Raw genomic sequence first — 144,179 nt, forward strand, 5'->3', positions numbered from 1 at the left:
GTCACCTTATACATCTGTGACAGATGCCACTGACTCCGAGGCAGCACGCACACACACATACACACAACATTCACTCATCATATACATTCACACATAATCAAACATGCATACATACTCATTAATCTTATCATACATGCATTCATACATATATTTATACATTCATGTCCATTCATACATATATTTATTTATTGTGTTGTGTACATATATTTATTTATTGGGTTGTGTATATGTATTTATTTATTGGGTTGTGAGGGTATTAGTGTTGAAGGTTGTCTGATTTTAATGTGTATAGGAAACTGTTAATTGATTGATGTGTAGCACCTGTTTAGTTTGTTTAATTAATTATGTGTGGCACCATGTGGAGGGGGAGGAGTCCAGGGTGTTCATGAGGGCTGCGGCCCAAGGAGTGTTTGTCCTTGCCTGCATCAGTGTACAGTGAAGGTATACAGAGGGAAGCGCCGTAAGTGTTGTTAGTCTGTTTGTCTCTGTGTGGGGCTTCACCAGAACCACGGTTGCAAAGAGGGTAACCACAACACCACTTATTCCGACTACGCCATCATTGTTGTGAGTTTGGAGGGGAGAGGAGAAGGACCCTGTCACAACATCATTCCTACATACGCAAGCATGTGAGTCACAGCTGTGCTGCTCTGTGTGCCCTCTTTCCTTCTCTGAATCTAAATCAGAAACGTAATTACTCATCAAATACAGTGAATATAGTGGTTACAGGAATCTGTCTCTGTAAGTCAGTCAAAACTGACTGTTCTATTGTATTCACAAAATATGCTTACTTCATATATGCCTACCACATGTATCTATTGCTATGTTCGCCCATCACCATCACAATCACGCATGCAGTCTAACGCCTTTCCCGTCTCCCTGTCTCCCTGTGAGTGGCTGTCCTGGAGTGATGACCGGAGTGCTGGATGTCCTGTGATGACACCCACCCAGGATGCGATCCCTCTCTGCGTGCCCCCCTGTCTCCCTATCTCCGGCCGGAGTGATGACTGGAGTGCTGGACGTCCCGTCATGACACCCACCCAGGATGCGACCCCCCTCTGCATGCCCCCCTGTCTCGCTATCTCCGGCTGTCTCGTAGTGATGACCGGAATGTTCGACGTCCCGCGTGATGACCGGGAGGATGCGACCCTCTCTGCGTCGCCCCCTGTCTCCCTGTCTTCGGCTGTCTCGGAGTGATGACCAGAGTGTAGAACGTCCCGGGAGGACGCACCCCTGTGCCTCAACTAGAGCCGCTATCAGTTCTATCTTTAATCTTATAAAATGTTCAGTTGTTATCACTATCAGCTCTATATTTAATTTTTCAAAATGTTCAGTTGCTATCGCATACACTCATCTGTGTTTCACTACACACATGGGTGCATGCTTACCAACTGTTCGCCTGTTTTTAATGCAACATGCAACACTAATATCACCGACATCTAAGAAGGGAGATCCCCCCTTGAATTGGCCCTTCTAAGGTTTCTCTCCTCCACATTGTCTGTGGTGCATTTTTTCCTATTGTTAGGTTTTAGTGAGTGTTTCCTTACCTTCGCGTGGGGTATGTCTGGGAGTGTTGCATGCATGCATGCATTTATTATTTATTTTGAGTTTATTATAATTTTTTGGACCTTATGGTATTCTTGTTTTTTCTTGACTTACTGTGTTTTTTCTTCTTGACTTGTTTAAAGAATACGTGTCTCTGTTAAGCACTTTGAGTTGCACGCCGTGTATGAAAGGTGCTATATAAATGAAGATTATTATTATTATTATTATTATTATTATTATTATTATTATTATTATTATTATTATTATTATTATTATTATTATTATTATTATTATTATTATTATTATTATTATTATTATTATTATTATTATTATTATTATTATTATTATTATTATTATTATTATTATTATTATTATTATTATTGTAACAATGGTGCAAAGGCATAGCAACAATTTATAAAAACCGTCACAGTATATAGACACACATGGTGACAAACAGTAGTCTACGTTCACAAGGAACATCACAGAAGTCTGGTAAGATGGCGTTCAGCACAACAGTCCAACGCGTTGTGCTGTGTATTTAGTTTGTCTGCACGTTCAAATGGGACAACTACCATCTCTGCATAGCTGGGGCGGGGGAGAATCATACGTATACAGTAAGTGACTTGTAATGTATTAATGTCTTGAATACACTTAAACTGTCATTATGTGAGCAATAAAGGCATCTGATTGATGATTTAAATGCTGATTATCTCATTAGAATGTGGCATTGCATTGTTATCCATGTATTTATGTATGTCCCTGTGTTACCTCCCACTCGCATTATGACCATAGTGGGAGTTACAGCAGCAGATCTGCCATATCTGTGAGTAATAAAGCAGACTGTGGCAGGTGACTGGCGGTGTATAGGTCTCATCCAGCCCCCACCACAACCCTTAAATATAATAATCCCACGTCCATTTCTCACCTACTGGTATGGTATCCTTGCAATACAGTAATAAGCACCTGTGCCCACTGTAGACAGAGTTTTACTTTATACTAGGGGTGTAAAGGTACACGTATCCGTACCGAACCGAACCGTTTCAGTGTGTACCGTACTGTACCGAACGGCTGTGTAGTGTACCGAACGAATACAACGGTATGTTAACCACTAACGACCGCCCACTGGGGGCTGTTTTTTTTTCACAATCTAATATAAATATTATTAAGTCGATTATTAATTTCAATATAGAATATACGTTGACAGCCCTACAAGTACAATTAGTTACTGCACACTACATGACCCCTGAGTGGAACATGGAAAGCCAAACTTTCCCCCACTGTACTGAAAACCCGTACCGAACCTTGACTTCAAAACCGAGTTACGTACCGTGGTTGTTGTGTACCGTTACACCCCTACTGTATACTGTACACACCTACTGTAGACAGAGTTTTACTGTATACTGTACACACCTACTGTAGGCAGAGTTCTACTGTACCAGCTACTGTAGACAGAGTTATACTGTACCACATACTGTAGACAGAGTTTTACTGTACACACCTACTGTACTGTAGACATAGTTCTACTGTACCACCTACTGTAGACAGAGTTCTACTGTAACACCTACTGTAGACATGGTGTTACTGTACCACCTACTGTGGTGTTACTGTACGCACCTACTGTAGACATGGTGTTACTGTACGCACCAACTGTATACATGGTGTTACTGTACGCACCTACTGTAGACATAGTGTTACTGTACACACCTACTGTAGACATGGTGTTACTGTACGCACCTACTGTAGACATAGTGTTACTGTACACACCTACTGTAGACATGGTGTTACTGTACGCACCTACTGTAGGCATGGTGTTACTGTACCACCTACTGTATTGTAGACAGTGTTCTACTGTACCACCTACTGTAGACAGGGTTTTACTGTACCACATACTGTAGACAGAGTACAACTCCCCCTCTTGTGGGTCTTCCTGCGCTCTACCAGCGAGAAGACTCTTGATGAAAAATACTGTGGTGAGATTTTATGGACCATGGCTCCAGGCAGTGTGCCCAAAAGGTCAGATTGGGAATGTTAATCAACAAGGGTAGATGACAAGAAAGCATTTGTCTAAACCCTCACCCAACAACTCAAAGGGATTGTACTCTGCAGGGCCGGCGATTGCTTGAACATAAACTGCAGGATGTGGCTGATTGTCTGCAGGAAACTATTTGAAAGTCCACGTGGACATGCGTGCACTAATCCTCCTGCCTTGCTGTCAAAAAGAACAAAGGAATGCAATTCCCCTTTGGCTCCTCGCTCCTCGTCCTCTCGGCCGTGAGAGGAATGAACGGGGACACTGCTAAACCAGCCAAAATGTGGATTAAATAACAACGTTGAACTAAGCAATCCCTTAAAAATAACTACGTTGCTGCCCTCTGATCACAATTCTGTCTGTCCCAATATGCTTTGTCTCCTTCTCTGTCCTTGCATGACCATACAGTGAGTAACAAGTCTAGATGTGACTAACACCTCAGACATGATCCATCTTTCTTGTCTGTATAACTCAAATCAGTTTGTGATAGGCAATAGGTTTAAATGACCAACAATGGTCCTTTATTAACTCAGAACAGGTCAGTTGGAACTCTCACCAGTGAAACCACAAACTGAAACAAAACCCCCCAAAAAAGAAACCCTGGGCCAATGCTTTATTAACAGGCATTGGGAGTCGCTTGTCTCACCAACTAGCTAACAGCCATATACCCCCATCACCTCTCTGATGCTGAGGGTTTACCCTGGCTGAAGCCCCCCCTCCTCCTCCCCCTCCCCTCCTCTCCACTTCCTTGTCCACCCCTTAAAGTCTGGGGCTGTGCTGCGGCAGAGGCAGTATTTCTCAGTGAGCTGCGATGTTCCACAAGGAAGCATACTAGGACCGTTACTGTTCCTAATTTATGCAAATTACATGTCATCAGATTGTGACTGCAACTTGTTCTTGTTCGCGGACGACTCAGCCCTGCTGGTCTCTGACAAGAACAAGTTGCAGGTTGAACTCGGCAGAATCTGCACCTGGTTCGCTGATAACAAACTATCACTACACCTGGGTAAAACGGAATCCATTCTCTTTGGTTCAAATAACAAACTCAGCAAGGCCAACAGCTTCTCTGTTACAGTGGGTGACAATATTTTCACAAGGAAAGATGAAATTACATACCTGGGCTCAATCCTAGAGGCAAATCTTTCCTGTGACAAAATGGCAACTATTAATCAAAAAAGTCAACCAACGAACAAGATTCTTGTACCGGATCTCCTCTCTGGTAAGCAAGAATACCCTGAAGACTCTAACAGGAGCACTCATTCAAGGGTACTACGACTATGCTTGCACCTCATGGTACCAAAGGACCTCAAAGGCACTAAAAACAAGACTACAGACATCACAAAACAAACTGGTCAGACTACTGCTTGACCTTACTCATAAAACCCACCTCACCTCTGCCCATTTTGACATCCTAGGATGGCTTAGAGTAGACGACAGAGTACAGCAGCTTGCAATGGGCCTGGTCTACAAGATACACTACACCAGGGGTTTCCAAACTTTTCAGGCCGCGATCCCCAAATAATGGTGTCAGAGAGCCGCAACCCCCACTATTATAGGAGGTTAAAAAAAGAAATAAATTTTTTTTCTTTTTTTATAAATGGAAATGTTTCAAGTTTCTTTAATAGTTGTCATACAGAAGTACAGAATACTTTTATACAAAATGCTTCTTTCTGTTGTATGTATGGTTGAAACATGCAAACGTTCAAACGCACACACACTAATAAGCATTGGAGGCTTTTAACCAGGGCCGGACTGGGGAAATCATTCAGGCCAGGATATATAGTGCAAAATATAGCCCCAGTCAGGCCACTTTTTAAGCAGGGGGTCTGGGGGTCCCCCACCAGGACATTTTCTGTTACAAAGACTTAATTTCCTGCATTCTGGTGCAGGCATTTTTTTATTTGTACCCTTTAAATGCCAGTGTTTGTGATGGCATCACAAATTATTGTTAAAAAACAGGCTAGCATATGTATGATTAGCAACAACACTGATTTTGATGGATTTTCTGTTTTTTTGTAATGTCAGATTGAAAAAAATACAATCTTTTATTCAACTTCAGCCCTGATCATAACACCACTTATTCATTTTATAATTATAACCCTTTAAATGCCAGTGTGTGTGATGGCATATATTTGCAATATATCAAATGCAAAGTAGATTTTTCTGGGGGGGATTATTACAGGCTAGCATGTGTCAATGACTAGCACCAACAGTTTTTTGTAAGGGTCCCGCCTCCACCAATCACATGCGGCTCCCTTTGTGTGTGTGTGAGAGCAAGAGAGAGAGTTAGAGATAGTTCTCCAACTTGTGTGAGTTGCAGTGATCTCCTGGTTGTTCCCCACCTAGGTTATCTAACTATTGCGCTGCTGCAACTAGAAACACTGGCCTGGTCTGCTTCTAAGTTCAGTGGCCTGACTGCATAAAAAAAATATATATATATATATTTTTTGGATTTTTTTTTATTAAATGTTTTTTAAATCATCTGGCGACCCCCACTTTGGGAACCCCTGCACTACACAACTAAGATACCCATGTACATGTTGAAATACTTCCCAAAGGTCAGTGAATTCCACGACCACAACACCAGAGGGAGTTCTACAAATCATGTTCAACCCAGATTCGGCACAAACAAGGGACTATACACGTTTCGCAATTATGCCACAACAATGTGGAACACCCTACCCACATCCGTAAAATAATGTGAATCCCTACCCACCTTAGAAAGTGCCCTCAAAGAGCACCTACGGGAGGCTGCAATTCAAAACTGGCCCCCATAAATGTCCAAACCCCACCACACCCACCCAACCCCCTCCTAATGTACAGTTTCCTCCCCCTCAAATGTATATAGTTTCTGTTAGGATCTCTGGTAAACAGTACTGTATATTTGTATATTTTGTATGTCATAAATGTAACAGTACTGTATATCTCTGAATGTCGTAAATGTCATGATATATATCTGTATATCTGTATGTTGTGTACAGTGTATGTCATAAATGTCATGATGAATTGAAAATGGGGGACCCTGATGTAAACAAGACGAAAGTCTTTCTCTGGTCTGCATCCCCTTAACAATTGTGTGTATTGAGCCGTACTGTATTGTACCCATTCTGCAAAAGAGACTGGGCACTGACTCTCCCTGCCACTGACTCTCCCTGCCACTGTCTCTCCCTGCCACTCTCTCTCTCTCTGCCACTCTCTCTCCCTGCCACTCTCTCTCCCTGCCACTGTCTCTCCCTGCCACTGTCTCTCCCTGCGACTGTCTCTCCCTGACACTGTCTCTCCCTGCCACTGTCTCTCCCTGCCACTGTCTCTCCCTGCCACTCTCTCTCCCTGCCGCTGTCTTTCCCTGTCACTCTCTCTCCCTGCCACTGTCTCTCCCTGCCACTGTCTCTCCCTGCCACTCTCTCTCTCTGCCACTCTCTCTCCCTGCCACTCTCTCTCCCTGCCACTGTCTCTCCCTGCCACTCTCTCTCCCTGCCACTGTCTCTCCCTGCCACTGTCTCTCCCTGCCACTGTCTCTCCCTGCCACTGTCTCTCCGACAACGTTGTCGGAACACAGTGTGAGAAGAGCATGTATGCAGGTGAACACCAGGAAAGCGGCAGGCCCAGATGGTATAACAGGACGCATACTTAAGTCCTGTGCCAACCAGCTAGCCCCGGTGTTCACCGCCATATTTAATCAATCCCTGGCGGAGTCAGTGGTCCCTGCCTGCTTCAAGATGTCTACCATCATCCCTGTACCGAAGAAACCCTCCCCAACATGTCTCAATGACTACAGACCGGTGGCACTCACCTCTGTGGTCATGAAATGTTTCTAGAGGCTGGTCAAGGACCACATTTGTGCCTCCCTCCCCAGTGATATGGACCCTATGCAATTTGCATACAGGACAAACAGGTCCACTGACGATGCGGTCTCCCAGGTACTGCACAGCACCCTCTCTCACCTTGACCGTCACAAGGGGGGCTATGTGAGACTGTTGTTCATTGACTACAGCTCAGCGTTCAACACCATAGTCCCCACCAGACTGGTGGACAAGCTGATCGAGCTGGGTCTGAGCTCCGCCCTGAGCGCCTGGGTACTGGACTTTCTGAGTGAAAGACCCCAGGCGGTCAGGGTGGGGGGTCAGACCTCCAACACCATCACCCTGAGCATCGGGTCCCCCCAGGGCTGTGTTCTGAGCCCCCTGCTGTACTCACTCTACACACACGATTGTGTGGCCAAGTTCAGCTCCAACTCCATAGTGAAGTTTGCAGACGACACAGTGGTGGTGGGGCTGATCTCGGACAACGACGAGAAGGCCTACCGGGAGGAGGTTGAAGTACTGGAACGCTGGTGCCAGGACAACAGCCTGCTCCTGAACATTGGTAAAACCAAGGAGCTGATCGTGGATTATAGGAGAGGACAGCAGGAGACACACACACCACTGATGATAAACAGGGCTACCGTGGACAGGGTGAGCAGCTTTAAGTACCTGGGGGTCCACATCTCAGAGGATCTGACATGGTCAACACACATAGACACAGTCGTAAAAAAAGCGAAGCAGCGCCTCTACCACCTGAGACAGTTAAGGAAGTTCAGAGTATCGGGGAAGATACTCCAGTCCTTCTACTCCGGAGCTGTAGAGAGCATCTTGACTGGAAACATCACTGCCTGGTATGGAAACAGCACGGCACAGGACAAGAAGGCCCTACAGAGAGTGGTGCGTTCAGCCGAGCGTACCACGGGTATTGCACTACCTCCCCTGCAGGTTCTATACAACAAGAGGTGCAAATCCAGAGCCTGCGGAATAATGAAAGACCCCCACCACCCCAATAACAGCCTGTTCCAGCTGCTGAGGTCAGGCAGACACCTGCGAACCCCAGCTACTAGGACAGAGAGGCTTAGGCTCAGCTTCTTCCCCCAGGCCATCAGAGCCTTGAACAATGAACACTGAGTGCCACAGAACACTGATCTATCCACACACAAGCACACATGAGCACACACACGACACGCACGCTGTGCACGCTCACACAATAGCAGCCACTTTAACACTTTAACATGAGCAGACACACACTCATGCCGCACACGCCCACACTTATGGCCAAAAAGGAAAGGTCACTTTAAATTATAGTATAACAACAGTAACAGTGTATTGCACTACCTAAGCTACCTAGCATGTCCTATATGCCCTGTAAATAACTATGTACAGATACCGAGATGTCCCACCATGTTACCTGTTACCTGTTTATTGCACAATGTTGTTTTTTATTGGATTCTATTACATGTTGTACCACTGTATTGCACATCGTTGCGGGCAAGACCACCCGCATTTCATTGTATACTTGTATGCCGTGACAAATAAAACTCTTGACTTGACTCTCCCTGCCACTCTCTCTCCATGCCACTCTCTCTCCCTGCCACTGTCTCTCCCTGTCACTCTCTCTCTCTGCCACTCTCTCTCCCTGCCACTGTCTCTCCCTGCCACTGTCTCTCCCTGCCACTCTCTCTCCCTGCCACTGTCTCTCCTTGCCACTGTCTCTCCCTGCCACTGTCTCTCCCTGCCACTGTCTCTCCCTGCCACTCTCTCTCCCTGCCACTGTCTCTCCCTGCAACTGTCTCTCCCTGCCACTCTCTCCCTGCAACTGTCTCTCCCTGCCACTCTCTCCCTGCCACTGTCTCTCCCTGCCACTCTCTCTGTCACTCTCTCTCTCTGCCACACTCTCTCCTTGCCACTGTCTCTCCCTGCCACTGTCTCTCCCTGCCACTCTCTCTCCCTGCCACTGTCTCTCCCTGCCACTGTCTCTCCCTGCCACTCTCTCTGCCACTATCTCCCTGCCACTTGCTCTCCTTGCCACTGTCTCTCCCTGCCACTGTCTCTCCCTGCCACTCTCTCTCCCTGCCACTCTCTCTGCCACTCTCTCCCTGCCACTGTCTCTCCCTGCCACTGTCTCTCTCTGCCACTGTCTCTCCCCTGCCACTGTCTCTCCCTGCCACTGTCTCTCTCTGCCACTCTCTCTCCATGCCACTGTCTCTCCCTGCCACTGTCTCTCTCTGCCACTCTCTCTCCCTGCCACTCTCTCTCCCTGCCACTGTCTCTCCCTGTCACTCTCTCTCTCTGCCACTCTCTCTCCCTGCCACTGTCTCTCCCTGCCACTGTCTCTCCCTGCCACTGTCTATCCCTGCCACTGTCTCTCCCTGCCACTGTCTCTCCCTGCCACTGTCTCTCTCTGTCACTCTCTCTCCCTGCCACTGTCTCTCTCTGCCACTGTCTCTCCCTGCCACTGTCTCTCCCTGCCACTGCCTCTCTCTGCCACTCTCTCTCCCTGCCACTGTCTCTCCCTGCCACTGTCTCTCTCTGCCACTCTCTCTCTGCCACTGTCTCTCCCTGCCACTGTCTCTCCCTGCCACTGTCTCTGCCACTGTCTCTCCCTGCCACTGTCTCCCCCTGCCACTCTCTCTCCCTGCCACTGTCTCTCCCTGCCACTGTCTCTCCCTGCTACTGTCTCTCCCTGCCACTCTCTCTCCCTGCCACTGTCTCTCCCTGCCACTGTCTCTCTCTGCCACTCTCTCTCCCTGCCACTGTCTCTCCCTGCCACTGTCTCTCCCTGCCACTGTTTCTCTCTGCCACTCTCTCTCCCTGCCACTGTCTCTCCCTGCCACTGTCTATCCCTGCCACTCTCTCTCCCTGCCACTGTCTCTCCCTGCCACTGTCTATCCCTGCCACTGTCTCTCCCTGCCACTGTCTATCCCTGCCACTGTCTCTCTCTGCCACTGTCTCTCCCTGCCACTGTCTCTCCCTGCCACTGTCTCTCTCTGCCACTCTCTCTCCCTGCCACTGTCTCTCCCTGCCACTGTCTCTCCCTGCCACTGTCTCTCCCTGCCACTCTCTCTCCCAGCCACTTCCGGGGACCGGTGGCACGGCTGTTGGAGCACAGAGGCATGACGCCTGTCTCTGCACGGTACCGATCTCCGCAGCCTCTGTGTCCAGCTCTCCTCCTCCCAGCCACGACTTCAGCCAACCGCTGATAAACTGCTGATTCTCCTCCTCCTCCCATAGTGGTGGTGCACATACCGTAATTCCTCTAATAGTAACCGGTATTCAATTAAAAACCGGGTCTCTATTAATGACCGGGTGCGCTGTTGAGCTAAGCAATTATAAGCCGGCCTCCTAATACAAGCCGGGTTTCATATGCTGGCCTGGCTGTGCAGTAAATACCATATAATGGTATGGTGTTAATGTTTACCAAGAGAGTAAGCCTACCTCAGAATTGTATAAAACGAAGTTATTATTATTATTATTATTATACCAGTATTGTGATTGCACTATTTTACTTTATTTTACTTTTTTTGACCACCTGTAATTGCACTGTTTACTACCGTATTTCATACAGTACTTGGTTTCAATAAATGAACCCAGTACATTTTACTGGGTTCAAACTGACACAAAATGTTGATTTATTCATTATGATCTGTTTTAAAATTTGAAATATAGGCCTCTCTCTTATACATGCCTCCTCCTAATACAAGCCTGGTATCAGCTACAGTTGAAACAAATACAAGCCGGGGTTACTATTAGAGGAATTACGGTAACAATATATAAAAAAATATATTTAACTATCCCCGTATGGGCCACCAATGTGATGGGATTCAAGAGAGACAGAGGCTGTAAAAAGGTTTAAATTACCAATGAGCTTTATTAACTCAGACAGAAAGATACTCACAACCTCAGAACATAAACTCTTAGGTATTTCCTTGACCAGTGCAACCACAAACGGGGACAAAACCAATTTTCTTTTTTAAAGATTCTACAGAATTACACATAATTGCATCCAAACCTTCACCAACTCCCCCTTGCAACTTGTATTCACGTATCTAAGCTTTTCCTTTTATCATTTTGCTGCTAGTGCACTTTTTTGCCCTCATTGAAATGTATTAAGGCTGGAGAGACATGGGCAGTTGTAACTTGAATTAATAAGGCACAGGTGCAGCAATTTAGGCCTAGTCCACAAGCAGTCTTGGGCAGTAACATTTTCCCAATGACGAGTAAAGTAAGGCTTTACAATTTGAAAATGTTTAATTATATTACAGTTACTCATCCAAGTAAAGTACTGTGTTGTAAACATTGTTGCCAGAATGCAATGTGTTTTCTTTGTCCTCCTATAACATTAGATTGCATTTATATGCAGTAGAGGATGTGTGCAAGGTCACGTCGGCTACTAGCCAAAAAGCAGCATGGAGGGTGAGAAAGACATGTACATGTCCAATAGCTGTCCGTTCTAAACTATGAGCAAAACATTTGCAACCGGTAAAACATCTAATTTGATGAAGCATCTGACACAGCAGCACGACAATGTGAAACTTGATTAAAAAAACCTGATGCTGACAGGGAAGCCTACCAGTGCCAGTGATGGATGTACTCTGGCAAAACAACAAAAACTGGATCTAAGATCAGGGCAAACATCACCTGTGAGTGATGTTTTTCTATGCAGTTTGGCCTTTTGCTCCACACAGGTCACTGAAACCGGACCTTTTTGAAAACTCCAGCCAGGGTGAATATTTTCAGAAACTCTGTTTTTAAAAATACACAGTGTATTCATGTGGATGTGTGAAACTGGATCTTATGGAAAACACTGAGCTGACACCATGACTAATGGCCCTGTCCACACATGTGTAGTGTTTTTTCTGCTATCAGAACCACAGAGAGTTCCCTGCAGCCTCCCTTCTACACAAAAACATTATTTCATGTAATTTCATGTGAGCATTTTTGTGTTATTGTGTGGACAGAGAGATGTTCTAAAACATTGTTGGTGTGAAGATCGGGTGGCCTGACGATGGCCGTCACAAGCACGCGTCACGGCACTTTGCCGTCGTCTGCCGGCTCCGGGCTGTGTTTTTGCAGATCAACCAATACAGTACATTGATGGAAAGTTTCATTTGCCGCCTTTCGATCGTCACCCTACTCAACCTATTGTGTGCTTCCAGTCTCGGGTTACAAGACCAAACATCCGACAAGCATCATTTGACAAGTCATTCGGACAAGTGACCACGTCCGGTTTGCGTGTATCACTTCCGCAACGGATTTGATTTCCGGGGTTGGCCTGATTGGTCGCGACGGCCACGTGACACGCCGCGGCCTTGCCCCGCGGCAGCGGCCGAGGCGGCAACGCCAGAGGCTGCTGTGTTTCACTGCCGCTTTCCCACTTCAACGCCGCAGCAGCATTGTCGCGCCTAGCACAGTCTCTAACAGTAACAGTAAGAAGCATTAATGTTGCTGAATTAAAGAATGAATAAGTTAAACACGTGTCAATTCAGCAGTCAAAGTGTACTGTATAAATCTAACTTCATTAGACGGCCGATGTACAGCTCTCTTGTCCATTAATGGATATATAATGGATATTTTGTTTATCTGCCACTGTGGTGTAATGGTTAGTCCTCATACCTCTCACGCGGCGGCCAGCCCCCCTTTTTCGAATATCTTTTTTTTTTGCGATGTAAATGCTTCAATCTGGTGCACTTTGAGAGCTATATAAAGAATGACATCCTCAATGCATGTAGATTTATAATATTTTAACTTAAAACTAGGCTACTTTTGCGTATACAGTCATTAATATTATATTCCAAAAAAAAAAATATTAGACACACAGGGTTTCGAACTCGGGTCGTCCACTTGACAGGAATGAGCACTAACCATTACACCACTGTGCCAGACAAAATATATCCATTATATATCCATCAATGGACAAGAGACCCGTGTTTCTAAACAAGATTACAAACATCACAAAACAAACTGGTCAGACTACTGTTACTGTTTGCGCAATGTGAAAGGCGAAGTGAAAAGTGATTAAACAGCTCTGCACTAAGAAGATGTGGCGCGACAATGCTGCTGCGGCGTTTAAGTGGGAAAGCGGCAGTGAACCACAGCAGCCACTGGCGTTGCCGCCTCGGCCGCGGGGTGTCACGTGGCCATCGCGGCCAATCAGGCCAACCCCGAAAATCAAATCCGTTGCGGAAGTGATACACGCGTCCGGTTTGGCCGGGTCCTGAACGGACCAGTCACCTCTAAAGGTGAAAATTATTGACCACCTTTGTAGCCAATGAAATTCTGGAGCCAAGTGTATCCCACGCGAGGGAACGAGAAATACAGAGGAGAAGCTGGAATTTTTTTTTTTTTTGACTAGCGCAGGGGTGGCCAACCCGCGGCTCGCGAGCCGCATGCGGCTCTTTGCCCGTCAATGTGCGGCTCTTCCACCCATAAAAAAATATTAAAAAAAATAAAAATAAAAATATTTATTTTTATTTTTTATTTTACTTTTTTTTTTTTTTTTTACTTTTTTTTTTGTATGTCACTCATTCCATAAGGACGTAGAATAAACATTTACAATTTTTTTTTAAATGGTCCATTTGCATGTTCTTGGTATCTGAATCTAGGGACATATATGGATCAGTGTCAGAAATAGTGTGTCTGTTACTAGGCTTGAGTAAATTGTAATGAACCAAAGGAGAATATCAATTCTATTTAGAAAAAAAAATAACACCATGCTAAAATTGACCAGACCTGAAAAATCTAAGCAAATGAATAAAGGGAAGATGATTAAACAGAAGGTTTTGTAGATACAGTACTGAATTCTGCCATCTTTTTTATAATGTAAATTTCTCCACTATTTTTCATCATATTGCAACACCGTTTTTTGCAAGACGTTCACAGAAAGGTAGAGAAACTAACTGCGTTCTGTTTTATGGCAATAACGTTCAGGTTTGTGGGAGATAATCCCAAAAAATAAGAGAAATTAAAAAGTAAATCCAGAAGTCAGATGATTGACAGGGGCTGGTGTGAGCTGGGTAGGGTAGTTTTTCGAAATTTGAAAGCCCTGAGTCTCTTCCTTCAAAAGACTACACTCACTTTTGGCTGTGCCACTTCCTCCTGTCAATATGCGCCGGTTTCCGACTCAATGCCCTGAGATTTCTATAATCTTATATTTCACTAATAACAGTTAAAATAATTGGTAAACAAACATAATGCTGAAAATATACACTTTTACTGTATATCTCGGGCTTAAGAGGTTAACCCTGTGAGGCCCAAATTAAAAAGAAATTAGCAACTTCAGAGGCCAGAGGGTGGGACATATAAACACATTTACTATCAAATAGCATTGTGAGGCTGAACAACAGGACCAATTGACTATACATGTGCTTAAAGGGGAACTATCTTATAAATGGCTTTTTTCAGTGTTTACCATTGTTTCTTAGCTATGTGGACTTATATTAATAGGATATATGTCTCTAATTCTCATATTGGCGAATTCTTCCAATTCTCCTCTCACAATATTCACCCTCACTGAACTGAGTCATCTGAAAATGTGCATATCTGTGATGTCAGAGATTTCTCAGCTGCATAATAATGTGGCAGTTGATGTGGCAGTTGGCACCAGGCCACACAGTGGTTGGAGCCCAGCCTCAAAACGGCTTAAGATCTTGAGGTAGAAAAATGTGGTTTTTAGTACTTGATTAGAAATACAAAACAATGCATTTTTTTTGAAAAAAACCTAGGTGTTCCATAGACTCACAGGAATTGTGTAAAAGTGCCCAAATAGTGAAAGAAATAGTAAAATAGTTCCCCTTTAACATTTTTTAAATAAACATAATTTTTTTAAATGGCTAAAAGTGATTTTGTAATTTTGCAACCGTGGGTCTCACAGGGTACTTTTAACCCTGTGAGGCCCAAATAAAAAAGACATTAGCAACTTCAGAGGCCAGAGGGTGAGACCTATAAACACATGAAGGGTGCCGTGACTGAAAAAAAAGGTTGAGAAACGCTGGTATATGGTGTGGCTCTTTGTGGTACCACAGTAATTTTTTTGTGGCTCTTAGTCTCTGACTGGTTGGCCACCCCTGGACTAGCGCGTCGGAATCAATGGCAGCGGACGTCCATTTTAGATAATCATGCCGAGTTATTGCTGGTACACACATTACAAAAACCTTTGTAAAACACTCATTTTCCGTGGGATTGTTATCAACTTTGGACCTGTACTAGATAAGACTTCCGGCTATGGAACAGCAGGGTACCTACCGCGTGATTCTTCCTGTTGTGGAAGAATGTTTCGTTTCAAAAGAGACCAGACTCATGCTTGTGCTATAAGTATAAAGTATAATCAAATCAAATCAAATCAAATTTATTTGTAAGGCCCGACAACACACGTTAATGTCCCCATGGGGCAGAAATGTCTTCTTTAAACAAGTCAAGAAGAAACATAACAATATGTCAAGAACAAAACAAGAACACCATAAGGTCCAACTAATTTAAAATAAATGCTAAATAAATGAATGAATGCAAACACTCCCAGACATACCCCACGCGAAGGTAAGGAAAAACTCACTAAAACCTAGCAATAGGAAAAAATGCACCACAGGCAGTGTGGAGGAGAGAAACCTTAGAAGGGCCATTCAAGGGGGTATCTCCCTTCTTAGATGTCGGTGATAGTAGTGTTGCAGACGGACAGTTGGTAAGCATACACTCATGTGTGTAGTGAAACACAGATAAGTGATTGATTGATTGATTGATTGAAAAGTTTATTAACAGATTGCAGAATGGGTACAGTACAGTACAGCTCAATACATACAATTGTTAAGAGGATGCAGACCTGAGAAAGACTTTCGTCTTGTTTCCATCAGGGTCCCCCATTTTCAATTTGCAATAGCAACTGAACATTTTGAAAAATGTAAGATAGAGCTGATAGCAACTGAACATTTTGAAAGATTAAAGATAGAGCTGATAGCAGATCTATTTGAGGCACAGGAGCGGCGCAAAGAGGGTCGCGTCCTCCCCTTTCTTAATCATGGGACGTTCAACACTCCGATCATCACTCCGAGACAGCCGGAGACAGGGAGATAGGGGGCGGTGTAGAGAGGGTCGCAACCTCCCTGTCATCATCGCGGGACGTCCAGCACTCCGGTCATCACTACGAGACAGCCGGAGACAGGGAGACAAGAGGGCACGCAGCGAGGGTTGCATCCTCCCGGTCTTCATCACGGGACGTCCGACACTCCGGTCATCACTCCGGGACAGCAACTCACAGGGAGACAGGGAGACAGGGAGACGGGAGAGGCGTTAGACAGCTCGCGTGATTGTAATAGGCGGACATAGCAATAGATACAAGTGGTAAGCATATATGTGAATAGAATAGATATATGAAGTAAGCATATTATGTGAATATAATAGAAGTACTTAACCCAGCAATGAAACCACGTTGACAGACCACAAACCATGTTGACAGACCACGGACAGAAGACGGTAAGAAGCTGATCCATGGCCTCGGTGGTGCACGTAGAGCAGTCACTGCAATCTTGGCCAAGACCCCGAGACATCCACCACCTTGGTCAGCACTACGAGACAAGCACTCCGAGAGATGGGGGGGGGGGGGGGGTTAGAGAGTTCCCATGTTTGTAGTGGGTGGAGATGGAGCAACAGATACATGCAGTGAGCACATGCACACATGGCGACGGCAGAACCACAGTATACAAGAAAATTGTGAAATAGAGCAATAGATAGAACGACTGCAAGCGCATGGACACAGGGTGAGATACGAGACAACAGTCCAGGGCTGCACGCCCTGTGGGGGCAGGAGGAGCCACTCAGAAGGTTCAGCACTGCAGGCCAGACAGAAGGCGACACGAAGCCGCTCCACGGGACCGGCCGAGACAGAGACAAAGGCCAAAAGGATAGACATCCTAACTAAACTAGACAGATTAATCTAAAGGTCAGTCCCCGACCAGGTGAGATCAGGGTAGGTTGAAGGAGAGAGAGAAAAGATGGGTCTTAAGCAGGGATTTAAAAGCTTCGACAGAGCAGGCGCCCCTAACGACGGCAGGTAATTTGTTCCACAGGTAGGGAGCGCGGTAGACAAAGGCTCTGTGGCCGGCGGATTTCTTTTTAACCCTAGGAATCGATAGAAGCCCCGCATTTTGTGAGCACAGAGCACCAGCGAGCGAGTATTGGGAGATGAGATCGGCTAGGTAGAGCGGTGCAAGCCCATTTAAAATGTTGTAGGTGAGGAGTAGCACTTTAAAGTCAGATCGGGCTTGAATAGGAAGCCAGTGTAGGGCGGACAAAACTGGTGTGATGTGATCACATTTTCTAGTTCTAGTTAGTATCCGTGCTATAATAAATAGCTAATTACTTTGGGTATGCAATCGCTAGACTAGTCCCATTTTTGCCTGATGCAAAGGTGAAAAAACCTGGTTTAAAAAATACCCTGTGGTCTCATGCACATAAAAACAACGCCAAAAAAAACACACATTATATTAAACAAACAGGCATACAGACACACACTCACACACACTCACAGCACCCTAAACATAAGCCCCGCCCCTCCATGTATCATGAACCGTTTGTGGTACAGACTCACGGGTGGTGCTGTCAGCGGGGACATCTGCTTTCATTGTTCTATGTTTGCCCCACCCCCTACGTTTAAGCCCCACCCATTTTTATCTTATCTTGTCATAGAGTCATAGAGTTTCACAGGTTGCATGGTTAGACTCAGCAGGAATGTCTGCTTTCATTTATCTATGTTTGCCCCACCCCCTAAACTTAAGCTCTGCCCGTTTCATATCTCATTAACCATTTGTCATTGTGGATTGGACAAAGCAGGAAGATCTGCTTTCATTGGTCTATGTTTACCACGCCCCCTACACTTAAACCACGCCCGTCCTTACTTGTGAATGCTTGTCGTAGAGACTTGTGGATTGGACTCAGCAGGAAGATCTGCTTTCATTGGTCTATGTTTGCCCCTCCCCTACACTTAAGCCCCTTGGAAACGAGGCGTACCCCTTCTACAGATAACCTCACTCATGCTGTGACGTTAATAACAGTGATTTTTCAGTTTCTCCAGTCCACTAATTTGGACCTGATATAGCCAGATTATGCATCAGCTAGTATTTTTGTCAAATGAGAGTTCAATCCTACCCTAAAGCCATGAAAGATTAGCGCTACTTGCGTCTGATTGCTCTCTCTCTCTCTCTCTCTCTCTCTCTCTCTCTCTCTCTCTCTCTCTCTCTCTCTCTCTCTCTCTCTCTCTCTCTCTCTCTCTCTCTCGATATATCTTTTGATATATCTTGCCCAAGTCCACACCCAAGTCCACACCCCTCTCAGTCTGTCAGTTCTGGATTATGATTATTACAGGCGCTGGTGATATGTATATGCTACTTGTTTAATCCAGATAAGAGCTGAAAACAAATACAGTACAATATCTGTGCTTGTTACATGCCTATTATTTCCACATAGAAGTGCTGATTGTGCTGTTCTTGATATTGCTCTGTTCTCCTGTTTATAGTTCTGATATCTCTGATTGCACGTCAACAGGGCATCGCTTTTTTTTTTTAGACCTAGATCATCCCCAAATCATAACATACATTGGCTTATTATTATTGTCATAATAAGTAGCATATTCTGGGCCTTTATTCAGGGCTTTTGACTGTGAGTAAAATGGTTGCATATTAGGGGTGTAACAGTACACAAAAACCACTAAGTACGTACCTCGGTTTTGAAGTCACGGTTCAGTACAGGTTTTCGGTACAGTGGGGGAAAGTTTGGCTGTTAAAAAAAAGAAAGATGAATAAAAAAAATAATTATATTAGATTGTGAAAAAAACCATCGGTCGCGAAGACAGTGATTTTCACTCTGAGCAAGTCCCGGTTGGAAATACTTCGGATTTTTATTAAGGGCGCGTTCACACCTACCCTGTTTGGTCCACTTTAAGTGGACCATGGTCCCTTTAGATCAATAGTCCGTTTCATTTGTACAGGTGTGAACGCAAACCGAACTATTTTGAGGACCAAACAACCGAACCATGGTCCTCTTGAAAAGTTGGGTCTCGGTTCGTTTCAAAGTGGACCATGGTGCGTTTGCTGTTGGTGTGAACGCAATCAAACTTTATATAGTACCTAATCTAGATCAAATGAGTGACAGACGCCTAGTGGCGGCTGGCGCGTGACCCAACTTGACAGCGCCAAGTGCAGGGGCGGATTTAGGATTGTAGGAGATCCGGGGCTTAGCCCAGATAGGTGCCCGCGGTAGCGGGCACGGACTCTTTTAACTATATTGTTGGTTGCTTTCATGGCAATCACACAGACCGTTCACAGTTTCACACCAAACTTTGAGGGGAGGGGTATTTGAGCACACCTGACGACATGGCTGTTGTTATGCAAAGACAGCTGTGGTCAGTACTTAGTGCGTGCCTCGCCGGGTGAATCACCTGGCTACCTGTCTTTGCATGACAATGGCTCAGGTCTTCAGATGTACAGTAAATCACAAACATTAGCCTGAGACGGCCACATTGATCTGTTGGTCTGTCCGTCTACTTTTTAAATAGTTTTTCAATTAAGAGTGTCCATTTGTTGGACAGGGCTAATGATGCATCCGTCTCTGCCAGATTTGTGTCCATTTTGACAGACAGGGCGATATACTGTCCATTTGGCGAATTGAAAGTAAAATAAAATAAAGTAACACATTATGTTAGCAAAGCTGTTGTTTTTACATTAGGTTCTAATGTGAAAACAAGCCCAATGGACGACTTGCTTTATCTCTTGTTTGGCAGCGGAACAGTGTGGACGTTCCCTTAATGTCAAACATTTAAATATCAATACGTGGATGATCAGAAATATATGAAAATGTTCAAATTAAACGATACAACACAGAACAAACCTAGAAAGGTGCACTCAGTGGAGTATGATATGTCTTTGGAATGTCTATGATGAATATCTGATAGATTCTGACTTTTTCTTGATTAACTCATTCTCTGCCACGCTGTTTCCGAGATATGGCTATGCGCTGCCACGCATTAAACCAATGGAGTCGGTCACCTTGTTTGCAGGGCTATAACTATATTCTATATTATATAATAATGCAGTAATGCAGGACCTCTTTTAGAGAGAGGTCTTTATTCGGCATGCAACAACATGCAATGGGCGGCACACACACACAGAGGAATACACACACACACACATGCAATTGTCTCTCAGGGTCGCCGATGCGATTGAGCTCTGCTCTTAACCCATCCCGTCATCCTTCCCCCCAAGGGCTGCCGGGAGCAGACAGGGCGTTGGCGAGGGCCGCGCCCGGGGACCAATCCAAGTGCTCCTGCCCGTCTTCATCAGGGACGCGACAGCGTCAGCGATCTGTTGTGCATGTTTTTCCCTTGCAAGCATGGGGAGAACATGCAAACTCCACACAGAAAGGCCTGGGAGATCCCCCACATGGGTACCTGGCATCGCGGGAATCAAACCCTGGACCTTCTTGCTGTGAGGCGACAGTGTTAACCACTACACCACCGTGCCGCTATAGTACGTATAGCTATGGATGCAATACTATGGCCCATTTGACATTGAGTATCTATATTTCAAGATATGAAAAAGAAAAGAAAATTCCATCCATACATTCCCGTTTTATACCATGGTGAATATAAGTATGGTAAGAGCGGTTTAGGGTAATTCCTGGGAGGCTAGTAATAGCCTGCAACGTGTATTATACTTAATCCATTGGCATTTCGTCCCTACACACGCTACAATTAAAAATTCAAATGCATATGATCGGTATTATGTTCCATCATGAATGCATGAAAGGGGGGGGGGGGGTCGTTTCTGATTAATTGATTGTCAATAACAGCATTCATTAGTACAACAACATACGCTGAACATACGCTTTTAAATCCCTGCTCAAGACCCATCTTTTCTCTCTCTCCTTCAACCTACCCTGATCTCACCTGGTAGGGGACTGACCGTTAGATTTATCTGTCTAGTTTAGTTAGGATGTCTATTTGCTCCCATGTCTGCTTTTCTGCAGACATGGGAGAACCTTTTTAACCTCTGTCTCTGTCTCAACCGGTCCCATGGAACAGCTTCTGTAACGACCCCAGGTCCTGGGGGGGCCTGGGTTAAGAAGGGGAACAACACTGGACATTCTCTACCTCCTTTCGCTGGTATCATGCCGCCACCTAGTGGACATCATCAGATGATGCAGGCGACCATTTTGCCTATTTTGATAAGTATAATTAATGTAATTAATAGTTTGAGCAATGTAATTCTATGTGTGTTGTCGTTGTTGACGTTCCCTTCCCTGGTGTGATGTTTTTCCCTGTCTGGTGTTGTTGTAATTATGCTTATGTGTCTAGTTGATTATTTGCTTGTGTTTTAGACTGGCCTGGCCAGCTGTTGCCAATCTTAATTAGTCGGGTATCTATGTGTGTGTGTCTTGCTCTCCTCGTTGTGGCGTCATTACCTCCAGTTTCCCTGTTTCCTGCCCACGTCGTTGCTCTCCCTTGTATCGTTCTAGTAAGTGTTATTGTTTTGATGTTACCTGTTTGTTTTACGTTTTCTCCAGTTTGTTATTCTAGTGCCAGCACGGCCGTGCCGTTTATTTTCTTATTTTCGTGTAGTGCTTGGTGAACTTAAGTAAAGTCATTATCTACACAAATCCTGCCGTCTCTGCCTCTCATCATCATTGTCCGCAGTATTGGGTTCTCTCTCCTCTCCACACTACCCCCACTCATAACAGCTTCATACCGTCTTCTGTCTGGCCTGCAGTGCTGAACCTTCTGAGCCGCTTCTCCTGCCCCCCGGGGCATAAGGCCCTGAGTCTTGTATCTCATCCTGTATCCATACGCTTGCAGTAGTTCTATCTATTACTCAATTTCACAATTTTCTTATATACTATGATTCCACTGTCAGCATGTATGCATAATATGCTCACTACATGTATTTATTGCTCCATCTCCGCCCACTACAAACATGGGAACTCTAACCCCTGTCCCAACCCCCCTCCCCCCCCCCTCTCTCTGAGTCGTTGTCTCGTAGTGCTGACCAAGGTGGTGGATGTCTCTGGGTCTTGCCCAAGATTGCAGTGACTGTTCTACATGCACCACAAGGCCATGGATCAGCTTTTTACCGTCTTCGGTCCGTGGTCTGCCAACGTGGTTCAGATGTTCATTGCTGGGTTAAGTACTATTCACATAATATGCTTACTACATATATCTATTCTATTCACATATATGCTTACCACTTGTATCTATTGCTATGTCCGCCCATCACAATCACGCAAACTGTCTAACGCCTGTGCCGGCTCCCTGTCTCCCTGTGAGTGGCTGTCTCGGAGTGATGACCGGAGTGTTGGACGTCCCGTGATGAAGACCGGGAGGATGCGACCCTATCTGCGCCGCCCCTTCGCCTCAAATAGATCCGCTATCAGCTCTATCTTTATCTTTCAAAAAACTTCAGTTGCTATCGCTATCAGCTCTATCTTTAATCTTAATCTTAATCTTTCAAAACGTTCAGTTGTTATCACTATCAGCTCTATCTTTAATCTTTCAAAATGTTCAGTTGGTATCGCATGCACTTATCTGTGTTTCACTACACACATGAGTGCATGCCTACCAACTGTTTACCTGTTTTATTGCAACACTACTATCACCGACATCTAAGAAGGGAGATCCCCCTTGAATGGCCCTTCTAAGGTTTCTCTCCTCCACATTGCCTGTGGTGCATTTTTTCCTATTGCTAGGTTTTAGTGAGTTTTTTCTTACCTTCGCGTGGGGTATCCTCCCCCTGACCGACCTTTCCATCACAGTCGAGAATGCAGCTGTGACCGCGTCCCCGACCGCCAAGAACCTTGGCGTTGTCCTCGACGACCAGTTGAACTTCTCTGCTCACATCGCAGCGACAACCAGAACCCTTCCTGACAAAAGAAGCCACCCAACTCCTCGTCCAATCAACAGTCATCTCCCGCCTCGACTACTGCAACGCACTGCTCGCTGGCCTCCCGGCCACTGCCACCAAGCCTCTTCAACTAATTCAGAACGCAGCGGCCCGCCTGATCTCAAACCTACCGAAGTCGGCCCATGTCACCCCACTTCTTAGGGACCTGCACTGGCTCCCCATTGCTGCACGAATCCACTTCAAGGCCCTCGACCTAGCATACCGTCCGGCAAAGGGAACCGCTCCCGCCTACCTCCGGTCAATGGTCTCTAACTACACACCCTCAAGACCCCTACGCTCTGCATCTTCTGGCCGCCTCAGACCTACTCCTATCCAAGCTTCGGGAGGGTCATCAAAGATAAGTAGCCTATTCTCAGTCCTTGTCCCACAATGGTGGAATGAACTACCCACCCCAGTTAGGACAGCCGAAACCCGTCCAATCTTTCGCCGGCGACTAAAGACGCACTTCTTCAACCATTATCTGAAATTAATTTTTATTTTTATTTTTATCTAACCCTAACTAACCTTACTGTCATGCACTTGTCCTAATAAACTAACCTACACTATAGCACGCAACACTTTGATGAACATTGTTACTCAGCTAATAGAGTTGTACCCTTCCTGATGACTTGTCGTACAGAACTTGTAAGTTGCTTTGGATAAAAGCGTCAGCTAAATGACTAAATGTAACGTAATGTAATGTATGTCTGGGAGTGTTGCATTTATTTATTTAATATTTTTTTGACTTTATGGTGTTTTTGTTTTGTTCTTGACTTATTGTGATGTTTCTTCTTGACTTGTTTAAAGAAGACATGTCCGGCCTATGGGGACATTAACGTGTGTTGTCGGGCCTTACAAATACATTTGATTTGATTTGATTCAGGTTATTAGAAAAGTCCGCCCGGACCAATATAATCGACGCACAGCCCAATACACAGAGTTTCAAAGGGAGTGCAATATCGGCCGCATCCTACCAGGTGGCGGTATTGGACTTTTGCGATCTCAGACTCATTCCCTATGATAACACCAGGCTCCCTGGATTGATAATGAATGGAAATAGCGAATAAAATAAACAACGATCAAATAACGAGTATACTCATTGTTGGCGTTCAATGATTGGTGGCCATTAACGAGTTTAATCCTTGTTGGCAGAGAAAGAGTTAAGAACAAACTGTTTTAAGTAGGGATGCTCGATATTGGCTTTTTTACCGATACCGATATACCGATATTGTCCAACTCTCCATTTCCGATACCGATATCAACCGATACCGATATATGCAGGGTCCCCCCCCCCCCCCCCCCCAAAAAACAAAATAATTTCAGCTAATTAACATTACATATCTCTTGTCGTGGAATTAACACAACATTATGCATACTTTTGACAAAAAATATATCAGAATGTGTTCTTACTTGCTTGCCTGGGTAAATAAATATTCATAAAAAAATTTATGAATATGAATGCATTTTCTATGAATTATTGTATATTTAAATGTTTTGTAAATGTTTTTAAATGTACCCTTGGCAGATTAGCCAATGAGCCAAATTGATCCAAATCAATCAATCACTCAATCAATAATTCAATCAATCAATCAATCAATCAATCAATCAATCAATCAATCAATCAATCAATCAATCAATCAATCAATCAATTCTCCAGGCATTTTGACCTGTACATCTTTCTTCCATTTAAGAAACATTGTTGATCCTCCATGTGTTAATTTAGTTTCGGACTACTACAATTCCCTTTTCACCTGTATCAGCAAGTTGTCCCTGAACCGTCAACAAATGGTCCAGAACGCTCCTGCAAGGTCAGCTCACATCACACCCATCCTATCTTCTTTGCACTGGCTTCCCATTACGTTTAGGATTACTTTATTTGTTTTCACATATAGAGCCAGGCATGGTCAGGCACCTGTGTACATCTGTGACCTTATTAAACCGAGAGGATGGCTGCTTAATCCACCCGTCCCCAGAAGTCCGCAACCTGGGTGTCATACTGGACTCCACCCTCTCCTTTCATTCCCATATCAAATCAATAACCAAATCAGCTTTTTTACATCTCAGGAACATTTCCAGTCTCCGGCCATCTCTCCCCAACTCCTGTAGCCGAGACTCTCATTCACGCCTTCGTCACCTCCCGTCTCGACTTCGCAAACTCTGTCCATGTAGGGATTGATTGATTGAAAATGTTATTAACAGATTGCAGAATGGGTACAATACAATACAGCTCAATACACACCTAGGGTGACCAAATCCATATGATCCAAATGCAGGACAGCATGTCGATTTTGCGGGACATTTGTTGTAATTGCGGGACAGTAATGAATACGTATGCAAGAATCATGTTTACATAATGTATTCATAATTTTGATATAAGCATTTAATGTATTAAACACAATATTGTTGCATCTTAATTGCTTATTATACTCATAAGTATATAGAATACCATACCATGCAATCCAACATGCTGTTAAATTACCTACCGACAGCGATGGTAGGCTACAGTACTGACTCCTAGAGGTTCCCGAGTCCTATGGCTATAGTTAAGATCTACATGTAACCTTCTGATCTCTCTTGTAATGTGATACTGAAGTGCATACATTGTCTACACTGGCTTCCTTGATACTAAACTGGTCCAGAACACTACAAAGTTAACATTCTTCATTCAATGATAATCTGACAAAATTGTACAATTATTAAAATGATAATACTTTTAATACTTTCTTATCATATATACATTTGATTTCTTTTTTACTTTAATTAACATGTTACATTTAAATATATCACAGGTATATACAGGATGCATATAACAACATGAGTAGCATGAGTAGGCCTATAAAAGAGTGTTATCCTGCATAAGTGAAATACATATACATAAACTAATTAAAACAGCAGTGAATAATAGGAAACAACTATTAAAAAAATTGCCTATGGGGAACAGTAGGCTAAGCAAATGGCTGTAACACTAGAAATGTGCCTTCGCATTGTGCCTCCAAGCAAACACTAGAAATGCGCCTCCAAGGTTTCAGCACCTTGGAGAGCACCATAGTGCACGTACAGGTAGTTAGTGCTTGAGGAATCTATATTATTACTCAACCATGCAGCTTCAAGTAGAGCCTTCTGACCAAGAGCATATTTATAAAAAGCTTGACATGTTAGAGAGAAATACGCTTTGACTTGAATTTCACTCTTCAGTTACCTCAATGACATGTCGACATTCAGCCTGTCGCCTGCATGATGCGCGCATGTTGTGAATGATGTGGGCCAGACAGTTTGCCTTCAGAATGCTGTTGTGGTCGTCGTAAAGCTTTTTGTACACAGATTTGTGTTTTCCATAGTTAACACAAATTATTCGCTGCATATGCGGATATGCGGTCTCTAAGCCCAGACCATTTTGACGAAGCCTGCTCGTGATCTTGCTGTGTATTGCGTCTGCCGTTTCATTAGTCCCAGCTCGGGAGTCCAATAGCGCACAGTGAGTGGGAAGAGTTTGGTCGTCCCGTGATTAGACGCATCAGATGCGATGAAATAGAATGGCACTGGTAGGCCTATTCATAACATAAACAGCTTGTGCCAGGCAGGTGCTATGTACAATAGTATCCTCGCTATGTATAGTATATGCGCTCGCGCTGGTTAGACTATAGGCTATGTAACGTACAGTACCTGCGGTGCATTATTACATTATTATGTACATTGGATTATCGACGAAACCTTACTTGGTCCCAAGAAGAGGGTGTCGTGTATTATTGGGTTAGGACATTTACTGCACATTGGAGGGGGTTGGGTTAGGACATTTACAGGGGCCAGTTTCGAGTTGCAGCGTCCCGTAGGTGCTCTTTGAGAGTGGTTTTGAAAGTGGGTAGTGATTTACAATCCTTTACAGCTGTGGGTAGGGCATTCCACATTGATGTGGCATAATTGCGAAACGTGTTTAGTCCCTTGTTTGAGCCGAATCTGGGTTTAACATGATTTGTGGAGCTCCCTCTGGTGTTGTGGTCGTGGTATTCACTGACCTTTCGGAAGTATTTTGACATGTACATGGGTACCTTAGTCGTGTAGTGTATCTTGTAGACCAGGCCCATTGCAAGGTGCTGTACTCTGTCGTCTACTCTAAGCCATCCTAGGTTGTCAAAGTGGGCAGGGGTGAGGTGGGTTCTAGGAGTAAGGTCAAGCAGTAGTCTGACCAGTTTGTTTGTGATGTTTGTAATTTTGTTTTTAGCGCCTTTGAGGTGCTTTGGTACGATGAGGTGCAAGCATAGTCGTAGTACCCTTGAATACCTTCAGGGTATTCTTGTTTACCAGAGAGGAGATCTGGTACAAGAATCTAGTTTGTTGGTTGACTTTTTTTTATTACATTGGATGCTATTTTGTCACAGGAAAGATTTGCCTCTAGGATTGAACCTAGGTATGTAATTTCATATTTCCTTGTGACAATATTGTCACCCACTGTAACTGAGAAGCCGTCGGTCTTGCTGAGTTTGTTATTTGAACCGAAGAGAATGGACTCTGTTTTACCCAGGTGTAATGATAGTTTGTTATCAGCGAGCCAGGTGCAGATTTTGCCTAGTTCGGAGCTGAGGGTCTTTTCAATCTGTAACTTGTTCTTGTCAGAGACCAGCAGGGCTGAGTCGTCCGCGAACTTTAGCTTGTCAATCAGAATGGAGTGATTGACAGTGTCGAATGCCTTTTGTAGGTCCAGCATGACCATGCCGCAGTATTTGCCCGCGTCCACCTCTTGTTTGATGTGGTCGTTCAAATAGAGCAGGCATGTGTCAGTGGAGTGGGATGTTCTGAAGCCAGATTGGAATTCGTAGATTCGATTTTTTTCCGTGAGGTAGTTTTCGACCTGTTCGGCTACCCAGCAATGCCCTGAACAGGCTTCAATACGTACACAATTCTGCTGCTACGGTTCTCACCCACACCAAGTCCTGGCACCACATCACCCCCACCCTCATCCACCTCCACTGGCTTCCAGTCAAGTCCTGCATCAATTTCAAGATCCTCCTCATCACCTACAAAGCCCTTCATTCCCTTGCCCCCTGGTACCTCCTCCTCCATCCTTACATCCCGCCGTCCTCTAATGGTCCTCTGACTCCGGTCTCCTCTCCATCCCCACCACCAACATGTTGGTCCCAGAGCCTTCTCTGTTGCTGCACCCGCCCTCATTCCCTCCAAAAATCCGTAATGCTACATGCCTGCACTCCTTCAAATCCCAACTCAAAACCCACGTCTTCACCAAATTTGTAAATGACTGACTGATTTCCCTCTTTTCTTTTCTTTCTTTTCTTTGTTTTTCTTGTTACGTTGTTCCCTGATCCCCTTCCCTTAGCTTCTGCCTCCTGTTAAGCGGCTTGGGTCTCCTGAAAGGTGCTATATAAATCTAAGATATTATTATTATTTTTTATTATTATTATTATTATTATTATTATTATTATTATTATTATTATTATTATTATTATTATTATTATTATTATTATTATTATTATTAGTATTATTATTATTATTATTATTATTATTATTATTATTATTATTATTATTATTATTATTATTATTATTATTATTATTATTATTATTATTATTATTATTATTACCAGTAGTCACTTAGGTCTTCTGACCAGGGGTTAACTCGTTGTCCCGCACTCTCAACTTAAAACCATCTGGTTGAATCTGAAAACACAAGATACACAAGTTACAATTTAATCTGTGCCATGGCACGAATGGTTGGTTCTAAATGGCACGATTGGTTGATTCTAAATGGAAGTACTTGTTTTGAGGCTGTGTAGCAGGCCCTCTTACATTTGAAAGGTGTAACTTCACAGCCTATACTGAATGTATTCCAATACACAAACAACAATGATGGAAATTAATTCAAATGAAATACTTGTCGTTGACCTATCTGAAAAAGTTTATTTGGGTCATTGGTCTGCTGTCAACCTACGTACAACATTTCATCCCAATATGCCCTGTAGTTTGAGATATTGCTGCAGATGGACAATATCCCTCTCTCTATCTGCCTCCCTCTCTCTCTGCCTTCCTCTCCCTCTCTCTCTGGTTAAGCTCTATTTCCTGACCATTGACAATAAATGAGCTTCACGAATAACTGCTAGGAGTGCAGCTTAGGGGGCTCTGATTATTGATTGTGTGTGTGTGTGTGTGTGTGTGTGTGTGTGTGTGTGTGTGTGTGTGTGTGTGTGTGTGTGTGTGTGTGTGTGTGTGTGTGTGTGTGTGTGTGTGTGTGTGTGTGTGTGTGTGTGTGTGTGTGTGTGTGTGTGTGTGTTTACCTGCATGTGAGTCTAGAATCTTGATATACTGGATTTGACATGGCTGTTTACACAGCATTGGTCACATACTTGCCTGCATATTTTGCCTTTACCTGAAGAATTCAACCTTGCAGATGTATTTAAAAGCAAGTATACTGCAGCCCTTAACTCCTTGGTAGCCAAAAATGAGTATACTCGTGTTTCGTTGCCAACGTTTGAGCGCCAAAAACGAGTATACTCGTTTTTGTATCCTTTGATATTTTTCCTTTTATCCCTGTTCTAAACACTCGCTCGGAGCTGCCTGTATCTCCCTGGCACAGCTGCCTACATTGGAATTGCAATGATGATCGAATCCCGCCAGGTGGCAGTATCACCTACCTTTTGAACTGGGGATATCAGTTGTCTTCCGGTACTGAGTTACCTCCGGCTGCTTCCGCCTCGGAGTGGATCAGGACATAGCAATCGGTCAGAGATTTGGTGCCTCAGACCTATTCTATCCCGTATGATAGCCATGCCCAATATACACGAGTAATTGCGATCGCCATGGGACGACTGGGATTTATTCATTTTGGAGTACCTTCTGACTGAGGTAAGGTCTATTTTAGGTAACCTGCTGGTATTATTTTACCTAAAACATGCTTTTGTACCGATCACAATGTCGTATTTTACCGGACCTAAAACATGCTTTTGGTAACGATCACAGTTTCGAGGTAAAACGACCCCCCCCCCCCCCCTTGATGACTTTGTGAAGGCACATATGTATATGGTATATACCTTTGATTTGGAAGTATTTGGAGTTTCAGGCGAGCAACCCGAACGATTTGGGCGTGATGTCGTGATCTAGGAAAAAATACTGGCTTATTTTGGAAAGGGGCGATGTTTAGCATGGAATAGCGCACAAACTAAAGTATGTAGAAATTAACTGGTTAGTCAGTGTTGGACTATGAACAATTCCTGTCAAATGAGCCATACTATTGTCTCCATAGCTATAATACAGAACACACAATGGGTCCGCAAACATCGCTAAAATGGTCAATAACGCTGGCGCCATTGAGTAGAGATGGGAAAACAGAGCTGCGGTCAATGAGTTAACAGAGCCAACGACAGGAAATCTCGTTAGTTCATGCCAACCGTTGAGTGCCAACGACGAGAAATCTCGTCGTTTAATCGTTATTTTTTTTATTCGCGATTTCCATTCATATTTCATCAATATAGCCTCACGTTACCAGTGGGGATCTGTCTGAGCTCGAACAGGGAAAATACCACCCCCTATCGTCTCTCCGGATGGTACTGCACCCCATTGGATTGGATTGAATGAAACGCATGGGGAAAAAAGAGTCCGGATTCCACATTTTACTTGTCAGGCAAGTAACCGGAGACGATCCCAGTCATTGCCCACCATCAGAACAGCGTGGAATATGTCTTTTGACCAGTGTTAATTTTGGCAGCTATTTTCATTTTAGTTTTAGTCTTAGTCATGTGTCAAGTGCGCCTTTTTCGTTTTCATCATATTTAGTCATCTTCATTTATTTTTTGTTTAGTCAGTTTTAGTCAACTAAATGTCTGAGCATTTTAGTCTTAGTCAGTTCTATATCGTGTTAGCTGCCGCTCAGCGTCATATTGCACATATCTCACTCCAGTGACGTGCACTGAATAAAAACTTCACAAATGTACCTTTACATACAGACGCAGCGCTCAAAAATCAAACCAATTCTGCTGCTTGTCTGCTGCTTGTTGCTGCTTGTGTGCCACTTAAGTCTACTCAGGTGTTAATTTTCCGGGGGTGTTGGCTTGGGGAACAAAGGGAGGGTAGTTAACTTAAGTGCTTCCCCAGGGAGGGGGTCGGGGGCTACTGCCCTCAGACCCCCAAAATAATTTTTATATGGGCAGTCTGACTTGGGGTACTGACCATATATTAGTGTTGCAATGCATGATAAGTAAACAGTGAAAAAAGCTAAGAAATCTGATGGGGCTGGGACATTTGGGACAAATAAAAATTTAAGATGAAAATCTGCCCAGCCTGTGGGAGGAAGTGGAGGTGTGAAATCTGGCCCGGTCAAGAACAATAGAGGAGTGGTAGAGAGTGGTAGAGAGGCATGAGAGGTTTGAGTTTTGAGTGCTGTATCTGTACCAACATCCGTCTGGCCACACCCCCATCTGCAACCTACATAAGCAGGGGTGGGGCCACACACTCATCTCCTTCTCAATTTCACCCCAAGAGAGTGCCTGTATACCAATCACTTGACGTGGGAAAGAAAGTATTTAGCTGAAGAAAGGAAAACAGAAGAACAAGGAGATACGTTGATGTTATATCTTTATTTTCTCTCTCACTTTTTTCCAGAAAATACGGCGATAATGTCTTCGTCACTGGAGTGTCTGGAAGATGATGATCATTCTGACCTCCACTGGTTTTTTCGTATTAGGGGCTCGAGTCACTGATATACTCCCCACCTGCAGTCCTCCTTGCTGCGGCTGGATAGGTATTGAACCTCCGGTTATACAGCTGGACTGTGGGAGGCACCGGCTGTTGTGAGAAACTGGTTGCTTCCGAGCTGGGTGAGTAATGTTTTGCTTGCGAGCGCCAGTTGTCTGCTAATGCTATGGGGGTTATCTGACAATTTTATGAAGGCCGGCCCCAGATTGGGGTCCTCTGCTCGGCTTCTTAGGTGGCGGACGGAGGGTCCTGATCTGACGCCCATGATGGTCAAACTAGTGGGCCGCGACCGAGACCTGGTTTGAACCCGGGATTCTCTGGACAAGCGGATGCTTCTCTGTCCCATGCAGGCCCCATCTTTCACATGAATGTGAGAGTACACCCTAAACACGAGGAAATGTGGGTATGGATCTTCTTTATCGGTAGTTCCATGCTCAAGTCGGCTGCAGCCCGAATGGGAATTGTGCCGACTCCGCTGTATGTCTGGTAAATCACAGTTGAAAACTGTGTTTGACATTCTTTTTCTATTCTCTCTTAGGCTGAGGAGGGTTTCAGGCGGCGGCCTGTCTGAAGTGTGGCTTGTTATGTCGTTGTGTACAGTTCAGGTGATAGCTGCTTAGCTCGCGTGCTAGTTTGTGGCCTACTGTTAGCCAGTCAGCTGTTAGCTGCGGCGCTAGCTCGTTGTGTTCACTAGGCTAGGAAACGTTAGCTTGTTGCTATCAGTCAGGCGGCTGGTAGCTTAATGCTACAGTGTTGAACGTTGCTGTGAGTATAACATGCCTTAAACACTCTGACTACGACGTCATCTTTGACAGAGGATGTTAGTCGACCCTACACCGGGTGCCAGCGAGGACTTCGTCAACATGGAGAACGGCGGCTGGGTGGCGTAGTGGACATTATCCTCGTCACCAACGCAGGAGATGCCGGGTTCGACTTCGGTGTCCCGTTAACCAGTGTTGCAGTCCTCTCGGCCTGCGCTCAGGGTGGAGGTAGGAGTCCTGACCGGACTTTAAACACTTCTTCTTTCCTTCCCTTCTAAATGTTTTGTAATAACGATGTTTTCCAAAACGTGTGTTGCTGCAATACATTGAGGATACGACGTGTGTTGTGTGTGAATTGTCTTGTCACTGGTATAGCTTCTCTCTACATAGAAAATCGGCGTTGTTTTTTACATGTGTAAAAATGAACTGGTTAGTTGTGATGAGAACATGTGTGTTCATGTAACATTTGTAACGTGGGTGAACTCACAACTAAGTGGGTTAATTAACCTGTGAAGCTATGCTTAGTGACATGTGATTGAGGAATGATTCCTTTTCTCAGCCTGTGATGACAATGAACAGCATGTTCACATATTAACAGGGGTACCTGTTCAACCTGGTCGTATCAAGGGTAAGGTAGGAGGGGTGACCCCCCCGGTTTTTCCCTGGGGCTTCCCCCCCCCTCCTCTCAGACATGTTTGTTTACAATATATTGTGTCACTGTGTTTGTGGGGTGTGACATACCTGGGTACGTGGGTTGGTCATTACCATTATTACTGTATTTATGACACCTTCTGAACATCAGGTTAGTATATTTAATGTGTTATGTTTTGTATATGATGTGTGTGTGTGTGAACATGAGAGTTAATGCTGTCTCTTCTCTCCCTGTCAGGTGCTGCCCATCCCTACTGAAGAGTGCTGATTGCCTAATGAATAACAGCTGATGGCAGTCACATCAAGGGGGATGGGTAGCCAAATACCTGACAGCACACACACGTCTCGGCGCCTCATTCTCAGTCAATTGCTCAGTCTTTGAGTAGAGTGAGGTTGCCATTGTGCTTACATGTTTGTGGGAGATATATATATTGTTGGCCACCTTGGATTCATCCTACTCTGTGAGCGGCATGGGTAGAGTGGTGTTTCTATGTTTAAGAAGGTGAGCTTGTACGTTTAAGTATATGTATGTAGATCTTGTTGGCCTTCCTAGATTTCATCCTAAGCCGTGAGCTGTACGGTTAGAGCGGTGGTTCATCCCACACTCCAGAGATAGGAGGTGGATTGGTGTTCATCCTAAACTGGAGCGGCATGGTTAGAGTGGTGTTTTTTTTGTTTGTCCAGACTGGTTTAGTAATATACTTCCCTTGTTTGTTCTCCCCTTATACCTCTCCCTGTTTGTTAATTGTTTGTGGGTTGTTCTTTCCCTTTGTGGCCGATCTAACCATCAGTGGAGGTTTAAATTCCTACCCGGCCTAATAAATATCATTTACTAATGTTGGAACAACGTCTTGTGTTTGTTATTTCCTACCTGCCCGGGACAATTTTGAAAACATTTACTGAGAGAGGCTGTTTCTGTTCATATACAGCCTGCTCCAGATACTCTTTGGTGCGGTCGTTTGACCTTCGTACATGACATGGGGATACGATGTAACCCTCAGCTTAAGCTGCTGGGGTTGTGCGTCTGCTTGAGAAACGATTATTTTCCTAGTCCCACGCCCTGAAAGATTGGGCGTGTGCACTGCGGAAATTCCCCCGCCATAGAGTACGTCACTGAGCGCTTTTCTATTGGTAAGACTTCCGTGAGTTGTTCAGGTTCCATGTTATGGATCTGTTTCAGGGAGTTGTCAGAGCCTTCTCCTCACAAAGCTCCTCCTCAGGGAGAAGTGCCTTCTGTGAGTTCGGACCCTCCTTCCCAGTGAGGGAGCCTCCTCAGAGTTTCAGAGCCTCCTCCTCAGATTGTCAACGTGAGTAGAACTTCAAAAAGGAGTTCTGCTCTATTGTATGTGTATTTGATTCAATTCGATTATTGAGTGTGGATTGGTTCAGAGCCTCCTCCTCGGAGAGTCCTAACCCAAGTGTTACATAACTCAATGTTGCAATATTTCTTTTCAATCTATACAGCTCGTGTGGGAAGTCTCTCTGGGGGTTCCCCGTCCTCTCCTTTTTGGAGTAGATGGACGGGGTATTGTTTAGGGTTTCCCTGACTCCTTGCCTTACAGGTCTGTTGAGTCATGGGTTTCCCCCCGTCATAGGGGTACGTCGCTCACCGTCCCCTCTTATGAAGTGTGGTTGACGGGGTGGTCAGCCGCGTCGCATGGGACCCATGTCCGTATTTTTATTTATTTTTTCTGAAAAATTTTAAATTTTAAAAGCGGCTTCTTGTCGTTCCCCAGGCGGCTTGGAGGAACGGTATCTGGTGTCTTGTTAGACTATCCACTGATGTGTTTTGGTCTAGATGTGTACATAGTGCTGGCTCTGGGTGTTTCTGATAGGAATCACGCATGAGGCTGGTGCGCCTTGGTTGCTCATTATTAAAACAGCGTTTTTATAGGGCAACTGGGATGGAGTTTTTCTCTTCCGAGGGCCAGTTTACTAGGTTTGTCTCGACAAATTCTCGTTCATATCTGGGGGATGTTAACGGAATAGATCAAAGCATAGGTAGAGGGGTCTCACGCCCTTGGGGTGGGCCACTGAGCGCGGTACGAATAGGACCGTCTGGGTGGCGCCCTCTATAATGTTTTAGATCGACACGCGTACCTACCCCCTCTCCTGGAGTGTGGATGTCGGCCTGATTAGGGCACGGGACTGGTTCTGGTCACGCTGGTCCAGGTCAGTTAACCCGTTGTCCGCCGGGGACGCAGATCTTCTGTTCTGGTACCCTGAGGGACTTGTGCTTTTTTCAGGGGGAAAAATGTCGGGTCGGCCCGTGTGTCACAGGGTTGGGCGTTATGGAGACACTGTTGTTGGTACATGTTGTACCTTATGCTGTCATGAAGGGGCTTGGTTCTCCATTCTTTTCGCCCCTCTCTTCTCTCCCGCTTACGCATGGCTGAGAGGGGGCTGTTGAGGTGGTTTTTATAGTACTCCTCTGGCATCCCTGTGTACGTCCCGGTCCGCCGGGCCCGGTCCGAAGTAGTTTTCGTCGACCTGTAAGCCTGGGATAACCCCTTTTTGAAAACTGAAACACTTGTACTGCGGTATAGCCAGTGTATACCCGCAGGTGTGTTTTGGAGTTTTTTCCTGAGGGGTTATAGGAACAACCACTGCATGAAGAGGGTGGTTGATTCCCTGGTGTGTTGGAGCGGAGTCAACTCCCGGGTACCCGGTTGAGTGTGCCCCTGCACGTTCATGACGTCTGCCAATCGTGTCAGCCTTCTCTGCCTCGGCCCCTCTAGAGCGTCGGGATTTTTTGGTGGAGGTTTTGACATGGTGCTCAAACAATGCCAGCATACGCCCCTTCCGCCGGGGTGCTGTTTTCAGTTGACCCCTTTGGTCAAGTGCCTGCTGCCTGGATTGAGGGATCGGCCTCTTCTTGAGGTCGTCTCCCCAGTGCGCTGCCTGCTCCTGCTGTAGTGTAGCCTCTTGAGTGCTTTGAGTTACAGCCATGCTGACTGCCTGAGTATGCCAGGGTCAGTGTGCCAGGCGGCGTGCTAGTGGGGGGAAGGGCCTGCTCTTGGATGGGCCCTGTCGGAATATGCTGGCGATGTGGGGGGCGGTGTCACTAGTGACCGCCTGGTGAGGTCTTGATGCTGTGGCGTCATTGGCCTCTCCGGGCCCCATTTTTCCGGGGGGATCCAGTCCCTTCTGGGTCTGGGTCTTCCTTCGCGCTCCGCTGCTACGGCCTTGCCACGGGGTTGAGTTTGTTCTTGACCCCGTGATTTTGGGGGCGGTAACAAGGTTTGTTCCTTCCGTTCGTTCCCTGGTGGCATGCGGGTTGTGCGTGTGCGTAGTCGTGGGGTCAAGCCACGGTCTGCTCACCCTGTGCGTTGAGTTGCTTGAGTTCCTCTTTGCACGGTCGGATCCGTCTCCCTCCCGTCCTCCAATAGGGAGGGTATCCCTCCATTAGGGAGGGTCGGGGGGCTTTTTTTTTTTTTTACACAGAAATACGCAATTTTAGAGTAATTAGAGATGAATACTAAAGAACTAGAATCATTCGAGGTTCTCAAAGTGAGGTCCATGTCCATGAGAGGGATATGGGCAGTCCCCATAGAAAATTCAAAGTTAACAGGACCAAATCATCAGTTTCTTATTTATTTATTTAACCTTTATTTAGCCAGATAAATGTTACGATTCCTGGAGCGTTTCGCTGGCATGTCAATGGTAGAGAGAAGTAGAACCCGGTATGCAGATTTAACACGAGGAGAGGTAGTGCAGGAGGAAAACAGATGAAGCACGAGTCGTGGATGAAAGTAAAAAGCACTTTACTTTAACGTGGCAAACAATACAAAACTGACTCACTGATAAGAACGAAAAAACAAAAGGTTGACAACAGGCAGGACGAGGGTAACATGAACAATGACCGAGCCCAGGAGAGCAGGGCCAGCAACACTATATACACAGACTAATTGACACATGAGGGTGATTGGAAACAAGACCCAGCTGTGTGGGAAAGACTGAACAGCCTGGGGTAACATACTGAAACATGAGGAGACTAAATAACACATAGATACAAACAGGGGGAGAATACACTAGACTAGACAATGGGGCACAACAGATACACAGACAACAAACAAGTGAGCACAACAGATAACAAATTAATAAACATAGATAAACACAAATGCAGTGGTGTAATGTTCATGAGAGGTGCTGCAAGTCCAATGACCGGTCCCTTAGGACCGGGGGCGTGACAGTACCCCGCCCTCAAAGGTCGACTCCCAGGCGACCGTCGACTCCCAGGCGACCTAGCAGGCCCCCCGGGAACGGGAATGGTGGGAGCAGCACCGGCGAAAAGGTGCGGAGGGAGGAAGGGTAGACGAGGGACGGGGCTCGGCCTAGCAGGCCCCCCGGGAACGGGAAGGGTGGGAGGGAGGGTAGCAGCGTCGGCGCAGAGGTGCGGGGGGAGGAAGGGGGGTCGAGGAACGGGGCTCCTGGGAACTGGGTCGGGGGGAGGGGACTGACGAGGAGGGCTGGAGCAGGGAAGGATGGAGGGTAAAGGCAACGGCTCCGGAGTAGGACCTGGGGCTGGGGTCTCCTCTGCGGCGAGACCCACCGCCGAACCCCGAACCGGAGGCTCCCTGGCGGCAGGACGCGGTGCAGGACCCCCAACCGGGGTCCCTCCGGCAGCGGAATTCGGCGTCGTCCTCCGGGTCTGCCATGGTGGTATCTCATCCTCCGGAAACCTCCCAGGGCGGCGGAGACCTCGACCAGGCCGGCGAGGAAGACCTGCAGTCCTGGGAACCCCCTCCCCTGGGGCTGTGGCGTCGGGATCCGCGCCCCTTCCCCGACGCTCCCCTGCGGACCAGGCGACTCCCCACCCAGGGATCCAGCACAGCAGTGACCGCGGCGCAAGCACCCGTTGTCATCAGCGCCGCTGGTCCGGCCACTGCGTCCCATGGTGCCAGATCCCGAGCAGTCGCCTGGTCGGCACGCAGGACCGAAGCGCCCAGGATCCCGAGCTCGCTCCGTCTCTCCTCTCTGCCGGGTTCAGGTGTGGCTCGGTCATTCTGTTACGATTCCTGGAGCGTTTCGCTGGCATGTCAATGGTAGAGAGAAGTAGAACCCGGTATGCAGATTTAACACAAGGAGAGGTAGTGCAGGAGGAAAACAGATGAAGCACGAGTCGTGGATGAAAGTAAAAAGCACTTTACTTTAACGTGGCAAACAATACAAAACTGACTCACTGATAAGAACGAAGAAACAAAAGGTTGACAACAGGCAGGACGAGGGTAACATGAACAATGACCGAGCCCAGGAGAGCAGGGCCAGCAACACTATATACACAGACTAATTGACACATGAGGGTGATTGGAAACAAGACCCAGCTGTGTGGGAAAGACTGAACAGCCTGGGGTAACATACTGAAACATGAGGAGACTAAATAACACATAGATACAAACAGGGGGAGAATACACTAGACTAGACAATGGGGCACAACAGATACACAGACAACAAACAAGTGAGCACAACAGATAACAAATTAATAAACATAGATAAACACAAATGCAGTGGTGTAATGTTCATGAGAGGTGCTGCAAGTCCAATGACCGGTCCCTTAGGACCGGGGGCGTGACAGATAAAACATTGATCTGGTCCAAGAGGCCCCAACAGGAGTACAAATATACATATATACACATATATATATATATATATATATATATATATATATATATATATATATATATATATATATATATATATATATATATATATATATATATATATATATATATATATATATATATATATATATATATAATATATATACATATACTGTACATACATACACACATACACCAATAACAAAATAAAAACACAGTTAAGAATCATACACATACGCAAACAAACAAACAAACATATGCACAGCGTATGTACAAAAGAAATAAACAGTTCATCTCTAGTCTTTACAGTTTTCTTCAATTGCATAAACACTCAAATCAAAAGTATTACACAATTATCAAAACCTTACACTCAAGGAGCAAAACGTAGGCCCAGATTTGCACCCCTATAAGCACAATGTCAGCCTCACACTTTTTGCAAAACAATACACACAGTGATTTGCAAAACACTAAACACACTTGCATTACATTAGACACAGAATGTCAAATTACCACACATATGAGCCAATTGGTTAAACACACCATTGCTTAATTGTAGATACACCAATCAGGTTTAAGCACTATACAAATGCAGCAGGTGAGTTCACTTGTCTTCAACCAAAATGGAAGGAGAGTGAAGTACTGTACACAGAGAACGTGAAAATATACAATACATTCACCAAACACTACACAAGACAACCAATGATGCAGACTGATGAAAATATACATTTTCCCAAATCAGTCAACATGTCAACATGGAGAATCACAACAAAAAATTATCTTGCCAGATCCAGCTAGGCAAAGAGATAATGTCTAGTATTTTCTGTACTCTATTTAAATGTTTTCAAAATAGTTTTTGTTTTACTGTAATTTTAACCTGTACTGGATACAGTATTTTATGTTTGTCTGATATTTGCTGAGCTTACAGTGTTATGCACATAGTAGCATGAAAACTGGGACATGTTTTGTTGTGATTCTCCATGTTGAAATGTTGACTGATTTGGTTATATGGAGTGAACATTTATATTTTCATCAGTCTGCATCATTGATTTGGGTATATGGAGAGAAAATGTTTTTTTTTCATCAGTCTGCATCATTTATTTGGGTATATGTAGATAAATAAATTATATTGTCATCAGTCTACAGCATTGGTCTTGTGTAGTGTTTGGTGAATTTATTGTATATGTGCACATTATCTGCGTACTTCACTTACAGTACTCTAATCACTGAGAAGTAGAATTGCTAAATGTGTTTTAGGTTAAGCACAGCAGTGTGTGTAACTGGTTCAAACTGAATTAAGTCATATGAAACGTGTGTTTCATATGGTAACAAAATGTAGTTTTTATAAATTAGTGTATGGTTTTGACAAGTGTTTAATTTAGCAAAGGATCTGAGGTGTTCTGATAATTGTGTGTGTGGTTGTGCTAATTGTGTGTTTTGAAACAGCGGGCCCCGTTTTCAAAATCATGCTTAAGCAATCGGAAAAAAACTGTATTGTGTGTTTCATTATATACATATGTTTCAGTCTTCTCATAAAAAAAAATAGATTTTTGGGTCTTTTCCTGCCTTTTTGTTCCGCTTTGCATTTACATCTCAAATGAACCGCAGCAGGGTTCACTTGCAAGAGTGAATGAGCTTTCACACCCCTGAAACCAACCGGACTATCCGAGGAAATGAACCAGGGTTCGATTAAAGCTTATTATAATTTATCACAGTATCATGAGCATGTCTTTGTCAGTGGACACTGGACATGGGTATGGATGGCTCCAGGTGCTGCTGCGTTAAAGTGCACATCTAAAAGCACAGTGCAGGACACACTCAAAGGTTATCGCACCTCAGAGATGGCAGTGGACATGTATGACAGGACAAAGGCCATATGTAATGGCCTTGGGATTGAGGAACATACTACCAGCCAAAGGAGGAAGCAGAAAAGGATGGATGAGTATGTAGTTAAGTCATCTTGTGGCACAAGCTCAGACCTCAGCTCAGGAAATCAGCTGAGACAGAGACTGTTCTATCCAGTCGTCGACAGAATGCTGCAAGAGCTTGAGAGCAGGTTCTCATGAGTTGGATAACAACTTATGAGAGGCATACAGGCATGTTATCCAGCCTCAGACCAGTTTCTCTCAGTGGAATTGCTGCAACCCCTCGCCACACATTACAATATCCAACTATTGCCAGAGGAGATCACAGTTGCAAAGTGTTTCCTGGTCAGGACAGGCAGATATGCAGTCCCTACTATCCAAAGTGTCTTTTCCCTCCTGGATAATAATAATAATAATAATAATAATAATAATAATAATAATAATAATAATAATAATAATAATAATAATAATAATAATAATAATAATAATAATAATAATAATAATAATAATAATAATAATAATAATAATAATAATAATAATAATAATAATAATAATAATAATAATAATAATAATAATAATAATAATAATAATAATAATAATAATAATAATAATAATAATAATAATAATAATAATAATAATAATAATAATAATAATAATAATAATAATAATAATAATAATAATAATAATAATAATAATAATAATAATAATAATAATAATAATAAATAATAAATAATAATAATAATAATAATAATAATAATAATAATAATAATAATAATAATAATAATAATAATAATAATAATAATAATAATAATAATAATAATAATAATAATAATAATAATAATAATAATGCATTTGATTTATAAGGTGCCTTTCAGGACACAAAAAAAAAAGTCCACAAATCGGTGAATGAAAAAATTATAGGATCAAATGAAAACTACTTACTAAAAATGGATGTTTAAAAGTACTAAAAACCAACAAAAAATACCAAACACTAACAAACATTCAGCACAGACAATGGGGATGCTGACATAAAAAAAATAAAATAAATTTAAACAATTTTTATTTTTATATTTTTAAAGGTCCGGGGCTAGGAGAAAAACATCCGGGGCTAAAGCCCCGGAAGCCCAGGGCTAACGACGCCACTGGTGGTGACGTTGTTTCTGACCAGAGAGACAACTCTGAACTCTGTCTGTCTTCTGTTTGCTGTGTCTTTCCTTTCTCTCTGCCATGTCTGTCCTCTCTCTGCTGTGTCTGTCTCTCTGTCATGTCTGTTCTCTCTCTCTCTGCTGTGTCTGGCAGCGGTTTATTCTATAACAGGATACTGTAAACTAAGTAAACAGAACACACAGTAGTACTACTAGTAGTACACACTGATTGCAATCTGCTTGCATAAAAACATTATATAAAATCACATTGTGAGGTCAGTGTTAAAGTGCCACATGGAAGAGGTCTGGTTAGTGGTTAGAGTTAGAGGTGGTCTAGGTCTGGTTAGGGTAACTTCAGGGTAGTTAAGCATTCATTATAATGTATTATTATTATTTAGATAGATGGATGTAAAGGGCTAGACCAACTCTTAACCCCTATCCGGACCTAGACCACCTCTAAGTCACAACCCTAACTTAGGGGTTAAAGTTAGAGGTGGTCTAGGTCTGGTTAGGGGTTAGAGTTAGAGGTGGTCTAGGTCTGGTTATACTGATCCGATACCAGTGCATACATAAAAAAAAAAAAATTATATTATATAAATTATAAAACTTTTTTTCTTTTCATTTTTACAGCTACTGTTTTATATATATACTCTTTTTTAGTAATAACTAGAAAGTAATGGTATTTATTCAACAACAGGTGATTGTATAGATTAGTATTAGTATCATTAATTGACAACTAAGCTCAATGAGTTCACCCACGGAATGGTTGTTGGTACATTGGTTCCACACGGACGTTAAACGTTGCGCACTTCCTATCCAGAGGTCTCCGGTTCAGTTAGCTCCTAGCAGAGGATCTGTTGTGATTTTTAATGCAAAATAAATATTCAACATTCTCTTTTGAGACTCCGCCTCAGACTCTTATCATTTGGCACTAAAAGCTAAACATTGTCACCGGTATGGCTGTCTGCATTATGTCATTAATTGTGTGCAAGAGTTCGATCAGTTAGCCACGTTAGCGTGAGCTAGGTTAGCCACTAGCTAACGCGAGCTAGATGGAAATACAAACAATGTGGTGAATAAATGATTTACCTTGGAATACTCATTTGCCAACTTGCTGTACTTTGCTTGCAGGTCTGCAGCTGGATTATGAATAGTCCCAACTTTAGCCAAGGTAACGTTCAGCTAAAACTAGCTTTTCAAATAGCTCCCGCTAATACTAATAACACAGAGCTCCCATCAGCCGTCACACTGTTCTGTCGGGACGATGGCATTAAGAAAAGTTATAATTAGTTTGTCTCGTCTTGTTTTAGTCAACAATATCAACATACATGAAGAGAAATTTCGTCCTGGTTTTTGTAAATTACATTTTTGTGTGCTCAGTTGTGGTCAACGATATTTAATAAACTATTTAGTCTCGTTAGCATCACATGGTATTCAATAACGTGACGTCACGTCTCGTTGTCGTCATGAAAAAAACCTTCGTTGACGAACATCTTTCGTCATCAATTTAGTCAACAAAATTAACACTGCTTTTGACCACCCAGCGTTGGATCAATAAACACGATCGATATTTGGAATAGCGATCAGGAATTGGCATAATCTTTTTGGGGAACATCTGATCTGAGGTAAGGAATCTATTTGACAAGTATTGGGATAATCAGAGCTGTTTTCACCTATATATCAACGTGTCCCCTATGTGTGTATGTGGCTGTCAGGGTGTGTAGCTGATCAGGAAATAAGATAATAGTTTTCAGCCCGCTTCTATAGCGTGCATAAGTACACATATACTATCGATAATCTAGCGTTTATTTGAAAACGATTCATAAATAGGCTGAAAAATTACAACGTGTTTTGTCTATTACAGTAAAGCGCGATTCCTGCAGAATATTTATTTTTTCTGAAAGTTTCAAAAAACGAGCCTTTTTCAAAATTGTATAAAATGGAAATTAACCGATTAAAAAACTATCCGTTTCGACAATGTTGACTGCAAACAAGTCATTGATAAGCGACGGTCGTATTAGACACATAGCCATAATTTAAGATATAGTTTATGCGTTCACAAATGTGAGAGCTCTGTCATTGAATAGAGCGGTTAATAGGACTCGCACGGCTGGCACGGAAAGTGTTAAGGAAGTGGGTGTGTGTCTGTGTGTTTTCCACGAAATGACTCCAAAGCAACGCACCTCCCTACTCCTATGTACACTGTGCCCTCTCCTCTCAACAACTGTATGATAATGTGCAACTAAAATCAGACAGAATCATCCCCAGAATCATACATATGAATAAGAAGCAGCGCTCTGCTTTGTACTGTAAATGTACTGTGTGTGTGTGTGTCTGTGTGTCGACATTAATGAGGGGCCCAAGGGAGAGAGGCCTTGTCACGAAGCGTGGGGTGGTGTGTGTGTGTGTGTGTGTGTGTGTGTGTGTGTGTGTGTGTGTGTGTGTGTGTGTGTGTGTGTGTGTGTGTGTGTGTGTGTGTGTGTGTGTGTGTGTATGTGAGCATGAATCAACTCCATACTTAATGTTATAGCTAAGATCACATGCAAAATAATGCAGAGGTTTCTCATGCAAATGCCACACAACAGTGGGCATATCGAATCATACACACATGCATGCACATACATGCATACATATATGTGCACACTCACACACACACATGTGATCACACACAGCCGAACATATAAGGGGAATGACTGCGTGGCCTTGTGTTTATCAATCCATTCTATGATGGAGCATCCATGCTGTCACTGGCTCCGGGGAGCTGACATGCCACTGCATGCCAAGACAAAGCAGCTGTAGTGTGAACAACGTATAACAGGGTTTTATTTTATTTTGTTTTCTTTTTTCTTTTGACCCATACGAATTTACTATTGGATTGGATGTACTGTGTACACTGAGATTTCATGTAATCTCTGGAACAAATACAGTAAAGCACCCACATTGCTGTCCTAGCCATATTTTCAGGGTGCTTCAAGATAAATCGTATCAAAATCTTGCATTGTGCTCACGCTCTGGAGAAAAACAGAACATGTTTTTAGACGAATTGCTTTTATGCAAATAAATTCTGCCTAATTTACACTGACATCACTTTTTCCAATGGACTGTGTGGAACCATTTCAGACCATGAGTTATCTAGTCAGTGGTTGTGCTGTACTGTATATATAGCATGCGCTGTATCAGAACGAGTACACTGTGCTGCCCACTTCCCACGTGGAACGAGTGACGCGTGTGGCTAAAAGAGCCGGCAGGAAAACACAACGCTAGGCCGTGACATTTTGGGGCACATTTACATTTAGTCATTTAGCTGATGCTTTTATCCAAAGAGACTTACAAGTATGACAAGTCAGCAGGAAGGGTAAAACTCTTTCAACTGAGTAACAATGTTCATCAAACAGTGTTGAAACGTGGGTGCTACAGTGTTGAGTGCATAGTAGTAGAGACATACCGTAATATATTAGGTAGTAATTTAGACACGGAAGATGTTTTTTTTTTTATATTTTTTCATAATTTCAGATGTTGATGGAAGAAGTGTGTTTTTAGTTGACGGCAAAAGATTGGTTGGGTTTCGGCTGTCCACACTGTGGTGGGAAGTTTGTTCCACCATTGTGGAGCAAGGATCGAAATAGCCGGCTTCTCTTTGATGACCCTCCCAGCAGTGGCGTCGTAGACCTGGGCTTCCGGGGCTTTAGCCACGGATGTTTTTCTCCTAGCCCAGGATGTAAAAAAAATAAATAAAAAATTGTTTAATTTTTTTTTTTTTTTTTTTTTTTTTTGACAGCATCCCCATTGTCTGTGCTGAATGTTTGTTAGTGTTTGGTATTTTTCTTTGGTTTTTAGTACTTTTAAACATCGATTTTTAGCAAGTAGTAGTTTTCATTTGATCCTATATAATTTTTTCATTCACCGATTTGTGGACTTTTTTTTTAGTGTCTTGAAAGGCGCATTATAAATAAAATGCATTATTATTATTATTATTATTATTATTATTATTATTATTATTATTATTATTATTATTATTATTATTATTATTATTATTATTATTATTATTATTATTATTATTATTATTATTATTATTATTATTATTATTATTATTATTATTATTATTATTATTATTATTATTATTATTATTATTATTATTATTATTATTATTATTATTATTATTATTATTATTATTATTATTATTATTATTATTATTATTATTATTATTATTATTATTATTATTATTATTATTATTATTATTATTATTATTATTATTATTATTATTATTATTATTATTATTATTATTATTATTATTATTATTATTATTATTATTATTATTATTATTATTATTATTATTATTATTATTATTATTATTATTATTATTATTATTATTATTATTATTATTATTATTATTATTATTATCATCATCCAGGAGGGAAAAGAAACTTTGGATAGTAGGGACTGCATCTCTGCCTGTCCTGGCCAGGAAACCCTTTGCAACTGTGATCTCCTCTGGCAGTAATTGGATATTGTAATGTGTGGCGAGGGGTTGCAGCAATTCCATTGAGAGAAACTGGTCTGAGGCTGGATAACATGTCTGCATGCGTTGTTCTCCAACTCATGAGAACCTGCTCTCAAGCTCTTGCAGCATTCTGTCGAGGACTGGATAGTCTCTGTCTCAGCTGATCTCCTGAGCTGAGGTCTGAGCTTGTGCCACAAGATGACTTAACTACATACTCATCCATCCTTTTCTGCTTCCTCCTTTGGCTGGTAGTATGTTCCTCAATCCCAAGGCCATTACATATGGCCTTTGTCCTGTCATACATGTCCACTGCCATCTCTGAGGTGCGATAACCTTTGAGTGTGTCCTGCACTGTGCTTTTAAATAGTACAGATAGGTATTGAATATGTGCACTTTAACGCAGCAGCACCTGGAGCCATCCATACCCATGTCCAGTGTCCACTGACAAAGACATGCTCATGATACTGTGATAAACTATAATAAGCTTTAAACGAACCCTGGTTCATTTCCTCGGATAGTCCGGTTGGTTTGGGGTGGTGTGAAAGCTCATTCACTCTTGCAAGTGAACCCTGCTGCGGTTCATTTGAGATGTGAATGCAAAGCGGACCAAAGGCAGGAAAATACCCCAAAATCGAATCTTTTTTTTATGAGAAGACTGAAACATTATGTATATAATTTTTTCGATTGCTTAAGCACAATTTTTAAAACAGGGCCCGGTGTTTCAAAACACTACACACAATTAGCACAACCACACACACAATTATCAGAACACCTCAGATCATTTGCTAAATTAAACACAAACTATACACTAATTTATAAAAACTACATTTTGTTACCATATGAAACACACGTTTCATATGACCTAATTCTGTTTGAACCAGTTACACACTGCTGTGCTTAACCTAAAACACATTTAGCAATTCTACTTCTCAGTGATTAGAGTACTGTAAGTGAAGTACACAGAGAATGTGCAAATATACAATACATTCACCAAACACTACACAAGACCAATGCTATAGACTGATGAAAATATTATTTATTTATCTCCATATACCCAAATCAATGATGCAGGCTGATGGAAAAAAAATTCTTTCCATATACCCAAATCAATGATGCAGACTGATGAAAATATAAATTGTCTCTCCATATAACCAAATCAGTCAACATTTCAACATGGAGAATCACAACCAAACATGTCCCAGTTTTCATGCTACTACAGTGTGCATAACACAGTAAGCTCAACAAATATCAGACAAACATAAAATACTGTATCCAGTACAGGTTAAAATTACAGTAAAACAAAAACAAAAATAGAAAATTTTTAAATAGAGTACAGAAAATACTAGACATTATCTCTTTGCCTAGCTGGATCTGGCAAGAGATCTTTTTGTTGTGATTCTCCATGTTGACATGCTGACTGATTTGGGTATATGGAGAGAACATTTAGATTTTCATCAGTCTGCATCATTGGTTGTCTTGTGTAGTGTTTGGTGAATGTATTGTATATTTTCACGTTCTCTGTGTACAGTACTTCACTCTCCTTCCATTTTGGTTGAAGACAGGTGAACTCACCTGCTGCATTTTTATAGTGCTTAAACCTGATTGGTGTATCTACAATTAAGCAATGGTGTGTTTGTGCATCTGATTGCTGTGTTTAACCAATTGGCTCATATGTGTGGTAATTTGACATTCTATGTGTAATGTAATGCAAGTGTGTTTAGTGTTTTGCAAATCACTCTGTGTATTGTTTTGCAAAAAGTGTGAGGCTGACTTTGTGCTTATAGGGGTGCAAATCTGGGCCTATGTTTTGCTCCTTGAGTGTAAGGTTTTGATAATTGTGTAATACTTTTGATTTGAGTGTTTATGCAATCGAAGAAAACTGTAAAGACTAGAGATTAACTGTTTATTTCTTTTGTACATAGGCTGTGCATAATGTTTGTTTGTTTATTTGCTTATGTGTATGATTCTTAACTGTGTTTTTATTTAGTTATTGGTGTATATGTGTGTATGTATGTATGTATGTATGTATGTATGTATGTATATATGTATGTATATATGTGTATATATATATATATATATATATATATATATATATATATATATATATATATATATATATATATATATATATATATATATATATATATATATATATATATATATATATATTAGGGATGTCCGATATTATCGGCCGACCGATATTATCGGCCGATATCGGCAGTAAAATGTGATATCGGAAAATATCGGAATCGGTTTAAAAAAAGAAAAAAACAATAACAATATTTGTTATATATATATCCAGTGAAATTATTAGTTACCTGAAATTATTCAGTTTTTTGGGGGGGGGGAACCCTGCATATATCGGTATCGGTTGATATCGGTTGATATCGGTATCGGAAATTAAGAGTTGGACAATATCGGAATATCGGTATCGGTAAAAAAGCCAATATCGAGCATCCCTAATATATATATATATATATATATATATATATATATATATATATATATATATATATATATATATATATATATATATATATATATATATATATATATATATATATATATATATATATATATATATATATATATATATATATATATATTAGAGCTGGGCATAGATTAATTTTTTTAATCTAGATTAATCTACCTGCAATCCTGGAATTAATCTAGATTAATCTAGATTAAAATGGCTAAAAAAAAAAAAAATCTGCCGAAGGTGTTCAAAATAGGTGTGTTCTACCCAAATAATGACCAGAGGAGGAGATTAATCCTCTCCTCTTCATCTGAGGAGTCACTAGCTGTTCTATCTCCTTGTTCAACAGCATGAACATGTCTCTTCTTTTTGTAATTTCCAGTGTTTCTTTTAAAACCAGATTTATCGTAATTTTCTGTGCCCTTCCTTTGATGCCATTAACATTGTTACACTGATATTGACATCATATGTATATACTCTGTCAGGATCTAGGGGTAACAGTACTGTATATTTGAAAACCGCTTATGTCACAAATGTATCAGTACTAAATACCTATATGTCCCTATGCCATAAATGTCATGTATGTTGTGTATGTCATAAATGTCTATATGAATTGAAAATGGGGGACCCTGATGGAAACAAGACAAACGTCTTTCTCAGGTCTGCATCCCCTTAACAATTGTATGTATTGAGCCGTACTGTATTGTACCCATTCTGCAATCTGTTAAATAAAGTTCTCATTCATTCATTCATTCACAGCTCTCTCCAGTGTCAAATCACTCTCTGTCAGTAGTTTCTTCTGTGAACCTTCATTTCTTAATCCACAGACAAACCTGTCTCTCAATCAAGGACGCGAGAAGTGGGGGTGCGACGGGTGCTCCAGCACCCCCTGCTGGCGGGGAGGGTAACTGCAACTGCAAGGTGGTTTTGGCCTTTATTCCATTGGAATACCGACGCTACTCAATGTCATAGAGCGGAACGGCACTGCAGATTTACCCTATTCTTGGAATTCATTTCCAGATCCATAGGGGCGCTGTCTCGATAATGCAGTGTTATTAAAACAGCGTGTAGCCACTCATGAACCGGTTGGGATTCGAATAGACGCGGCCTGGAAGCGTCAACGCGGAACTGGAAATCCGTTGGTAAAATAAATAGCGGCCTAGAATAGTTTTTGTTTTGGGACAATTCGCAATAAAGGAATATATCTGTCGGCGATGTTGTATGCGGGAACGAATTGCAGAGAGGGAGGACTGTCTGAAGTGGAGAGTGTGTTTACTTGTGTCTCAGAAAAGAAATGTTTCATCTGATTTCTTTAATAATAATAACCTGGATTTGCTGCAGCATATGCATCCGGATATTCTGGACTCACTGGACATTCATGTTGTCATGAAGGAGTTTATTTCCACCACTCCTGAACGCAAGACCACCTTCTGTGTTTTACCGTCTTCGGAATAGGTAATGTAATTATTATTATCGCTCCTGCAGCTATTGTTGTTGCGACAGTGACACAGAGGGCGCAACAGCCAGATGGGGTAAGCTGGGCTGTGATGTGTGCATCAGAACGCTCAGTGCGCAGAGTTGGGCAGCTGTTTTGATTGAAAAGTTTGATTGAAAAGTTTATTAACAGATTGCAGAATGGGTACAGTACAGTACAGCTCAATACATACAATTGTTAAGGGGATGCAGACCAGAGAAAGACTTTCGTCTTGTTTACATCAGGGACCGTCCCCCATTTTCAATTCATCATAGTATCCTAGTGAACGAGAGTGTTGGTTATGACTGACAGACAGTGGAGCTGTTTGCAGATAGCGAGCATTTTGACGTGTTGCGTGGTGGCGATGTCTCGCAGACAATACAACTACAAGTATAATTATATAATATATATATTTTATATAAAAAAAAAGTATAAAAAAAAAAAAAAAATTAATCAAAAACGATCGATATCTCAGCACCCCCACTCCCCGCGGACTTCTCGCGCCCCTGCTCTCAATGTGTCTTTTAGTGAATCTCTAAATTCACAATGCTGCTGACTGGTTGCTCACACACAGACTGCTGCAGAAGCAGGTTTCTCAACAAATTCAGTGCAAGCTCAGTGTAACAGTTCCATGAATGAATGAATGAATGAATGAAAACGTTATTTAACAGATTGCAGAATGGGTACAATACAGTACGGCTCAATACATACAATTGTTAAGGGGATGCAGACCAGAGAAAGACGTTTGTCTTGTTTACATCAGGGTCCCCCATTTTCATTTATTTGCTCCACATTGTCATTAGCCCCTTTCATGACTGTGATGCACTGAGTGAATCCACAGTCACTTGCTCCTCAATAGGAAACCAACCTAGATTTACCATGAAGGACTGGTTCTGGCCGAACCGTTCGTTATACAAGAATCACAGAGAAATTACAAAGGTACTCACAGTTGCACGAGGATTTCGGACAGAGATAAGGGATGGTGCGCATGCGCTGTGATCACCCAACGGCGGAAATAATGCAGTTTTGAGCAGTTTATAAAAATTATTTAAAATGTTTATTAGCAACGCAGAGCTTTCAAACCATCCCGTATCTCTGTCCGAAACCCTTGTGCAACTGTGAGCACCTTTGAAACGTCTCTGTGATTCTTGTATAACGAACGGTTCAGCCAGAACCAGTCCTTCATGGTAAATCTAGGTTAGTTTCCTATTGAGGAGCAAGTGACTGTGGATTCACTCCGTGCATCACAGTCACGAAAGAGGCTACATTGTCATCAAACGGTCCAATATTTCCAATAACCCAAGAACCCAAGCCATTTCTGTTGTAAACACTCACGATAGTCCAGTCGATCCTTCCTTTAGTGTGTAAAGTGGATTTCCTCCTCTTGTAGATGTTTTCAAGTGCCGCCCGAGTAACGTGAGCTAACATGCTAACATCAGGGTCTCCCATTTTCATTTCATATTGCTCCAGATTGTCATCAAACGGTCCAATATTTCCAATAACCCAAGCCATTTCTGTTGTAAACACTCACGATAGTCCAGTCGATCCTTCCTTTAGTGTGTAAAGTGGATTTCCTCCTCTTGTAGATGTTTTCAAGTGCCGCCCGAGTAACGTGAGCTAACATGCTAACTCGCTAAGCTAACGTTAATAATGGAAACAAAGCTCTCAACGGACTTCTTCTTTCTTGCATTGCGCAGATTCAGACGTCCTCATCGCCGAATTGTGTTATATCCTGAGGACTTCTTAACCTCACCTGTATAACAATGATTACCGGACCACTACTTTAGTTTAACACATTATTCTGACTACAGCTCCGGTAGTGCAATCACTTCCTGGTACCACAGCTGGGAACTACGGCAAGTATTTAAGGACAATACAGACCCAACGTTGAGAAAAAGATTAACGGCGTCAATTATATTATCGCGCGATATTAGTCTCGCGATAATGCAGCACATTAACGCCGTTAACGGCCCAGCTCTAATATATATATGTATATATGTATGTATGTATGTATGTATGTATGTATGTATGTATGTATGTATGTATGTATGTATGTATGTATGTATGTATGTATGTATGTATGTATGTATGTATGTATGTATGTATGTATGTATGTATGTATGTATGTATGTATGTATGTATGTATGTATGTATGTATGTATGTATGTATGTATGTATGTATGTATGTATGTATGTATGTATGTATGTATGTATGTATGCATGCATGGTCCTCTTGGACCATATCAATGTTTTATCTGGCTAAATAAAGGTTAAATAAATAAATAAGAAACTGATGGTTTGGTCCTGTTAACTTTGAATTTTCTATGGGGACTGCCCAGATCCCTCTCATGGACCTGGACCTCACTTTAAAAAACTCTAATCTAGTTCTTCAGTATTCGTCTCTAATTACTCTAAAATTGCGTATTTCTGTGTGTAAAAAATAAAAAAATAAAAGAAGGGGGGGGGGGGGCTCCACCCCCCTAGGCTGAAGCCCCCAATGTTATCTAACCCTAAAAACGCCCCTGCCTCCCAGGTAGGACACTCTCTCTTAGAACACTTCACGACATCCACTAGTCGGTTCTTTAGGATCTTTGGAAAGAAGGCAAAAGTAGAGGAGAGGGTATTCCATCCTAAAATAGATTTTTTGAGTAACATGTTTGTGCCATAACTTGATTTGCATGCATGTCTTTATGGAGAGACTCCGAGGCTATTAGGTTAAAGCCCATGCGATGCAGTCAGTAGTGGACCATGGCTGAGTCTCTTGCCATGGCTTAGGTTTGGGTTTGATAGTATAACACTGAGTTATTTGGATTGATATGATGAGCCAGGAGACAAAGGTGAAGTCAATCAATGGCAGGGCCGCCTCAGGGGGTGTGCGAGCAGTGCGGTCGCACAGGGCCTCGCGGGAAGGGGGGCCTCGCAAAGTAAAAAATAAAAAAAAATTAAAAAAAAAACATTTTATTTGTTATTTTCTTTATTTTTATTTTTATTTATTTTTTATTTTTTTGCGAGGCCCCCCTTCCCGCGAGGCCCTTTTTCATCACAGACCTAAAATCTAGTTTTGCTTATATGCTTATATATTTCACATTAGACACGTTTGTAGAATGTGTCTGACTTGTTCCTGGGTCTGCACCTGGGTCACTATTGGAGCTCTGGGGCTCTGCAGCAGACATACTATTGGTTTCAACGAAGGGAGTGGTTACTTACATGTTACATCAGATTCATGTGTAGTACGCCGGCGTGAGTCAGCTGCGTTTGACTATTTCGCGCGTGCAGCTTTTGACTATTATGCTTAGTTATGCCAGCCAAGGTTGGTCATTATCAGTCGGTCGGTCACAAAGGAACATTGACGAAAGGCCTCTCGCTGGCGGGACAAATGGCCGGAGCCTTGTCATGATGCAGTCGGGATATAGCCATGATGATGTCGGCTAGTAGCTAGCTTAGCTAAAGGCTAACTAGCGTTAGCTAACCTAGAGATGTAGCCAAGATGAAGAGGATGGTCGTTTGGCAGATGAACTTCGTCAACTCCACGCGGTTGTCTCCATCCTCTTGGACGTTTGGTGAGTTTTTAACCTATTCTATTAACTCTATTCTATTCCCGCCGTGGACATCTCTCTCTCTCTCTCTCTCTCTCTCTCTCTCTCTCTCTCTCTCTCTCTCTCTCTGGAGCTAAACTGGCCGACTAGCTGTTGTAGTACTACTAGTAGCTAACTGTGTGTGGCCTGGCGTCAGCACCTGTATGTAGCCGCATAGCTTGCTTCTGCGTTAGCTAATGGTTAGCGATAGCCTGGTTGAGCTAACTGTTAGCCAGTTAGCTGTTTAGCTACGACGTTAGCTGCCGGCTGCGCTCGGCTGGGAACGTTCGTTTGATGCTATCAGTTAGCCTTGAGTTAGCTGTTAGCTTGTGCTACGACCATTGACATTAGCCGTGAGAATAGCAGGGGGTTATTTTTGTCCCGCCAGCGAGAGGCCTTTCGTCAACGTGGAGACCTGTGTTGCGGCCTTTCGCCCTGCGTTCCTTGGTGCAGGTAAGATTAATGAAAATCATGACATTACCCCACTCTTCCTTCCTTCCCCTCCCGAATGTTTTGTTAATAACGATGTTTTTTTCCAGGCAAAACATATGTTACTTCACAACATTTGGAGATACGACATGTGCTGTGTGTGAATTCATTGTCTTGGTCGTTTGTGTAGCTTGGGTAGCGTTGGGCCGTTGGCCAAAGCTGTGTGTGGCCTGGTGTCAGTAGCCTACCTGGCTAGCCTTTAGCTGTCGGCCATTGGCTCCTTGCTGCTTTGTTTTCTCTGGTATAGACCCGCTTCTCTTTGGATTTAAGTGTTGATCTTTGTCCTTTTGGATCTATGTATATTCATGTTGCCTTTGTGAAGTTATCTTTTCCTTCTGTTTTGTTCTTTCATTAAAAGTTGAATATCCTTTAGGGGGTCATCTTTGCTTATCTCTCTCATACATGCTCTCTCTCTAACACACATGCTCTCTCTCTCTCTCTCTCTTTCTAACACACACAGTCTGCCTATGGCGGCCTTTCTCGATGGCTAGGCTGTGCTCGCTGAGTCTGTACCGAGTCAAGGATCTTCAGTCACAGTGCTCAGGTATTCTACCACTGTGTACTCTCTGTTTAGGGCCAAATAGCATTTCAATTTCTTTCCAATGTGTCTCTCTCTCTGTACACTGTATATTGACTGTAGAACGGGAGCTCTCTCTCGCTCTCTCTCTTGCTATATGTTGACTGTATCATGCCCAGCCTCGGGCAGCGCTGTTATTTACGAATATGTTGACTGTATAAAAAAAAAAAATAAAAAAAAAAAATATATATATATATATATATATATATATTTTTTTTTTTTTCCTTTTGGGGGGGGGGGGGGGGGGGGGGCCTCGCGTTTAAATCTCGCACAGGGCCTCGCATTTCTCCCAGGCGGCCCTGATCAATGGTATCTATTGACACAGGAACACACAGAGGAACAGTCCCCTCATTCATCAACGTGTTCTAGGCACAGATTTGTGCTTACCCTGTACGTACGATCATTTCTAAGCAAAGAGTGGGATTCATCAATTTCAACTTGAACTTGACTCCGTGCTTACGTCTACGCACAGCTCGGACCATGCGTACCTGGCGCCCAGTGGTAGAATATATTATTACAACAAGGAAATAAGATTCTGTGCATAATAACACTGGCATGTTCTGTACGAACCGTAGTTCATTATAGTTCATTGTAAAATAGCAACAGTAGTGTAATTATGGTCAAAACCCTATAAATAGCATTTGGAATAATAGATCTTTCTCTCAGAATGAATGCAGCATGGTTTATATAGCGGTGTCGGAATATACGGGGTGTAGGCTACTGACTGACTGCGCTCTGCGTAGCTTGATTGATTGATTGATTGATTGAAAAGTTTATTAACAGATTGCAGAATGGGTACAGTACAGTACAGCTCAGTACATACAATTGTTAATTGGGGATGCAGACCAGAGAAAGACTTTCGTCTTGTTTACATCAGGGTCCCCCATTTTCAATTCATCATAAATCATAAAGCTCAACTCGTTATTATTTTGCGCAGACCGCAGAAACACGGGAACGTTTTGATTATATTTAAAAGGCTTTACGTTAAACGAAACAAGTGGAATTTCGAAGCTGTAAGCAGAATACAAGTCATATGAATATAGTGTTCTTCCCCCTTTTTACTGTATAAGAAAGAATAGAAAACGCATTGCAATGACACCAGATAGTGGACAGACTATGATGGAATTCAAGTTCATGTATTGAAAGGCAGGCTACATCATACATGCAGTGAGATTCATTGTTCTTGTATATGCTCTCGTATTATTGTTTATATAGGCTACCCAATACTGACATCAAAATAGATTGTAGTATGCCTCTAGAAATCATATGCAGCAGGTAGAAAATTGACGGGAGATCCATCGCGATTTGGAATAAAATTGAGGAGAACTTTAATCCCTGGGTATTAATCAAACAACACGGGAAAAGGCAGTCCTATTCCAGCGCGGTCTTTATTAGCCGACAACAAAATAGATGCCTCTAAAAATCATATAGCCAATCGAACACAACTAATAAAGGCATTCATATTATAGCACGGTTATAATGACACACAACCAACGCCAAAGAGTGGTCAACGAACGGTCTTTATTAGTATTTTCAGCTGTCCAGGCAGAATTGCAGCAATGGTCTTAGGGAGCCGTTGATATCTGACATCACCGTTTACAAGTCCGCCTTTTATTTATCCCATAATACGCGATAGTGTCTTCTTGGTTCGACAGCAGTGAACATTATCTCCGTGGAGTTTCTCAGAGTTCCGCTCGGGTCAGTCCATTATTTCACATCCCATGGGGGGTGTTTCCTCACTTTCATGACCATATATGGATAATCATGCACGAGCATTGACGGTAGAACAAAGTGGTATTCATCAACACGGAGGAGCATAGAGCCTGCGTACGCACGTGTGATGAATCCCGACTTCCCTGTGCGTACACTGGTTCTACATTCCGTGCTTACGTGTGGAAATAGAACATGTTCTACGCACACATTGATGAATGAGGGCCCGAGACCACAGCCCTCCACGGGGGCTGCAAGGCTCCAGAATGATGACACAATCATGGCTTAAATACTATGTGGGTTCCAAATTTAGCGAGCCACTGGTTAATAAATAGATGATCAGACAGGCTTGGTCGTATATGGTGGGGGTATATGTGAGCTGTTGCTGAATCTGATAATATGTCCATCTTTGCTCATCTCACTCAGTGGCCTGTGGCCGGATACAGAGGTCACACAGGTCACACAGGTCAAGGTATTTTAGGTTCCTGGCTGGCGTCGTCACTCGACCCATTGCTGGCCACATGCAGCGTGAGGGAGACGACCAGATGAGCTTAGATAGAAGAGCTATTAGAGATATTAGATATTAATGATTATATTAATGAAATATCTATCAGGTTTATGTTCTTATCGAGTTGTTAAAGCAACAATCCACCCTAAAGCACAATTTCACAATATACAGTATGCTTTTAATCAAATGATTAAATTTTGTGAAATACAAGAAACTATCAAAGAACAGACTTCCTCTTATTTTGTTCTTAACTAGCATTTCTTCTTATTTTGTTCTTACCTGGAATTCAGCAATGTCTTCTTATTTCTTAAATTCTAAGAGTGGTCGAGAGCACTCTTACCCAGATAAGAAACTCCTACCCAGATGAGAAAAAAAATAAGCTACCATTGGTCAATTGCCTCCAAATACGATTTAAAAAACCCAGAACTTTTCAATAATAATAATAATAATAATAATAATAATAATAATAATAATAACTAATAATAATAACATGCATGCAATGTTATAATAATAATAATAATAATAATAATAATAATAATAATAATAATAATAATAATAATAATAATAATAATAATAATAATAATAATAATAATAATAATAATAATAATAATAATAATAATAATAATAATAATAATAATAATAATAATAATAATAATAATAATAATAATAATAATAATAATAATAATAATAATAATAATAATAATAATAATAATAATAATAATTATTATTATTATTATAACATTGCATGCGTTCTGCTTCTGAAATGGATTATATATTGCTGTTAGAACAGTTAGATGCTCTGGCCGCCCAGGCCGTACGCATAGAATGCATATTTAGAGATTGTCTAGATCTATTTGCAGAGCCAGATGAGTGGCTGCTTAACCGTTTCAGATTGCCAAGAGCGGTCCTTTTAGATATGTATGCAATACTCTGGAGCCTCAACTCAGACACAACTAAAATCCGCTAAATCCGTCACTGCCTCTCCCCCCCTGCTGCTGAATCCCTCATTCACGCCTTCATCTCCTCCCGCCTGGACTATTGCAACTCCCTCCTCACTGGCATCACCTCCCGCTCCCTCCATAAACTGCAGATGGTCCAAAACTCAGCCGCCCGCCTCCTCACTAACACCCGGTCCCGTGAACACATCACTCCTGTCCTCTCCACTGGCTCCCGATCAAACAACGCATAAACTTCAAAACACTACTCCTCACCTTCAAAGCCCTCCATAGCCTGGCCTCCCCCTACCTGACTGATCTCCTTCTTCCCTACCGCCCCACCCGTTCCCTCTGGTCCTCCTCCACTGCCTCCCTCACTGTCCCGACATCCAATCTCAAAAACGTTGGTGATCGGGCCTTCTCTCGCACTGCACCCAGACTCTGGAACTCCCTCCCATAGTCCATCAGAGACTCGCCTACACTCTCCACCTTCAAAGCTCGTCTCAAAACCAACCTGTTCTCCCTTGCCTTCAACCCCCCCACCCATAACCCCCCCCCCCCCCTCCAACCCGATTGATGTCTGTTCCTGTCGCTCTGTCTTTTTGTGTTATCTCATGCTGTTTTTCCCCCTGTTTCCCCCATGGTCTCATGTTCCTTTTTTGTTTCTTTGTTTTTACTATAACTACTGTCAGCGAATTTCGGGTCATTGAGAAGCGCTATATAAATAAAATGAATTATTATTATTATTATTATTACAACACACACCGGTCAAATCCTGTGCCTCCACACCTACAAGTTCTGAGCGCACTCTGGGTTTTAGCCACAGGGACCTTTCAGAGAGATAGGTGAAGCACGCTTACTTGATTGTTTTAACCCTCGAGTCAACCTTCAAAAAATCCACTACCTGTCTCCCTAGTGACCGAAACTGCGATCTCAGTAAACATATCTTTTTCATGTATTGTTCCAATTTTCTTTCATGAATATCATTATTAATTTCAGTCCTCACCATACATATCAAATATTTATTCATTTTCAGGATTTTAACCATTTCTTAAATTAGGGGTAGGGTTAGGGTTGGGGTTAGGGTTGGGGTTAGGGGGTTAGGGTTAACCTAGGGTTACCCTAACCCTAACCCTAACCTGTCCAGTTCAGCGACTAGGGTGAAAGGTGTGACACTTGTTGTTCACGCGCTTAATAGTGATTAAAACAAACATGGATTATTGTAATGTTAGTCCAAGATGTGACACTGAGCAACTTTTTTGGCATATACATCAAATCTAGCCAACGCTATCCACAAACACACGTAAAAAAAAAAGGGGGGGCTTTTTGACCAGAACTGCGACAAGGGTGACTCGAGGGTTAAAATGATATAGTCTGGTAAGAAACTTGAAAGGGAAAACTCACCCCAGATTTATAAAAAAAATACTTTCACAGCTCCATCTGTAGTTAAAATGTTTACTTCCATGTTCTTCTTCTCATGTTCTAGTTTTGTTTGATGAAGCTGCTGCTGAGAATTGCCGTTTCCATAGTAACACATTTGATGAAAATTCATCAGAAGATGATGCTAGTCGAAATAAACCTTTTAAAAGATCATATAGTTATAAAAGTCGATTTTTACAAAGCTGGGGTTGAGTTTTCCTTTTCACATTTCTTACCAGACTATATATACTTTTTGTAGTTGTGCTTGGTGTGTGATTACATGTCACAAGTTTCTGCCAATATGAGTAAACTCGTAAGTACATATGGAAATTGTATGACATTATCAGTGGCCCAAATATGCGTTAGCAAGCTGGAATGCTGCTGTGACTAGTTCACATTCAAAGGAATAACGAATACAAAGTCCATTTTAAGGTTTATTTAATTTGGTTAATATTGTTTCTTTATTAAAGTCACAATCCGCAATTTCTGTGTAAGTGTAGCGTATGTTCACATACATTCTAGAGGAGTTTGTCAATAGAAAATACACTTTTTGGAATTTTGTAAATCCATTTGAATTGAAAATACAAAATACAGGAAATAAATGTAAAAATTGTTGTCCAAGTGTTAGCCCATGTATCAAGAGTCAACTAGAGAATGAAAACATGCTTCCTTTTATTTCTGAGTTGAGGTTTCTGTTTCTATAGGTCAGCATTTTACTTTTTTACTATGTATGTTTTAAATTATGGATGAAGTCTGTTTGAAAAATCAACACTTGCCGTGAATACACACTCTGAGGAGGGGTGGGCAGGGTTGTGTGGGTAAGATGGAAGGTCTACCACATAGTTTTACTCAAAGTATGTTCTAAAAGATTGAAATGTTGTACTGAAGCTAAACACGTCTTTAGAGGATCGACCATATCAGTCACATTTTGACTTTGTGTATACTTTAGTAGATCTCAGGCTACATTTTTAAACGTTATTCACTGCCATTCATGTTGAAAAAGTGTGCAAAAACACTCCACTAAGACCTGAAAGATGCAAGTTATAGATCATACGTGGCCTGGTAACCAGGCTTATTTTCTACCACAAACTGAGTTTGATTGATTGATTGAAAAGTTTATTAACAGATTGCAGAATGGGTACAGTACAGTACAGCTCAATACATACAATTGTTAAGGGGATGCAGAACAGAGAAAGACTTTCATCTTGTTTACATCAGGGTCCCCCATTTTCAATTCATCATAACATATATGACACACACGACATACAGATAGACAGTACTGCTACATCTATACATTTATGACATACCAGATTTGCAAATACAGTACTGTTTGTGATACAAAAAGTGTCCAGAAAAAGAGTGTATATACATTTGATGTCGAAACTGTACATTGGAGGAGGTTGGGTAGGTGGGGTGGGGTTGGGTAGGTGGGGGGGGGGGGGGGGCTGTACATTGGAGGTGGGTGGGGGGGGGGTTGGGTAGGGGGGGGGACACTATACACTGTACATTGGAATACTGACAAAGCCATACTTGGTCATTTACTGTACAACTGGGTTAGGACATTTGTAGGGGCCAATTTCTAAATGCAGTCTCCCGTAGGTGTTCTTTGAGAGTGTTTTTGAAAGTGGGTAGTGATTCACATTCCTTTACAGCTTTGGGTAGGGCGTTCCACATTGATGTGGCATAATTGCGAAACGTGTTTTGTCCCTTGTTTGAGCCGAATCTGGGTTTAACATGATTTGTGGAGCTCCCTCTGGTGTTGTGATCGTGGTATTCACTGACCTTTGGGAAGTATTTTGACATGTACATGGGTACCTTGGTCGTGTAGTGTATCTTGTAGACCAGGCCTATTGCAAGTTGCTGTACTCTGTCGTCTACTCTGGATGTCTAGCCACCCAGACACACGTCAGTGGGCGGAAGTACTTGCTGTTAGAGCCTACCATATCATTTAGATTATTATGAACTCCCACAGCCCTCAGAAATGTAAATATGCAAACATAATAATACATTTGCATTGTGGTTCTCGGAATTTCTTAGATTATATAAGTTTAATATTTGTTATTTTCTATATTTTCTGATTAAATGGTCTTTAGCCCGAGCGGTCCGTCGGCGGACCGCAGATGACATCACGTCATAAATCCATGTATACAGATTGTATGAATAAAAGTTGTGTTTTTTTTTCAAATGTAGCCAAGAGTAAAGACCCTAACCATGTCACAACAGCAGTCATAATGTATATTTACAGCAATACGTTTGTTTACCAATAAGTTAAAGTGTTATTAGTGAACTATTCATTTTTTAAATGCATTCATTCACAAGCGATTATCCGCCATTTTTAATCTGTGCCGCAATTCTGTTTGTAGTCATATGAGGAGACGAGACCTTGAGGTTTGAATTCGAAAAACGACATTACCCAGCTCATGCCAGCTTCTGTCAAGCAAATGAGTTGTGGATGAATTTTTTTTATTTCTCTTATTTTTCGGGATTATCTACCACAAAACGTTTAGCAAAAATCTGTGTTGCAAACCGATTAAAAATGGCAGAGCAGTTTCCATTATAAAGAAATAACGTTAGGTTATGTATATAACCAAGTTCTGTGAATGCTAGTGACGCTCAGCGTCATATTGCATAAATCTCGCTTCAGTGGATTTACACTGAATACATTTCAAAATGTACCTTTACATGCCAGCATTCATCTGGCCACATCCCTATCCGCTTACCTACATAAGCGGGGGTGGGACCACACACTCATCTCCTTCCCAACAAATTTCACCACAATGAAAAAAAAAGGGCTGCAGCGGCGTCTAGACGCTGAGCGTCACTAGCATTCACAGAACTTGGTTATATACATAACCTAACGTTCTGTTTCATGCTAGCTGCCGCTCAGCGTCATATTGCATAGCAGGAGCTGAGCGGGAGTTAGAAGCTCGACAAATGAACCCCGCTGAGGCCCCCCACAACCATCAGACCGGGGAGGACCGAGCCCCACCGACCCTCCCTAATGGAGGATACCCCCCCTATTGGAGGTTCACGGGAGGGCGACGGATCCGACCGTGCGAAGAGGCACTCAAGCAACTCAACAGGTTAGCAGACCGTGGCTTGACCCCACGACTACACACACGCACAACCCGCATGCCACCCGGGAACGAACGGAAGGAACAACCTTGTTACTGCCCCCAGAAATCACGGGGTCAAGAGCCAACCCCGTGGCAAGGCCGTAGCAGCGTAGCGCTAACGAAGACCCAGACCCACTGAAGGGACTGGATCCCCTTGAAAACGGGGGCCCGGAGAGGTCAATGACGCCAGGCATCAAGACCCCACCAGGTGGTCACTTAGTGACACCGCCCCCCACATTGCCAGCGTATTCGGATAAGGCCCCTCCAAGAGCGGGCCCTTTCCCCCCAATAGCACACCGCCTGGCACACTGACCCTGTAGAACAGGCAGTCAGCATGGCCATAAGCACACAAAAAAGGTTAACCAACGGAAGCAGGCAGCGCACGGGGGAAACCAGACAACAGGCTGTAACCTGAGCCTGGAGCACTGCGGACGAGACAGGCGCCAAAGGAGTCAGCTGAAAACAGCCCCCCTGGCGGAAGGGGCGTATGCTGGCGTTGTTGCATGACAAAGCCTCCATTAAAAAAAAAACACCCAGAGGAGTCGAGGCAGAGAAGGCTGACATGATTGGCAGACGTCATGAACGTGCATGGGGCACACTCAACCGGGTAACCCGGGAGTTGACTCTGCTCCAACACACCAGGGAACCAACCACCCTGTCGTTACCAGATGCGGTGGTTGTTCCTATAACCCCTCAAGAAAAAACTCCAAAACACACCTGCAGGCATACACTGGCTATACCGCAGTACAAGTGTTTCAGTTTTCAAAAAAGGGTTATCCCAGGCCTACGGTATCAACGAAACTTTACTTCGGACCGGGACCGGCGGCACGGGAAGCACAGGGTTACCAGAGGAGGTCCAAGACCACCCCAACAGCCCCCTCTTCGCCATGCGTGAGAGAGGAGCGAAGAAAAGAGAACCAGCCCTAAGCACACCGCACTTGGTATTCCCAGGCGGTCTCCCAACCAAGTACTAACCAGGACCGAACCTGCGTAGCGATAGTGCAGAGTACAACATGTACCCAACAAAGGGTCTCCATAGCGCCTAACCCTGTGACACCCGGACCGACCTGGCATTTTTCCCCCCGAAAAAAGCACAAGTCCCTCAGGGTACCAGAACAGCAGATCTGCATCCCCGGCGGACAACGGGTTAACTGACCTGGACCAGCGTGACCAGACCAGTCCCGTGTCCTAACCACGCCGACATGCCCACTCCAGGGGAGGGGGTAGGTATGCGTGTCGATCTAAAACATGAAAAGAGGGCGCCACCCAGACGGTCCCCATTTAGACCGTGCTCAGTGGCCCACCCCAAGGGCGTGAGACCCCTCTACCTATGTTCAGACCTATTCCGTTAACATCCCCCAGATATGAACGAGAATTCATTGAGACAACCTAGTAAACTGGCGCTCGGAAGAGACAAAACTCCATCCCAGTTGCCCTATAAAAACGCTGTTTTAACAAGCAACCAAGGCGCACTTAGCCCCTGTGTGATTCTGTCACAGAAACACACCTGAGCCAGCACTATGTATGCGTCGAGACCCAAACACATCAATGGATAGTCTAGCAAGACAAGAAACATTGTCCCTCCAAGTCGCCTGGGAGAACGACACGGAGCCGTCGTGCTTCATGTACCTTCCTCTTTTTATTCAAAAAAGAAAGAACACAGACTGACATGAATCCCTCGTGACACCGCTGGGGGTACATTTTTTTTTACATTTTTACATCCCACCACCCTCCCATAGGGAGGAGGCGGAAATCCCCAGAGAGACTTCCCACGCGAGCTGTATAGATTGAAAAGAATATATTGCAACATTGAGCCATGTAACATTTTGGGTTAGGGCTCTCCGAGGAGGAGGCACTGAACCAATACACACTCAATAATCGAATTGAATCGAATACACACACAATAGAGCAGGACTCCTTTTTGAAGTTCTACTCACCTTGACAATCTGAGGAGGAGGCTCTGAACTCTGAGGAGGCTCCCTCACAGGGAAGGAGAGTCCTAACTCACAGAAGGCCCGAGTAGGAGCTTTGTGAGGAGGAGCCCTGACCACTCCCTGAAACAGATCCATCATATGGACCTGAACAGCTCACGGAAGTCTTACCAACAGAGACGCGCACAGTGACGTACTCTATGGCGGGAGAATTTCTGCGGTGCACACGCCCAATTTTCCAGGGCGTGGGACCAGGAAAATCCCCCCCCCCCTCTTACCCTGTAACGTGCCGAACAGCAACGTAACAGGAACCTTGAAGGACAGGAGGTTGTAACCCCTGCCCATCAAAAGGGGAGGAAAGGATTACCAGTTCACCCCTTTATGACCCCACACCCATGATACGATGTAATCCAATCCAATCCACTTTAATTATATAGCACATTTAAAACAACAAAGTTGACCAAAGTGATGTACAAGTCCACAAACATAGGATAAAACATAAAACATAAAAATGTAATAAAAACACATAATAAAACAGTACAATGTGTCACATAAAAAGGCCAACCTCTCGAAAACGGTTTAAAAAAGAAAAGCCAGAGCAAATAAGTGTGTTTTGAGGCGTGATTTAAACACCTGCAGAGTGGGGGCCTGCCTAACATGCAGTGGCAGCTCATTCCAGAGCTTTGGGGCTGCCACTGCAAAAGCACGGTCCCCCCTAAGCTTCAGCCTGGAGTTTGGAACGGCCAAGAGGAGCTGGTCAGAGGACCTGAGGGACCTTAGAGGAACATAGGGTTCCAGCAGGTCTGAGAAGTAACCCGGTGCCAAGCCATTCAAACATTTAAAAACAAACAAAACCTTAAAATCAATCCTAAAACGCACAGGAAGCCAGTCGAGGGCAGCCAGCACAGGGGAAATGTGCTCCCTCTTTCGCGTTCCCGTCAGCAGACGGGCAGCGGCGTTTTGCACCAACTGCAAACGAGAGAGGGAGGCCTGACTGACGCCCACGTACAGGGCATTACAGTAATCAAAGCGAGAGGTCATAAAAGCATGGATAACCGTTTCAAAAATGGAACGGGATAAAAAAGGTTTGACCTTAGACAGCCTCCTAAGCTGGAAAAAGCTCCTTCCCACCACAGTATTGATCTGCTTGTCCAGCTTTAGGTCACAATCGAATTTCACCCCTAGGTTGGTGACTGTTGGCTTCACAAAAAGCCCAAGAGGGCCCAAATCACCAGGAGGAGGCACATGACCATTGCTGGGACCAAACACCATGACCTCTGTTTTACTGTCATTGAGACAAAGACAGTTTGATGCCAGCCATGCCTTAACATCATCAAGGCATGCTAATAGTGGTTTTATGACAAAAATAGTGGTAATGACAAAAAAGAGCATGACACAGTCACAGTCAGCTACATGAAGTGTCTAACAGCTTCACACAGCTCATGTGCTAACCTGCTATCTGATTTTTACTAAGGAAAAAACACAGAATAGAAAGGGCCCTCTTAAGAGCCCCGGTACCAGACTTACACATGTGCTTCTGTGGCCAACCTAACCCAGTTGTAGATCACAAGACACACACAACCCTTTATCACCACAAAAAATGGCAATTACACTCTACAGAGGAACGCCGTTTTTCATAATGAGAGAATACACAATTCTCGATTAGTATCGGCCACAGGCCTTGCTAAGCACACACGAAAAGTGACCAAACAATCTTTTCTTTAGGAAAATATAGTTTCTCAAGCGGTTTTAGCACAACCCCAGCAACCAAGCTAAGGGTTACATCGTATCCCACAACACAGTGACACAATATATTGTAAACAACATGTCTGAGAGGAGGGTGGGGAAGTCCCCAGGGAACCGGGGGGAACACCCCTCCTACCTTACCCTTAATACGGCCAGTTGAACAGGTAAACCTGTTAATATGTGAACACACTGTTCATTGTCATTACAGGCTGAGAAAAGAATTCATTCTTCACTCATATGTCACTAAGCATAGCTTTATAGGTTCATTTAACCCCCTTAGTTGTGAGTACATGGTACATGAACACACATGATGTTTCTCAACACAACAAACCAGATCATTTTTACATCTGTAACAAAAAACCCAATTTGCATGGATAAGCTAATACCAGTGACAAGACAATTCACACACAACTCGCGTTGTATCCTAAATGTATTGCAGCAACACCCGTTTTGGAAAACATTGTTATTACAAAACATTAGAAGGGAAGGAAGAAGACGTGTTTTAAGGTCTGGTCGGGACCTTTCCTACCGTGAACGCAGACCAAGCGAACTGCAGTCTGGCTAACAGGGCACCGATAGTAAACACAGCATTCCTGTGTTGACGACACGGGCAGCGTTGCTGCTCCACCCCGCCGCTACGGTTCTCCTTGTTGACGCAGTCCTCGCCGGCCGGGCTCCCGGTAGGTTCGACTGTCAAAGATGACGTCGTAGTCAGAGTGTTTAAAGCATGTTATAGTCTCAGAACGTTCAACAGTGTAGCATTAAGCTAACAGCCGATCGGCTGATAGCCACAAGCTAACGTATACCAGCCTGGTAAACACAGCAAGCTAACGCCGCAGCTAACAGCTGCACGGGTAAAACAGGTAGGCCACAACTAGCACGCAAGCTAAGCAGCTATCACCTGAACTTGTACACAAACGATATAACAAGCCACACGTCCGACAGGCCGCCGTCTGAAACCCTCCTCACCTTTAAGAGAGAAGAGAAAAAGAGATGTCAACACAGTTTACAACGGTGATTTTACCAGACATCCGGCGGAGCCAGCACAAGTCCCATCTGGGTTGCAGCCGACTTTAACATGGATCTTCCGATAACGAACATCCATGCCCACATTTCCTCGTTAGGGTATACTCTCATTTGTATATGAAAGATGGGGCCTACATGGTGACAGAGAAGCATCCACTCGTCCAGAGAATCCTGGGATCACCAGTTCCTGGTCGTGGCCCACTAGTTGACTATAATGGGCTTCAAACCAAGATCCTCCGCCGTCGCCTAAGAGGCTGAACAGAGGACCCTAATCTGAGACCGGTTTTCGTAAACATTGTCAGCTAGCCCCCATAGCACTAACAGACAAGTGGTGCTCGCAAGCAAACATTACTCAACCAGGCTTGAAAACCAAAAGTCCCTCACAACAGACTTCCACAGTCCAGCTGCATAGCAGGAGGGTCGAACCCAACCAGGCGCAGCAAAGGAGGACTGCAGTTTAGCGACGCGAGCCCCTAATACGAAAAACCGGTGGAGGTTTTAGAATGATCATCATCTTCCAGACACTCCAGTGACGAAGACAATATCGCCGTATTTTCTCGAAAAAATAGTGAGAGAAAATAAAGATATGATGTCAACGTATCTCCTTGTTCTTCCTTTCCTCAGAGTAAATATTTTTCTCCACGTCAAGTGGCATGTGAGCAGCACGTAGCTTGTGGATGAAATTTGAGAAGGAGATGAGTGTGTGGTCCCACCCCCGCTTATGTAGGTAAGCGGATGGGGGTGTGGCCAGATGAATGCTGGCATGTAAAGGTACATTTTGAAATGTATTCAGTGTAAATCCACTGAAGCGAGATTTATGCAATATGACGCTGAGCGGCAGCTAGCATGAAACAGAACTACTTACAGTAGATTTCATTCACGGTTCTTGCTGCACGCCTGGTGATACTAAATCCAAATTGAACCCTCCCATTGGAAAGAGTAGATTTGGCCCGATCCATAGATATTCTAATAATACTTCAAATGGCATGAATGCAGAATTCAGTACTGTATCTAAAACACCTTCTGTTTAACCCTTTACCGGCCAAGTAACCATTTTTGGCCTTTTCCCCATACAATATATTTAGCCAGGGGGGAGAGGGGGGATCTTTAATCTATGAAAAAAACTTCTTCAAGCCAATCAGCACAGGTCAGGCTATGACACAGAAATTGTCACCATCCCATCTGACCAATCAGGATAGACCCTGGGGATCTGCAATTTCCTTCTTTTCACCACAGCAAAAAAAATGCTTCTACTCTTCAAAATCCATTATTTCCTCAACAAGTCATGGTGAGTTGATAACATTTAAAAAAATTTGCAGTTGAACAATCATTGTAAAGGATGGGATAGGTGTTTTTTGCATAGGATTAGTTAAATAAGGATTTGTTGTTAGCTAAAAAGTGGTCCCCTTCAGGTGAAGTGACATAGTGTCCATTTTTAGACATATGCCCGATGCATCTAATCAGTCACACTTAGGGGTATTACTTCTACCTAGTGCCATGTAGTACCCTGTAGTGCCATGTAGTACCCTGTAGTACCATGTAGTATCATGTAGTACCCTGTAGTACCATGTAGTGCCATGTAGTACCCTGTATTGCCATGTAGTACCCTGCACCTGTAGTACCATGTATTGCCATGTAGTACCCTGTACCTGTAGTACCATGTCATGTAGTACCCTGTAGTGCCATGTAGTACCATTTAGTACCCTGTAGTACCATGTAGTACCCTGTAGTAGTACCATGTAGTACCATGTATTACCCTGTAGTACCATGTAGTACCATGTAGTACCCTGTAGTACCCTGTATTACCCTGTAGTACCATGTAGTACCCTGTAGTACCCTGTAGTATAATGTAGTACCCTGTAGTACCCTGTAGTACCCTGTAGTATCATGTAGTATCATGTAGTACCATGTAGTACCATGTAGTACTGTAGTACCCTGTAGTACCCTGTAGTATCATGTATTACCCTGTAGTACCATGTAGTACCATGTAGTACCATGTAGTACCATGTAGTACCCTGTAGTACCACGTAGTACCCTGTACCATGTAGTACCACGTTTTTTTTTTTACTTTTTTTTACTTTTTTTTTTTTTATGTCACTCATTCCATAAGGACGTAGAATAAACATTTACAATTTTTTTTTTAATGGTCCATTTGCATGTTCTTGGTATCTGAATCTAGGGACATATATGGATCAGTGTCAGAAATAGTGTGTCTGTTACTAGGCTTGAGTAAATTGTAATGAACCAAAGGAGAATATCAATTCTATTTAAAAAAAAAATTAACTTTGACTGTAAATAACACCATGCTAAAATTGACCAGACCTGAAAAATCTAAGCAAATTAATAAAGGGAAGATGATTAAACGGAAGGTTTTGTAGATACAGTACTGAATTCTGCCATCTTTTTTATAATGTAAATTTCTCCACCATTTTTCATCATATTGCAACACCGTTTTTTGCAAGACGTTCACAGAAAGGTAGAGAAACTAACTGCATCCCGTGTTATGGCAATAACGTTCAGGTTTGTGGGAGATAATCCCAAAAAATAAGAGAAATTAAAAAGTAAATCCAGAAGTCAGATGATTGACAGGGGCTGGTGTGAGCTGGGTAGGGTAGTTTTTCGAAATTTGAAAGCCCTGAGTCTCTTCCCTCAAAAGACTACACTCACTTTTGGCTGTGCCACTTCCTCCTGTCAATATGCGCCGGTTTCCGACTCAATGCCCTGAGATTTCTATAATCTTATATTTCACTAATAACAGTTCAAATAATTGGTAAACAAACATAATGCTGAAAATATACACTTTTACTGTATATCTCGGGCTTAAGAGGTTAACCCTGTGAGGCCCAAATTAAAAAGAAATTAGCAACTTCAGAGGCCAGAGGGTGGGACATATAAACACATTTACTATCAAATAGCATTGTGAGGCTGAACAACAGGACCAATTGACTATACATGTGCTTAAAGGGGAACTATCTTATAAATGGCTTTTTTCAGTGTTTACCATTGTCTCTTAGCTATGTGGACTTATATTAATAGGATCTATGTTTCTAATTCTCATATTGGCAAATTCTTCCAATTCTCCTCTCACAATATTCACCCTCACTGAACTGAGTCATCTGAAAATGTGCATATCTGTGATGTCAGAGATTTCTCAGCTGCATAATAATGTGGCAGTTGATGTGGCAGTTGGCACCAGGCCACACAGTGGTTGGAGCCCAGCCTCAAAACGGCTTAAGATCTTAAGGTAGAAAAATGCGGTTTTTAGTACTTGATTAGAAATACAAAACAATGCATTTTTTTTGAAAAAAACCTAGGTGTTCCATAGACTCACAGGAATTGTGTAAAAGTGCCCAAATAGTGAAAGAAATACTAAAATAGTTCCCCTTTAACATTTTTTAAATAAACATTATTTTTTTAAATGGCTAAAAGTGATTTTGTAATTTTGCAACCGTGGGTCTCACAGGGTACTTTTAACCCTGTGAGGCCCAAATAAAAAAGACATTAGCAACTTCAGAGGCCAGAGGGTGAGACCTATAAACACATGAAGGGTGCCGTGACTGAAAAAAAAGGTTGAGAAACGCTGGTATATGGTGTGGCTCTTTGTGGTACCACAGTAATTTTTTTGTGGCTCTTAGTCTCTGACTGGTTGGCCACCCCTGCTGTAGTACCATGTAGTACCCTGTAGTACCATGTAGTACCATGTAGTACCATGTAGTACCCTGTAGTTATATAGTTTTGTCCCCTATTCTACTTTGGGCCTTTATCGGCTACTGTTGCCATGGCAACGCAAATTCAAGAAAACTCCCAATACATGTTCTTATTTATTTTATGTTATGAATCAGCCTGCCAAGTTTCATAGATATGCCCCCTAAGGACAAATATGCCCCATAGCCCCCACATTTTTAGGGTACTGGTCATTAACTTTGGTTCTGTATCATAGTGGCTCCGCTCGGCATCACTCATGCACTATCCTCGCATACGTGCACGCGCACTGAATAAAATTCCACAATGTACCTTTATCCCAGTATTCGTCTGACCACACCCCTTGTTAGCTTACCTTCATAAGCAGGTGTGTGGTCACCTGCTCTCCTCCTTCTCGCTTTCACCACAAGGAAGTGCCTTCGGTAGATCCCCCTTGACGTGTTGTTAGTTGAAAAGAGTTGTGACGTGTTTACATTGTGCTTAGTTTTTTCTTCTCTCATAACTATTCAAAGGAAAAAGCTAAGTCATAATGTCTACTTCGGAGAGTAGACCCACTCTTCACCAGCGGTTCTCCATTCCCGCCTCCGTCATGCGTTCTGGTGCGGGGCTGCTGCCACTTTCGTGGTTGCCGACCCAGCCCAGGAGACAGCCGGTGGGTAGTTTGCCTCTCCGAGGAGCCGAGACATCGGTGCCGTCGCCCCGGCGATGGCATGATCTCGACTCTGGTTCCTCTGGTTCCAGGGAATCGTCCGTTGTTGAACGGACGGTTCTTTTGGTTCCGGAGGATTTGCGACGCAAGCTTTTCGCGTCTGCCCGTTCACGTCGCAAGATGGTGGCATGCAGGCGCGAACGGCCTGGGTTTGGGGAATTGCTGGAGACCAGCGAGGATGCGTCGGGCTCTGCATGTCCGATGGAAACTGAGGATTTCATGGAAGAGTCGGACGGATTCTTGTTTGAAGGTCCTGTGGAGGCGAGTATCCCTCCTATCCAGGAAACACCGGAGGGGGGAGAAATGTCTCCTTGGGGCGCCTTGTTCGAGGATGTCGAGGAACCACCTCGGCCTCTTCAGCAGGATGCCCTGCTATCAGCCATATCAGACTGTGGCTCCTCAATGGGTCGAAGCCTGCTGCATGTGAGGGATGCGGGTTCGGTGGAGGAAAGTCAGCAGGGGGAACTGCAGGCTTTGTTTCCCGAGCTCATGGCGGTAGCTGCCGCTGCAAACGGCGTGCCGCTGCCGCAGCCATTGCCTGCTCCTGCCCCCGATGATCTCATAGGTCATCTCTGGCAGCGTCGCCCGGTGAGAGGGGTGGACGTTGTCTACCCATTTTTCCCCTCAATGGGGGCCTATGTTCGTCAGGGCCAGGCGGTGTCTCACATCATGGGACTTACCCCCGCCTACGTACCAGTTACGCGGGTGTCGGGGTTGGTCAAAGGTATGAGAGAGGGCGTGCCACGGCTTGATAGGCCGATGGCCGCTCTCCTCTGTCCGGATGTGGTGTGGGAACCATTATGCAAGCCGGTTCTCCATGGAAGATCGGCTAGGCGATTGGCATATTGTGGTGACCAGTCATTTATCGCGGGTACACAATCGCTGGCTGCGGCTTCTAACATCGCCCACCTGGCTAGATTTGTATCGGGTATAATGACGGGCAGCATGGGTCTGACCGAGGTAAAATGCAATCAGATCACCCAGGCGGCAGGAGCTGTCCTGCATCTTACCCAGGTGCAGGCCATAGCCTCTGGGAAGGCGCCCGCCCTGGCCACCCTGACCCAGCGCCACCTTTGGCTGGAGCAGGCTCGAGTGCCGGAGAAGAAGAGAACCCCTCTTCTGACGGCCAACCTCTCCGATGCTGGATTATTTGGGAAGGCCCTGCAGCTGATGACCTCAATGTGCAGAGAGATGGCAGAGGAGAGATCCGTTCTCCAACCCCATTTTCCGCCTCCCGTCCTTGCCGGTGGAGTCAGAAGGCTTCCACGACGTCGAGCTCCCTCCGCCGTGCCTACCACTGCCTCCGCCGCCGCTGCTGGCCCCTCCAAGAAGGCCAGGAGGAGAGACGGCGATTCTGCTGCCGCCGGCCCATCCACGACCGGAGGAGACGGTAGGGAACGCCGTGACCAGCAGCCGATTCACTACCGTCCCTCCGGGGCTTCTCGGGGTGGCAAAACCCGAGCGGCTCGAGGCGGCATACGCCGCTGAAAGTGACTTTTCCCCCTGTGGTTTCCTCTCCACCCTCCCCGGCCCCCTCATGATTTGTGCCGTAAATAATAAATGGAAAGTTCCCTTAAAAAGGGGACTATATTATTGGCCAAACAAACTGTGTGTTTATTCACTAATACATATGATGGGGTTGCGAAATGTGAATCTGCATTATTACATTGAGAGATGTGTCGTGTTGTGTTACGATATTAAGCAAGGTCTGCAAGCATACACTCAGTCATAAAAAGGTTCTATTAGCCTGACGCTCCACATGCAGGTAGAAGCTGGTGGTATGTTCCGTTGCTTAAGCAAAGTAATGTTGAGCCACAACACTGTTGTGTTAGTTGCAGTAATACTCGTGCACACACGTTCCACGTCTTGACACGACTCCTATTACAAACAGGAGTCGTGTACAGGGTTTCCCCCCGTCATAGCATATACGTTGCTATGGCGACGACTTCCATGGGTTGAGCTCTTGGTGGGTGTGGTGTGGTGTGGTGTTAAAGTGTCGGGTTAGAGCGTAAGGCTTACGGGTCTGCTACGCTCGTTTTTATGTGTAAACTTGAGTCAGTTGGTCACGTGACTCACAGTTGACATGTCTTTTTCATAACCGCGACTCGTGTGGGAAGGCTTCTGGGAAGTTCGGTCTATACTCTTTGACAAAAGGAGTGACTGGATGTAAAAATGTAAATCAGTTTTTACTCCCAGCTGTGCAGTTGGGTTTATACTGTTGATGCTTCTTCTTTATTATTATAAAGAGTTGGAGTTGGTTGCATCTCACCCCTCTTGTCGTTCCCCTGGGCGCCTTGGGGATTCAATGAAAGGTCTAAATAGCCTATTTATTGATGTGGATATACCCGCCGCACACATAGTGCTAGTTCGGGATGTTCTGTTGGACATTAAGCAACTGACTGGCGCGCCTTGGTTGCTTGGGGTTAAAACAGCGGTTTTATAAAGCAACTGGGATGGGGGTTTTTCCTCTTCCGACGACCTGTGTGGTTGTCGACGGATTCTCGTTCATATCGGGGGATGATGACAGAATGGATCTGAACATACGTAGAAGGGTTTCACGCCCTGGGGGTGGGCCGCCGGGCGCGGTTCGCACCGAACGTCTGGGTGGCGCCTTCTTTTCGTGTTTAAGATCAACACGCATGTCTGCCCCTTCTCCTGGGGTTGGCAGATCGGCGTGGTTAGGGCACGGGACTGGTTCTGGACAAGCTGGTCCAGATCAGTTGCACCCGTTGTCCGCCAGGGATTCAGATCTGCTGTTCTGGTACCCTGAGGGACTTGGGCTTTTTTTCAGGGGGAAAAATGCCAGGTCGGTCCGGGTGTCACAGGGTTAAGCGCTATGGAGCCCTTGTTGGGTACATTGTATTCTACACTGTCGTAATGGCTTACGGCCGTGCCAACCTGTACACCCCCGATCTCGTCAGATCTCGGCCGCCACGCAGGTTGGTCTTGGTTAGTACTTGGTTGGGTGACCTCCTGGGAATACCAAGTACGGGGTGTTGGGGCTGGTTCTCCATTTCTTTCGCTCTTCTCTTACGCATGGCGAAGAGGGGCCTGTTGGGGTGGTCTTTGACCTCCTCGGGAGATCCTGTGCTACCTGTATTGCCGGGCCCGGTCCGAAGTAATGTTTCGTCGACCCGTAGGCCTGGGTTAGCCCTTTTTTGAAAACTGAAACACTTGTACTGTGTATACCCGCAGGTATGTTTTGGAGTTTTTTCTTGAGGGGTTATAGGAACAACCACTGCATTGGGTAACACCAAGGTAGTTGATTCCCTGGTGTGTTGGAGCAGTGTCAACTCCCGGGTTACCCGGTTGAGGGTGCCCCTGCACGTTCATGACGTCTGCCAATCATGTCAGCCTTCTCTGCCTCAACCCCTCTGGGTGTTTTTTTTTTAAATGGAGGCTTGGTCATGCAACGACGCCAGCATACGCCCCTTCCGCCGGTGCGGCTGTGTTCAGCTGTCCCCTCTGGCGCCTGTCTCGTCCGCAGTCTCCAGGCTCGGGTTAACAGCCTGTTGCCTGGTTTTTCCCCGGTGCGCTGCCTGCTTCCGTTGGTTAACCTTTTTTGTGTGCTTACGGCCATGCTGACTGCCTGTTCTGCAGGGTCAGTGTGCCAGGCGGTGTACTATTGGGGGAACAGGGCCCGCTCGGCTGAGGGGCCTTTGTCCGAATACGCTGGCGATGTGGGGGGCGGGGTCACTAAGTGCCCACCTGGTGGGGTCTTGATGCTGGCATCATGGACCTCTCCGGGCCCCCGTTCCAGGGGGTCCAGTCCCTTTGGTGGGTCTGGGCCTTCCTTCGCGCTCCGCTGCTACGGCCTTGCCACGGGGTTGGGTTTGCCCTTGACCCCGTGTTTCTGGGGGCAGTAACGAGGTTGTTCCCTCCGTTCGTTCCCGGGTGGCATGCGGGTTGTGCGTGTGTGTAGTCGTGGGGTCAGGCCACGGTCTGCTCACCCTGTGCGTTGAGTTGCTTGAGTGCCTCTTCGCACGGTCGGGTCCGTCGCCCTCCCGGGAAACCTCTAATAGGGGGGGTGCCCTCCATTAGGGGGGGTCGGGGGGGCTCGGCCCTCCCTGTTCTGATGGTTGTGGGGGGCTTTCAGCGGGGTGTATTTGTCGGCCGGTGGCTCCCGCTCGGCCTCCCTTGTGCATGAGTGATGCCGAGCGGAGCCACTATGATACAGAACGATAGGTTATGACTATAACCAAGTTCTGTTAATAGTGGTGACGCTCGGCATCCGACGCCGCTGCAGCCCTTGATCTCACCTTGTGGTGAAAGCTTGGGAAGGAGGAGAGCAGGTGACCACACACCTGCTTATGAAGGTAAGCTAACGAGGGGTGTGGTCAGACGAATACTGGGATAAAGGTACATTGTGGAATTTTATTCAGTGCGCGTGCACGTATGCGAGGATCACCACTATTAACAGAACTTGGTTATAGTCATAACCTTAATAATCGTTAACCTTAATTTACAGGGGAAAAAATCAATTTTCTTTACATTTCAAAATTGTAGATAACTTTTGAAATAGCACCAAAATAACATTATAGAGTTGAAATTGTGAATTTCTAGGTATTTCAAGAAGTGACCGGTAAAGGGTTAACCATCTTCCCTTTATTCATTTGCTTAGGTTTTTTGTACACGTGATCTAAAAAATTCAAACAAAACATCAACTGATATAAACTCCATTGACATGGTAATTATTAAATAAGTAATTTAGTCTATTGTAAAACCTTTGACCTATATATGCAATTTGTCTTTTCAAATAGGTGTTTTTCCTAATAATATGAAATCAGCAAAGGTAATTCCAATATAAAAAAAATGCGATAAACATCAAATGGACAATTATAGACTAGTGTCTCTACTTCCTCAATTTTCAAAAATATTAGAGAAATTATTTGTGAAACAACTGGATCTTTTCATTGGCAAATACAAAATATTGAGTGAACACCAGTATGAGTTTAGGGAAAATATAACTACTGCATATGCAGTGATGGAGATGGTATAGAAGAAATAACAAAAGCAGTTGAAACATTTTATTTTTTACATTTAAAAAAAAATATTTAAGCCAAATAATATTGCGACTAAATAAAAATGCACACTAAATAAAAATACACATTTCAAGTGTAAACAATAGATACAGCTATAGCTACTATAGTCCATGGGCCAGACCAGATATCGACAGTGTTGTGCTAGTTACTGAAAAATAGTAATTCAGAGACTATAAAAACAAACACGCTCACAACGTGTCTGCGCAGTGCAATATGGCTTCCCCCCGAATCCCCGTCATTCGAGCTAACGTTAGCCGTTAGCTAGCCTAGGCTAACTCACCGGGTTACATGGAGGAGGGAGCTACCATTAGCCGTTAGCTAACCTAGGCTAACCCACCAGGTTACATGGAGGAGGGAGCTAACGTTAGCCGTTAGCTAGCCTAGGCTAACCCACCAGGTTACATGGAGGAGAGAGCTAATGTTAGCCGTTAGATAGCCTAGGCTAAACCACCGGGTTACATGGAGGAGGGAGCTAATGTTAGCCGTTAGCTAGCCTAGTCTAACCCACCGGGTTACATGGAGGAGGGAGCTAATGTTAGCCGTTAGCTAGCCTAGGCTAACCCACCGGTTACATGGAGAAGGGAGCTAACGTTAGCCGTTAGCTAAGCCTAGGAAGTCACCATGTACAGTATGGCTCGGCGGCCCGTCAAATAATAACACAGTATTACACTCTGACAACGTTAGTTAGCTTACCTGGCCAATGTAGTGCTTGTTGTATGCTTCATTGCGTCGTTAATAAAGTTTTCAATCAATCAATCAAACAATGCCGTTTGTTTAGACTCCTTCCTTCTCCTTCCTCTATGACGTTTTGTCACGTTTAGCTTTTAATGTGATTTGATTGGCCGGGGGGGATGAAGCTAAATTTGAATATATTCCCCTACCTAGAACCAAGCTGGCCGTGTTCAGGTTTAGGAGCTAAGCCCAACCCAGCTAGAATCTTATTGGCGAATAATTAAGCAATAGGACGAATAAACAAAAAAAAATGCCCTAGCGTCCAAAAAGCCTCCGAATGTCAATCAAAATAAAGGTACCAGGCTGGCAGACTGTGAGTCTATGGGCTGCCTCAGTCAGTGACAGTGTTAGAGAGAGTTAGAGAGATGAAAAATTATGATTTTTTTATTATTGTAAACTATAATTTTTTTTTTTATTTATATATTTTTTTATTTAAAATTTTCATTTCTTTTACTGTTTATATTTTTGGCTTCCATGATTATTCGCCACTGTGATGTCCCTAGATACCGAGAACATGCAAATTGACCTTGTAGAAGTGGAGCAATCTTACATTTACTTAGGTATGTATTTTTAGGTGGATTTTCTGAAAATGAACAGGTAAGTTAATTAAGTTATGTCTGGATGTAAAACAAAATGGTGCACTTCGCCTTTAAGATTTAAGTGTCAAGTCACTCACTTTGTGCTAAGTTTTGGACAGTTTTTGACTGAAAGATACATTTTCTTTCAATAAATGTTTACTGCTGGATTTTTTTTTAGTTTAAGTGAAACAATAATTCCAAGCCATTACCAGGATGTAAATCATACCTTCAGCCAATCAGCGTAACTCCAGTAACACCAAATCCAAGAAAGCCCACTAGTGAATACTCAGGGTTGTCACAATCACGGCCAGAGCCTTCCACGCCCTTATATGGGCAGCTTCCCATCGATATGTTCACATGCTGTCAGCCAAGCCATATCTGCACACCTGAGACTCGTCAGGTCATCACCAGCTCTGATATGAGCCCTGCGGTTCCTGCCACTCACCGTCTGAGTGTTGCTATACCTACCTAGGTACGAGGACCTACCTTGCTGCTCTGTCTGATTCCCTGCCTTGTTCTAACCTCTGTCTCCCTGTGCCCAGGACCATCTGCTGCCGGCCTATGCTGTTTCACGAGACACCGCCCGCCAGGACGTTCCTGTGGAGCACGAGGAGTGCTCCTGCTCGCACCTGTCGAACATTCCTATTTGCTAAACCTGTCTGCCCGCAAAAGAAGAAATTAAGAAACGCAGATGGCGCTGGATAGGCCACACCCTGCGAAAGCCTGCAAGTACCATCACCAGACAAGCCCTAACATGGAACCTGCAGGGCAAGCGGAAAAAGGGGCCGCCCAAGAAACACCTGGCGCAGAGACCTGGAGGCAGACATCAAGACCATGAAGATGACCTGGAACCAACTGGAGAGAACAGCTCAAGACAGAGATGCTTGGAGATCACTTGTTGACAGCCTATGCCCCAGAAGGGGTAGCAGGCGTAAGTAAGTAAGTAAGTAAGTAAGTAAGTAAGTAAGTAAGTAAGTAAGTAAGTAAGTAAGTAAGTAAGTAAGTAAGTAAGTAAGTAAGTAAGTAAGTAAGTAAGTAAGTAAGTAAGTAAGTAAGTAAGTAAGTAAGTAAGTAAGTAAGTAAGTAAGTAAGTAAGTAAGTAAGTAAGTAAGTAAGTAAGTAAGTAAGTAAGTAAGTAAGTAAGTAAGTAAGTAAGTAAGTAAGTAAGTAAACCTGTCTGCATGGTACCTATTGGAAACATTAAACAACCTAAACCGCTCCATTCTCTCTCCCTTGAGTTCTGCTCGTAGGCTCCAGTTTAACGCTACCCTAAAAGGGGTGCCATTACTGTTTTGCCAGCGGTGGCCTGTATTTCATGTCATCATCAACTACGGCAGGGGTGTCAAACTCATTTTCACAGAGGGCCACATCAGCATTATGGTTGCCCTCAAAGGGACAAAGACCGTATAAATGTTAATGTAATGTAAAATAAATGTAGCTACTCATTTACATATTGTTAAACATGTTGTTTCTGTATTTATTACTTATTCAAGTTATACATATTGCATATGCATTTGCATAAATGTAAAAATATATGTTAGCTTATGTTATTTTAACAAATAATGTTAGTTTATCAGAACCCCATATTACTCCATCAATCAATGATCAAACCATTCAAGTAAATAACAAAGAAGAATATCATCAAATACAAGCTATGACATTAAGTTTGTTCAAAACCTTTTTGTCACAGTCAAGAGGGGCAGAACTAACGCTAGGTTATGACTATAACCAAGTTCTGTTAGTTAGAGGTGACGCTTGGCATCACACTGCACTCGCTCGCGCACGTGCACGCGCACTGAATAAATTCCACAATGTACCTTTAATACCAGTATTAGTCTGACCACACCCCTCATCAGCTTACCTTCATAAGCAGGTGTGTGGTCACCTGCTCTCCTCCTTCCCAAGCTTTCACCACAAGGTGAGGTCAAGGGCTGCAGCGGCCGTCTGATGCCAAGCGTCACCTCTAACTAACAGAACTTGGTTATAGTCATAACCTAGCGTTCTGTTCCGTTAGAGGCTCTGCTTGGCAGCACACTGCACAATGGGAGGCCAAGCGGAGCCGCTGGCTGACAAATACACCCCGCTGACAGCCCCCCAAAACCATCAGAACAGGGAGGGCCGAGCCCCCCCGACCCCCCCTAATGGAGGGTATCCCCCCTATTAGGGGCTTCACGGGAAGGCGACGGACCCGACCGTGCGAAGAGGCACTCAAGCAACTCAATGCACAGGGTGAGCAGACCGTGGCTTGACCCCACGACTACACACACGCACAACCCGCATGCCACCCGGGAACGAACGGAGGAACAACCTCGTTACTGCCCCCAGAATCACGGGGTCAAGGGCAAACCCAACCCCGTGGCAAGGCCGTAGCAGCGGAGCGCGAAGGAAGACCCAGACCCACCAAAAGGACTGGACTCCCTGGAATGGGGGCCCGGAGAAGTCCATGATGCCAGCGTCAAGACCCCACCAGGTGGGCACGTAGTGCCCCGCCCCCCACATCGCCAGCGTATTCGGACAAAGGCCCCCCAGTTACTGCACCTGGTAATCCCAGGCGGTATCCCAACCAAGTACTAACCAGGCCAGAACCTGCTTAGCTTCCGAGATCGGACGAGATCGGGCGTGTTCAGGTCGGTATGGCCGTAAGCCGAGCGGGCCCCGTCCCCCCAATAGTACACCGCCTGGCACACTGACCCTGCAGAACAGACAGTCAGCATGGCCGTAAGCACACAAAAAAGGTTTAACCAACGGAAGCAGGCAGCGCACCGGGGAAAAACCAGGCAACAGGCTGTTAACCCTAGCCTGGAGACTGCGGACGAGACAGGCGCCAGAGGGGACAGCTGAACACAGCTGCCCCGGCGGAAGGGGCGTATGCTGGCGTTGTTGCATGACCAAGCCTCCATTTAAAAACCCCCACCCAGAGGGGTCGAGGCAGAGAAGGCTGACACGATTGGCAGATGTCATGAACGTGCAGGGGCACCCTCAACCGGTGAACCCGGGAGTTGACACTGCACCAACACACCAGGGAATCAACCACCTCGGTGTTACCCAATGCGGTGGTTGTTCCTATAACCCCTCAAGAAAAAACTCCAAAACACACCTGCGGGTATACACCGGCTATACCGCAGTACAAGTGTTTCAGTTTTCAAAAAGGGTTAACCCAGGCCTACGGGTCGCAAACATCACTTCGGACCAGGCCTGGCGGTACGGGAAGCACAGGGTCACCAGAGGAGGTCAAAAAACCACCCCCACAGGCCCCTCTTCGCCATGCGTGAGAGAGGAGCGAAAAATAATGGAGAACCAGCCCCTAAGCACACCGTACTTGGTATTCCCAGGCGGTCTCCCAACCAAGTACTAACCAGGACCAACCTGTGTAGCGGCCGAGATCCGACGAGATCGAGCGTGTACAGAATGGCATGGCTGTAAGCCATTACGACAATGCTGAGTAAAAACATACCCAACCAGGGTCTCCATAGCGCTTAACCCTGTGACACCCAGACCGACCTGGCATTTTTCCCCCTGAAAAAAGCCCAAGTCCCTCAGGGTACCAGAACAGCAGATCTGCATCCCCGGCGGACAACGGGTTCAACTGATCTGGACCAGCGTGACCAGAACCAGTCCCGTGCCCTAACCACGCCGACATGCCTACTCCAGGAGAAGGGCAGATATGCGTGTCGATCTTAACATGAAAAGAAGGCGCCACCCAGACGTTCGGGCGAACCGCGCCTGGTGGCCCACCCCAAGGGCGTGAGACCCCTCCACATATGTTCAGATCCATTCCGTCATCATCCCCCAGACATGAACGAGAATCCGTCGAAAAACCAACCCAGGTCGTGGGATTTGGTCGTCGGAAGAGGAAAAACCCCCATCTCAGTTGCTTTATAAAAACGCTGTTTCAACCACAAGCAACCAAGGCGTGCCAGTCAATCGCCTGTTTACAGCGAGCTAGCACTATACGTGCGTCGGGACACACCCCCATCAATGAACAGGCTATTTAGACCTGTCATTGAATCCCCAAGGCGCCCAGGGGAACGACAAGAGGGGTGTGACACTCCCTAACTCCAACACTTCTGGAATAGAAAAGAAGGAAGCATCAACAGTATGTATCCCAGTCTACACAGCCGGGGTAAAATTTTTTCACATTTTTACATCCCACCACCCTCCCATAGGAAGGAGACAGGGATCCCCAGAGAGACTTCCCACGCGAGCTGTACAGATTGAAAAGAATATATTGCACCTTGAGCCATGTAAAAAACTGGTTTTAGGGCTCTCCGGGGAAGAGGCACTGAACCCATACACACTCAATAAACGAATTGAATCGAATACACATACAATAGAAAAGGACCCTTCTAGAGGGTCCACTCACTTTGACAATCTGAGGAGGAAGGCTCTGTACTCTGATGGAGGCTCCCTCACATGGAAGAAGGAGTCCGAACTCACAGAAGGCCCGAATAGGCGCTTGGTGAGGAGGAGCCCTGACCACCCCCCCTGAAAACAGATCCATCACATGGACCTGAACAGCACACGGAAGTCCTACCAACAGAGACGCGCACGGTGACGTACTCTATGGCGGGGGAATTCCTGCGGTGCACACGCCCAATATACCAGGCCGTGGGACCAGGAACTCCCTCCCCCCCCCTCCCCCCCCCCCGTAACGTGCCGAACCGCCACGTGACGGGAACCTTGAAGGACAGGGGGTGTACCCCTGACCGACAGAAACAATGGGGAGAGGAAAGGTTACCAGTTCACCCCTTTACGACCCCACACCCATGATACGATGTAATGACAAAAAGAGAATATGACACAGTCATAGTCAACTCTATGAAGCGTTTTACAGCTCCACACAGCGCATGAGCTAACCTGCTATCTGATTTTTACTAAGGAAAAACACAGAATAGAGAGGGCTCTAAGAGCCCCGGTCCAACATACACATGTGCTTCTGTGGCCAGTCCAACCCAGTTGTAGGTCACATGACACACACAACCCATCATCACCTACAAAAAATGGCAAAAACACTCAACAGAGGAACGCCGTTTTTTTCACAATGAGAGAATACATCATTCTCGATTAGTATCGGCCACAGGCCTTGCTAAGCACACATGACAGCAACCAAACCATTTTCTTTTTTAGGAAAATAAGTCTCTCCAGCAGATTTAGCACAACCTCAGCAATCAAGCTAAGAGTTACATTGCATCCCTACCACACAAAAGACACAAATAGTGCACAAACATGTCTGATAGGAGGATGAAAAAGTCCCCAGGGAACCGGGGGGGAAAACACAATCCTCCTATTTTACCCTCAATACGGCCAGTTAAAACAGGAAAACCTGTTAATATGTGAACACACTGTTCATTGTCATCACAGTCTGAGAAAGAACATTCTTTTACTCACTTGTCACCAAGCATAGCTTCATAGGTTAGTTACCTTAGTTGTGAGTACACAGTACATATAAACACCATGATGTTTCTCACACAACAACCAGATCATTACATCCCGATTTGCACGGAGAAGCTAACTGCCAGTGACAAAAACAGCTCACACATAACCCGCAACGTATCCTAAATGCATTGCAGCAACACACGTTTTGGGAAAAACACCGTTATTCACAATACATTTAGCAAAGTAAAACCAGAAGACGTGTTATGAGGTCTGGTCAACCCCGTTCCTACCCGGAACGCAGATCAGCGAAGTGCAGTCACAGACACCGTAGGAACTGTGTTGTCCGAACTGGGCAGCGTCACCGCCCCAACCCGCACTACAGTCCCCTGTTGATGCAACCTTGCCGTCCTGGCTCAGGGCAGGGTCGACGAAACATCCCCTGTCAAGGATGACGTCGTGGTCAAGAGTGTAAAACATGTTAAAATCAAAGCACGTTCAACAGAATAGCATCAAGCTAACGGCCGCTCCAACCGTTCGGGTGCTACTGCTTCTGCTCGTGAGACGCCGAGCTAACGACGCACGCGATCAGAAGCGAGCTCACGGCGGCGCGCGAGAAGCTAAGCTACCCCGCGCCAGGCCATGGCCTATAGCAGCAAGCTAACGTTACCTAGCGACCACGACATGCTAGCCCCGCAGCTAACAGCTGACTGGCTAATAGTAGGCCCAACCTAAGCAGGCCATGCAGCGATCCAGCAGGCTAACGCAGCAGTTAACAGCTGACTGGCTAACCGCAAGCTATGAACATGTAAACAATGACATAACACTCACCCAGACAGGCCGCCGTTCTGAACCTCTCCTCACTTTTTAAGAGAAAAGAGAAAACAAGATGTCAACACCGCTTCACAACGGTGATTTTACCACACCCGACGGAATCAGCACAATACCAACTGCAGCACAATACCAACTGGCCTGTGTAGCTGACTTTGAACATGAATCTGCCGCTATCGCACATTCATGCACATATCCCCTCGTGAAGGAATACTCTCATTTGGATATGAAAGATGGGGCCTTAACACAGTGACAGAGAGAATCCACTCGTCCAAAACACACAGGGATCACCAGTGTCAATGGTCGCGGCCCACTAGTTAAAACTATAATGGTCTTCAGACCAAGGTCTTCTGTCGCCTAGGTGGCTGAACAAAGGACCCTAGCCTGGGGCCGGTTTCCATAAACATTGTCAAGTAGCCCCCATAGCACTAACAGACAAGTGGAGCCTGCCAGCAAACACTACTCACCCAACCTGGAACGCACCGCTCCTCACAACAGCGGCATGTCCGACAGTTCAGCTGTGGCCTGACAGGTTTCACCCCAACAAACACAGCAAGGAACTGCAGTTGAGAAGCATGCAGCGGCGTGCTCCCAATACGAAAACCGGTGGAGGGTTTTTAGAATGATCATCATCTTCTAGACACTCCAGTACGAAGACAATATCGCCGTATTTTCTCGAAAATAGTGAGAGAGAAAATAAAGATATGATGTCAACGTATCACTCCTTGTAAACTAACTAACTTTCCCCTAACAACACGTCGAGTGGGGTACTACCGAGGCACACTCTTGTGGTGAAAGCGAGAAGGAGGAGAGCAGGTGACCACACACCTGCTTATGAAGGTAAGCTGATGAGGGGTGTGGTCAGACTAATACTGGTATTAAAGGTACATTGTGGAATTTATTCAGTGCGCGTGCACGTGCGCGAGCGAGTGCAGTGTGATGCCAAGCAGAGCCTCTAACGGAACAGAACAACTGTGAGCTGCAAAGAACACGTGGGACAGATGTAGCAGATGTTACAAAAACAAATGGCTGCACACAACCTTGCAGAGGCCATACATCCAACTAATGGAAGATAGTTTAATTAACTTTAATTAACAGATTGCAGAATGGGTACAGTACAGTACAGCTCAATACACACAATTGTTAAGGGGATGCAGACCAGAGAAAGACTTTCGACTTGTTTACATCAGGGTCCCCCATTTTCAATTCGTAATGAAATTGCTATTATGTGTCTGCATGAACACACAACTGTAACTGTACTCAAAAATAACAAAATAAGGGTTGTCTCAGTTCACAACTATATTGGTCAAGTTTTGGGTAGGACTTGTTTGCGTCCCTACAGCTTCGTATTCAATTGAGCGAGATGCTCGGTTATGTCACACAGACAGTTTGCATCTGACAATATTTCTTCAACCCTTTGTTACCTATTCCGCCTGGATCTTTTTTGTATTTTGGGCTGTAAAATTGTCAAAGAATGTCTGAGGAGTAAGTGCTTTTGGCTTTTTTCCTTTGTTACTTCATAAATACCTCAGATGTTCAACATACATGTATGTGTAAGAATGTGTAATAACTAAGGCTGTCAAAGTTAAAGCTTTATTAACGCATTAACCCACAATTATTTTAACACTGCTATTTTTTAACCCAATATTAATGGGTTAAAAATGTCACTCATGTCACTCATGCACATAGGGAGGCCGAGCGGAGCCACCGGCCGACAAATACACCCCGCTGAAGGCCCCCCACAACCATCAGAACAAGGAGGGCCGAGCCCCCCCGACCCTCCCTAATGGAGGGCACCCCCCCTATTGGAGGTTTCCCGGGAGGGTGACGGACCCGACCGTGCGAAGAGGCACTCAAGCAACTCAAACGCACAGGGTGAGCAGACCGTGGCCTGACCCCACGACTACACACACGCACAACCCGCATGCCACCCGGGAACGAACGGAGGGAACAACCTCGTTGGTGAAGCACAAAATTATTATATTAAATAATATTTTTTAAACATCCCCAACGCTGCAACACCCCCATTCCTCCCAGGTGTCAGGCTCCTCATTCGCTTCCATTCATTTTGGGGACCATGTTTAAATATCATACTTCTGAAGTATAAACAAACTATACTGCTGTGACGATTTCAATAAAACAGACCATTCTGAGTCAATGGTACAGCAAAACTGTACATTGGAATATTGGTAAACATATCGGTCAATCCCATTGTCCCGTGGGATTATGCCCCCCCCCTCCCCGCGGCGATATTAATATTTGATTAGAAACGCAAGCAAGGCTTGCCGCGACTCATGTGGTCCTTGGGGGCTACCTTATTATTACACACGCAAGGCCACAGCGGGCCAATTAATTCATAATCACTGTAAAATATATATATATATATATATTTTAAATGCACTCACCACACAACAGCCAAAGCAGTGACCGATCTCATCTTCCATTGAATATTGCAGCTTCCTTCCTTAGAACACTGACGCCAGTCCAGCTGCAGCTGCGCAGGTACGCACTGGCATTTCCAGCCATTCTCTGATTGGAGTTCAAGGCTGTCAATCATTCAATCCCTGTTCGTTAATGGCAAGAGCTTAGATGCACGGACCGGGCTTAGATGACGTTAATAGCCTATTTTGATTGGCTATTATATTCATCAAGGTCAGCCCGTGCAGGGAAAGTTGCACCAGAGTGATTGACAGCTAGCCATTACTGCTGCAGGCCGCGTGAATACTTTACCCAAGGCAGTTGTCCTTCCGCGTTCGGTTTGCGCAGCCTGATTGGCCTCTCAGCGCCCAATCGCGTTGCGCCTAGCTTTCAGTTCCACAGCCCAAGTCCTCGCTCATTTCCTCGTATTGTTTTCATATCAATCGACATCACATCAATATAAATAAAGCTTTCAGTTCCACAGCCCAAGTCCTCACCCATTTCCTCGTATTGTTTTCATATCAATCGACATCACATCAATATAAATAACGTATTGTTTTCATCTCTCTATATTAACGTAACATCAATATAAATAACGTAGTGTTTTCATCTCTCTATAAACACTTTGGCGATCACAGTCTTGCGCCGATTTATAGGCCAGAGGACAGAGGTTTGTTTACAAACCAATGTACTTTCTAAGAGCTATATATATAATTTATAGTATTGCTATCTGTCCATTCTCATTGTCACTTGAGTGCATAAACCGTGCCTTCATAATGGCTTAAAGAAAATAAAAATCCATCCGTTGGTTGTCATTTTATAGCGTCGTGAATATAAGGTTTATCGCACTTTTCGTCTCGTCTTTTTTCCCAGGAGCTAGATAATAGGCTAAACGTTGGCGCCGTTATATCAAACGCCATTTCTGCTGTATATATACGAATGAAATAAACAAACTGCATAGCATCCGGACTATTACAGAGCATCTATGGATGAAATGGGGGCGGCGGGGAATGCCGATTAGTATTATTGATTAGCAATACAGTGTGCGTTCAGGTAGCCAATGTCATTGATCGATCACGTTAGGTTTTAAAACAATGTCCAATCCAGCTGTAATTTGGGGGAATAGTATACTACCGTCAGGCCATGTGATCGCCGGCAGCATTTCGTCATTAGTCATCGGAATCTGGTAGATCGATATGTCCATTGGCTAATCATAAATCCCATTATTCCAGGCTGAAATATGCGTTCGGTAACTGGATCCAGGGTTCGAAATTAACGGGGGCTTGGGGCAAAATGCCCTCGAAAATTGACCAAATGCCCTCGAACATCAGTTAAGGGGGGCAAAAAAAGCCCCCGACAGTTTACTAATTATATATATAATTATATATATGCTCTACAGTGCGAGTATTTCCCTCGTATTGCCCCTAATAATATGTGTGTGTGCAAACCGGAAAAATCATTTACTTGCAGTGTGCGAGACAAACGAGTGATTGTGAAGATTACAAAACAGCTCCGCTGTTAATAGTTCAGATTGAAACTGGACTGAAATTCAGTTTTTGGGTGGAATGTTTGTTCCAAGGAGGAGGGAGGCGGGGCCCGCTGCGTGTTTACAGGCACTTGAGAGGTGCTGCGAACACAGAGAGAGCGCTCTGCTCTCATCAAGCATTACACTGCTATCTTAACGTTAGCAAGCTAAGCATCTGCATAGCGCGACCTGTGTTCTGTGTAACGTTAAGTAACTTGTGTTCGGCGGGGAAAGACCATTCCATTTGTAACACAACTCCAAAAGAATAACATCCAAATCCGATCCCGATGCGCATTTCCTTCATTCCACAGCGCTGAGTGCGCAACGTATTTCATTGATCGATCTGGCCAGAGCCTATACTCACAAACGTTGCGTGTGTGGGGTTTTTCATCAATTTGAAACAAGCCTCTTGACTGTTGGAATTAGGGATGTTAAAAATAAAATATCTAATAATATTATTCAATATTAGACATTCATTGATCCAGAGGCAACCGGTTATTATATCAAGACAACAACACAACTTGCCCTCACTCAGGGACAATAATATTTAATCTATTTAGATAGAGTATGTATGTATTATTTACAGATAATTGAAGGTACCTCAAAACATGAAACCAAGCCATGATGTCACACATCGTGTGCGTGTGTGTGTGTTACTTGAACAATTGTCACTGTGCTCCTAAATTTCTGTGTGCTCCTAAATTTGTATTTAGATTTTATTTATTAACATTTTATTTAGGAGCACATGTGCTCCTTGGGAAAAAGGTTAGCGTAGAGCCCTATATATGGAGACATTAACATTACGTTATCAAACATAGGGACGAAGACTGTAAAAAAAAGTGTCAAGAATGTTTTATAATCTTTATGTTAATTTTCATTATAAAAATGTTGTGCCCCCGAAATACAAAAAAAGCCCCCGAAAAGCAATTAAGGGGGGCAATAAAAGCCCTTGATTTTTTTTTTTTATTTCTAACCCTGACTGGATCAAAGATGGAGGGTCTTCGTTTGGAACCGAGGCTCATATGATCCGCCCACAGACAGTGAAAATAATTTTTTTTTCAATCCCCTCAATGATACTGCAGTGGAGCGATGGCGCCCCTAAACGGATCTGGCCGGTATTGCATGTTTCGAAAATCAAATATGTGGGTAGGTCCTGCATGTCGATCGCGGACGTTAATAGCGTTATAAATATGGAATAAAACAATAACAACTCGCCACGAGTTAACTCGTGGCTCTGGTCCTCAACGGGTGGAATCGAATCACGTATAAACTTGTGGCTGGTCCTTAAAGTGTTAACGTAACGCGCTATTCATATCAATCGGCATCACATCAATATAAATAACGTATTGTTTTAATCTCTATATTAACGTAATGCGCTATTCATATCAATCGACATCACATCAATATAAATAACGTAGTGTTTTCATCTCTCTATATTAACGTAACGCGCTATTCATATCAATCGGCATCACATCAATATAAATAACGTATTGTTTTCATCTCTCTATATTAACGTAACGCGCTATTCATATCAATCGGCATCACATCAATATAAATAACGTAGTGTTTTCATCTCTCTATATTAACGTAACGCCATGGACCACGGAACGCATTTGGAATAGGTATGGCCAATTAATTAATTAATTAATTAATTAATTAAAAAACATTTAAATAATATTTTTATTTTTATTTATTTTTTACATTCCAAAAGTTGGTAGGGCGTTGGTAGGAAACGTGTACCTGGTGGTAGTCCATGGCCTCTCTGTGGTATTTGCTACTCTCGTGTTTTTTAATGGCATGTACAGCGTTTTTCTTTCCAATTTTGAAATCCAAGCACTGAAAATGCATTCTCGTTGGTTTTGCTTAAACCAGAACCGAGTCCTTTCATTGTCCAAAGATGACATTGTGTACAGAACAGTTTTGCTCTTGTTTGGCAAAATGTTAGCCATCTGTGGTCCTTGAACCACTTGGAATGAACAGACGGATTTCTCTGAGATGTACCTTCTCCCTGTATCCGTTTTGTACCTGCAATAACAGCGGGGTCATCTGGTTGATTGGACTTTGATAGATCCCTGCAGCACTCACACTGCACACTGCACGGACGTAAATGTATTTGCTGATATACATTTGACTGTTAATGTTAATTAATGTTATTATTATTATTATTATTATTATTATTATTATTATTATTATTATTATTATTATTATTATTATTATTATTATTATTATTATTATTATTATTATTATTATTATTATTATTATTATTATTATTATTATTATTATTATTATTATTATTATTATTATTATTATTATTTTGTATTTAATTTTTTTATAATTTTTTAAACAAACACATAAACAAACATGACAACACACAATAGGATATACAAATACACATATGCTCCAGCATATTATTATTATTATTAAAGTTATTAATGTTTACATAATGTTTGAGTTTGATACACCCAGGGGCGGACCTAGCACATTTGGCGCCCTAGGCGAGGTTCACCACTGCGCCCCCCCCCCCCCCCCAAAATCAAATCAAATCAAAACATTGCCGCGCTACCAACCGGTTAACTCTTTTCACTGCGACAATACACAGAAGGTTAACCCTTTCACGACCGTCGGTTGTGTGATAATAAAGGGTTAACCCTCCGTCGATTTTTGGCTCATTTTCCCTTATGTTACAATATTTTTTATGTAAAAATAATGGTTGCAGATATAGAGGGCGCCAAAACTGCGCAGAGCAAAAAAAGAAAAAGAAAAAAAAGATAAAAAAAAAGATTTTTTTTCTTTTTTTACACCCCAAAAGTTGGTAGGGCCGCGGCCCTACTGGCCATACCGGTTCCGCGGTCCATGCGTAACGCGCTATTCATATCAATCGGCATCACATCAATATAAATAACATAGTGTTTTCATCTCTCTATATTAACGTACCGCGCTATTCATATCATTCGGCATCACATCAATATAAATAACGTATTGTTTTCATCTCTCTATATTAACGTTAGGCTTTAAAAATCTGTTCTATAGGCTATATTTAGTCTAGTTTATTAGACATAAAGCATTTAAAAATACTTTGATTAGTCTACACATCAATAGCACATTGTCAAGGTTGACAGAATAAAGTCAGTCTATATCAACTTATTTCCATCAAGGACCTTGGTGTAGGCTAATAATTTTAGTATATGATGCACGGCGGTAGCGAGTTGAGTGATAGTAGTATATTGAGCGAGTAGTGCTGCGATAGTAGGGCTAACGCGATTGGGCGCTGAGAGGCCAATCAGGGCGCGCAAACCGAACAGGCAAAGTATTCACGCCTGCAGGCCTGATCAGAGAGCTCAGAGCTGTCACTTTTGGCCATTTTTGAAGAAAAAATAATTCACTGGCATTTTTTTTACAGAGGAAAACATTTCTAATAATAATAATAATTATAATTTAAAAAAAAATTGTATATATATGTAAATTTATAATAATTATGAATTATGAGTGAATTTGTGTTTCACGTTTTGTCATGGAATAACCTCCACTGATCTACACACACTGCACACACATCCACATGTACACACTCACTTTAAACAAACACTCACTTGATTCACTTTAGACACTTTAACACACTTTATATGTATTGTGACAGATCTACTCCCCCCTCCTTGGGATATGTAAGGGAAGGAAGATATATCCGTCAAGTGGGTAGAGGATTAGGACTGATGTAGCACACCTGCACAGCATTTAGGCACATTCACCTCACACACACACACACACACACACACACACACACACACACACACACACACACACACACACACACACACACACACACACACACACACACACACACACACACACACACACACACACACACACACACACACACACACACACACACACACACACACACACACACACACACACACACACACACACACACACACACACACACACACACACACACACACACACACACACACACACACACACACACACACACACACACACACACACACACACACACACACACACACACACACACACACACACACACACACACACACACACACACACGCTGATTGGGCTGATATAGTAGACCTGCACATAATTAGTAGAGACACACCCCACGTGCACTCACAAGCATCTCACCCAGTACATTAACCAGGGGAGGGACAGAGGTTAGTGGAGCGGAGTTTGGTGTTGGAGTAGAGAGAGTGTTATTAGTGTTGATTGATTGAAAAGTTTATTAACAGATTGCAGAATGGGTACAGTACAGTACAGCTCAATACATACAATTGTTAAGGGGATGCAGACCAGAGAAAGACTTTTGTCTTGTTTACATCAGGGTCCCCCATTTTCAATTCATCATAACATGACATACATGACATACAGATAGACAGTACTGCTACATCTATACATTTATGACATATCAGATTTGCAAATACAGTACTGTTTGTGATACAAAAGTGTCCAGAAAAAGAGTGTATATACATTTGACGTAGAAACTGTACATTAGAGGAGGTTGGGTGGGTGGGGTGCGGTTGGGTGGGTGGGGGGGACACTGTACACTGTACATTGGAATACTGACAAAGCCATACTTGGTCATTTACTGTACAACTGTTCAGAGTTGTGACGGTGAGAGGAAGTAGAGGAGAGGAGATAGCGTGATAGGTGTGCCTTGTTGACGACCCCTGGAACGGCTGAACCTTCGCTTTTGTTTGTATTTGAACCGTGGCGAATTTGCATCCTATCAGGTTTGTCACAGTATCTATTATTAAATAGATTTGCACCACATTCATACCTCATTTGCACCCTACCCCAAGTTTTGTACCTCTGCATTCTACCTCACTGTTACTCATTTTACTCTGTATTGTATATTGTATGTATATTGACTTGTATGTATATAAAACTAAAAGTTTTTTTTTATCCACTTTTTCTCCCATTTTCTATTTTTCTCCCATCCCAATTTTCGTATCGTCCAATTCAACCCTCTCCTGTCTTTGAACGCTGTTTCATGCCTCCCACAAGCCGGCTGCAATGTGGACTAAGTCATACATAGCACGAGTCCCCTCCGATACTCGAGGTAACAGCAGTCGCATCTTTCCACCTGCGCCGCTCGATCTTTCAGCGTCAGGGGTCCGGGCTTTGGAGGGGCCCCGCCCCCGTCGTTTCCTGATTCTACTGCGCAGGCGCACTAACCGACCTGTAGGAGTCGCTGTCCACAACGCCCTTTCCCCACCCATCAGTTTCCCTCCCCCTAATACTGCCAATGTGTATTAGTGGGGACGACCAGCTAAACTGAAAGCAATGTGGAGCGCTGGGCTCAAACAGGGAGGCGAACCTGTTCGAGCCGAGTCTCCAGTATTCGTGGTGAGCGCCTTGCCCACTGCACCACGTAGCCGCCACTTTTACTTACTTTTTACTGTATGTAGCACACTCTCAGGGGCTCATACAGAAACAAGCATTTCATTATAAAGTATTCTGTATTTTGTTCTGACAAATAATAAACAAACTTGAAACTTGCCTGTCGTGGCCCCACCTGGAAACCCTGTCTGGTCCTACTCTACCTCAACGTGAACTACCCCCTGCTCCTCTTACAGTAAACACCCTTGGAACCGGTTATGTTGTCTTGCTTGTCTCTCTGCGCTAGAGTCTACCAGTTGGACCATAACACATTTAGGCGTATGCCAGCCTTAACAGTTTGAGTGCCAGCCATTAACATTGGAAACATGGTTAAATGCCACCACCCACTTCAATGATAGCGTTGTGAACGCATAAATTCTGTCTTACATTATGGCTATGTGTCTAATCTGCCTGTCGCTTATCAATGACTTGTTTGCAGTCAACATTGTCATAACGGATTGTTTCGGTTCATTTTCGTTTTATAGCATTTTGAAAAGCCCTCGTTTTTCAGGAAAATATATAGATTCCGTGATAAAAGGCATTTACTGGAATATTCTAGCATACACAAAACCGTTGTCATTTTTCGGCCTATTTATAAATTGTTTTCAAATAAACGCTAGATTATCAATAGTATATGTGTACTTATGCACGCTATAGAGGCGGGCTGAAAAATCGATTCTCTCATTTCCTCATCAGTGATCACCGCGCACACACACACACACACACACGCACAGGGCAAACGCTTATATCTCTGTGAAAACAGCTCTGATTATCCTAAGACTGGTAAAATAAATTCCTTACCTGAGATCAGATGTTATCCAAAAAGATTATGCAATTCATGATCGCCATTCCAAATATCGATCACGCTTATTGATTACAGTGTTGAGTACTGTAAATACATAATCCGCGTGTTTTCCGGGCCGGTGAGCACAATCGATCCTTCAGTTGGCCTTGACGGAAAAGTAAAATGAGGAAACTGGCCACCCCCCCTGCATCAGTGTAAAGTAATGGGGTGCAGTACCACAGGGAGAGACGACAGGGGGCGGTATCTTCCCAATTGAGCTCAGAGAGACTCTGCAACACTAACCCGAGGCTCGATTGATGAAATATGAATTCAAATCGCCAATAAAAAAAATAACGACAAACAAACGCTATATAGCGTCGGGGGCACTCAAAGGTCGGCATGAACTAACGACAAAAAGTGTCCGTGGCACTCAATGTGTTAATAACAAGCACCCTCTGTTTCTAGTTTCCTTGGCTGCATCATATTGATATAAAAGAAACTTTACAACATTAACACTTGAACCACGCAGCATATGATTCTTCCTTCATTGTGGCTTCTTCTAGCTTTCCAGCAGAGTATGACTGCCAAGGCACAAACTAGCCTACTCTGCTTCCTGTTTGCAATTTCACACAAGTCTGAGGTGTAACTTTCAGTCAACCATTGACCTCTGAGCTTTCAATCACAACAGAGCGAAGGGAGCCGTTGAGCTGAATTTTTAAACGCCTGTAAGAAATAGTTTCTTACAAGTTCTGCATTTCAAACTCAAAATGTATCTTGAAGAGGCTCTTATAATGGTACAATGAGTTTTAGCTAATGTTGAAACAAATGTCCAGGTACATTCTTAACGTTTATTGAATATGGACAATACGTAAACAAACACAATATCTGAAAAATAAAGCATTTTGGGGGGAAATGGTTGAGGTTTATGTAAACTATGTGGCAAATGTAGTAGCACTGGTATGGTACTAGAGAGGAGAATGTGGGAGATAGATAGATACATAAGTGATTTTTTTCCAATGACCAAACATTTGAAGAATACAGGAGTTTTTGTGTGTGTGTGTGTGTGTGTGTATGGCTGCATGTACGGTACGGTATGCCTGTTTGTATGTATGTGCACTTCTACATTGCATGCATCATTTAAGCCTGTTCCCACATGCAGGTAGATATAGGTATATTTTGGGGTTGTTTCTGGCTGAAGAGGACTCATATATTTCAGTTGATTTGTAGGCAGAAGACAATTCGTGTTAGAGTTGGGTTGTACTAGGCAGAAACGTACTAATATATATTAGGATTGTGTTGTCCCAGGCATAAGATGAATCATATATATTAGTTTGGTTTGCCCTAGGTAAAGGATGACTCATATTAGTTTAGGTTGTCCTAGGGCCTAGGACAACCTAACCTAATATGAGTCATCATTTAGGCAGACGAGGACTCATATACTGTATATTAGGTTAGGTTGTCCTAGGCAGAAGATGACTCATATACTGTATATTATGTTAGGGTGTTATAGGCAGAAGATGACTCATATAGGGGAGAGTGGGGTGAGTAGTTCCACTTTTTACTTAAAGTGCCTTTAAAGCAAGGGGATTACAGTAATGCCCCCAACTAAAATATGTACATATCGTTTAGGATGTTGTGCATCCCTGGGGACAATCACTTTGGATCTTAAATAAACTGTTTCAGAAATATAGCTTTAGAAAAAAAAGTGGTTTTGTGGCACAACTTGCCCCCGGTGCGGGGTAAGTTGTGACATTAGAGAGAATACACTGGGGTAAATTGTGCCATTGATAATTTTACGTAAAACAGATCATTTTAAATCTCAAAAGCGGTAAAAGCATCCTGCAGATCTTCATCTCCTTTCCAACCTGACGTATAGTCTTCCCCTGTTGCACCTCTTTCACTGCTCTTTCCAACTTCTCAAGAGGAGTTGAAACCCTGTCTGTCTTCCGTTTGTATATCTGCGTGGCATGATGGATTTTGGTCTAAAATTAAGAATATCACATAGTTTTAGTGATCAAATGCAAGAATGCAATGTACAATAACAATACAATACAATAAAGTAATATATATAGTTAATAAAATAAGTTGGGGCAACTTAACAAAGAGAATATCTGGCACAACTTAACCCAGGCCCTTTGGCACAAATCACCCCAAGCCTACCATTTTGAAAAAAATGCATCCCCCAGCTGTTTTGAGCTAGCATGTTTTGAGCTAGCATCATGCTAACTGTATAGACTCATTGTGTAGCTTACTAAAGCACTAAAACATGTGTGAACTGTTTTCAAAGTTGTCTATAATTGTTCAAACACAGCAATAAAAAAACCTTGATCATACAAATTTTACTTTGGAGGGCAAAAAACTGTTTTTTGAACTTAAATGTGCTTACCTCTCAAGCCAGGTGTCTCCCTTCTCTGCAGGTTGAGTGAAATGGATGCCTCTTCAAAAATATGTTGTCACATGACCAACTTCTTCTATGGTTTTCTAGATAACAGGGGTGGAACTACATGCCCCTTGGCACTACTCACCCCTGTATATTAGGTTAGGTGGTCCTAGGCAGAAGAGGACTCATGCATATATATTAGGGTTGGCTACATGTAAATGTAGCTGATCATGTGACATTATATTGTTTGTATGAACAGATGGAGAATCGCTGATTGGAAGGCAGGGGAAGGGTAGGCATAAGTTGATGGACACACAAAACACTGGATGACCAGTGTCTACATCAGGTATGTATGTACCCTCTCGTCTCGTCTCGTCTCTTCTCTTCTCTTCTCTTCTCTTCTCTTCTCTTCTCTTCTCTTCTCTTCTCTTCTCTTCTCTTCTCTTCTCTTCTCTTCTCTTCTCTTCTCTTCTCTTCTCTTCTCTTCTCTTCTCTTCTCTTCTCTTCTTCTTTTCTTTTCTTTTCTTTTCTTTTCTTTTCTTTTTTGTTTTGTTTTGTTTTGTTTTGTTTTGTTTTGTTTTGTTTTTTTTTGTTTTTTTCTCTTCTCTTCTTTTCGACAATGACCTCAAGTGAGTCTGGGGTGTGGCCAGCCTTTCTGATCAATTTATTGATCCAGGTTTTATCATCTGCAGTGATGCTGCTCCCCCAGCTGAGCACAGTATGAGCAGGGTATATCTGCAGAGCCGCACTGCCCGGTCCTGTACTTGGATGGGCGGGGCTTCAGGTCCTGTACTTGGCTTCGGGTCCTGTACTTGGATGGATGGGCGGGGCTTCATAGTGCGCATGCGTGTGGAGCAAATATGTTTGTATGAGTTTCTAGCTCTGGTTTAACCTATATAATAGCATTCATTCTTCTTCGTAGGAAAAATTACCAAATATGTCTTTCAGTACCTTAGGCCGGGGCACCTTCGCTATTTTGGACATTAGGGCCTATTTTCCATCTGTCATTTGCTTTAGTGGTGAGCTAACGTTAGCTAACGCACGTTCTGCACTAGTAGGGTGACCATATTTTGATTTCCAAAAAAGAGGACATGTCCCCCCAGCCTCGAGATACTTAATGATACTCAGGCATGCGTTGCTCATGGGACGACTGGTTGCACTATGTTTTAATGACGCCGCGTGCGCACGCTCCCGCGCATGCGCATAGATGTTCCCTCGCATAGCACAGACTAAAGACAGTGCCTAATTGCCTCTACGAATGGAATGTAACACATTTCATTCACAAGTTTGTGTGAATGTATCTGAGAACGTATTTGAACACACCTGACGACCGGCCATATTGTTATGCAAAGTAGTACTTAGCGAGTTGGCTCATCAGTCGAGTGCAGCACATTCCTGTGTGCACGCGTGTGCACATCCGTGCATGTGCGTGCTTCTGCTCACAGACTGGTTGCACGGTGTGCAACCCCCGTCCCATGAGCAACGCATGCCTGATGATACTCAACGTTTACTCAAAGATGCATTATTGTTTTAGTATATTTAAAGTATGCCTCCTCTCTATGGATATACAAGTATTATTTTACTGTATATAACACAACAATATCTCTCTATAACCAAAGACACACCAAACCAAAGTTACTCAACAATCAGCATGCTTGATTATGCCTAGATCTCAATGGCACAATAATAACTTAAAAATCAACCTGTAACAAAATAATAGCTCTCTTTTCAAGTCTTACTGGACAAAAATAAATAACAAAATATATGAAATAATAGAAAATAGAAAATCCAGTTAACAAATATATTTTTCAGACAAATCGTTTTTTTCTTGCCATGTTTCAATGAGATATTGTGCAATGGTTTCTGCTGTCTCATTTGATGTATTTAACCTCGATTCATTTTGTTTGCATGCCCACCCCTCTTCCAGTCAAAGTACTGTATTATGATTGGGAATATTTTCACTGCTCCGTGGTTTGATTTGACTGCTTCATGTGCGACATCAATCGAGTCGAGTGGGGCGCTATAACAATTGGCTTCGGATTTAGTGCGCGCACTACTGAACTTTTTGGCAGTGTCAGAGTCTGGAAATGCCTTTTTTAGCAAGGCACTTGTGCAATCCATAGATTGTGATGTTTCAGAATATGAAATGCAAACGCACCCTCCCTCCGCTGCATTTACTTTACAGCATCCTCTGTTTTCCCGGGTTTAACAAATAAGTCTGTCAACTTTGCAGACAAACTCTCAACTTGCACATGTCCAAGATTTGCACACGGTGCACTCCGCCTCCCATTTGTTCTGACGGGTCAGTACATTTGGAATTTCTTCTGCAGTTCATCTGTAAAAGTACATTGTTTGGCATTGTGAACGTGAGCTGCGGTGCGCTCTGTCCCCTCTGCGTGTATCCTTTCTCTTCCTCTGTTTGTGAGCGTAGTTGTAGAGCCGCCCACAAAGCTTCTCAGGGATTACGTCACACACGCAACAGATTACCGTAGTATTCTGTGCAATGCGCCAGTCAATTTAAGTATATGCAAACAGTCCGTGAAAGCCGGACATTATCATGAATTTATAAACCCCCCCCGGACGGCCCGGACAGGGCGTGAAAAGAGGACTTGTCCGGGCAAAAGAGGACGTTTGGTCACCCTATGCACTAGCCCCTTTCGGGACAATGCTAGCTAGCTAGCGCATGTTAGCTAATATTCCCTGTAAACACCAAACTAACTAAGTTGCTATCACTTTGGCCCACGTTTTGACTACTTTATTAATGTTTAACTAATGTTAAAGCTATGTTAAACATGAACCATTCTCACAAGGTGTTCAACTTCACATTCTCTATTATTGTCCACCGCAATGCACATTGTCAACGTCATTGTAAAAACATTTTTGCGTATTCAATCAAATCCCGGTTCATAGTGTGCACAACTGCGTTTTATAACCTTGAGCAACATTCCTCTATTTTTGTCCAAAATGATAAACATGACTTGATGCTTTTTTCTTACTTAGTAGGCCTACTGTATATTTGTAGGCCTATGTCTCAAAATGTCTTGATGAATTGAACATTAATTTAACCTGTTCCGACCGACGGGACCAGTACCGGTCCCAAAATGGCATCTGGTCATAAATCAATATTTTTTCAGAGTGTTGCATACATTTAGCGATTTTAATATCAAACGTTTTCAAGTATTAACATCACTAACATGTCACAAAAGCATGTAGAATGTATATTATCATCAATACGTTAGTTTAGAAATAGGTTAAAAGTGCCTTTAGATAGATTAAACTTTTCGATTTTATGAAGTCTAGTCGCGAGGGCGACCATTTTGGAGATTTTGAACCGTGGGAATTGTAGTCTTTTTGCGGCCATTTTGTAGAGGGGGTGCATAGCTGTCGATCAGCGTTGGAATTTTTCCGAACTACACACCTCCTGGAAGATTATATGGGGTTCAAGGTTCAGAGCTCTGTATGAATTATTTCAATAACTGTTATTATTCGGGATAATAAGCGACAAAAGGTAACGTTTTTGAATTTCTTTTTAACGCAGTTAGTTTCTCTTCCCTATTGTTAACATGTAGGAACAAATAGATCTGAAATTAGTTTCAAAACGGTTGCACTGTGGGGAAAATTAAAAAGTACAGTCGATTACAGTAGATTTCATTATCTGTTCTTATGCATGCCTGGTGATACTAAATCCAAATTGAACTTGGGCATTTGAAAGATAATATATGTATATATATATATATATATATATGAATGTGCGAATTGCCTATAATAAGGTAATTTATAAGCATCATATTCTATATTCTATAATAATATTTCAAATTGCATTGGTCCGGATGGGAGAATTCAGTACTGTATCTACAGAACCTTCGGTTTAATCACCTTCCCTTTATTAATTTCCTTAGATTCTTTTTACACATGATCTCAAGAGGGTACTGAACGAGATCAGTAGCAGTTTTTTAAGTTTGGTCATTATTATCATGGTGTTATTCACTGTCAAAGATGCAAAGAAAAATCATAATTCATATTCTCCTTTCTTTCATCACAATTTAAGCAAGCCTAGTAATAGACACAATATTTCTGACACTGTGAATACATTCCCTGAGGTCCATAGATGTCCCTAGATACCAAGAATATGCAAATAGACCTTGTAGAAGTGGAGCAATATTCCATTTACCTAGGTATATATTTTAGGCGAAAATATTCCACGGGTGGAACAGGTTAAGTACCTGTATTATTCAGTACATTAACACATCTGGCGCCAATAACGTCGTACAACGTGTTTCAAGGTCATGCTAATTCTGCCAAACCACGGCGTACGACGTTATTGATATCATATTAAATTTTTTCGCCATGGTATTCATAATTCCCTCACCCAGCCTGGGTTGATAGAGTGGGAGCCTGCACAACTCTGCAACGCTTCAATACTGCCGCCTGGTGGATGATCGGCGAATTACAACCGGAAATGGATCTCTGGTGATCTCTGTGCATCTGGAAAATGCGTCCGGCAATCACATATTGTTGCGGGACTCTAGACACACATCCGTGTATATTGATCGCTGCCATAACTCAATAATCTATATGATTTGGGTGTTTATTATTATTATACAAACCGGAAATGGATCTAGTAGATCGCCATCAAATAAGTGGGATCTTTTTCCTCCAGTCTCATCGGCGAACGGTAAGAGGACCGTAACGATACTTTCAGCGTGTTTGTTTATTATTATTAATGCAAACTGCTCTGATCAATATATCACCCATAATACATAAAGCATTTACTGACGATCACGGAATTATAAACGACCCCCCCCCCGTTCATCCGCGCATTATCAGTCATAACGTTTAGGATCATGTACAGTTGAACATTTTAATATAGCATTAGCGTGTATCGGCAACAAACGGCAGTTGATCATCTATATATGCGTTTATGCCTATAACTCACGTTCTAGGAATTACTGCAGAAAACGATAAAAACATATTTATATTCTAGACGGTATTTTCGTATGAATCTATGAATGAAAAAGTATAACGTTCCTACATCCTGAACGATAGATAATCGATGTTGAATGGGCCATAGTAATGTCAATTTAGCAATACAATTAAAAAAGTTATAGCCCTGCAAAGAAGGTGAACATCTCCATAGGCTTAGAGTGGTGGCAGAGAGTGGTATGAGACGGGCAAACTCTGTGGCAGTTAATGTGTTAAACGTACGGTTATATCTATAACCATAGTTATATGAGTATTGCAGACGTTCTGCGTCCTTCTGAAACACATCCTTACGCCAGTATAATACTGAATAAAATCTCCACATGCAACTTTATACACCCATTCACCTGGCCACACCCCCATCCGCTCCTCTACATAAGCAGGGGTGTGGCCATACTATCAGCTCCTTCCCAAGCCTTTCACCACCAGGGCGAAGACCACGGGGTCCTCAGTGAGTCTGACGCAGAGCGTCCGCTATACTCATATAACTATGGTTATAGATATAACCATACGTTATAGATCGTATAGCTACCGCTCTGCATCCTTCTGGAACACAGGAGCTGAGCAGAGCGGAAGCTCGACAAATGTACCCGCTGAGGTCCCCCACAACCATCAGAACCGGGGAGGACCTGAGCCCCCAGACCCCCCTAGTGGAGGACGGGAGGGAATCGGATCCGACTATGCGAAGAGGGGTTTAGCAACTCAAACGCACAGGGTGAGCAGACCGTGGGACTTACCTTCCCACAGAAGAACCCACGACTACACAAACGCGCAACCCACATGCCACTAGGGAACGAACGGGAAGAAATAAAACCCTGTTACAACCCCTAACATCACGGGGTCAAGGGCAAAAACCCAACCCCGTGGCAAGGCCGTAGCAGCGGAGCGCGAAGGAGGACCCAGCCCCAGGAAGAATAGTCGCTGCTGAGGCAGTGACTAATGGGGATCTGAAATAAAGAAATAAATAAAGAATGGACTGGACCCCCCGGAAAAGGGGGCCTGGGAGGCCAATGACGCCGCAGCATCAAGACCCCACCAGGTGGTCACTAGTGACACCACCCCCCACATCGCCAACGTATTCGGACAGGGCCCATCCAAGAGCAGGCCCTTCCCCCACAGCACGCCGCCCCGAAACACTCAAGAGGCTACACCCACAGCGGGACCAGGCAGCGCACAGTTAACGGTATATATTTTTAATGATTTGTTACGCCGTAGTCGTTCTATATGAATTGAAAATGGGGGACCCTGATGTAAACAAGACAAACGTCTTTCTCTGGTCTGCATCCCCTTAACAATTGTGTGTATTGAGCCGTACTGTATTGTACCCATTCTTCAATCTGTTAAATAAAGTTTTCATTCATTCATTCAGTCAATACTTCCATGCGTATAAATTGAGGAAGCGAGCGAGTCCGCGGCCGCTCGCTCTGCCGCACGCGGCAGCGGCAGAGCGGTGGGGCTCGCTCTGCCGTGCATGGCAGCGCCAGAGCGGTGGATAGGGGGGCGGGTCACGTGGGGGTCGCGGCCAATCAGAGGAACCCGGAAACCGAATTCCGTTGCGGAAAGGATACATGCCGCCCGGTAGCCCACCCCAAGGGCGTGAGACCCCTCTACCAATGCTTCAATCTATTCTGTTAACATCCCCCAGAGATGAATGAGAATTTGTCGAGACAAGCCTAGTACACTGGCGCTTGGAAGAGACAAACTCCATCCCAGTTGCCCCATAAAAAACTGCGTTTCAATGATAAGCAACCAAGGCGCGCAAGCCCAAGTATGGTTCCTATCAGAAGCACCCAGGGCCAGCACTACGTACACGTCGAGACCCAAAACATATCAATGGTAATTCTAACAAGAACCCAGATACCGTTCCTCCAAGCCGCCTGGGAGAACGACAAGAAGCCGCTTTTTTTACAGAACACATATAAGACACATATATACAGAGTGCAGCAGAACTCTTGAGTTCCCATGCACCGTAACACCAACTTGACAACAACAGAGGTCCACATATGGAGCCTGTAAAGAACTCACGGAAGTCGGCAACTAATAGAAACGCGCCCAGTGACGTACTCTATGGCGGGGGGAATCCCATGACTCAACCGACCATTACAGGCGAGGAGTCAGGGAACTCCCTACCCCCCCCCCCCCCCTCTCCCGTGCCGTGCTGACCAATCAGTGCAGCAGGGAACCTGAAGGATAGAAGGCCCAACCCCCTGACCAATCAGAAAAGAGGGAAGGAGGGGTTTATCAGTTCACCCCCTCATGACCCCACACCCCGGATACGCTTTTATAAAAAACAAGCCATTCAGCGGTGATACCTATGTAGCCAGCATGCTAATGGAGAAGCGTATATCTTATATATATATATCAGGATAAGCTAACCCAATGCACGCTAGTCACAGACGACAACTCGTCTGCGATCAGGGTTTATAAACAAGGCCGAAGGCTTACGTGTGAACACGACACCCGTGTTTCATGTTTCAAGAAAAAACACAGAAGGTTGAGAGAGGGTCAATAAGACCTTATAATAATTATTAATAAGAGCTATACACACGAGCACTTCTTGTAGGCTAACACTCCAAAGCTGTGGACTCAATGCCATTGTTTACCAATGTAACAGAGCACACACAACCCCCTCAGACAATGGTAAAAATGTACCACTATAAGAAGAAACATATTTCTTCAGGATGAGGAAAGAAAAGCCTTTCGACCGAGTGCTAGCTACAGGCCTTGCTAAGCACATATATATGTAGCGACCAGAAGGACTAAAAGTCCTGCTCTCCTAACACCCCCAACTAGGCGAGAGTTCACAGATCGTATCCCGAACATATACAGTGAATAAACACACAGTTTGTAAAAAAAAAAAATAGTCCCTCACTCAGGAGGGACCCTTTATTTAATGCAAAAATCATATGGTTGGGGCGGGGAAGGGAACAGGGGTAACAGGGGGAAAGTTACTTAGCGGCGCCTGCCGCCTGCAGCCCGGTGTTTGCCCCCACGGGGAGCCGGCCCGGAGGGACGGTTCTGGGGTGCCTGGACACGACGATCCCTACCGTCACCTCCGGGCGTGGGTCGGCTGAATGAATGAATGAATGAATGAATGAATGAATGAATGAATGAATGAATGAATGAATGAATGAATGAAAACTTTATTTAACAGATTGCAGAATGGGTACAATACAGTACGGCTCAATACATACAATTGTTAAGGGGATGCAGACCTGAGAAAGACGTTTGTCTTGTTTCCATCAGGGTCCCCCATTTTCAATTCATATAGACATATATGACATACATGACATACAGATAGTCAGTACTGCTACATCTATACATTTATGACATACCAGATTTGCAAATACAGTACTGTTTGTGATACAGAAGGAGTCAAGAAAAGGGAGTATATACATTTGACGTAGAAACTGTACATTGGAGGAGGTTGGGTGGGGGGGGTTGGGTACATTGGGATATTGACAACCATACTGGTTAATTTACATTGGAGGTGGTTGGGGGGGGGGGGGGGCGGGGGGCACACTGTATAAACAAGTAACACTGTACATTGAGGGAGGGGGGGGAGGAGACACTGTACAAACAAACACAATTGTACATTGAACTATTGACAAAACCATACTAGGTAAATGACTGTACATTGGAGGGGGTTGGGTTAGGATATTTACAGGGGCCAGTGTTGAATTGCAGTCTCCCGTAGGTGTCCCTTGAGAGAGGTTTTGAAAGTGGGTAGTGATCCACATTCCTTTACAGCTTTGGGTAGGGCGTTCCACATTGATGTGGCATAATTGCGAAACGTGTTTAGTCCCTTATTTGAGCCGAATCTGGGTTTAACATGATTTGTGGAGCTCCCTCTGGTGTTGTGATCGTGGTATTCACTGACCTTTGGGAAGTATTTTGACATGTACATGGGTACCTTGGTCGTGTAGTGTATCTTGTAGACCAGGCCCATTGCAAGTTGTTGTACTCTGTCGTCTACTCTAAGCCATCCTAGGTTGTCAAAGTGGGCAGGGGTGAGGTGGGTTCTAGGAGTAAGGTCAAGCAGTAGTCTGACCAGTTTGTTTTGAGATGTTTGTAATTTTGTTTTTAGCGCCTTTGAGGTGCTTTGGTACCATGAGGTGCAAGCATAGTCGTAGTACCCCTGAATGAGTGCTCCTGCCAGAGTCTTCAGGGTGTTCTTGTTTACCAGAGAGGAGATCCGGTACAAGAATCGAGTTCGTTGGTTGACTTTTTTTATTACATTGGATGCCATTTTGTCACAGGAGAGATTAGCCTCTAAGATGGAACCCAGGTAGGTAATTTCATCTTTCCTTGTGACAATATTGTCACCCACTGTAACTGAGAAGCCGTCGGTCTTGCTGAGTTTGTTATTTGAACCGAAGAGAATGGACTCTGTTTTGCCCATGTGTAATGATAGTTTGTTATCAGCGAGCCATATGCAGATTCTGCCTAGTTCCGAGCTGAGGGTTTTTTCAACCTGTAACTTGTTCTTGTCAGAGACCAGCAGGGCTGAGTCGTCCGCAAACAGGAACAAGTTGCAGTCACAAGCTGACGACATGTCATTTGCATAAATTAGGAACAGTAGCGGCCCTAGTATGCTTCCTTGTGGAACACCACAGCTCACTGTGAGGGGGGGGGATAGGGTTGGCTGCAGCGGACGAGGCACCCTCTTCGCTCCTGGCGTTCTTGGCCGAGGGCCCAGCAGCGGCGGCGGTGGTGGCGGTGGCGACGGTCACGGATCCCCGACGACGTGGCCTCCGTCGAACAGCACCGGCAGCGTCGGGTGGGGGGGCTGGAGCACAGCGCGCTCCTCCTCCATGTCCCTGCATGCAGCTGTCATTTGCTGCATGGCCGACCCGAACAGCCCAGCTTCGGAGAGGGGGGCCGTGAGCAGGGGAAGCCTCTTCTGCTCCGGCACCCTTGCTTGCTCCAGCCAAAGGTGGCGCTGGGACAGAGTAGCCAGGGCGCGGATCTTCTCGGCGGCGATTCCCTGCAGCTGTATCAGGTGCAGGATGGCTACAGCCGCCTGGGCGTGTAGGACTTGATGGTGCTCGTCCAACACCGACCCGCCCGTCATCATCACCGACATGAAGCGCGCCAGCTGCGCAATGTTTGACGTCGCGGCCAGGCTCTGCGTTGCGGCGATGAATGACTGGTCACTCTAGTTGGCCAACTGCCTAGCCGATTTCCCTTGGGGAACCGGCTTCCGCAACGGCTCCCACACCACCTTGGGACAAAGGATAGACGCCATCGGGCTATCAAGCCGAGGCACCCCTTCCTTCAATCCCTGGACCAAACCCGCCACCCGCGTGACTGGCACGTAGGCGGGGGTAAGGCCAGCGATGCGGGAGATTACCTGTCCCTGACGCACGTAGGCCTCCATTGAGGGAAAAAATGGGCAGACAAAGTCTGTCTCCCTCACAGGACGACGTTGCCAGAGATTACCTATCAAGTCATCAGGGACAGGTGCAGGCAGTGGCTGCGGCAACGCCACGCCATTAGCGGCTGCGGCGGCCGCCATGAGCTCCGGGAACAAGGCACGTAATTCCCCATGCGTACCTCCCTCCGCCCAGCCCGCGTCTGTGTGGCGCCACCATCCGACGAGGTTGATAGCAAGGCATCCCATCTCCGAGTCGGAGGTTTTAACCCAACACCGGATGACGAGGGACCCCAAGGAGACATATCACACCCTGCCAAACACTGAGGGGGAGAGTGATACGTCTCCACCGGGGCGTCAAACAAGAGCGCTCCCGCTCCCTCCATAAAATCCTCCGTATCCATCGGACAAGGAGACAGAGCAGGAGCACCCTCGTCTGGCTCCAGCAACTCCCCAAAGCCAGGCCGTTCGCCCCTGCAGCTCACCATCTTACGACGGGAGCGAGCAGAGGCGAAGAGCATCCACTAGAGGGGGAACCAGGGCTGGAACTAGGCCATCTCACAGGAGACGGCCTTGGCTCAACAGCCCCCCAGAGACGCAGACTCTCCACCGGACGCCGCTCAGGTGCGTCTGATTGCCACGACCGTGGAGTCAGCGCAGCCCCACGACACACGGCGGAGGCGGCAATAGAGAATCGCTGGTGAAGGGTGATGTTGCCAACGCTCGACCCCTCCGATGAAGACATTATAGCTTAGCCTTTTCTCTAAATTTGTGAGAGAGAGAAAAATTAAGAAATAATGTCTAACAGCTCCAATCTTCAACACTTTACACTAAACTTGAGTGGTGTATACAGACACTCGCCGTGGTGAAAGTAAGGAAGGATCTGATAGTATGGCCACACCCCTGCTTATGTAGAGGAGCGGATGGGGGTGTGGCCAGGTGAATGGGTGTATAAAGGTGCATGTGGAGATTTTATTCAGTATTATACTGGCGTAAGGATGTGTTTCAGAAGGACGCAGAGCGGTAGCTATACGATCTATAACTTAAACTTCTTCAACTTGAACCTGTGTGGAATGTGTATCTGGTCATCTGTGTGTGATGGAGGAGATATGGTCAGCTGCCCGACAGCGCCTTTATCCTCTCCTCTGACGGAGGCTGTGTATGTTTGAACTGTAAGAGCTACTGTACCAGATCTGTCTGAACTGTAAAACACCAGTCAGTTGCGGGGAGGAAACTGGAGCAACTGGAGGAAACCCACAAAGACACAGGGAGAACATGCCAACTCCACACAGAAAGTATCTGGATTCTAATATAATATTTGCATCTCTGTGGGGTCCTTATCAAAACAATCGCTTATCAAACCCATTGTGTTTACTGATATATACCATATAAACCATTAAGAGTGGGTGTCAGACAAGAGGGAAGACTGTCAGGTTTTAAACTGTGGATACCAAACAGAAGGTAAAGAAGACTTTGGACTGTACAGTAACAGTAATCCAGAACTATTTCATTGCACTATAAATAAACTGATTTTATAGTATGTCACATCATTCATGTCTTTCACATTCTACTAAAACTGAATCAAACCATAAACAAGGTGGCCTGTTGGGATGTTAGATCCTAATGTGAAAAATGTATTTTATATGTCTGAGGAGAAGACTGGTACTCATCATCAGGTCCACAGATGGGCCTCCCATCTAGGTCTCCACAAAGTACTGGGGGGTCTATGTGAGACATATTTCCTTTAGAGTGAAAGCAAAATGATATATTGTGAACAAGTATGTTGTGTGCCAGGTTTATGTGCAGTCATGGTAAAGTGAGAGGTGACGGGTGGACCACCACTGATGTCATGTGTCCAGGCAGGCCTCAGGTACAAGTAATTTTAACTCCAGCAGCACATTACGAACCAACCCGTCTCTTATTTAATGATTCTGATGTAACTCTAACCAGTTCATTAATTAGACTCTCCATCTATGTAACTAACCAGTTCATTAATCTCTCATCTATGTAACTCTAACCAGTTCATTAGTCTCATCTATGTAACTCTAACCAGTTCATTAATTAGTGTAACTCTAACCAGGTCTGCATCCCCTTAACAATTGTGTGTTTTGAGCTGTACTGTACCATCCAAGTACAGGACCGGGCAGTGCGGATCTGCAGATATACCCTGATGCACAGTATAGCAAGGAGGACACTACTGTAGCTAAGATTGCCTGATGTGAAGAAGCTTCTTGCTGATACGAACGGTATCGCTTCCTCAATAATTATAGTGTTGACTGAGCCTCCTTGAATACAACCTCAGTGTTATTTTTTCAGTTGAATTGACTGCCCAGGTAGACACCAAGATATTTGTAAGACGACATCTGCTGACCCTTAATTATCACAGGGAGGACCTCCTCTGAAATCAATCATTAACCATTTGTTCTTCCCAACATTACATTTTAAAATATGTGCATCACATCAGGTTGCAGATGTATCGTTGAAATCAGGTTACCTCGCCTGATTATTTAAACCACGCCTGCACAGCTTGGATCGTCCCAGAAAAAAAACGATTCCCAGTGGAGTGCAATACCAGCCGGAAGGCATAGGGGGCGGTATTTGCCCTTTTGCAAGCTCAGACCCATTCCCAACAATAACATCAGGCTGGATGTATGAAAATGAATGGTTATTGCTAATAAAAGAAATAACGACCAAAACCCGACTATACTCGTGATTGGCGCTCAAGCAATGGCGAGTTAACCCGACTATACTCGTGATTGACGCTGAATGAGTTAATAATCAATATGCCCACTCACTCGCTGTGTAAATACTATGAACAATGATCTGCTTGTGTTCTGACATGGGTGCTGTTTGTAATTACGCAGACTTAGGACTTTGGTGCTGGGAGGGAAATCTCTGTGCAGAATGATTTGAATGTTTGCACATACAAACATGTAATGAAATCTTTTTTTTTACTTTGGGTTTTTTTTGTTATTATTTGAATGGCTTAAAGCTATATCTGTACTTGTTGTTTGTTTGTTGTTGTTGCATATTTGAAATAAACTTAAATCAAATCAAAATCAAAATGTTTGCCCCTCCGATTAATGGATTAAAGTGTGGTTCAGGCCAAGAGTCCAGTCCATGTCCAAAAGAGGCTTATGTCTCCATTCTGTGGCACGGTGGTGTAGTGGTTAACACTGTCGCCTCACAACTAGAAGGTCCAGGGTTCGATTCACGCTTGGGGACCAGGTTGCCGTGTTGCCAGGTACGCAGGTGGGGTATCTCCCAGGCCTTTCTGTGTGGAGTTTGCATGTTCTCCCTGTGCTCGCAAGGCTTTCCCCTCCAGAATATAAACCCAATGGAAAAACATGCAGAACAGATCCCTAACGCTGTCGCGTACCTGATGATGACAGACAGGAGCACTTGGATTGGTCCCCGGGCCAACGCAAAAATAGCAAAAATTGCATGTTTGTGTCGCTGCATGGCGACATTGTCAATGTGTGCAATGAATAGAAAATACTTCTTCAAAAAAGTAGTTCAATCATTCCTCCCTGTCCCTCCCTGTATCTCTCTTTGTCATCTTTCTCAGCCTCCATATCGTGCCCTCTCTCTCTCTCTCTCTCTCTCTCTCTCTCTCTCTCTCTCTCTCTCTCTCTCTCTCTCTCTCTCTCTCTCTCTCTCTCTCTCTCTCTCTCTCTCTCTATTACTGTCTCTCTCTCTCTCTCTATTACTGTCTCTCTCTCTTCCTCCCAGTCTGTGACGGGCTGTGTCTCCCTGAGGGGATACAGTACAAGTGTTTTTGATTTGCAGCCAGAGTACAGATGCATCAGACACCTTCCTACACACAGGCACAGAAACTGACAGACACACATGCACGCACACACACACACACCTGCATGCACGCACACACATACACACACACGTGCACGCACACACATGCACACACACACACAGACATTCCTCTTCCTGTTTTTCCATCCCGTTCTACTGCAAAGCCAACAGGTGTCTTCTTGAGTTTTTTATGACTAACAGGGAAGAGGGCGAGGCAGCAGAAGAAGAGATAGACAGAGAATGAAGGGATGAAGGAATAAATAGCTGGAGTTGGATTACATGGACCATACACCATGTTAACCCTTTCACTACCACACTACATAAGGTTAACCTTTCACTACCACACTACAGAAGGTTAACCGTCTGTAGTGTGGTAGTGAAAGGGTTAACCTTCTGTAGTGTGGTTGTGAAAGGGTTAACCATTTGTTGTGTGGTAGTGAAATGGTTAACCTTCTGTATTGTCGCAGTGAAAGGGTTAACCCTTTGGTAGTGTGGTAGTGCAAGGGTTAATGACGTAGTATATCCTTCTCTCTCATTCTGTCTGCATGTGTGTGCGGACACATTGAATTGGCAGTGCAATCTTTGCCAGAATTACACTCTGTTAATTACCTCTCAGATTGTGTTGCTATTGTGTCACTAGATTGTATGTGTGTGTGTGTGTGTGTGTGTGTGTGTGTGTGTGTGTGTGTGTGTGTGTGTGTGTGTGTGTGTGTGTGTGTGTGTGTGTGTGTGTGTGTGTGTGTGTGTGTGTGTGTGTGTGTGTGTGTGTGTGTGTGTGTGTGTGTGTGTGTGTGTGTGTGTGTGTGTGTGTGTACAATCTTTACCTTAAGGCAAATATAAACTGCCGAGGACCATGATGGCCCAATTCTACACGGCCATCATTGAGTCCATCCTCACCCACTCCATCATCATCTGGTTCCCCGCTGCAGCGGCAAAAGATCTCGCCAAGCTGCAGCGGGTGATTCGCTCCGCGGAGAGGGTGATCGGCTGTCCCCTGCCCTCCCTCAGGTCTCTGCACGACTCCAGGGCGCTGAAGAGGGCGAGGAAGATCATGGCCGACCCCTCCCACCCCGGTCACAGCCTCTTCACCCTGCTCCCCTCTGGGAGAAGGCTGAGGATCCCAAAGGCTGTGAAAGCTCGTCACAGACTGAAAAAATAAAGGAAAAAAATGCATACACTGTATTGCTGCATCAATTACCAATGTGTTTTTACACAAATGGCTTAATAAAGGAATCTGAATCTGAATCTGAATCTGAAGGCGAGACACTACAGGTGAATAGGGTAAACATGTTTACTAATAGTTCACAATGAAACTTCCCCAGTTGATTATTTATATTAAGACAAGACTTTTTTGTATTACAAGTTTTCTGAAATTGTATGTTTAAATATGCAAATTAGGCATGATCTACTTAAATATGCACTAATTTGCATATAATTCCAGGACAGAAATCTGAACATTGGATAAAGCCATTTTCAAATTATAGTTTCATTTTGTTGACATATTAGAGCCAAAGGTTATTACAGAGGGGATTTTGGATATCTCTTTTTATCACTCCATAAATCAGAAAATACTCCATTCAATCCATTTTTATGGTAAAATTCCATATTTCGCCATGTTTTTAGGAATAAAATGTGATATAAATCAGGGTATGAATGCGATATCAACAAACCCTTTTGTAAATACCTTCAGAACATAGATATGAACAGAACTGGAAGGTTTGGTGTATGTGAGTGCTACTGAAGTGGAGATTTCTGGCTCAGAGTATGAGGAAAAACTCTTAAAACTCATTTTTGGGAAAACGCCTTCAAAGTTCTGTATTGTAAAATGCCATACTTTTTTTTTAACAGATATTTACAAACACAATACCTAATCAAACCATTAGTAATAGACAACCTAAACACATGCCTGATAACTGAATAATAATAATAATAATGATGTTATTGAACTGAACAGAACTACACACAGGCTACAAACAGTGTAGTACCCCCTAATAGGCAAAAAATATTTGAATAGATATCACTATGAAACTTTCCCAGTTTGTTATGTTTATATAAACTAAGAAAAAATATATTGCAAGTTTTCTGAATTTTATGTTTATATATGCAAATGAGGCACTTCCCCATTAAATATGTGCACATATATGGATGCAATAAGGCAAAATGAAGTAAAATAAACAACTAAATGTGTGTTATTGACGTTTTATTGTCACTAGTTTCATAGAAGACATGTTTAGGAAGCAAAATATAACAATCTCAAAATCAACAAAAAAAAGTATATTTGCCTATTCACCTGGGGTGTCTCGCCTTAATTCCACTATGTAAATGACATATCTCGCTGTTATTCTCTCTCTCTCTCTTAGATGTGTGTCAGTGGGTGTGGGTGTGTGTGTGCTGTTCTCATGCCCCCAAGGTCACCAGAGGTTAAGTATCTATTGATGTCATTGATTGTGTGTGTGTGTGTGTGTGTGTGTGTGTGTGTGTGTGTGTGTGTGTGTGTGTGTGTGTGTGTGTGTGTGTGTGTGTGTGTGTGTGTGTGTGTGTGTGTGTGTGTGTGTGTGTGTGTGTGTGTGTGTGTGTGTGTGTGTGTGTGTGTGTGTGTGTGTGTGTGTGCATGTCGGTACACAGCATGCTTTTGAACAACAAAGACATGGATTGAATTGGAACATTGAGAAGCCAGCACTGAAAGGAGACAATATAGACTGTATGGCTGCCATGTTAACTAACACTAGCTAACAGTAAAATAAAATGTGTTAAACGCTTTGCATTGTGTGGTAGATTAGGAGGACTGATCATAACATGGGGGAGATATGCACGCACCCCACACCCTAAAGACACAGACACAGACACACACACACACACACACACACACACACACACACACACACACACACACACACACACACACACACACACACACACACACACACACACACACACACACACACACACACACACACACACACACACACACACACACACACACACACACACACACACATCATGTATGCACACATACACACAGACACAGATATTTTTTTACTCACCTCTCTACCTCCTGTCTTGATCAATGTACTTTCTCTCTCTTTCTCCCTCCCTCTTTCTATCTTTCTCTCTCTTTCTTTCTCTTCATATCTATCTCCCCCTCTCTCTCTTTCTTCACAACAGGACACAGTGACTGTGACTTGCAGAGGACAGAGAACTAAAAAGTATTCCTTCAATGAGAAATCGCTTTGTGAACAACAGAGAATGAACCGCTTAGAACTGTAATAGTGTAACCCTTTCACTACCACACTACAGAAGGTTAACCCTTTCACTACCACACCACAGCCGGTTAACCTGTAGTGCGGTAGTGAAAGGGTTAACCCTTTGGTAGTGTGGTAGTGAAATGGTTAACCTTCCGTATTGTCGCAGTGAAAGAGTTAACCAGTTGGTAGTGTGGCAGTGAAATGGTTAACCTTCTGTATTGTTGCAGTGAAAGGGTTAACCCTTTGTTAGTGTGGCAGTGAAATGGTTAACCCTTTGGTAGTGTGGCAGTGAAAGGGTTAAAGGGACCAAGAAGCCGGATGCTGCTCCCAGCCGAGAACCTTGAATCCAGAGTCAGAATCAACAAGAACACCACTAAGAGTTGTGGATGTCTAACGCTCCTCATTAAGAGACACTGCAGCGTCTGACTAAGCAACAGCCTACGGGGTCAGATGAGGGTTAGGTTTGTCTCAGTTGAAATGCACACCGACGCTTACAAATAAACCAACCTGTACAGATGGAGCCATTAGTGTTCCTAACCATTTTGCCGGTGGTCTCACGTCATTGGAATTCATTAGGAAACCAGGCTGCTGTTCTGCTGTTCTAGTGGGATGGTGTCAAGAGAACAGCCTCTCTCTGAACGTCAGCAAAACAAAGGAGATGATTGTGGACTTTAGGAGGTCGGGGGTCAGGGACTACAGCCCTTTCAGAATCGACGGGGCACCGGTTGAGAGAGTGAACAGTTTTAAGTACCTCAGAGTCCACATATCCGAGGACTTGACATGGACCTCACACATTGACAGTGTTGTGAAGAAGGCACGGCAACGCCTCTACTTCCTCAGACGCCTAAGGAAGTTCCAAGTGAGTCAGAAGATCCTTAAGAACTTCTACTCATGCACAATAGAGAGCATACTGACTGGCAATATCACCTCCTGGTTTGGGAATAGCACCGCACAAGACCGTAGCAGACTACAGAGAGTGGCCCGCTCAGCCGAACGCACAATTGGAGGGGGGCTTCCCACTCTCCAGGGCATTTACAACAAGCGGTGTTTGGGCAAGGCTAAGAGAATTATCAAAGACTCGAGCCACCCAAACAACTGCCTCTTTGAACTGCTGCGGTCAGGCAAGCGATACAGGAGTCTCATGGCAAGCACAGAAAGACTCAGAAGAAGCTTCTATCCCCAGGCCATCAGGATGCTCAACGAACAATAACACTATGTACTGTAACAACCATCAAATGCACTCACAGCACACACATCCACATGCACACACTCACTTTAAACATACAACTCACTGCAGCACCCACTTTAACCACTTTAGTACACCTAAGCACACTTTATATTTATCGTTAAAGAATTTGCACTACAACCCATACCTCATTACACCTTACTGTAAATTATATTGTACCTAAATTGTACCTCATCCCACTTCTGCTTTGCACTGTATAGTATATTGTATGGTAACTCAGTTACTTCTACTCTACATAGAGCATTGTATATATGTATATACTGAAAATTGTTGTCTACGTACTTGACTTCTATTTTATACTTGCTATACTTATTTTATTATCTATTTTTGCCTAGCACAGTCTCTGGAGCGAAACAGAAAGAAGCATTTTGTATAAAAGTATTCTGTACTTCTGTATGACATTGACAATTAATAAAGAAACTTGAAACTTGAACTTGTTTTATGCCGCCAGGAGGCGCAAAGTCGAGTGTTGACTTCCTCATCACTGTGCCTTTGTGTTGATAACAGGTGAGCCACTGTCAATGTTGGGGCGGCGCGAGACTGAGAGAGACTTGTTTATTGTGAATTGAAAATACGCTGGTAAAGTGGGGAGGAGGACTTGTTTATTCAAGTAAGCTGTAATACAGTATATAATATGGCCACCAGACATATTCTTTCCGTGAAATAGCTTTTTTAGCAAAAAGCTGTTTTCTTTTACTTTGAAAAATTGTCACTTCCGCCTATGTACTCTGTATGAATCTCACTTTCAACTTTCGGTGATCAGTACTCAGTTATGAATGAAAATACGTTGCTAACCTAGCGAACATATTTGCATTCCTTATTCATTTCAGTAATGTTATGTTTTCAAAGAAGAGGAAAATGCACATTCAACGCACAGAACAAAATGCGATGCCATCTTTGGACACAGGATATGTCAACAACAGGATGGATCTGGAATGCAACTATGTCTGGATTAATGCCTTGAAACTCGAAAGACATAAACTAACTAATAAAATGTTCAAAACGATGTTCCAACTTGTTTTCATAAAAGTTTACCAAGATTGTACTCTTGTATTTTGCACTGTATTAAGCCATACCGATGTCACAGGTGAGCTTGTTAAATGTAAGTGATAATATGATTGAATATAACTGCACTTTAACTGTTCCACAAGAGGGCACTATAGGCGTAAGGAGATGCAGCTATAGTAGCTGACGTCAGGTAGCAGGTATAAGGGAATGTTCCCTCCCCCTCTGTCTCTCTCACTCTAGCTCTCATGGAGAGCAGGTCTCGTGGTGGAAATGTACATAATAAACCACGCCAGTTAAGGCTAAAGATGACCTCGTTGTCATGACCAGTTATTTTGCTCCCCAGGTGACTCTGTCAACAGAGCTTGCTAGCATTTAGATTGTTTACGTGATATTAACATTAGATCTATCCGACCAATATTTTTAATCTAAGTTTACTGAAAGGTCAAGTCAAGTCAAGTCAAGAGTTTTAATTGTCACGGCATACAGGTATACAATGAAATGCGGGTGGTCTTGCCCGCAACGATGTGCAATACAGTGGTACATATAATAGAATCAAAGAAGGAAACAACATTGTGCAGTAACAGGTAGTCCTGTGTATGTCCATTGGCATGGAAAGCTGCAAAAGTTATTCCACTACCCAAAACAAGAGGGACATGTTTTCAGGTGCTAATAGCCGTCCTATCAGCATTCTTCCAGTGCTTAGCAAACTCATGGAAATAATTGTGTTTTGACCAAGTTTCATCTTTTTTTCATCTTGCTTCAATTCCTCTACAGAGATCAAATGCAATGAAAATAACTGCTATGTATAGGGCCATCTCACAGTGGAATAGGTTGCAATAATAGTAATAGTAACAAGCAAAGAAAGCTTAAAAAAAAAAAAAAAAAAAGTAAAGAGGTTACTTTTGGGTACAGGCACAATGCTTGACATACTGTATAACATTTTATAGAATAGAATAGAATAGAAATACTTTTATAATCCTGAGGGAAATTTGACACTGCAAATCGCTCAACATTTAAACATTTAGACAGAACAGGTCACAAATAAGTATAACAAAACAAATAAAATTGCCTAAGATAAGAGTAGAATAAAATAGAATAAAATGGAATAAAATATACAGTAAATAAATACAGTAAAATATACTGAGGTCTACAGTATGTGCAATGTAGTCACTCTCTACCCCCCTCTCTGAGTGCAGGGGTGTTAGAGGGAGGTTGAAAATGAGACATCTGCAGCCCCAGGCTCCCAGTGATATGGCTGAGATCAGTTATGATAATTCATGAATAAATAGTGATGAATACTTTGGTGGTCTGTATACTGTAATTATAAGCAGGGACAGCTGGGCTTTAAGTTCAATAGCGAGATATTAAAATGATGTGAAATCTCCCTGGTCAATGTCACTAGAACTAGATATTCATGATGTGGATAAAATGGCGGCTAGTTTGGACATGTCTCTATTTGTGTTGCCAGTTGCCACTCCAGTGATGTTACTCCAAGTTTCAACTAAAAACATACAGTGCATGCCTTTTTCTGTTATCAGACCATTAATTAGGAAGGATTTATTAACCAGTGATCTGACATTAATGAGAGCTACTTTTGGATGTGAAACTGGCCTTGGTCGAGCTTTGATGGCTATGAGGTTACCCCATCTTATAGTGCGATTTAAATGTTTTTTTTTCAGCTGAGTTCAACACACTCTTATCTCTGTTGTATAGGGCAGGTCCACAATAATGTATTGCTTGATTGATTGAATACATTAATAACAGATTGCAGAATGGGTACAATACAGTACAGCTCAATACATTTTTTATTCATCAAGAAATGACATTCCCTGCATGAACACACATCAGAATACAGGGCCAACACAGTTGATTGTACACACTTTGTATACAGAAACAATTCCGTTGCTTTTGTTGATAATATTCATTCTCACACACATACACAACTGTCCAGCTCATTATAATGCGAGGGCCGTGTGCAAAATTTGATTAGATTCAAATGTATTGTCATCACACAGCAAGCACACAGTACTATATACCTATATAGATGGCGGGCCGAGTGCGTCTAAAGTGAACTTGATTGATCTGTGTCGAGAGAGGACACAATTCTTTGTGTGTGATATCTAGTTATTATGATAAATCAAAATAAATTTGTTGGCAGCTGTTTTGTGGTCATTGTTTTTCGTAATCTTACATTTAAATTAAATGTTTGCTCGTGCATATCTTTGGACACACAAGATTAGCAAAGAGCAATTTCAAGACATTACTTTGATAGTTGGACATGGGTCTGAGTGCCATGTCATCAGAGTTAACAGCAGTGGCACAGGGGTTGAGGTTTTACCACTACTGTTACGGACGGTGTCTGGAGAATTATCCGACGTTTTTCCCAATATATTTATCATTATTATCCTTCATTATTATCATGAGTAACATTTATTGTATACATTTATTGCATGAGTTAATTATTATCTGGTGCCGCCTAGTGGACGCACTTTGGAGTACGTATTGCGACTCTGAGCAGGTAAGCTGTCTCTGCGCTGGCGTGTCGCGCTATTTAAGTGACACTCTCAGCCTAGACTGTAAGGTGAAAAGCCCTGTGGGCGAACTCTTGACTGGCCAACGGTACGTTGCATTGGATGCGCCGTTAATATCCGCATTTCTCTTGAATTCATATATCTAGTTATTAATTAATGCCGTTTGTTTTCCTTTCCTTTTGTATAGGTAAATAATCTATAGACTGACTAACGTCTGATTGTATGCTGACTGACTAAATGCTGACTAAATGTACAAGCTGACTATAGACCAACTACATGCAGACCAACTAATGTCTGCATGCACACTGTTACCTGGCTAAAACGTCTGGCTACACTATCAAGTACCGGTTGCTAAATTGCAAACTTAACTATCAACGAACTATCATCAGAGACGACTTGGTTGAACATTACCAATACCATATCGACCTCTACTAACATTATCCACTAATGCTTGGATGTAAGCTACTACTGACTATCAGCTACAAACTAACCACTTGTTTAATTGACCACCTGGTGATTATTATATCAAGGATGAACTGGATGCTGGACATCAAAGTCCTAATAAACGAACATTCTTATAAAGTCCGAATTGTTTCAATGGTTTAAGTAAAGTCATTTCGCCCACACCCTTCCAAGGGGGACATCTAGTTGACTCATTGACTGAGACTGCTAGATAATTGGACAGTGTCCTTATGTGTATATATATAGGGGTTATGTATGTTATCTGTGTGTGTGTGTATATAGGCATGTTTTGGTTGTTCTGTTTTTGTCTCCCTCCTGTGTAACATATCCCATTCTCAGGTGTCTCCCAGTTGCAGCACCAGCAGCCAGCTGGTCAATCAGCAACTCACCCCAGTGCAACGGCAGCTGAAGTTGATCTGCAATCAACATCCACTCTCCCTTTATATATCCCATTTTGTGCAGTGTTAGTTAGCTCTTTTGGCTCATTGTGGTGGTGGGTGTCTCTCTGTGTCTTTGGTGATAATTCTCTGTCATTTGGTATAGAGCAGTGGCTCTTCAGAGGTAAACACTCTGGTTCTTAGGTATATAGAGCAGTGGCTCTTCGGAGGTAAAAGCTCTGGTTATTTTTATAAACAGGTAAGCTATTAATTATGTGCTGCCTGCGTGGACCAAACCCTGTGTGGGGTATATATACTGTTGGCCCTGTTTTGCCATTTGCCACTCTGTGTGGGGTTTGTATATTGTTCACCATTTTAGATTCATCCTACACTGTGAGCTATATGGTTAGAGTGGTGATTCATCCTACACTCTAAGCATTGGGGTTAAAGTGGTGTTCATCCTACACTATGAGCTACATGGTTAGAGTGGTGTTTCTTTATATAAACAGGTAAAAGCTCTGGTTCTTAGGTATATAGAGCAGTGGCTCTTCAGAGGTAAAAGCTCTGGTTCTTAGGTACATTTGGTAGAGCTGGTGAAAGCTCTGGTTCACTTCATTGTGTTTTTGTGTTCTTTTGTTTGCTGTACATTTCTGTATTAACCCTTTGTATATTTGTTTCCCTTGTGTCACCCAGCCTATGGTGATTGCTTTTCTTTGTATTCATCTTTTGTTTCGCACACAGGGACATTGAGGACAGGAAGATACCCTGGGGTCTACATTTTTCATCACGTAGGTGACCTGATGTTAAAGACACCAGCTTTAGAGTAAGCACCACCACCTATACTTTTGGGCGTTCAGCGCCTGTAAAGGGGGTGGGTTTTCATTTCCTTTTACTATTTTATTTGGTGCCACTAGGTAGTCCTCTGTGCTCTCTGTGTTGCTGTGTTTTGGTTCTTTTTGTGAAATAAATACTATTATTTTGCAAATTGTTTCATGGTTTTGTGTCACTACACCCTCACCTAACGTGTCTGTGGCCTTTCGTTGCGTCCCCTTACTGGGGTGCGTAACAACTACATACACTGTTCTCAATACAGGAGGAAACAGACATCCAACTATTGCTTCACTGTGCTCATGCCTCTCAATACAGTTCCCATGTGGTGATCATCAGTCCAGACACGGATGAGCCATGGATGGAAAATAGAGGGAGACTTCTTTGAGATTGACTGGATGTCACTTCCCTTTTTTTCGTACTGTTCAAATGTTATTTTCACACTTGTTATTGTGTTATAAATGTTCTCTACCCACCCACCTCCTCCTAATGTACAGTTTCCTCCCCCTCATATGTATATATTTAATGTTAGGAACAGTACTGTATATTTGCATATCTTGTATGTCACAAATGTAACAGTACTGTATATCTGTATGTCATAAATGTCATGATTAGTTTAGATCAGTGATTCCCAACCTGGGGTCCGCGGACCCCCTGGGGGTCCGCCAGGGGGCGCAGGGGGTCCGCCAGACCACAGATGATTTGAGGTATTTTTTTTTCTTCAGAGAAATATTTAATTAGCATATTTTTATCATCAGAAGCATGAATAGTCTCTCCACTACAATAAAAAATAAAGATAAATAAATAAACATCTAGACATGATTTTTGAACATTAACGGTAGGCTACCGGGTAGCCACTAAAACGCGAATCAGTTGACTGTATCACTTTCCGTAGCTAGCCTAGCACGCTAGTTAACTTTCTCGGCTCATCTGCAGTCAGCCGCCAGAGGCGAAAATGTGTGACAAACGAAAAGGAGATGACGGCAGCTCATCTGCAAAAAAAGTTAGGACCTACAGCAATCGCGAAAATTACATCACCATGGGCTTCACTAAGGGACCAGACAAATGACCTGAGTGTGTGATTTGTGGAGAAAAGTTGGCAAACTCGAGCCTGAAGCCCAGCAAGCTGAAGAGACATCAGGCGTCTAAGCACCCAGAAACCGTTGGGAAGGATCCAGACTTTTTTCGGAGGAAAGAACAGTCTCTCAAGGCGAACAAGCCTGTTGATGTTAGAGTGGCGTGGAGCAGGGCTGGCAGTGATTTACAGAAGGCTACCGAAGCCTCCTTTGAGTGTTCGCTTTTAATTGCAAAAGCAAAGAAACCGCACAATATTGGCGAGCAGCTCATCAAACCAGCCTGCATCAAAATGGTTTAGAAACTGTGCGGCCCACAGGTGGCGGATAAACTAAAATCAATACCACTCTCGAACAATGTAGTGAAAGACTGAATTGATAAGATGTCAAGTGATTGCGAGCAGCAGCTGTCAGAAAAGCTTAGAAAGGGTCCATTTGCCATACAACTTGATGAAACTACAACTGTCGCAGACGAGGCTGTGCTCGTCGTTTATGTGCAGTATATCGAAAATGAGGATCTGAAGCAGGACATTCTCATGTCAGTCAACCTTACTACCACCACTTGAGGTGAGGATATTTTTACTGCAGTGGATTCTTCTTACTTCATTCAACATAAATGCAAACCGTTCACCATTAGGGCCTGATTTGAGAGGATGAATACAGGATTTGAATATTGGCCAACATTTTGAAATACATATGGTGCAAGATGAGATTTGTTGATTGAAGGCACAAGTCAAAGAAGCATAGTGGGTCTAATTATGATGCATATGCCTGTGTATAAGCAGTTTGTTATTAAAATGACAAAAGAAAGTATTAAAATGACAAAAAAAAGTATTTTATGGTATTTTATTAGGAGGGGGGTCCAGGAATTTCATCAGAGATGTTTGGGGGTCCCTGGGGGAAAAAAGGTTGGGAACCCCTGGTTTAGATTATGGCTGTCCCCGACTAAGGATTTGAATAGTCGACTATGATTGGCCAAAATTTGCTCTTAGTCGACTATTAGTAAAAAAAAAAAAAAAAAAAAGTACAATATATATTTTTTTATCGTTCCATTTTGGCTGTGGGGGGTGCTTAATGTCTGAAGGAGTCGACTGAAGGCTTCTTGTCCTCTGCAAAAGCATGCAATTGGTCTACTGATGGATACATCTTTATTTTTTTTGTCCACTTTTTCTCCCATTTTTTTTTATTTTTCTCCCATCCCAATTTCGTATCGTCCTATTCAACCCTCCCCTGTCTCGAACGCTGTTTCTTGCCTCCCACAAGCCGGCTGCAATGTGGACGAAGCCATACTGTACATAGCACGAGTCCCCTCCGATACTCGAGGTAGCAGCCGTCGCATCTTTTCACCTGCGTGGCGCGATCTTTCAGCGTCAGGGGTCTGCGCTTTGGAGGGGCGCCGCCCCCATCGCTTCTTGATTCTACTGCGCAGGCGCACCAACCGACCTGTAGGAGTCGCTGTCCACAACGTCCGATCCCCACGCCTCAGTTTTCCCTCCCCCTAATACTGCCAATTGTATTAGTACGGACAACCAGCCAAATTGAAAACAATGTGGAGAGCTGGGCTCGAACCCAGCGTCTCCAGCATTGGTGGTGAGTGCCTTGCCCACTGCACCACCTAGCCACCCCCTGATGGATACATATTGATATTTGTCTAGTCTAGTGTGTTCATTAGATGGGTGAAATCCTCTTTCAGTGCCTCTGTGCCTGTTTTCTTAGGCAGTTAGCCTCTGGTATGCGTGCCATTAGCGTTAGCCACGCTTCTATGCCTCTTTTGGAAAGAATGATACAAAAAAATTAAATATATATATATATATTTTTTGTATTCGACTACGGCTCCTTTCAACCGATTAGTCGACTAATCGACTAATAGGGGTCAGCCCTAGTTTAGATTAGATGATTAGATTAGATTGTTATATCTGTATATCTGTATTTTGTGTATGTCATAAATGTCATTATGAATTGAAAATGGGGGACCCTGATGTAAACAAGACGAAAGTCTTTCTCTGGTCTGCATCCCCTTAACACTTTCAGTGCCACCAGGGGGTGCACGACTTAGTGCTTGAATGCCACCATCGGCGCCAATATTAACGTTAATATCACCTAATCTATGTTTAAAATTATGGCTATGTGTCTAATCTGCCCGTCGCTTATCAAAGAATCATTTTCCAGTCAGTGTTGTCAAGGCAGAATGGTTTTTTATCGCTTCATTTCTGTTTGAGAGCATTTTGAAAAGCACCCGTTTTGAGGTGAAAAACAGCCCATTCTGTGATAATCGCCTTTTACTGGAATATTCCAGAACGTTGATATTTGTCGGCCTATTTATGAATCGTTTTCAAATAAACGCTAGATGATCAATAGTATACGTGCACGCACGCACGTTCGAGGCACGCGCTGATAATAGCTGCTTTCATTTCCTCATGGATTTTACAGTGAAACAGCCATAGCACATAGTGGAAACGCTTATATCTTCATGAAAACGAGTCTGATTATCCTAACACTGATAACATAGATTCCTTACCTGACATCAGATGGTATCCAACTGGTATATTCCAATTCCTGATCACCATTCGAAAAAATCGATAAGTGTATAGATCTAACGTGTATACAGTAGAACTCATGATCCGCGGGGCTCAGAGCCCCCTGAATGAACTCTGGTACTCCGGCTGCATGGGTGAGAAGTGAAATGTGGACTGGAATATTTTTTTTCCCCATCCATTTTCATTGAGTCCATTCCAAAAGGGTGATTTACCATCTGGGAGACGATAGGAGGCGCTTTTTTCACTAGGGTAGGCTAGGGTAGGCTTGCATGATGCAATATGATTTCAGATCGCTAAAAAAAAAAATTATTCAGAGAAATCTCGTGAGTGGCTTTCAACGTAACTATTGTAAACACGAGTTTGCCGTGAGTGGCTATCAAAGTGTTAACAATTGTGTGTATTGAGCTGTACTGTACTGTACCCATTCCGCAATCTGTTAAATAAAGTTTTCATTCATTCATTGTCCTTGTGTTACATAAAACCCATCTGTGGCCTCGTGCAGAGGAAGGTGCACATACATGTTAGATATTCCAATGTACAGTTTTGCTGTACCATTGACTCAGAATGGTCTGTTTTATTGAAATTGTCACAGCAGTATAGTTTGTTTATACTTCAGAAGTATGATATTTAAACATGGTCCCCAAAATGAATGGAAGTGTGACACCTGGGAGCCTGACACCTGGGAGGAATGGCGGTGTTGCAGCTTTGGGGATGTTTAAAAAATATAATTTAATATATAATATAATATAATAATTTTGTGCTTCACCAAGAAATTTGGTCAGCAGCCGAAACTGAGTTATAGCCCTGCAAACACTGCCACGTATTCCTATACTTTAGAACGCTGGCCTTTCAGCCACACAGTACACAGCGCGCTCTGGTGCTGAATGAGTTAAGCACAAAATAAATTACCTTTGAAAAATGTGTATCTTCCAAAAACCATGGCGGGGGTTAATCACAGTAATACACAGACCTCATTGTGAACAGTTTAATTGGGAACTATTTTCTATGGAAGTACTGTCCACCCGCCATGATATGTCTCAATGGAAGTGGTTCACAATGAGGTCAGTGGATTATCTTGAGTAAACTGCGTCATGACTTGTGTTGAGTTTTGCGAAAATCCTTTTTTGCCAATTTAACCTTCTGTAGTGTGGTAGTTAAAGGGTTAAGCACCAAAAAAGAAGGCCCATTGAGGTTGATGACAGACACCTCTGCGGCTGATAACTCCAAACCTTGGCAAATCACACCTAACCCTAGATATAGCACTCTGGGTAACCAGAGTGTCTGACCAGAAGAGCTCGTATGGGCAGATTCACTGTGTTTCATCACCGCTGGGACGGTTTTCTCTGGTTCCACCTATATCATCTAGATTGCTAAAAATAAGCAATATATTTTCATTAGTTATACGCTGCAGAGTTATATAAATTATTTTTCACACCGCATCTCTCAACATGTCTTACTCTCTCACTCTCCCCCTCCTTTTTGCTAACTTCATCCAGTTTTCCATCTTCTACTGAAGCAGGACACCATGTGCCAGGTGGGCGGGCTTTGCACCTTGTTACCATGGTGATATTTCCTGGGCGCGTTGCAATGACAGGGAACAGACAGGGGCAAACTTATCAGGCCTGAACTGTCAGACTATCCAAATGTCACCCACACACACTGGATTACACAAACACACACATGCACACACATTGAATTACACAAACAAACACACACATACTGAATTACACACACACTGAAACAAACACACACACATAGGAGCACGCATGCACAGACAAACATACTGTAGACACCCATGTGTGCACATGCACATCCCATCCATACACACACACACACACACACACACACACACACACACACACACACACACACACACACACACACACACACACACACACACACACACACACACACACACACACACACACACACACACACACACACACACACACACACACACACACACACACACACACACACACACACACACACACACACACACACACAGCTACACTTGTGCTTATCATCTTTCACAGCCTTTGAAAATGCCAGCAAATGGATCCAGCAGAGCAACACATGTATTATGTTAGAGAAAGAGGAAAGAACAGGTAGAGAAAGAAACAGAAAAAGGGACACAGAGAGTGAGAGAGATGCTCTGATGTTGGCTAGATGATAGAGAGACAGAGAGAGGGACTCAGAGAGAGAGAGATGATCTGGTGTTGGCTAGATGATAGAGAGACAGAGAGAGGCTCAGAGAAAGGGAGAGAGGAGCTGGTGTTGGCTGGATGGATAGAGACAGAGAGGTAGAGATAATCTGGTGTTGGCTGGATGGATAGAGATAGAGAACGAGAGAGAGAATCTGCTGTTGGCTGGATAAATAGAGAGTGAGATATAGGAGAGAAACAGACAAACAGAGTTTTTATGTTCTCATTGTGGAACAGTGTGTTCATTAATATTCAGCAGTGAAGAGAAACTGTCAGATCATATCAAGCTCTCTCTCTCCTTACTCTCCCTCTGTCTCTCACCCTACCCCTGTGTCTCTATCTACTCTCTCCCCCTATGTGTGTCCCTCTCCATCTCTTCTCCCTTTCCCTTTGTGTCTCTCTCTCCCTATGTCTCTTTCCTTCTGTGTGTATGTCTCTCTCTCTCTCTTTCTCGCTCTCTCTCCCATTATCACTCATTATTCTTTCTCTCTCCTCACTATCAGTTGTATGCTTGTCTCACATGCCCCCTCCATTTCCATATCCCCTTTCTATCTGTATCTCACTCACTCACTCACTCACTCACTCACACACACACACACACACACACACACACACACACACACACACACACACACACACACACACACACACACACACACACACACACACACACACACACACACACACACACACACACACACACACACACACACACACACACACACACACACACACACACACACACAGTAATGCAAATGCACATGCATACACACACAGTAATGCAAATGCAAACAATATTCCACTCCATACAAATACACAGACTGGATGTAATATTGGCCTTAGGCGGCTGGCTACTACCCTCGAGGCTTTACATAGAATGTTAGTGTAATTCTTCTTTTTCCATCATGGCTGCCTGGAACCAGAGATATTATACAGTATTATGGGGGTTTAGTCACTGATGATGTTAACAACCACTGGAGCGTTGTCCTGAATCTTGATCCCAGTGCATGGTGCTGTCCTGTGGGTCCTGTCCTATGGGTGCTGTCCAGTGGGTGCTGTGCTGTGGGTCCTGTCCTGGCAACCATTGTCTCTTCCAACGTTGAGTAAAAATGGGCTTTAAAAACATTTTCTGTGCAAATCCTCTACTGTATTAAATATGGTAGTGTATGTGTTTATGTTTATATGCATATTTTGATAATATGGAAATGTCTTCCTATTCAAATTATTATAATTTCTTTTTTTTAAATGTCCCATGCATTATAAATGGTGTTTAGCATTGTTTCCTAGTAATGGGGGATTATATCAATGTGGTCTGTGTCATTAATTATCATATTGACTCATCAGTCTAGTCTCGCGTTCACAAGATCTTCCCTCACTCAACTAAGCCGTTCTGATTTGACGGTATTGCTGGCGTGAATAAGGTACTGATTTGCAGTAACTATGGTTGTAGCGCATAGTGTAACCTGACACTTCCACAAACAGGTTTTGACAGAGAGGCAGAGAACGAGCGAGCAAGAGAGAGATAGAGAGAGATAGAGAGAGAGAGGCAGAAAGAGGGACCGTGCGGTCCCCGCGCGCAGGAGTGTGTGTAAAAATGTGTGTGCGTGCGCCGCAGGGATGGGGCTTCTCTCACACACACGGAGCATTTACACAGGTTGTGTGTAAATGCTCCGTGTCCCTCTCTCTCTCTCTCTCTCTCTCTCTCTCTCTCTCTCTCTCTCTCTCTCTCTCTCTCTCTCTCTCTCTCTCCCTCACAGTCAGGAGCACTAGCTTATCACTGTCAAAATATCTTTGCGCATGCTCCCACACGCACGCCCGTATTCCGATCCATGCAATAATAATCACAGGTATATTGTTATTTGAAACAAGTTACCAATGCATTGTCCCGTGGGATTATGCCCCCGCGGCAAAATTAATTAGTCTCCCCCTCAATCTCTCTCTATCTCTCTCTGTGCCAGTCGCAGACTGTGTGGGTGCCTGTCACTCAAAGCACTTATGGGCGGAGCCCATCCAATAACAGCCTGAATTCCAAAGGGAAAAAAATGAAGCTTTTGAGTACTTGATTAGAAATATAAAACAATGAATTTTATTTGAAAAAAAACTTACAGATGTGTTCCATAGACTCACAGGAATTGTGTAAAGTTGCCCAAATAGTGCAAGAAATAGCAATGCATGTCCCCTTTAAATAGTATGATCTATATTATGTCTAATTATCCTAATATGCATACAAACTAATATTATAATTTATAATAGTCGGACAGAGTGAGTGAGGGGCGAAGTTTGGCGATGTTCCTAAGGTGGTAGAATGAGTTTTTGTACAGTTGTTTTATGTGCGCCTCAAAAGTCAGGTGCGGGTCCATTTGAACCCCTAGGTTGGTGATTGTTGGTGACAGGGTGATGTTTTGGCCGGAAAAAGTGATGGTGGTGATGGTGGATGAGCGAACCTGCTGTGGGGTGCCAATGATAATGGCTTCAGTTTTGAAGCTGTTTAACTGTAGGAAGTTGTCCTTCATCCATGCCTTGGTCTCCTCCAGGCAGGTGGTCAGAGTGGATGATGGCAGAACTATGGATGGGGTAGGGTTTATTTTTAGGTAGAGTTGGGCGTCATCAGCGTAGCAGTGGAATGATATTCCATGCCGGCTGAGCCAAGGGGGAGCATGTAGAGAGTGAACAGGGGGCCGAGGACTGATCCTTGAGGGACACCACAGGAGACATGGTGGGTGTCAGACCTCTCCCAAGGAGACATACTCCGTTATCTTGGTGAGGTATGATCTGAACCAGTCAAGGACAGAGTCTGAAAGTCTGATGGTGGAGTGAAGACGGTGGATGAGGATGTCATGGTCGACGGTATCAAAAGCTGCAGTGAGGTCAAGGAGGATGAGGAGGGAAGGAGAGCCAGCATCAGCCATCATCAGCAGGTCATTTGTGACCCTGACCAGGGCAGTTTCGGTGCTGTGGCCAGAGCGGAAACCAGACTGGAACTTCTCGAGAAGTTGTTTGGAGTTTAGGTGGTCCTGAAGCTGAGCCGCAACTACCTTCTCCAGCACCTTGGACAGGAATGGGAGGTTGGAGATGGGTCTGTAATTGACCACGACTTCCGGGTCTAGGGAGGTGGTTTTAAGGGCAGAGGGGACATGGCCAGCCTGGAGTGAGTGGTTTATGACCTTGGTGATGAGAGGGCTCATGGCGACAACATTGTATTTCACCAGGGCTGAGGGAAGGGGGTCCAGGATACAGGTGGAAGGCTTAATTTTTCTGACAATTTCCTCAACCTCTCGCTGTGTGATGATTGAAAAGCAGCAGAGAGGCTGAGTAGTCGCCGGCTGTGGGTCAACTGTTGGGACTGAAGGGGCAGAGCGACTAGAGAGGAGGGAGCGGATGGTGTCAACTTTGGTCCTGAAGAAGGTGGCAAAGTCGCTACACTGTTCCTCAGTGTAGTCGGAGTGTAGAGATATTTGGGGTTTTAGGAGGTGGTTGATGCTGGAGATTAGTTGCTTGAAGTTTCCAGGACTGTTATTTATGATGGAGGAGTAGTACTCTGAGGGATTTTGAATAGGCCTTCTGGTGTTCACGGTAGGCGAGTTGGTGTACAGTGAGTCCTGAGACCTTGAGCCACCGCTCAAGGACACGCCCAGCTGTCTTCATACTCTGCAGCTCGCTGGTATACCAGGGGGCTGAGCATGCAAAGTTGACTGTTCTAGTTTTGACAGGGGCGTGGAGATCCAGAAGACTGTTCAGGGATTTATTGTAGAAGTTCACTGACTCAGTTGCTGTAAGACTATTGTAATATTGTAAGACTATTTAACCAGTAATACTTAATGTCTAAACTATAAAACAGAGTCTTACAGCAGAAGACTCCCCACTGTGTGTTGTGTGTGAAGGGATGTCTCAGACAGGATATAATTAGAACAAAGACAGAAGTATTTTGTTCACTACAGACTTCTGGGCACCAAGAAGTAAGTATTTAGTTGTGAAAGAGTATTGGTCTATTGAAATGTAAGTTGCAAGTCCCAACAGAGCCAATCATTTGTCTTCCAGCAGACAGCCAGGAGACAAAATGTGGAGTCCTTTGTTTCTAATGTAAATGATTGAACCTTTGAAGAAATTTGGAAGTCAAATGTAATTTTGAATGTAACCACTAGGGGCACATGTGTGTAATGAAAGTAAAGATGGGAGTAGCTATTCTTCAGTTTACATTCATTGGTCTAAAGGTGTGAGAGACCACTCCCTCTTCTTATGAAGTGATAAATTATGGGAAAGAATGGGAGGGGTTACAGATGGGTCTATTTGTTTCAACAATTGGAACTCAGGATCAGAATGGTAGTATTTTGAGAGATAACTTGTCCTTTCTTTGTTCAAGTTCAAGTTCTTTAATAGTTGTCATACAGAAGTACAGAATACTTTCATACAAAATGCTTCTTACTGTTACGCTCCAGAGACTGTGCTAGACAAGATAGTATCAAATAACATAATAACATAATATAGCATAAATTTAGAAGAAGAAAATGAGGTCACAGTTGTTCGGTATAGACATATGTACAATGTTCTGAGTTACCATATAATATACAATACACAATACTATGCAGTGTACTAATGTACAGTACTATCTAGTGCAAAGCAGAAATGGGATGAGGTACAATTTTAGGTACAATTTACAGTAAGGTGTATGAGTTGTAGTGCAATCCTTCATCCATAAATATAAAGTGTGGGGAGTGGGTGCTACAGTGTGTTTGTTTAAAGTGGGTGTGTGCTATAAAGTGTGTGTAGTGGGTGCTACAGTGTGTTTGTTTAAAGTGAGTGTGTGCGTGTGGATGTGTGTGCTATGTGTGTTTGGTGGTTGTTGTTGTGTAGTGTTCATTCATTGTTCGTTTAGCAGCCTGATGGCCTGGGGATAGAAGCTACTTCTGAGTCTTTCTGTGCTCGCCTTGAGACTCCTGTATCGCTTGCCTGACGGCAGCAGTTCAAAGAGGCAGTTGTTCGGGTGGCTCGAGTCCTTAATAATTCTCTTAGCCTTCCCCTTGCAACGCTTGTAGTAAATGTTCTGGAGGGTGGGGAGCCCCCCTCCAATTGTGCGTTCGGCTGAACGTGTCACTCTTTGTAGTCTGCTTTGGTCTTTTGCAGTGCTATTCCCAAACCAGGAGGTGATGTTGCCGGTCAAGATGCTCTCTATTGTACATGAGTAGAAGTTCTTAAGGATCTTCTGGCTGACTTGGAACTTCCTTAGGCGCCTGAGGAAGTAGAGGCGTTGTCGTGCCTTCTTCACCACACTGTTAATGTGTATGGTCCATGTCAAGTCCTCGGATATGTGGGCTCCGAGGTACTTGAAGCTGTTGACTCTCTCAACCGGTGCCCCGTCGATGCTGAGGGGGCTGTAGTCCTTGACCCCCGACCTCCTGAAGTCCACAATCATCTCCTTTGTTTTGCTGACGTTCAGGGAGAGGCTGTTTTCCTGGCACCATCCCGCCAGGACCTTGACCTCTTCCAGGTAGGCCCTCTCGTCGTTGGCAGAGATCAGACCCACCACCACTGTGTCGTCAGCAAATTTGACGATTGTATTGCTACTCCGCTGAGCCACACAGTCGTGTGTGTACAGGGAGTAGAGGAGGGGACTCAGAACACAGCCCTGGGGGGCCCCTATGTTGAGGGTGATGGATGAGGAGGTGCAGTTGCCTGCTCTCACCACCTGGGGTCTGCCAGTCAGGAAGTCCAAGACCCACTGGCAGAGGTCATAGCCCAAGCCCAGGTCCCTGAGCTTGGCTATGAGTATGGAGGGGACTATGGTATTGAATGCCGAGCTGTAGTCGATGAATAGCATTCTCACATAGTTCCCCTGCCTCTTGTCCAGGTGTGATGCTGCTGTGTGCAGCACATGGGATATGGCGTCCTCCGTGGACCTGTTGGGGCGGTATGCAAATTGCAGGGGGTCCATGTTGATGGGGAGGGAGGAGCAGATGTAGCCCTTTACTAGCTTCTCAAAGCACTTCATGGCTATGGAGGTGAGAGCTACAGGGCGGTAGTCGTTGAGGCAAGCAGGCTTGGATTTTTTGGGTACAGGGATAATAGTGGACTTCTTCAGGCAGGTGGGGATGACAGCCTGTTCTAAGGACAGGTTAAATATGTCAGTGAATACTGGGGCCAGTTGGTCGGCACAGACTTTTAGGACGCGGCCGGGGATGCCGTCCGGACCTGCTGCCTTCCTGATATTCACTTTTTTAAAGGTCCGCCTCACCTCATGCTCTGTTACCCTGAACACTGCGCCTCCATCAGCAGCCGACCCCCCCCCCCCCATTGCCGAGGCTTGTGAGCTGGTGTTGTTATTACCAGCATCAAACCTCGCATAGAAGGTATTGAGGTCGTTTGCTAAGGAGATGTCACTGTTCAGTTTGAGGGAGGCGCCTTTGTAGTCTGTCATCGTTTTGAGCCCCTGCCACATAGCTCTAGAGTCAGCTTGTTCAAACTGGAGTTCAATTTTATCCCTGTAGCGCCGTTTGGCCTCTGACACTGTCCTCCTTACGTTGTGTTGCGCCACCTTGTGGTCATTCATGTTGCCTGCCACTAGGCCGTCATTGTATGCTTTGGTGCGCTCTCTCAGAGCTTCACGGACGGATTTGTCTACCCAGGGTTTTTGATTTGGGTAAACTTTCATTTTGGTAGTGGGGATTGTTTCTTTCACCCTAGTACAGACATAGTCCAGCACTGTCTCCGTGTAGGCATTAATGTTATCTGTGTCGCGGAATACAATCCAGTCTGTGTTGTGAAATTTGTACATGATCTGAAGATTACTGTAAGAAATTGAGAACCTTAGAAGTTGTAAGACCTCATTTATTTTCCACCAAGGTCTTTTGTCTTCGTTTTTGATCTGATATGCTTTCTCCAAAACAACCTCATCAACCACCTGAATATAGCCATGTTCATTGTATCAATGTATTTGTTGTCCTGTCTGAGCTGTTCATTAATAAAAAAAATTATCAGTCTGAAACTGCGGGTGGCTTTTCTTAACTTCCTATCTCAAACCCTATCCTCTTTTATTGATGCTCCAATCACAACAGTTGATGATGGGGCTTTCCTCTTAACATGCAACGTCGTGCCCGCTGGCGGAACAGACGAAACTTTGCGAGCAGCTCGGGGCTGCATTTGTCACAGAACATCATTGAAATCATTTATAAATTAAATAATTCAGCAGCCAGACATGATGAAATCAAGGCCAAGCTTCTCAAGGAAGTAGCTACCTCAATCATCATGCCATTAACACATGTACTTGATGTCTCTTTGAAAACAGGTGTAGTCCCGAATGACTTGAAAGTAGCTAAGGTATTACCACTATTCAAAGAAGGTGACCCTTGTCTCTTCAATAATTGCCATCCTATATCGATCTTACCCTGCTTCTCCAAGGTTTTGGAGGAGTTGGTCTATGCAATGAGTGTTAAAACACCTCAATGACAACAACATCCTGTATAAGCATCAATATGGATTTAGAAAAAATCACTCAACACATATGGCTCTCCTCCAACTTACTGACAAAATATATGAAGCATTAAATGATAATACATTTGCAATTGGGATTTTTCTAGATTCATCAAAAGCCTTTGATACAGTGGATCATATTAATATCCAAACTGAATCATTATGGTTTTCAGGATGTTGTAATCCATTGGCTTAGACTAGAGATTATCTCAGCAACCGGCAGCAATATGTGTGTATTGAGGGTATGAACTCCAATAGAACTGAGGTATCTTGTGGTGTACCACAAGGTTCAAGCCTTGGGCCTCTTTTGTTTCTTATTTTTATAAATGATTTTGCTTTACAGTTTGATACCACTCTGCCCATTATTTTTGCTGATGACACAAATATAGTATTTTCACATTCTGACTTTGGTTCCCTAATTAAAGATGCAAATTCCATACTTGCACAAACCGCAACATGGTTTCAGATTAATAGGTTTTCATTAAATATTAATAAATCTAATTATATGATTTTCCGAAATAAAAACTACAAATATTCAAAACAGGACTCTAAATTACATATTAATGATATTGAAATTAAACAGGTGTCACATGCTAAATTCTTAGGTGTCATTGTTGATGAAGGCCTTACATCAGGGGTGTCAAACTCATTTTCACAGAGGGCCACATCAGCATTATGGTTGCCCTCAAAGGGCCAAAGACCGTATAAATGTTAATGTAATGTAAAATAAATATAGCTACTTATTTACATATTGTTAAACATGTTGTTTCTGTATTTATTACTTATTCAAGTTATACATATTGCATATGCATTTGCATATAGATGTAAAAATATATGTTAGCTTATGTTATTTTAACAAATAATTTTAGTTTATCAGAACCCCATATTACTCCATCAATCAATGACAAACCATTCAAGTAAATAACAAAGAAGAATATCATCAAATACAAGCTATGACATTAAGTTTGTTCAAAACCTTTTTGTCACGGTCAAGAGGGGCAGAACTAACAACTGTGCGCTGCAAAGAACACGTGGGACAGATGTAGCAGATGTTACAAAAACAAATGGCTGCACACAACCTTGCAGAGGCCATACATCCAACTAATGGAAGATAGTTTAATTAACTTTAATTAACAGATTACAGAATGGGTACAGTACAGTACAGCTCAATACACACAATTGTTAAGGGGATGCAGACCAGAGAAAGACTTTCGACTTGTTTACATCAGGGTCCCCCATTTTAAATTCATAATGAAATTGCTATTATGTGTCTGCATGAACACACAACTGTAACTGTACTCAAAAATAACAAAATAAGGGTTGTCTCAGTTCACAACTATATTGGTAAAGTTTTGGGTGGGACTTGTTTGCGTCCCTACAGCTTCTTATTCAATTGAGCGAGATGCTCGGTTATGTCACACAGCCAGTTTGCATCTGACAGTTCAGACAATATTTCTTCAACCCTTTGTTACCTTTTCCGCCTGGATCTTTTTTGTATTTTGGGCTGTAAAATTGTCAAAGAATGTCTGAGGAGTAAGTGCTTTTGGCTTTTTTCCTTTGTTACTTCATCAATACCTCAGATGTTCAACATACATGTGTGTAAGAATGTGTAATAACTAAGGCTGTCAAAGTTAAAGCTTTATTAACGCATTAACCCACAATTCTTTTAACGCCGCTATTTTTGAACCCAAGATGAATGTTTAAAAAAAATAAAATAAAAAATTAGGAAATAGATTTTGATTGGCAAGAAGTCTGGGCAAACGTTCGAATTGCGTCACGTAACCCGGACCACCAACAAATTAATCTTAATTATATTCATAGGACATACCTGACTCCTATAAGATTGAACAGAATGGGACTTAAACAAGATTCCTTATGTTCCTTATGTACAAATGGAGATGAGGGTACATTTATGCACATGTATTGGGATTGCCCACCCGTTAAGATATTCTGGGAAGAAGTGTCCCAGCAATTATCAGAATTCTTATTTCTGAACATACCTGTACATCCCTCTGTATTGCTGTTGAATGATGTTTTTCAGTTTGCAGCCCCTATACAGCTAAAGAGACTAGTTTTATCCGGTCTCACAGGTGCTAAAAAGCTGATAGCATCACAATGGTTTCAACCGGAAAACATGTGCCGGAAGGTATGGGTTCTTACCTATCTCGATGTGATTTATCTAGAAATATCTACAGCAAGAATTTTAGGTGTCAGTGAAACCAACATTGCAATCTGGTTAGAAGTGGTGGAGAGAATAAAAGCTAGCATATGAATTGTAGTGCCTGGTTAGAAACGAATGAAGATGATGGATTATCCAAATGGGGGTCCGGGGGGGGGGGGGGGGGGTGAGCGAGCAAGAGCATATGTATGTAGGGTATTAGATAGAAAGTATTAGGTATATATCGCTTAAACTACATTTATAATGATTCAAATGTGACTTCATTGGATGTTTACTGTTAATGCTTGTGTGTCTAATTTGATGTTATGTTTAAAAAATAATTAAAAAAAATATATATAAAAAAAAAAGAAAAAAAAAGATTACCAGAGCTCTTGGGGGCCACATCAAATGACGTGGCGGGCCACATTTGGTCCGCGGGCCATGAGTTTGACACCTATGCCTTACATGGACAAATCATATTGAGCTAGTTTGCAAAAAAGTTATGAAATCATATGGCATTATTAAAAGGATTTCTCTCTTTCTCTGTCTTTTGACACTTTATTATAGTTTGATATTTATCGTATTGTAATTTTGGGCTAGTACTTTTCTTACTTCTCTTCATAAACCTTTTATATTGCAAAAGAAATTCACAAGGCTTGCCACTACTTCTAATCACCTTGAACCATCTGCTCCTCTTTTTAAGCAACTTAAAATACTATCAATCTTTGATATTAATGTATACCAGATATGTATTTTTATGTTTAACTGCACTTTTAATTTAGATGTATTTCCTATTGTTTTCCATACTTTTTTCATATCAAACTACATTATTCATTCATATCCAACAAGGCAATCAAACAATATTCATCATAATTTCTTCCGCACAACATTAGGTCAGTTCAGTATAAGATTTAGAGGTCCTACTATTTGAAACTCAATTGCAACCACTACAGAAAAATGTGAGTACACAAGTTCAAGTTCAACTCAAGTTCAGCCTTATGTTACTCTATTGTATTAGCACTAAAAGTTATTTTCCTTTATTGTGTAAGAAACTTCAGACTTGTATGTATGCATGAGACCAGGCTCATGCATGTGCTATAAGCATAAAGTATAAAGCTAAGCTTTGCAAAGAAAGTATGCAGTCCTCAAGTTAAAGTAAAAAGAATGGCCGCTTTTCTGGGTGCATGTTAAGAGTTACTTTGTTATGGCAGCTGGTCACGCAGTGGGCTATGTGCTTGTTGAAAAGGAGTACAGATAAGATAAGATAAGATAAGATATTCCTTTATTGATCCCCTTGGGGAAATTCAGGCATCATAGCAGCATGGGGGGGAGGGGGGGAGGGGTACAGGTAGTAAAACAACACAGTATACAGGTAGTAAAAGACAACACAGGCAGTGTAAACAATTTGATCAATATGGTCAATATAATTTACTATCTGACTAGCTGAGGAATATTCACATTATTCACAGTGTCACATGAGGTGCAGTATGCATGAGGTAGTGTTATAATTTACTATCTACTGAGTATACATTAATCAAAGTACCAGGGTAGTCTACTTTGTCCCCCTTGGGTTCCTATAAGTCCCAGGTCAATGTCTGGTAGCAGTCGCTGTCGCTGCCCCCTGTTGTGGGGCCTGGAGGCTGTTAGTCGCTGCCCACTGTTGTGGAGCCTGATGGCCGCTGGTATGAAGGACTGTCCGAGGCGGTTAGTTGAGTGTCGGGGGGGGATGAGTCTGTGGCTGAACGAGCTTCTCATCTTGACTAGCTCGTCGTAGAGGGGGTGGTAGGGGTTCTCCATGATGGCATCCAGCTTCCTTATCATCCCCCTCTCTACCATCACCTCAAGTCTAGGTAGCTCGACTCCCACCACGGAGCTAGCCTTCCTCACCAGCTTGTTGAGCTTGTTGGTGTCCCTTGAGTTGATGTAGCCTCCCCAGCATGCCACAGCATAGAAGAGGATGCTGGCCACAACAGACTGGTAAAAAGACTGCAGCAGTTTGTTGCACACATTGAAGGACCTGAGTCTCCTCAGGAAGAACAGCCTGCTCTGTCCCTTCCTGTAGAGGGCCTCTGTGTTGTCCGACCAGTCCAGTTTATTGTTCAGGTGTACCCCAAGGAACTTGTATGAGTCCACCATCTCCACATCCACCCCTCGGATGGAGATGGGAATCGGGGGGGGCCTCTTCTTGCCCCTCCGGAAGTCCACCACCAGCTCCTTGGTCTTACTGGTGTTGAGTTGGAGGTGGTTGCTGTCGCTCCACCCCACGAAGCTCTCCATGTAGCTTACGATGGAGGAGTCGTCTGAGAACTTCTGCAGGTGGCACCCGCTGGAGTTGCGGCAGAAGTCTGAGGTGTAGAGGGTGAAGAGGAAGGGTGACAGCACAGTTCCCTGGGGGGCGCCGGTGTTGCTCACCAGTACGTCAGACTGACTGTCCTTTAGTCTGACGTACTGTGGCCTCTCAGTGAGGTAGTCCTTGATCCAGGCCACCAAGCCGTGCTCCAGCTGCATCGCAGAGAGCTTCTCCGCTAGCAGTGACGGCTGGATGGTGTTGAAGGCGCTGGAGAAATCAAAGAACATAATCCTCACTGAGCTGCGCGGCTTCTCCAGGTGCGTGTACGCTCTGTGGAGCATGTAGATGATGGCATCCTCCACCCCGATGTTTGCCTGGTATGCAAACTGCAGGGGGTCGAGGGAGTCACGCACCAGGGGCTTGAGGTGTTGCAGGACCAGTCTCTCAAACGTCTTCATGACGTGTGACGTCAGAGCGACTGGCCTGTAGTCGTTGGGGGTGCTGGGACGTCCCTTCTTGGGCACCGGGACAATGCAGGAGGTCTTCCAGAGCTGGGGCACCCTCTCCAGCCTCAGGGAGAGGTTGAAAAGATGCTGGAGCGGTGCTGCCAGCTGCTCTGCACATACCTTGAGCACCCTGGGATTGGTGTTGTCCGGTCCTCTGGCCTTGTTTACGTTAATTTTGGAGAGCTGCCTACTGACCTGACTGGTTGTGATCGTCAGGGTTGGGGGTGGTGGGCAGTCTGCTGGTGTTGGGGGTGGGGTGCCGTTGCTGATGGGTGTGGGTGGGTGGGGTTGGTGGGGGGGCTGTTTTGTAGGTGTGATCTGGTGCTGGTGTCGATGGGTGGGGGGAGGGGTGTGGGGAGGCCACTCTGGTCAAAGCGGTTGAAAAACGAGTTGAACTCGTTTGCACGCTCTGGAGGGCCCTCCACAGCTGTGCCCTGCTGTTTGAAACCAGTGATCTTCCTGACCCCCGCCCACACCTCCCTGGTGTTGTTGGCCTGTAGTCTGCCCTCCAGCCTGTCCTTGTAGCTGACCTTGGCTGCCCTTAGCTCTTTTTTTAGCTCCCTTTGGACAGCCCTGGCCTGCTCAGTGTCCCCTGCCATGAAGGCCCTCTTTTTCCTGTTTAGCAGGTGTTTAATGTCCTTGCTAATCCAGGGTTTATTGTTTGAGAAGCAGCGTACCCTCTTTGTGGGTACGATGCTCTCCTCACAGAACCTGATGTAGTCTGTGATGCAGTGGGATAGTCCATCAATGTCATCACCGTAAGCCCTCTCAAACATATCCCAGTCTGTCGACCTGAAACACTCCTGTAGCTCCTCCTCGACGTCGTCAGACCACTGTGGGACAGACATGGTGGTCGGAGGCTAGTTGGTCACACATGCCTGTTTACATGCATATGCCCCTGTTTTAGTTATTGGCATTGCAAATTGCACTTGGGCATGTAGTAAGAAAATAGGTTAAAATAGGTTGATGCCATTTAAAGTGAGGGATAGTTGCTCTTTGCAAATTCTATGTCATTCTGTGGAAGGAATCCAGTCATCCAAAATGTACTTCTGGGATAGGTTAGGTCCAATTATGATGAATTGAAAATGGGGGACCCTGATGTAAACAAGACGAAAGTCTTTCTCTGGTCTGCATCCCCTTAACAATTGTATATATTGAGCTGTACTGTACTGTACCCATTCTGCAATCTGTTAATAAAGTTTTCAATCAATCAATCAATCAATCAATCAATCAGGTTGTATGAAATACTTGCCAGTAGTGTAGTCAATGCAAAGTCATTAGCTTACTTACAGAGTCCCCTGGTCAGAGTTCGAACCGGAAAACAGACGAGGGCACGAAAACAAAAGGTTTTAATCTACACCACAACATGCAGGCAAAAGGGTTTCCTGTTACTAACACAAAACCTCCTCCAGCTTTTCTGATTCTGCTGATCACTTGGAGGACCAGACTTCTCTCCACACTATGTTAGCACTGGGCCAGTGCCGGAGATAGATCTGGCTGAACCTGTTATCAATCCGCTATAGGCAGGGCCGCCTCAGGGGGTGTGCGAGCAGTGCGGTCGCACAGGGACTCGCAGGAAGGGGGGCCTTGCACAAAAAAAAATAAAAAAAAATAATTTTATTTTATTTTTATTATTTTTTTGCGAGGCCCCCCTTCCCGCGAGGCCCTTTTTCATCACAGACCTAAAATCTAGTTTTGCTTATATGCTTATATATTTCACATTAGACACGTTTGTAGAATGTGTCTGACTTGTTCCTGGGTCTGCGGCTCTGCAGCAGACATACTCACTATTGGAGCTCTGGGGCTCTGCAGCAGACATACTATTGGTTTCAACGAAGGGAGTGGTTACATCATGTGTACGCCGGCGTGCGTCAGCTGCGTTTGACAATTTTGCGCGTGCAGCTTTGGAGGTTATGCTTAGTTATGCCAGCCAAGACGAAGAGGTCGGTCATTATCAGTCGGTCGGTCACCAAGGAACGTTGACGAAAGGCCTCTCGCTGGCGGGACAAAAAGAAGCTATGGCCGGAGCCTTGTCATGGTGCAGTCGGGATATAGCCATGATGATGTCGGCTAGTAGCTAGCTTAGCTAAAGGCTAACTAGCGTTAGCTAACCTAGAGACAGCGCATGCAGCCAAGATGAAGAGGATGGTCGTTTGGCAGATGAACTTCGTCAACTCCACGCGGTTGTCTCCATCCTCTTGGACGTTTGGTGAGTTTTTAACCTATTCTATTAACTCTATTCTATTCCCGCCGTGGATATCTCTCTCTCTCTCTCTCTCTCTCTCTGGAGCCAAACTGGCCGACTAGCTGTTGTAGTACTAGTAGCTAATGGTGTGTGGCCTGGTGTCAGCACCTGTATTGCTTTTCTCACATTGTACAGTTTTTCAGTGGTAGCCGCATAGCTTGCTTCTGCGTTAGCTAATGGTTAGCAATAGCCGGGTTGAGCTAACTGTTAGCCAGTTAGCTGTTTAGCTACGACGTTAGCTGCCGGCTGCGCTCGGCTGGGAACGTTAGTTTGATGCTATCAGTTAGCCTAGAGTTAGCTGTTAGCTTGTGCTACGACCATTGACATTAGCCGTGAGAATAGCAGGGGGTTCTGGCACTCTGACTACGACATCATCTTTGACAGAAGATGTAGTCGGGCCTGCACCATGACAAGGCTCCGGCCATAGCTTCTTTTTGTGCCGCCAGTGAGAGGCCTTTCATCAACGTGGAGACCTGTGTTGCGGCCTTTGGCCCTGCGTTCCTTGGTGCAGGTAAGATGAATGAAAATGTCATGACATTACCCCACTCTTCCTTCCTTCCCCTCCCGAATGTTTTGTTAATAACGATGTTTTTTTCCAGGCAAAACATATGTTACTTCACAACATTTGGAGATACGACATGTGCTGTGTGTGAATTAATTGTCTTGGTCGTTTGTGTAGCTTGGGTAGCGTTGGGCCGTTGGCCAAAGCTGTGTGTGGCCTGGTGTCAGTAGCCTACCTGGCTAGCCTATTTAGCTGATGTCGGCCATTGGCTCCTTGCTGCTTTGTTTTCTCTGGTATAGACCCTCTTCTCTTTGGATTTAAGTGTTGATCTTTGTCCTTTTGGATCTATGTATATTCATGTTTCCTTTGTGAAGTTATCTTTTCCTTCTGTTTTGTTCTTTCATTAAAAGTTGAATATCCTTTAGGGGGTCATCTTTGCTTATCTCTCTCATACATGCTCTCTCTCTAACACACACACACGACAAACACACATGCTCTCTCTCCCTCTCTCTCTCTCTCTCTTTCTAACACACACAGTCTGCCTATGGCGGCCTTTCTCGATGGCTAGGCTGCGCTCGCTGAGTCTGTACCTAGTCAAGGATCTTCAGTCACAGTGCTCAGGTATTCTGCCACTGTGTACTCTCTGTTTAGGGCCAAATAGCATTCTGTACACTGTATATTGACTGTAGAACGGGAGCTCTCTCTCGCTCTCTCTCTTGCTATATGTTGACTGTATCATGCCCAGCCTCGGGCAGCGCTATTATTTAAGAATATGTTGACTGTATGAAAAAAAAAAAAAAAAAAAATATATATATATATATATATATATATATATATTTTACCTTTTGGGGGGGGGGGGGGCTCGCGTTTAAATCTTGCACAGGGCCTCGCATTTCTCCCAGGCGGCCCTGGCTATAGGGGTAAAAATGCTCTGGCCTGTTTGTATTTCTTCACAATCACAATCATCCTGGGTGGCGCTAAGCCAGTGCCCTTGCAAAATAGTGTCACAGATAACGGAAGGGGAGGAGAAGTCCGACTGAAATAGTCGGCCAATGGCGTATTTATACCAACATTCTATTCTGTGATTCAGGCTAGGACATGGGTAACCGTTTGTTGCCTGTCTAAAGCCTGGTTGACTTGTAAAACTCCAAAACTCTGACAATTTGAACTCTGCAAGTTAATAGCTTTGCTTCAACTACACAACTGGCAAGTATTTCATATGACCTGAAATCCGAACCATTCCTTTAAGGAATATATCGATCTTCTCACTATACTAGACATTTTATGCCATAACGCCACATTTGCAAGGCTTGCCAGTGAGCTAGCCAGCATTGTTTGTACTGAAATCAAAACTAGGCGTGAAGGATTGGCACCAAAGAGTAAAAACATTTGCACAGTGAACCAGTAGACCTAATCCGTTCAACTCAGATCAAATCAAATGGCTATTTTTCCACATGTTTTCACAAGACATCATCATTATTAGTGTGGGTGACCTAGCGAAGCCAGGTTGCAACCCACACTATACATATCCATACTCTTTTTATTTATTTTTTATTTATTCCACCGATTTTGCAAACACTTTGCAACACGTAAGCGTTCGCGCCCCATACACGTGAAAGGTATCAAAACGAGCGGCTTGCCTATGGCAACACCGGTCTCCGAACTCGTAAAGTTTCACCGCACCGTCTGGCTACGAATCGACTTTAAACGGTAAAATTTCAGAAATGCATGCAATTTAGAGTGCGAGATCCACCGATTTTGCCAACAACACTCGTGCCAGAGCGTTCGCGCCCCATACACGTGAAAGGTATCAAAACGACCGGCTTGCTCCAACTCGATGTGCTATTTGAACTCGTAAAGTTTCACCGCACCGTCTGGCTACGAATCGACTTTAAACGGTAACATTTCGGAAATACAGTGCAATTTAGAGTTTCAAACACTTTGCAACACGTAAGCGTTCGCGCACCATACACGTGAAAGGTATCAAAACGAGCGGCTTGCCTATGGCAACTGCGGTCTTCGAACTCGTAAAAGTTTCACCGCACCGTCTGGCTACGAATCGACTTTAAACGGTAAAATTTCGGTCCCATTGGGAATGCATTGCATTTTAGAGTGTAGCAGCTGAAATAATCTTTTTCCCCCTACCTTGGGTGAATTGCGAGTGTGATCTCAATTTTGGACGTAGAAATAAAACAAACACATCAAAACGATGACACGGCTGTCATCCCGCTCACAAAAGAAAAATAAATGGAATTGGACATTTCTATCTCAACTGACGACCATTTGTTTGAAGGTTCTCCTCCCCATTGACCGCCATGCAATCGCCCTCTAGAAATCAATTTTTTCACACAATTTTTTAGCCTTCTGTTCCGATCGCCGAAGGAGTG

Source organism: Notolepis coatsorum (genome assembly GCF_963971535.1).
Source record: "Notolepis coatsorum genome assembly, chromosome: 14".
NCBI classification, from domain to species: Eukaryota; Metazoa; Chordata; class Actinopteri; order Aulopiformes; family Paralepididae; genus Notolepis; species Notolepis coatsorum.